Source organism: Amblyomma americanum, chromosome 1 (genome assembly GCF_052857255.1).
Source record: "Amblyomma americanum isolate KBUSLIRL-KWMA chromosome 1, ASM5285725v1, whole genome shotgun sequence".
Lineage (NCBI taxonomy): Eukaryota > Metazoa > Arthropoda > Arachnida > Ixodida > Ixodidae > Amblyomma > Amblyomma americanum.
In genome coordinates, this window is record NC_135497.1 from 17,439,675 (window position 1) to 17,583,853 (window position 144,179).

At 44.2% G+C, this 144,179-nt stretch overlaps 2 protein-coding genes, 1 non-coding gene and 1 pseudogene across 4 annotated transcripts in view; 2 read left to right on the top strand and 2 right to left on the bottom strand.

Annotated features, from left to right (window-relative positions):
* Positions 1 to 2,298: 2,298 nt before the first annotated feature.
* LOC144118946 (structural maintenance of chromosomes protein 3-like) lies at positions 2,299 to 84,931 on the top strand. The gene is made up of 31 exons (XM_077651737.1): positions 2,299 to 2,352; positions 3,117 to 3,192; positions 3,258 to 3,296; positions 10,663 to 10,802; positions 13,643 to 13,722; positions 15,567 to 15,645; positions 15,741 to 15,973; positions 18,186 to 18,246; positions 24,696 to 24,776; positions 26,470 to 26,756; positions 27,499 to 27,643; positions 28,040 to 28,108; positions 29,050 to 29,153; positions 31,673 to 31,772; positions 35,221 to 35,366; positions 37,161 to 37,305; positions 43,952 to 44,105; positions 46,568 to 46,717; positions 47,163 to 47,232; positions 47,570 to 47,651; positions 52,271 to 52,462; positions 54,384 to 54,458; positions 55,868 to 55,982; positions 56,798 to 56,955; positions 58,976 to 59,059; positions 60,765 to 60,908; positions 69,262 to 69,420; positions 71,522 to 71,563; positions 79,046 to 79,220; positions 80,943 to 81,046; positions 83,441 to 84,931. Exons 1-31 carry the CDS (start codon positions 2,299 to 2,301, stop codon positions 83,507 to 83,509), a joined length of 3,612 nt encoding a protein of 1,203 aa, XP_077507863.1. The 3' UTR covers positions 83,510 to 84,931.
* Positions 34,120 to 34,193, top strand: TRNAS-CGA (transfer RNA serine (anticodon CGA)). Its single transcript has one exon. It is a non-coding gene; the product is annotated as a tRNA-Ser (tRNA).
* Positions 84,932 to 91,134: 6,203 nt separating the features above from the next.
* Positions 91,135 to 92,526, bottom strand: LOC144130904 (damage-control phosphatase ARMT1-like; annotated as a pseudogene). The gene is made up of 2 exons (XR_013314336.1): positions 91,807 to 92,526; positions 91,135 to 91,667 (listed from the first exon to the last, which is right to left on the bottom strand). The product of XR_013314336.1 is annotated as a damage-control phosphatase ARMT1-like (transcript).
* Positions 92,527 to 132,656: 40,130 nt separating this feature from the next.
* The window catches only part of ETHR (ecdysis triggering hormone receptor), a 244,132-nt gene continuing 232,609 nt past the window's right edge, over positions 132,657 to 144,179 (bottom strand). Inside the window, exons 2-3 of the mRNA XM_077643638.1 lie at positions 140,564 to 141,099; positions 132,657 to 133,061 (exon numbers count right to left, since the gene is read on the bottom strand). Of these exons, the coding sequence (XP_077499764.1) occupies positions 132,765 to 133,061; positions 140,564 to 141,099 (833 nt within the window). The 3' untranslated portion in view covers positions 132,657 to 132,764. The remainder of the gene's footprint in view (positions 133,062 to 140,563; positions 141,100 to 144,179) is intronic.

Consider the following 144,179-nt stretch of genomic DNA (forward strand, 5'->3'; position numbering starts at 1 on the left):
TGTGCTTCCATCTTCTTGTTTTTTTTTTTTGGCCGGGTGCCCAACCTAGTGGTGCCCACCCGTTACAAAGGGCAAGGCCTCAAGTATCTATCTATCTATCTATCTATCTATCTATCTATCTATCTATCTATCTATCTATCTATCTATCTATCTATCTATCTATCTATCTATCTATCTATCTATCTATCTATCTATCTATCTATCTATCTATCTATCTATCTATCTAAAGGCGGAATAACGGAGCCGGCGGAGCTGCGCGCCACACAAACTGTCCATTCGTTCTTTCCGAATATGAACGCAGAAGATTGAAACAGGCAGTAAGTTCATAAACTGTTAAAAAAGAAAAAAAGCTCAAAACCAAATCGAGGTGTTCGGCCGCTAGCACAAAAGCGACGTCATTGTTTATTTTATCACGTGACTCATTTGAATCGGCCGCTCGTTGAGAAGCCGTCGGCCGTTAGTCGTTGCGTGGACGGCTGAAGCTGCGGTGCGAGGTACTGGCGCGTGTCCAACGGTTTTCCAGCTTGGCTCTGCCTTGGGTGCAGCACGTCAACTTTTCGCTTGCTGTTTTTCACAGTGACGTAATCTGCATTTACATCAAGATGCACATAGAGCAGGTAAGCACGCTCACGGGCATGCTATGCTGATTAACGAGAATGACGGTTGTGTCGACGTTGGCGACATCGTCTGGGAAGCTGCAAGATAAAATTAGTTATGGCGGGCAGTTCAGAGCTTTATCCTGTCGCCCTGCTTTTATCATCGTGGCGCTTGCAAAATCCAATAAGTATCTTTGCGAACTGAGCTGATTTTGAATGTAGTGTTGAAATCTGGGTCAGTTGGTACATGTTCAGGAGTAAAACCAGTCAAAAAACGGGACACAGCGAAGAGACGAGGCACACACACACACCAGTCGTCGTGGTGTGTGTGTGCCTCGTCTCTTCGCTGTGTCCCGTTTTTTGACTGGTTTTACTCCTGAACATGATTTTGAATATCAGCGGAGGTTTCAAAATAATAGGTAGTTTGCACGAAAGCCGGCGGCGCTATGCATTCTGGGTAGTCCGCCTTTTGTCGTCCTTGGTAGCAGCCGACGCAGGAAGCGCACGTTGGTTTTTACGCTCGCGTAGTACGTGCGTGCAACAGTGCTGGCGTTATGGTGTACTGTGCTGTTATGGGCTGCACCAGCAGAACCCAAAGCAAAGCGCAGAAACTGAAGACAGGACAGGCCGACTGCCGGTTCTTCAAGATTCCAAAAATACGCCTGCACGAGTGCGAGAAAGCAAAGCAGCTTTCATATCGACGCCGACGCGAGTGGCTGGCACGTATTAACAGGAGTGAGACTGACGCCAATCCAGACAAGTATAAAGTCTGTGCACTATAAAGATCTGCACCCTTGCAGCTTCGTACTGCAGGCACATACAGGTCACTGTACCGCGGATTTGTGCTGGCCACAGCCGGTCGATGCCCCGTCTCGATCACTGAGGCAAAGAATTGTTGCCATTCTGCGGCTGTCGGCGCCGGCACTGTTGGTCGTGGGTATGGTTTCGGCGCACAGTCTGCGCCCTCGGATTTGTCGTTAAGGCGGCGTTTTTTCATGGTCGACGACGACAGGTCCATTTCCGACACCGGGCGCACACCAATCGTCTTGACGGTGGCCGGCAGCCAGGCGTTGGGGCCGTCTGTGCAGGATTGTTCTTTACGTGCGTGCACACCACACTCCACATAAAACAGCAGGGCAGCAACATGCGAGCAGGCCTCTCCGTTGACGGCCATGCAGGTACTGTGAGCCGACACAATGTGACCGTCGCTTTCTGCGAGGACCCACATGTCCACGGGTGGCTTATTCAAACTTTGCGAGTGGTTCACCAGGGCGCAAATGACAACGGCGACGAAAGGAATTAGTACTTCACGAAAAAAAAGGTTTTATGTCCTTACCTGTGTTTCGAGTATCACTGTGTCGGCTACGACCGTTTTCATGCATGGCTCGCGTACCCATCCACTTGTGAGGAAGTTATGCCCTTCCAAAGCTTTTTTGGCCTTAAGCTGCTGCCGAGTAACAAAACTAGTTCTCAGAACTAGAGATTCGTGAATATCGGTGATGTCGACGGGCGGCCACAAGTTGAAATCGACAGTGCAGTCATCCGCGCATAGCGTGAATGGGTCCACGCCGCACTGCTTTGTTTTCTCCTCGTAGCGCACCCGGTCTTTCGGGCACAGAGTCGACACGTAGGTCTCTGACGAAACTGCCGACATCTTCAAAGCACGCCGGGGCGGCGAATATGCAACCCCTTGTTAGTTTTGATGACTGTAGATGACGATACGGCACTCGGACAAAAACACTGCTGCCTGGCCTGGGTGCGTCGGCTGCTAAAAGGACGACAAAATGACGGACTACCCAGAGTGCATAGCGCCGCCGGCTTTCGTGCAAACTCGAAGAAAGCCTAGTCACGCCGAGAAACTGTTGATATGATGCAGTTCATTTTAAAACATATTCTAGATTTTTTTATGCCCACGGCGCCCTGCTGCTTTTGGTTTTATTTTTATCTGCTGTTAGAACTGTGCGATTTTCACCGGATAATGGTGTTCCCTTGCTAGTATACTGTCGACTGATATGCATTCTGTCACAGCCTGCTTTGAACATGCTTGTCACAATCCGTACTTGCTAAGCGCGAGATGCTTCGCGATCGATATGGTCGCTGGTCGGCTTCGTCCCTTTACAGAGTGAGAAGTTTGAGAATTCTCCTTTCTTTTGTCCTCCACTTGCGAGTGGGCAACATTTATGCAAAAATAAAAAAAATAATGTCTGACAGTAGTTTTAGACTGAAAAGAATGCCGTATGTATGTAGTACTGCCATATCAGCAGAGTAGCTGAAGATATGCATGGGTATCGATATTGTAAGGCTAACTGGTCTGTAGAAAAGGGATTTGTTATTCCAGTTAGTTACAGACAGTGAGACACTTTCTCTGAGCAAGTCAGTGCAACCATAGAAATTACAGGCAAGTTTGTACATAGCTGCAATGCATTCAGACAATAATTGATAATTGCGTTCACAAGCTTTCTGAAAATTTTTCAGCTGCCGAAAGTTGGCAACGGAGTTTTCATTGCTTTCTCATTACAGGTTACGTTAGAAGGTTTCCTTAGCTACAAGAATGAAGCTACTCTTGGCCCACTCTCTCCCGGCATCAACATCATAGGTAAGGACGGAAAGGACCAACTACACATATTTGATGCTAACTCTGCTTTCAATTACATTTTGCAGTTGGTGAGAATGGGGCTGGAAAAAGCAACCTACTCTATGGTATGCATATTGTTTTTTACCTCATTTTTAATTGTGTCGAACCAAAAAAAGATGGTTTCGCAACAGCTGTACTGGCGTCGCCATCTCTCGCTGCCGGAAGGTTGGGGAGCACTCGTTAATTTCGCGTCTCGCGTTCGTCTGCATTTGCCATTCTGCCGCCAAGAGCTGGTGCTGACAGTAGAGCTTTTGAGGGGGGAGGGGGGAGGCACCCTTACGCTTTTGTGGAACCACCTTTCTTGGTCCGGCATCGTAGCATACGATGCACCGATTCAGGCAGGTATGTCAACAAATAACCGTTGCATAAAACAATACTGACTGCGCAATGCCAACTCTGTGCGTAATTTGAGCCCGAACAATTAAGCAAGCGGTGAAGCCGAGATAATTTTTTTACTTTATCTGAGCCACGCAACGCTCAGTACATACTGCTGCTATAATCCTTCACTTCTGCGTACCCAATTACGTGCACTTCTATTTATTTCCACTTGTAGCGTTTTGAAAGATGTTAAATTTATTTACACTCTTGCCCTCTTAGGTGTTCCTTCTCAGTGAACTACTCTCAGAGGCGGGAAATCGGCTGCTGAGCCTGAGTACCCTGGTTCGAAACAGTCCGCGCAGCTACCCGCCGCGGTGGCTCAGGGGTTAGGGCGCTCGGCTACTGATCCGGAGTTACCGGGTTCGAACCTGACCGCGGCAGCTGCGTTTTTATGGAGGCAAAACGCTAACGCATGCCCATGTACTGTGCGATATCATTGCACGTTAAAGATCCCCAGGTGGTCGAAATTATTCCGGAGCCCTCCACTACGGCACCTCTTTCCTCCTTTCTTCTTTCACTCCCTCCTTTATCTCGTCCCTTACGGGGGCGTGGTTTAGGTGTCCCCGAATATATGAGGCAGATACTGCGCCATTTCCTTCCCCCAAAAACCAATTATTATTTCATTAGCTGCCCTTCATAAAGGCTAAATCTCCTCCATGATGTTTTCTGCCAATAGAGGGACTTCAACAGAGGCTCCCTAATAGGGGCGAAACTCAAAAGTCGCCCTCGTGCTGTGCGACGTTAGCGCTGTAAAAGATAATAATAATAATAATAATAATAATAATAATAATAATAATAATAGTAATAACTATAATATAATAATAATAATAATAATAATAATAATAATAATAATAATAATAATAATAGTAATGACTATAATATAATAATAATAATAATAATAACTATAATATAATAATAATAATAATAATTGGCTGTTAGGAAAAGGAAAAATTGGTTGTTGGGGAAAGGAAATGGCGCATCTGTCTCGCACCTCCGCGGACACCTGGACCGTGCATAAAGAAGGGACTGAGAGATAAGAAAGAGGTGCTGTACTTAGTGGACCCCCACCCTTTTGTTAAAGATTCCCCAGGTGGTGGAAGAGCCCTTCACTACAGGGTCTCTTTCTTTTTTCACTCCCTCCTTTATCCCTTGTGTTACTGTGTGGTTGAGGTGTCAACCCCTGACAGGATGTGAGAGACTGCCCACTATTTCCTTTTCTCAGAAACCACCAATATTCAAAATGAGAGAGACTGAAAGTTTGGTTTGGTTTATTCCTGCTTTTGCAGATGAGTGCACATTTTTTGAATGACTTCTCTTATCTTTTTCCTATATATGCCTGCTGGTTTTTTCATCTTTTGGGCAATCAACTTGATGTATTCGGAAGAGAAATGCACCTTGAAATGCGCTCACTTAAGGGAAGTGTCAAGTTTTGTTCCGATATTTGTAACGATGTTATATAAATTCAGAAAGACATAAAAGGATTCAAAGATGACATGAAATAGTTTATTCACAAAAATAGGGAACTTGAATGTCAATATGGGCTCGAAAATCAGTGCAGCACTGCTAAGCTGTGTTCATTGTGAACTGTAACCCCTGTGGCTGTTTTATTTTTTCTTAAATTATATGGAGGTCAAAATAGAAAAGAAAGGGAATGGAGAATGGAGGTTGAAATAGAAAGGAATCTCTTCAGGATCCAACTTTCAGTCACATGGCTGATGTGTGAGACAGATGCTGCACCATTTCTTTTCCCAAAAAACCAATTTTCAATTTTTAAAGAGAAAAACCGTGCCTTACAAGCATGAGTGGACCAGTTATAACAATGCCAGAGGTCAAACAATCTAGAAATCAAAAGACTACCTGAAACCTGTGAAACAATCTAGAAATCAAAGAACTACCTGAAAACTGTGATGAAGTCGCTGCAGTTAAAGTCATAGTTGAGAAATTGGGTGAGGAGCTTACAGATGCATGCCATAAAGTGGAAAGTGCATCTAAAGCGAAAAATGTCATCATCCACTTCACCTGTCCATCTGTCAAAGCGGAATTTAATCTTAGCAAAGGCACAGAAGACACTCCTGGCATCTGAAACCCTTGGACTTGATGACCCAGACAACTCAGTATTCGTTAATGGACACCTGACTTGAAGGAATAAGCAGTTGCTCAGTGTGGTCGTTCCTTTGAAAGGGCAGCAAACTAGAAGTTTGTTTGGATGAGCAATGACAAAATTATTGCTAGGCAAGCCGAAATGTCAGCAATCATATGCATAGCTTCAACTCATGGCTTGGATCTGATAATGCCTAGTATCTAGGAATACTCACTCATAAGGACAGTTGGGTGCCAGTCGATGTTAACTTTGACTAGCACAAACATTCCTGCTCCAATCTCCCGTCGACTTAAAAATGCACCTTTGAATTGACTTTCGCTACAATGACCCTTTGAAATGTTTTCACATTAATACACGGTCTCTTTGCAACAAATTTGATGACTTTTTTACACTGCTGACAAGTTTAGTTTCGACTTTTGTCATTGTGATATCTGAGACATGGTATGTGAATGACTATGCGTTTAATTATGCTTCCCTCATGTGAAACATTTTTCCTAAATTGTCAAAATGAATGGAGAGGAGGTGGCATGTCTCAACTTGTGAATCAATCTATGAAATGTGAACTGGTATGTGAACTAAGCTTCACTACTGATTGTTGTAAAGTTTTGACAGTTCTCTGCAACTCCACTGTTTTTTAAGTTTTTTACCACGCTTCTAGCAATAGTGAGAGTGCTTTTCTTGAGTTCTTGGATTTCCTATTTCAGTTCATTCATGATAAGAGGTATAACATTGTGTGGGGTGGTGATATTAGCATTGATATATTGTGTAATAATACTATTAGGCACAATTTTAAAATAGTTCTTGCTTCAAACAACTGCTCAAATGTAATAACAGAGCCCAGTGACATACTACCACCACGGAAACATTACTGGATCTTTTTATCACAAATTTTGATGCAGAACACATTAAAAACGGCGTAATCTGCTGTGACATCATTGATCATATGGGAATCTACATGTATAAAGACAAGCATGATATAAAGAGGTCGTCTGACCAGGGTTACTACCGGCAAATAATCATAGAAAATAATTAGAGAGAGACTTGAGAATTTCTGGAGAGCGACAGAAAATGAGTCATGGTTTAACATTCTTTCCATAATGTGCCCTAATAATGCCTATGACAGTTTATTAAGCAAGTTCATGCTACTGTATAAGAATAGCTTCTCCTACATGAAAGCAATTAAGGCATTAACCCTTCAAATACAACGAAAGCTCCTGATAATTTAATTATGGATGCTGTTGAGCTAAGTCCGACCTAGCTAATGCATTTAATGATTCCTTCAATAACTTGTGGTCGATGAAGTCGAGAGTTGGACGAAAACTCGTCTGGTCGGAGACAATCATAATAAAACTTAAAAGGAGGACGCCAACCAAAAGTAAAAAACAAAAAACAATAAAATGACGTTGCGGCTCCCGTACGGGAGCCTTGTTCACAACGAGAAGGATTAGAAAGTGCATCAGGATTAAATACGTTTGAAAAGAGGGCGCAGGGAGCGTGCGTATACAGGAGTTAGATTTCCAGTGTTGCGATTGAGGGTGCGATAACACTCCGGGTAACACTGCGACTCGTGGTCGCAGTGTTACCCGGAAGCGATCGAACATCTTGAATTGAACAACCGTCACAGTGTCTTCCTCACTCCAGTTGACAACGAAGAAGTGCACTCAGTTTTCATGGAGCCATGAAACAGCACATCACGTGATTAGAATGGACTTCAGTTTTCTCCTGTCAAGCATGTTATAGATTTGATTTCACCTCCATTGACTTATACCCTTAATCTGTGCCTTCAGACTGGTACTTTTCCCATGCAAATGCAACTAGCTAGAGTGAAACCTGTGTTTAAAAAAGATAGTAGTATCGCATACTATGGGCCAATTTTCTTTTTACCTGCTTTTTCCAAAGGACTTGAGAAAGCCATTACTAAATGCCTGCATCAATTTTTCAATTGCCACAGTATTATCAGCCATTCTCAACATGGCTTCCAAAAAGGTCTGTCCACTGAAACTGCATTAGTAGCCCCAAAAAGAATATATATTATAGTGGGATACAACTTAAGTCTGCAGTGAAGCTCAGCCCACATTTAGGACCATTGCACAGAATCCCTCCACAACAAAAACATAGTCTGTTGTTAAAGCTTCTTTTCTCACCTTAACACAAAGCTGATCACGAGAAAAAAGCTATAGCACTAGAATTTTTATACCTGTCTTGGTTAGTAAAGTCAAACATTAAAAAGATTATTTCGTTTATTATTGTGACTGGCTAGCAGAGTAATACAGTATGCTGCAGACCCGGGACCCAGTGTTGAGAAATGCTGTTTTTTTTAGTTGTATCCTATTACAGAAAACTTCGAGGCAAAAAGGATTATACTAGGTGTCTTTATAGAGTTTAAAAGGGCTCTTTATATCATTAGTCGTGACACTGTTCTTGGAAAAATTCAGAGATATGGCATCAGAGGCCATGTTCTGGAGCTAATTCACTCTTATTTATCCCATAGATATCAATACATCGGTATCAAAGGGTGCTCACCCCACATGATTCAAATCAAAACTGGTGTCCTGCAAGGGAGTATTTTGGGTCCACTTCTGTTTAATTTATATATCAATGATATCACCAATGTTAATAAAAATATATAGTTCATAATATTCATGGACGACAGGAGTATGTTGTTTAGTGGTTACTGCCTAGATGACCTCAATACCCTCGCAAATAATAATCTTTCAGTGCTTGTCCACTGAGTAAAGTGTAACACACTTCGTAGTGGACACCTCAATAGTGCTACGAGAGAAAGGAGGAAGCTGGGAGTGAAAGAGGAAAGAGAGAAATTTAAATAGGTGCCGTAATGGAGGGCTCCGGAATAATTTCTTTCAACCACCTGGGGATCTTTATAGGGTCTCTGAAAAGTGTGTTTGAGGTTGCCTATAAAATTCTAGCATTATTAGAATACAGGCCAACGAGTGTTCATGCTGCGTACAAGACCTCAAAAGCGAGCCGATAATTTACAATACAATTTTTAAAACCACCGCTTCCATGCCTAGTGGCGACCTGCCCAAATCCGCACTTGTTACGGCAGCATCCATACTCGTCACATCATGTAGCACTCGTTATGTCAGCAGCGGACTGCTAGCATTGGTTCGCGTGTGTTGGCAGCCGGTGGAGGGGGCAAGTGATGGGCCGGCTTAGGAACGTTGACATTTCAGTGTGCAAAAGGTGATGAGAGGAGAGGGAAAGGTGCAAAGACGCGGAAATTCAAATTTTGACTACAGATAACTCAGTGTCCACAAAACGCATCTAAAAAATTCTTGCAGGCGGATATTTGTGAAGCGGTGTCCTTTAGCATCCTAGGCACATCACATCTTTGTTGAGACCCCCTTTCACAGCCCCTTTAACATTGCGCTCGCACACAGGCACCTTTTGCGTTTTACCGCCATCAAAACACTGCAGCCGCAGTCCAGTTTGAACCCAGGTACTCCAACTCTAGCCGAGCTAAATTATTCAGGAGCTGTTCATTACAACTGTTTCTCTCACCCTCCTTCACCCCCCGATCCCTCATAACGTGAGTCGGTCTCTGGCACGCCGGCCCTGGCAACAGTGAAATGCAGAAGTGCCCATGTGCTCTTCATTTGGAATGCTTTTTAGAGCGAGAGCTCTGCTCCTTGGGGTGCAACTTCCAATTTCAATGTGGATGAGCCAATGACCTTTAATGCCTCACAAGGTCAAATTGAACTTAACTGCGTGGATGTATGGCCCAAGCTATGGCAGTATGACCACGTGATCATATGACTGTGACCATTAGGTACTTTACCTTGACCCTTGATATTTGATTTGAGACAGTGGAGACCATGTTTAACGGTGCTTTTGCTCGTAAAACTAGGTTAAGGTCTTTCACTCGTATAACTAGGCTCAGGTCACATTGAACCCCAGCCGATTTTTTTTTCTCCCTTCCTATTATCTCTTCCTCCTTCATCTCTCCCCTCATGGCAGGCAGCATGTTTGAGGTGTCCAATGAGCTGCAATGGAGGCAGTTCCTGCACCTTTTCTTTCCTCATTACAGTATTCTCAGCGACCATTTCTTGGGAGGTATACCTCTCTAAAGCAGTCAGCAAGTTCGAAACTGTGCGGACAACTGATAAAGCAGGGGTTGGGTAAATTAAGACTGCGAAAGACATAACTGATGTCGAAGAGTACATTGTGGACATGTATCCATGGAAGGAATGCAATATCAGGGTTCCTACCAGGTTGAAAACATCAGCCTGGGGAAAGGAATATTAGCTTTGGCATGAGCACTCAGATTAGTATATCATGTTTATCACTTGGGTAAAGGTAAGGTGAACAAGGTTATATTCATTATATGTGATTGATTTGATTCATTTTGAAAATTAATTGAAAAAAAAAGCATTTAACTTTATTAGCATTTAAAAATTGTGTAGCTGGGGATGTTGCAAGCACGGAAAAAAATGTTGCTCCTGGTGGTGGTGTTTTCCTTGTGCCCTGTTCTAATGGCATACACCCATAAAGAGTGACTGGCTTGGGTTTGATGCTCCATGATACAAGTTCTCAACTTTCCTCTTTTTTTTCATGCATCTGCTATCAATAATATAAGGCATATCTAATTGTTTTTTCTTGAAGTGGTTTTCTTTTTTTCACTCTATAGCTGCCAACGAGGAAAGTATTTAAGTAGAGAATGATTGGCAGACTTAAACATTTACCTTTGCTCAAAAACAGTACTCCACATTGTATTCTGGGATCCCTTTATTTCTTGTTACCTCAAATAAATATTATACTCTCTTGTGACAGTTGAGCATGCTGTTACTCCTGTAAAGAAAACTGTGAAGGGCGAATGTTCTTAGATATTGTGGCAGGAAATGTTCACAGTGTACCTGCCAAGATGTCAGCTGTGGAAGTAGGCCTACCTCATTTTGCAATCTTTTTGTTATATTTCAAAATTTTATTTGCAGCAATCGAAACCTTGATCTCATTTGAAACTGGTTCACTTGCTCAATTGCAACACTTGGCTGTGTTGAGCACTGCACCTGGCATGCGGTCCAATGTTGCCACAGTAAAAGCGCTCCTCAACAATAAGAGCCGCCATCTGCCTGTGAGTACTGCAGCAAACTCTGCAAAAATCTGTATATGGTACTGGCCTGCTTAGAATGTGAAGGGCAGTCTTGCTATACAACAACTGAGCAAGAAAGTTCTGCTTGTGCATATTATGTGTTCTTAACTCTAAACATGAAGGTGCTTATTCAATACACACTCCACATCCAACCACTCTCATCAACTTTGTTGTGCTCTCTGGCTGGGCTGGGACGCTTCTTTTTATTCTTTTATTTGTCCTATCATAGTGTTTGTCCTCTGTGGCCACTTATACAAAAGTGGATTTTCTCTGCACCATTCAAAGTTTTGGAGATTGTGCACTGAGTTGAATATTGTTCAGACCCTCATATATTACACTAGTTTGCATTAAATTCAGCAAGGCGGAAATTTTGGCGAGTTGGTAAGTATTCATCATTTTGCTCACAGCGCAACAAGAATGGACGCGAGATGAAAGACTAACACTAAAAAAAGCTACTAAAAAAATGTTGCATTAAATTCACTCACTACGGCAGCAATTTTCAGGCCCCTGATCCCTGTGTGTTGTGGCCCACCAGTGGGTCACCCTCAGATTTTCTTGGGTGTGGCATGGCCCGGGTGAGCCTCTGGTGAAGTCAATGTATTGGAACCAACAACAGATGCCAATGGCAACCTGGCATGTGTGTTTTTAGCTGATGCTTTCAAAAATTAGAGCTGTCCCAAGAGCCACCCAGTATTTGGACCACACAGCAGTAATATAATGACCTAGTGTAGTGAACTTGTTAATATATGGAGAAATGCTTCCACTGTAAGCATGTTTTTATGTTAATTCTGACAGTACACCCATCAAGCATCAGCACTTGTTACTGGAGCTGTGGTAACATATCTTTCTGCCTGATGAACATGTTTGTTAAGTTGTTGGTAACTTATGTTAGGAATCTGGGTGTATATACACATAATTGATACACACTAGAAAGAGATGCAGAACCTACTTGTGGCTCGTCGACAGCCTGTTCAAGTGCACACAAACCGCCAGGCACGACATAAATGTAGCATTTCTTACAACACAATGAAAAATAAAACAGGACAGTCATGCTTATTTTTATCCAGAATGCCTTTTCTGTTTTTAAATTTTTTGTAAACTAGTCTTAATATGTGAATATACTGACAGGACCTTCATGTTTTCAAAAATCAAATGGCATCTGGGGTTGCATTTGGACTGTTGCTTTAATAATGGTGTTATTGCTTTGCATTCACTGTGTGCCTTGTTGTTTTTGTTATGTGCAGCTAGAACTGCTGCCTGGCTAATTACCCTTGAGCATCATTGTAGTGAGAGGTTTTTGGGCACATAGTTCTTGGTAGTAACAAAGAGGACAAGGGAGAGCAAAGCCTCAGGGTGCTTGCCAAAGATCTGACAAGAGTCTAGGCGAAGACGAGTCCTTCATTGTTGTGAATCTGCCAAGTTCAGTGGAACTTACTTTAATATTTTTTTTTCATGACGTGTTTTAACTTAAAAACATATACATAACAAAAGTTTTCAGAACTCCGAAATCAGGAAAGACATCAATTTCCTTGCTGAAAACAAGCACACCCAAGCACTGAGGGATGCATTGGGCAGGTCATGCTGAGAAATACAAAGCACTCACTCCAGTTCAAGGCTGTATGCTTAGGCTGGCCAATAATTAGGCTTTGTTGTAATTTTCGTGTTCCATAAACTTTTGTGGGCACCTGTACATTTGTTTCCAATTTACTTCTTAATTTTTAATTAATTACTCTTTAACTGCAGTTATACTGCTCTTTTGAGCAATTTTGTACATGAGGTCCTGTTTTGTACGTAAGCATTGGGGCACCTACGTGTATATCTGTAAATGACTTAATTTTCACAAGTACTTAATGTTTCCATTTTTTGGAAGTCAGCTGCATCTCATGAAAAGTAGGTCCCGCGAATAATTTTGGCAAAATTTCAGCTTGTATACTGACAAAGAAAAAAAGCACGTCACCAAGATCAGCACCATTGCTCTTATCTACAACTAGAAGCGGAGAGTGCGGTGGAAGCTCCTCTATTGGCGAGTTTGCTTCCCAAAGGGAATGATGTGTCATCTCTAAAAATGGCCTGTCTCTCTTTTCATGGCTAAATTTAGAAGAGAAGCATTTAAAGGGTAATCTTCCTAACCTGTCATCTTAAGTTTCTGTTTTGTTCGCTTCTTTAAGTCAGCCCTTTCTCCTTCCCTTGAAATATTTGGAATTCATTGACGAGCATAAAAGCCATGAGAGCTTTTGATGACTTCTGCAAGTGGGCCTCTGTATCTGCTGTGTTAGCATAGTGAGTTTATGAAGAAAAGAAATGTTTAAGCTCCTGGCTCAGCTTCTGGAACTCAGTGTTTGAACTACTTCTAGAAATGTCCTCTGAAAAGAACACCAGCAGCATAATTTTTTTTAATCTACAGCTGAACTGCTAAGGTGGGTTCCGAGTGCTGCACCATGTAGCATGAACCAAGTAACCACCCCTGCTGTGTCAGAAATATTGCAGACCTCTGGAAAGAGGGTAGAATGAAGGGAACTGCCATGTCTGCTTTGCAAAATTTGGTGCTTTCGGATTATTCTTAAACTATTACTTTAGCCGAACTTGTGAAAATTTGAGCCCACAAAGCAAGTCGTTTGCAGCAATCACTTTGTAAAAAATTATGTGACACAACATGTAGCCATAAAATTCCTTCCGAGTCTGATGTCTTAGCACACAAAGCATAGATGTGTCAATAGATTTTGTGTCTAGCTGTGTATGAGTACATAGACGAGTTTCTGTCATTCTGGCATAGTTACTGATTGTGCAACTGACATATAGGCATTAATGTACTGTGATTCCAGCAAGAAGAAGACGTTGTGACTGTGACAAGAACAATTGGTCCATCTGCCGCAACACTGAAGATAGGAAATTCCTTAGTTGGGTGAGTCACCTGTGTTTGTTGGTTTGTTATAATGCAGTGTGTGATGACACATGTCCATCTAATGCAATGACCAGAATTTCATGCTTTAACTTCTTAATCTAACCCTTGGTAGGACAGCAGGATGCATGTTGCCCCATTTGCTTTAATCGCCAGAAAATGCACAATAAAGCACCTACATATCATATTTTTGGATGCAGAATACTACCGAACTATCAAGCAAATCATTCAGTGTTTTTATTTTCTGCTGATAGGCCCCCTTTGGTGTTTTGTGTGTTTTTACAAGCGCGGGTGTACAGTTCGATTTGGCCTATGTTCGCAGGAAAAATAAAATTGTTGAGCTTTTGAGCCTCTCCATCAGTCAACTGCCTCATTATACTTCTTGAACAATTTTTAATTCTGATGCAAGTTTTTGTAATGTCAGTAAGACATTTGAGGTTTTTACGATGTCATTGGTACAAATGTGTACCCATTTTTTCTACAAAGCCAGTGGTAAAAACTTCTTCAAAGTGATGTCATATAATTTATATAGTCATTCTAAGTGCAATTTTACTATTTGTATGCATGTGAGGCATGCATACAGCTTGCTCCTTATACAGAATTAAATAATTTTTTTTTGGACTTGGTGTTTGTGTAAGCCAGATGGTAAAGGTGCACGGAGCAGCAAACCATCAAAAACACATTTTTTTTGCACGAAGGAAAAAAGTAGGGTGTTATTTCTGTAGGTATTAGTACAGAACAATTCAAATACGTACAAGGCTGTTAAAACAAAAACAAAAATATGAACTGAACAAGAAAAATGCAGTTGTAAGTCTGCAGTTGTGCTGTCTTCACATCTCCTTTGTTTTGTCTTTCAGCTCTGTTTCCTCTCTCAGTAAGAGGTACAGAGTTTGTCATCTCTTTCAAAAAGTGGCCACTGTATTCCAGAAGCGATAATTAACCACAGACCTTGTACATAGCCTCTTCGAGTTAGAGTACTCTCTTTTTGCTGTCTGTGTTCGAATTGTCCTTTTCGTGTTCCTTTTGTCTCCAGTTGCTGATATGAGAGAAAAAATAAACTGCAAAATTCCTGTTACCTCAGCTTTTCCTAATTTGTTGGTCTTCTTAATTCTTTGACACAAGGGTCAGGGATGGGGCAAACTCGGTAACTGCAACATTTTTCAGTCTCTTGAATTTTCTTGAGGTCTTTCATCAACAGAGCCCCATGCTGCCCAAAAAGGGCAGTCATGGCACCCATAATAAAAAGTGGTCTAGGAGGTCACGGTTGTCCTCTGCAGTGAACTTTTTGCAGGGGACAGCATATGCATAGGACAAAAGAAGACCAAACTGTCAGTGATCATTACTTTTGTTCGTAAAATAATTAACATCTGTGTATTGGCTTGTGCTCCCATTGTCCTGCATAAGGTACCATCATGAGCAATAGGACAGGGAACAAAGTTTGAGCAGTCAGTTATTGATTGCTTTATAATATCTGTGGCAACACCTTTTTTATGTTTTCTATAAATAGTGTTCCTCTTTGCTTATAACTATCCAGAAGTCCTTACCAAATTTAGTGAGGAAATAACCAGAAAGTTTGCAATTTTGCACAAATCGTTTGTTCTCTTTCATACTACACATGCTGTCCCTTGTAATATGCCCAGTAAAAATGACGCAGCAATGCACCTGCAACTGGTTTGCTAGCAGCACAGTTGGTCACTGTGCACAGTGTAGCTTACACTGGCTCCTACTGAATGGCTCACAAAAAAACAATTCCTTCAGTGTTTACAGCATGTTAAGTGTGCATACGAAAAAACTGAAAACTTACAAGTACATGCAGCTTCTGACAAATACGAATGTTTGTTTTTCAGGAAGAAAGATTTTATTGACTACCTCCATGCTGCTGGCTTTTCATCTGAAAATACATTTCACATAATCAGACAGGGCCAGGTAAACACTCCATTTGAAGTACTGCTGGTTTTGAAGTGAAAAAAATGAATACAGACAAAACCCTGACTTATCACACTATGGATGGCATGTGCCAGGTTCGGGAGGTTCTACAGATGACACCCAAGGAGCGCCTGCGCATGGTGCAGCGTTTTGCTGGCTGGGATGTACTCCTGCAGCTTGAAAAGCTTGCTCTGGAATGCGCTGAGCTTGGAGACCGTGATCGAAAGCGCATTGAAGAGATCATCAATGAGTGCAGGGTGAAACTTCAAGAGGATGATCAGAACATAAAAGAAGCCAAGCTATACAAGGCACTGGAGCTTGACATCAGGTGGGAATCATTTCATATACTCCGTTTCCTGTCGAATGTGCATGAGTGGTATCTTGTGGTGCCTGTACCGTTACAAAGTATGGTATGGTGCAGGTATGGTGCAATGGTGTCAAGGACATTGTTTTCAAGCAAGGTTCTTGCTGGTGGTTTCTGGTGACTGGAAAGACAGCCAGCCATGCCCATACATAGCTGCATATGGAAATCCAACCTTTTGTACTACACTTTGCCATCGAAGCATCTTTTTAACCTGGTTTTATATATGTTTTTTGGAGTATGCGCTTATGCTGCTTGTGCAAAACACAGCGTTCAAGCTGTACAGTGTGGTGCACCAGTTGCACATTCGGGCTTCTCTGACATGCCTCATTTTTCCTTTCATTGGGATGGTGAGAAAACATAGCTTGGCTGTATTTGCACATGCAAGGACCAAAAGGGGAAAAAAAATTCTTTTGTTCGGTCATTATTACTGAGGTGCAATTTATGGACTGCAGTTGCTAGTCTGGCAGTGCACAAACAGCTGTATTTACTTGCCGTTTCCTATCAAACATAAATTTAGTCAAAATTGGTTTACAGCACTATGGTGGTAGTATACATGTTTTTTTAGGCTCACTTCTAACTTTCAGTACGTAGTTACTGCTTAGGCAAAAATTGAATCTAGGGTCCTGAAATGCCTTTTTGGCTTCTTTGTTCGTTTCTTTCCATGAGCACTCTTCTTTCATGCAGATGTTGTGCCTGCATGGCTTTCACTCCGGTATTGAACATATACTAAATGTAGTGAAATTTCACCACTGGCACGTTTGTTAAGGGGGGACACACCTCTTAGAACTTTTTTCCTTATTTATGGGTGGGTCTGGTTGAAACTTGCACCATTTGTATATTTTCACATGCTGATTTCAATTATCTGATTAGTTTTCTTGTAAATGAAAGTTTTCAAAATTTCACCTAATTCTTGTTCGTTTGGAGGTGAGCTAATTACTAAACACTCTATGGCATGATGAGAATAGACCTGCCAGAGTGATCTAGAAGGATCATAGAGTGCAACAAGACAAGAATTAATGTGCTAGAAGAATTTCAGCCAAAGTTACATCTAGTCAAACTTGTGACAAAAAGCCCAAGTTGGCACCAAAGATGGATAATTTTGTAAATGTTGCCATGTAATAACTGAACATATTTTGGTCTTAATGCACTGCCCAAGAGTTTTTCTAACAGAACAAGAATGACAGCTATAGCACAAATAGTTTAAGAGATATCGCTCCTCCAAAATTGCAGAACCCTGAAAATTGCAGTTTTGAGAAAACGAGAAAAAACATCTCACAGTATCTACATGTAAATTATGCCAATGATTGATATGTCAACATGATCAGAAACTAATGGAAAGTGAACTAAAGCAAATATTAATGGCTTATGCCAATTTAAGCCTGTTATGCGATAGGAAACTTTTGAAAGGAAAGGTCCATTTGGGTACCCAAGACAGGTAACCTTCTCAGTAAATTTTTTCTTGCGGTCATTGCATTTACCTTGGTGTCGTGTTACTCACGAGGTTCCCTTTCTAGCAAAAAAAAAATTATAGCAATAGCAAGAACAGGACCGGAGATGTTAATCTTTCAAAAATGCAACACCACCAAAATTGGGGGATTGTGAGAAGCACTCAAGCCTCACAGCATATTTAATTAAGAGAGAAAACCCCAAAGACCTTCGCATGCATTCAAGATGCACCAGGAGCATAGTCAGGGTGCATGCTGTCGCGGTGTTTCTTTTTTTCCGCTTTAGCAAAGCCAAGCGAAGTCGCCCGCTTCTTCGCAGAATGCGTGTTACAGCGCAAGTCCTTTTCTTCAGCTCTCCTGTAGACAGTTGCTGGCATGTTCGCGTTGCATTCTTGCAGAATTGCTGTTGCTGTATGCTTGCAGCTGGCATTGAAGCGCAGCACAGCTTCTGCTGCGGCTGCTTCCACACCAAACAGTGACGAATGCTGCTCTTTGTGGATCTGCTGAACTTCTTCAAATACCTCCAAGTCAAACATATTTTGACTTTATCGAGGTATCCTTGCAAGTGTACAATCTTTGAGTAGAGCATTGCAACTGCCAGAGCAACAAGAATTTCGACGAAAATGAATATCAAACTCATAATAGTGCTCTTATTAGTCTTGCAAAGAATTGTATAATAGTTTTCATGAATATCAACTCTTCCTTCATGCACTTTGCGTTTCTGTTTTTAGGACAGTCAATTTAGCCCTCCTCGACAAAGATGCAGATTTCTTCAAAGCGACTTCGCAGCAGGTAAGCACGTGATCTGCTTGTTTTTTTTTTTATTCGAAAATGAAACTGAGCACAATTCATTATGTACAATAATAACTGGACCCATAGCCAGGGGCTAGTTTCGGGTCCAACACAATACAATACAACATATTTGCAGCACGCGGAAACGAACATTTCTATTCCTAAAATGAAAATTAGAACGTTATAAGATTTGCGGAGAAAAAATACAGGAATACAAACAAAACGCTCACAAGAAACATATTTCTCTTCGAAACAAAAAGTAAAAAATTCATACCATATACTTCACATATTCATCAGGAACATTTTGAGGGATTGTACAAAATTTGTTTCTGTTTTAACCTCATTAGGAATGCCATTCCAGATTAAAACTCCATTGAATTCTAATAATGTTTGCCCGTAAGTATTGTGACAGGCGGGCAAATTGAAATGTTTTGCACTAGCAGCCCTAGTCTCCCTTTTAGGAGTTATAAAGATACTGTGGGGAAGCAGTTCATTGAGCTGTAGTATTTTATGAATTGTCTGGGCTATCTTTAATGTATACATGGAATGGAAAGGTAGAATGCCGGTGGACTTGAAAAGTGGTTCAGTAGAGTCAGTATATTTTGAATAAGTAATTATTCTTATCGCTCTCTTCTGCAATCGGATTACAGGTTCGAGATATGTGGGGTGTGTGTTACCCCATGACTCCATGCAGTAGATTAGCTGGCTTTGTATAAAAGCAAAGTAGAGTATTCGGAGTATAGAGAAATTAAAGCATTCTCGCGCTTGTAATAAAATATGGCAACCATATGCCAGCTTTGAGCAAACTTGCTTTACTTGATTCTTCCAGTGCATATCAGAATCAAGATATACGCCAAGATATTTAAAACTGCTTACTTCTTGTATTGGCTGGTTATTTAAATACAAAGCAACATTTTGGTAGTTTAATTTTTTTTCCCATAATGACACTATCAAATAATGACACTATCATGCTTTAAAAATCATGCATGTAGCTTACCAAAACTTAAAATGTATAGGTGGCTGCAAATGTTTTAAGAGAGAGTTCTATCAAAACAATTTAACTTTCTTGCAGTTTACATGTGCATTGAAAGGTGTTAAGTAAACTTCTCTGTGTTGCTACCACAGATAATCTTGAAACTAATGAAACCAGTGAAATAATGTGAATGGAGTTGTGATTACTTCAGTGCGTCTCTCAGTCCTGAGCTGCATGTTCAACCGAGAAGGAAATTGTTCTGAAAACTTTTGTGGCCACCTAAACATGTGATGTATAAGCCCAGTTGCAAGAGAAATTTTAAGATTTAGAAATATATCCAGTTTAAAAACCTGAAAGAAGGTTAGAAAGATTTAAGTGCATCTTATTATAGTTTGATGCACTATACTTGTAGGTATAGCCCAGATGTAGTTAATGTAATGAGAGAACTGTTACATGTCTGCCAGAGGCACAATTAATGTAGTCATCCAGTTACATCCATCACATCATGAAATGCCATTTAAAGTAAATTTAATTCATCGGCTTAAAAGAGAGTGTAGCTTTCAGCAATTTTTTATTTCTTGCTGTATTTACATGAAAATTTTTAGCATATTAGAAATAATTTTTTGTCTACTCAGAAAATTTCGCTGTTATATCTCCAGAAAATTGCTTTCTAATATATATTTTTCCTCTGATTCTGGCAAAAAGGCTGTAGAGTTAACAAAATGCAGTAGAAGGCTGGTTCAATGTTCATTGCATTATAGTTGGCATGCTACAGGTCAAGACATTCTTCGAATTTTTTTGCAGAGCACAAATTTCGGCTTAAAAATTTTAGCAATGCAGTGTCTATTGACATATCTAGAGTGAGAAGAAAATTCATATTAGAAATTTAAAATTCACAGATTTCAAAAACAAAGAATGTCTTGACCTGTACCACGGCCGGTCTCTAGGGGAGTGCGCGCTTCTTACGGCCTTCGCAATGGGGTCTGTTTCCGCCTCCCGCCGCACCTCGGTGGGGTCGCCACTGCCCCACCGCTCCGCCGCTGCGACTGCCATTCACGCGGAAGGAGAATCGCTCCCAGTTCGGCCTGCGTCAGTGGCAACTGTCAAGCCTATATATTTTGCCTCTTTACGCAAAGACCGCGTAGTCAGCCCCTTTGCCATGGGAGAAATCTGAAACAACGGATTAACGATTGCGTGCTGTTTCCTTTAGCCTGACTGTGTATGGTTGAACGCATTATTACTTCGAGCACGGTCGTCAACACGTTCTACCCTTATATTTGGCTAAAAAGCAAGGCTATCAGCTTACATAGTTCGTCTTCCGGCAAGTTCTTTACGAGTGTGTAGAATGATACGCGGCATGTAATACTTGGATGGCAAGTTTCAAAGAGTAAAAGGTTCTGCAGCGTACATATAGCTCCTGAAATTTTGAGCGCAGCTGATTTAATTTTGCACAACAGCAGCGTTAGCAAGAATTCGTGGTGCTCCCCAGGAAAACGCATCATGTCATTCTCGAAAGAAAGGGGTATAGACGGAACCCAACCCTGGCCGCAGGAGCTGAGCATGTTGCACGCACGCGACGTCCAAGTTCTCCTCTTGGAACAGCATTTTGAAGTTTGGCACGAAAATTAAGTCAGTAGTTGACAGTAACTGCAAGCATGAACTAACTGCCAGCAAAGCAAAATTAGTTCGGAACTGCGTTCTGTCAATAAAATCAGCCTTTATGAGCGAACAGACTTATCTGAGAGGCGATGACTATAAAAGCTTTGCATATTCTCCTGCATTTCTGTAGCCTCGTCATTGCTTTCGATAAAACTCCCGAGGGCACAAACTTTCCTCACGTCATTCAGAAAACAAAGTAGCACCCCAAAAGGAAGTTTTCAGCAACCTAACGGAGCTCCACTAAAACTCACAGCAATGCGTGTTATACCAGCTGGCTTAGCTTACAATGTAAGGAAATAAAAATTAACATTTGTGATGCTTACATCTTAATAAAAGTCCCCGAATTTAAGAGAATAAAGGGCACTGGGCATTCAACTGCATAATCTGAGATCTTTCACAAAGATATTTAAACCAATTTTTTTTAGGCATGCTTCAGGGCACGCCGCAGGTCGAATATACGTGGACAACAAAAAATGGCGCTCTTTATGGTAGCTGAAGTCAATCACTGGACATACATACTCTCTGAAATTGCAATACTCAGTACGCGTCAATATCTGTGACAGCATACGCAGCTTGTACTGGTTGCTTCTGTTACGTTCTGGTAGCGTTAGGTCAGAATGACGACAAGGAAGCTTGCGTCCAAGACGAAAATTGTTTATTGGGCGAACTCGTGTCCTCAAACAGGCGGCGCAGCGATAAAACAAAATTTAAAGGTGACAAGGAACTTGAAACATTAGGCGCCTAATACGCTTACGACAATTTTGAACATGAAGCGAGACTTGTGCGCGGCTACAGTCATTCCAGGGAAATCTGGTGGCCTCTCATTTTACAACAAAAGCCGAAGGGCCGCGTGCCATTGGCTTCGAGCACGGAACAATGCATTACAGTTCTTGACACTTGCTCGCACATTAGTAATTAGTATTCTTTTGAGCTATCGATACAGGCCTCTCGTTCAAGGAAGTTGTGATGTATATGAGGGTGAAAATAAGTACATTCAGGACGTGCGAAAAGCGATATTGGCGAAATCGAGTAGTTGACCCGCCGCGGTGGCTCAGTGGTTAGGGCGCTCGACTACTGATCCGGAGTTCCCGGGTTTAAACCTGACCGCGGCGGCTGCGTTTTTATGGAGGAAAAACGCTAAGGCGCCCGTGTGCTGTGCGATGTCATTAAAGATCCCCAGGTGGTCGAAATTATTCCGGAGCCCTCCACTATGGCACTTCTCTCTTCCTTTCTTTCACTCCCTCCTTTATCCCTTCCCTTATGGTGACACCTGATATCTGAGAGAGATACTGTGCCATTTCTTTTCCCCAAAAAAACATTATTATTATTATTATATTGAGTACTATATACATCTCCCAGCAGTCAGTTTATTTGACAGCTCAGCGTTGGTGCACATGGGTCTGACTTTCAACTTTACAAGTATCTTCTCAAGCCAGCAGCTACGGCACTCTCGGATTTACGGCTCACGCGTTGTAGAGAATATTTTCCTCGATATAGTACATTTTTATGGGACAAGCGCAACACTTTCGTTTTCCAAGATTTCATTCTTTTCCCCTTAGCATTAACTTGTCATTTAATCACGGACCATGAGACATACGCGAGGAAGTGATCAGAGTATTTCCTTCTGTATTTAAAACCACAAATACTCGACATAGTTCTGGGAAATGTGAGTGTGATTCCTTATTTTAAATGTTTTCATCGAGCAAAGTTTGTGACGAAGAATCTGTGCACAAGTGGACTGTGTTGAAGATACACAGCTTAAGCACCTGCATTTTGCTTTCTTTGATTTCGGTGCTGCGCTCACCAACGGACTACAACGCCGGGATACAGCGCAAAACCAGGCAAAAACCATTCGCTGCCGCAGATGCAGGCGTGGAGCCAGCGGTAGGGCCGTCGCGCCTCTACCGGCAGCGGGCGGCGTAACTCTCGGAGAAAAACTTGCATTGCTTTCGAGGCGAATGCAAAGGCCGTATGAGAGCGCGTGCACCCCCCTTGAGACCGGCCGTGCCTGTACAATGGTTCTAGGAGTGCAACAAAACTAACTGGATCATGATCAATAAAATAGTTATAGAGAAATCTGCTGCACAATGTGAGTATCTTGATAGAAAAACTTTAACGGAGTAAAATGCCCATTGTTCGAGCGTTTCCCCACAATGCAGAGTCACCGTGATTCACAAAACCATTTTTTGAGAGTACTTCCCAGTCGATTTCAGCAATGAAACTTTGGGACAGCATAAAAAACGAGGAACAGAAGCGGATACAACAATTTTCAAAAATTATAATTTTGGCCATATTTTGGAATCCCAAAGCTGCATCAACCTTTAAATTGTGGGACTGAAGAGAACAAGCAACCCTTTTATTAAATTGTCTCTTTTGTGAAGAGCTGTAGCCATAAATGGTTAGGAGAAACTACAGACATAGTTTGTTTCTAAGAAGCTATAGATGCTTTACAAAACTCCTGAAGTCAGCTTCTGTGGACAGCAAAGGAACCTCTAACATGGTAGCATGGCCTTTCTTTTGGTGAAGAAGCTATGTACAGTGCTGGAAGCTTCTGTTGCAACCCTCTTTTTTACTAATTGGTACCTCAAAAGCCCACAGTATGGGGCATAACATAAGGAATGGGGATGACAGTTAGATAATGATGGTCTCGATTGCTTTCTTGAAATCGATGGGTTTCTTATAATTCATGGCATCTGGCAGTAGATCATTCCAGTCTTAAGATGATCGACATGACAAAAAATGATCAGAAATAAGCAGTAGTTCTTGCAGCGGGGGTATAGATGGACTTGTGACTTGTTCAGCTGGAGAGGTGATGAGCTGGTGATTATGACCATTGCTCCTAAAGATGAATGATGGAACGTATGAAAGAGGCACAATTGAGGAATTTTCTGTTGCATTTCAAGGTTAAGTAAACTGGCTGGATTTTAACAGACACTAGTATAATATGAATAGTCAGGATAAATGAAAGAGATAACACGATTTTATATTCTTTCTAAGGTTAAAGAAAGGTTAGACTGGTGAGGATTCCATATTGCTAATGTGTATTCTAGATTATCATGGTTAGGTATGCTAATAATTTCCTCCCTTACAAGCAGTGCCTTGATAGAGCTACATGTCACTCTTCGTCGTGACTGCAATGCATGCCAAGTGCTTGTAGGAAAGATAATCGGCATGCACCTGTCGTGCAGTGGTTTGGCTTGATTGCACTTAAACTCTCTCTCATGACTGCATCATGGCAGAAATGTATGGAAAGAGCATTCTTTTCACTCTAGAAATCTCTATGGTTGCCCCTAATTTCTGCCTTGAAGAGAGGCTGCACTTCCATGGTGTAGCAGTTACTGCTGTGGACAGAAGCTGACTTTTGGGGTTTGGCAAAGGGCCCATGACCATTAAATCTGTTTTCCGGGCAGTTACAGCAAGTAGAGATTATTGAATGCGTGTTCTTTATTGCATGTTGTTGTATATGTCTTCAGCTAATAAGACGAGTGTATGTATAGTGTCTGATTTGTAAGGCCCATGCACCAAAAGCTCTTGCGCACTGAATGTCTTTTATTGATACTGGTGCTCATGGTGCATCATTAGGGATCATGAAAATGATGGATATGAAATCGAATAGGTGTGCAGCTGCAGGAGGGTATTTCCTGTGGTATGAAAATGTTTTGCCCGCAGCACAAACAAGTGAAATTATAGAGGAAAACAAATTGATAATGAAGCAGAAAGACAAAAAAAACAACTGTGGAATGACATTGGGTTCAAAGTGATTTCAAAGATATCCAATATTGAATAACCCCGGGACTTGTCTCCTCTGTATTCTCAGATTGAAGACAACATAGCCGAAACACAGGCCCTGCAGGCCATGGCCAAACAAAGGCACCTGCGACTCTCCAGTGGACTTCAGGTAAGACGTCGAGTGAAGCTAAGTTTGAGAATGAAATGTTTTCTTTGCTCTTTTACTAGATGGTTACGTCTTGTTGTTTTCTTTTAAAATGTACTGTCATTTCAAGCCACAAGCTAAAAGGCACATCCTTAGTATGGAATACTGTGCATTATATTTCTTGGAGCGTGCAAATATTCGAAGTTTTTCAAATAGTACATCAAATATCGTCCCATTCATTTGTTAAATGATTCAAATTGTGTATGTTTAAAGTTATTTGAAATGAATAAAATGCACCCTTGCATTTTGGAATACTTTTCAAATAGCTGTTATGAAGTGCAAATAAAGGCTGTCATTCTTTTCATTGAAAACTGTTTCAGAAACAGGGCCCATTCTGATGCCACGCATTATGCTGCGGCTGTTGTTCTCTGTGGGACAGAGCATTAAGCGTCGTGATGCATTTAATTCGTGTAGCGGTGTTCATAATTCTCACATATGGCCTCCAAAGGCTGTGATAGGGCTCAGGCAGGTTCAAACCATGTCTTGATGCCCGAAATTGGAGGTCTTAGCTCAAACATAGCTCTTGCCCCTTCTCATCTGTTCAGCTGCAGTGCTAACATATCTGTCATCATCAGCAGAAAAAGTCCTTTTTTATACTTGTAACATGACGCCTCTAGTGTTGCATGTTTTGGCAGCTGTGGCTAACCTTCATAAGTTATAGCACTGTACCAGAGCACCGCCACTAGTGCTTCGCTGTTTCGGACTATTTCTTTTTGTACAAGTATTCACACAAGTAGGTAGCAAATAATTGTAAAAGCGATTCGTGTGCTGTGCGATATCAGTGCACGTTAAAGATCCCCAGGTGGTCGAAATTATTCCGGAGCCCTCAAGGAGCCCTCCAGTACGGCACCTCTTTCTTCCTTTCCTCTTTCACTCCCTCCTTTATCCCTTCCATTACGGCACCAGGTGTCCAAGGGTATATGAGACAGATACTATGCCATTTCCTTTCCCCAAAAACCAATTAATTAATAATCTGCGGCAGCTGCTGCAAAACGTGCTGGCACAGGAGAGGGCCATTAGGGATGCCATGTGTCTAGAGCTAGTTGAAAAGCGAGCATGTTGGAAAACTAAAAAGAATGCTCTGGAACTACATAAATATGAAGTGGCTCTCATATTCTCTACCTCAACATACCATAACATATAAATACTATGACCGCTGTCACTAAATCTTGCGTTACACAATGGCAATCATCCTGTCAATTTTTTTTTGCTTGAATTGCAAAACTCCGAGCCCTAAATACATAGAACAAGACAACTTGGACTATATTGGGGTGACAGAGTTTGACATAAGCGAAGGGCGATAAAGCCAACGGCATAAGAGAGCCATGTGAGGGATGAAGTCAGGAAATTAGCAGAAGCAGCGGGTGGTTACAGTTGCGACTGCACAGGAGTGATAGTTTGAGAAAAAAAGGAGGAAAGGTAGAGAGGTTAACCAAACATAATGCTGATTAGCTGCCCTGCACTTGGCCGGGACATATGGAAAAAGCAAAAGAGGAGATTGAATTAAACAAAGTTAAGCACAGTGTGTTTGTGGGTGGCCAGTGAAGCAAATTCATAGTATGACGATGGTGAGATTGCATCATGCCCATTGTCTTGTGACTTACCGCAGGTGTCTGCTTGTGGATTGTGCATCGTGCCCTTGTTCAAACTCTTTCAGGAGAACAAGCACAAGCTCAAGCAGCTCAGGGAAGAAGTGCAGAACAGGCTGTCCAGGCTGGACGACATCAGTTCCCAGCTGTGCCAGGTTGAGGGAGACAAGGTCAGAGAAAGCCTTCATCAGAATCAGTTTCAAGGGGAAATCAGTGCTGCTGAAACGGAGCAGCAAATATTGGCAGATTCCCGTACACATTCTCATCAGGCTGTGAAGGACATGACCTTGAAGCTTAACAAAACTACAGAGGCATTGCATGCCCTGGAGAGAAGCGAAGACCAACTGAAAAGCAGGTACCTCTTCGGCTTACTTCAGACACCTTATGTGGCAGGACAGTGGCTTTTATTGTTGTATTTTTCAGCATATACAGTCAGTTGATAGGAGAAAATATTTTTGAAAGAAAATAGAATCTTTTTCTTACTGCCTAAAATATGACTGCACCTTGAAATCACTCAAAGGAGTTTAAGGCATTATTTTTAATGCACTAGCACTAAGGCTCCCACACCAATTTTGCCCATCTTTGTCTAAAGCCTGCTTGACCTAAGTATAATGAAATAAAACACATTATGGCCGCAAGTAGGTTTTGAACCTGTCGCAGCACAAACAGATCAACTTCGCTGACAAATTAGAGCACTATATGCCATTACAACCCTTTTTTTACTTTATTTTCAGTTCAGGGTAAAAAAAAGGTTGCAGCAACAGGAGAGCAAAAAAAAATTAACAATACAGTGCCATTACCACAGCCAAACATCCTTTGTGTTTAATTGCCAGTCTCTCGTGCTGTGCTTTCGATGTCATCATCATCAGCTTTCATTAGTGTGCAATGAATCCAGAACACACCATGATCGCATTTTCCTCTTAAGGTGCATCAAGAGGCCCCATAATTTTTTATTGCACTAATACAGGGCCTCACTCATCGATTCTGTCGATCTTTGTCTGAAGCCTGCTTGACCTTGAAAACCGAGCCTCGAATTGAAACCAAAACTGCATTTGGCATCACCATGCTAAACCACCTTTCTTTTTTCCTCATGCAAGGGTGGAAGAATTGACGAATGAAAATCATGCAGTAATGCAGTGTGTGTGGCATGGACATACTTTCCGCACAACTCAAGAACGGAACATTTGGGTTGACGGAGAGGTTCAGAAGCTTGAATCCATTCTACAGGATATTCAGAAACAGGCACGTATGATCAAACTCTGAAATGTCATGCATGCTAAATGTGGCCCTAGTTGTGAGTAATAAGCCTTCCATGAATAGTCACTTTTACATTTGCTTTAACATAGTGGCAGATATTTTGCCAGCACTTTCAACCCACTGCATCTTCGTGAACTACACCCTCAGCTTTTTAGAAGCGATTACTTGGGGAAAGTGGAGCTATGAAGTGTAACCAATAAGATATTTATTGTTAGAAAAAGAAGTTACGTAATAGTGTGCATGATCAGCCGTGAGAGGCAGCCGGCTGCAGGCTTGGCTCTAGCTGGCTGTTAAACTTCCTTGACACAAAAGGGACTCATTTTCATGGCATTTGTTATTCAGCTTTTTTCCTGGTGATGGTCTGTGTTTTGATGCCTACAGTGCGAAGAGCTGCAGTTGGAGATTGAAAGCTGCACTGCTGAGAGGGACAGGTGCATATCTGAAGAAAAGGTGAGCTATGCATGTCTAGGGGCTCTTGCTTATTAATGCACAAGCATTGTATGGCTTTGTTTGTGGTTTCATGTATGAGCTTGTCATCACGATAACATTCAAACGAATTGAGTTATGAGAAAAAGAATGGTTGGATTAGATAGAGCATCAAAAAAATCTCGCAGTTAGGGAATATCATGAGGTGCTTGTGGGGTAATTAGTTAATTAGAGCTAAAAATGTCCTAAAAGTGGGCGGGGCCGGAGTAAAAGTGGTGCCAAATTTGAAAATACCGGAAGTTGGCGGTGCTAAAGCGTGGCACCAAATTTGAAAAGTCGGAAGTGTGGACGGAGTGAAACGTGACGCTAAATTTGAAAACGAAGCGTGGTACCAAGTTTGAAAACTCAAATTGGGCAATGATGGAACTTGATTAATTTAGGCAAAGAGGGACAAGGAGGCTTCAGTGCTTACGCATTCCTCCAATGTGGGTGTCGCAGTGATTTCATAATTTTTTTATTGTTTTGCATGTTTGTTTTAGTTGAGGAATGTCTCTCAATGCAGCAGCTGCCACCACACGTGGGCTGCCTGCTTAAGCTCTTGGAGTGCAAGCTATGCATTAATTATTCTCTGAACCACTGCTTTTATGTCTCCACTGTAATGATCATCCAGAGGCTCGGCAGTCCTGGTCTTGATATTATATGCTCCCAGCAAAGTAAAGCAGTGCATGAGGAAACTGCAGCAGAAAGCCCGAAATAGTAAACACTAGCAACCAGATACAGATAACTGTAAGCTTGATGCTTATTGTCCTGAGAGGCTTTGGTTACGCTCACCCTGCATGCTGCCTCATTCAGGTGGAATATTGCCTGTTAGTATTTGCTCTAGCTGGGTTGTATGTAGTTACCCCAATATGCACAGAGCAAATTCTGCTGACGAAGTGCTCAATGTTCTCTGTCATGGTGAGCAGAAGGCCCAAGCGGAGCTGGATTCTCTGCGGCAGCTTGATGGAAGCATGAAAGTGCAGCTGATGCAGCTACCCAAGCAGCGCTACGCAGCTGCCAACAAATATGTGTAAGTGGGCACATAATATGTGGTTGGGATGTTGAGTTTGCCAGGAGTTTTCCAGCTTAGTGAATTGGAGCCAGTAAAGCCAGGCAATATTGGATCTTGGAGCGTCCCTTAGAACTTTGGCTTAAGTTTAAAATAAATTATTGGCAGCAGCTGTGCAAACTAATATCACGCCTTGTTACTTTTAGTTAAATCTTGCGCAAAAAAAGGGAGTGGCTGGAGTCACTACAAGCGGTAGCATGTCAAGAACAAAAATGCCGACCTATGTTAATTGATATTTGTTGAAGAAATTGTCACAAAAATTGCCATAAACTTGCAGCCAGAGTCAAATTTCAGAAAAAATATGGTTGTTGATTGCGCCAGCACAAAACTTTGGGGTTTTGGTATAAACATTTTCCTGCCTTTCACTTCCAGGTGGTTAGAAACTAACTAAAATTGAGACATCAGGTTGGTTAGGAGGCATTGGTTTAGTGCTTAGACACTGTATGCTCGTTTCGCAGATGGTACAAGGGTTTAGAATGCACACCTTTTCATGTTGCCCGACTGAAATGTTCAGAAAATTGCATAAAAAGTTTTTCTGTGCAACAAAAAATCTTCAGTCAAGTTCATATGGCATTGCATTTTTCATTTAGTTACAATGGTAGAATCCTTGTCAGTATGAATCATTACCAGCTCAATTCTCCATCCCTGTTGCTATGTGTGGTAGTTTACAACATAGGAATTTAGTGAGATTCAACCATGGTATTGCATTTCATTCATGCAGTTACTTGGAAGAGTAATTTTAGGCCTTAAATGGGAATTATTATCTTTTGTTTCAATTACCGTATTTACGTGTATAATTTGCACACTTTTTATTCAGAAATTAGGGCTCGAAAAAGGGGGTGCGCAAATTACGCGGGGATTTCGCGAGCACGACTTAAAAACTCCACAAACGCGCAATATAGGTATAGTGTATGTTGCTGCGTATACGTCAGCACCCGGACCCCCGCGCCCCACGCTGGCCGCCCCCCGAAAAAAAATTCACTCTAAATGAAAATCCGCGCACCCCCGCCTTGCGGGATGGCATGAAGGTTCATGCATGAAGCTGAATAAAACGCTAAAACAGCGTCATCGCTTGCGGCCCAGCCAATTGTTCGGTTGTTCCGTATTCCGTAAGTTTGCTTTTGCAACTTGTCCGGGATAGCAAACGCGAATCTATAAACCAGTTATCACTCCACACAATTCTTTAACAGTACCACGTGAGCGTCGACAAAACTGCTTGTTGGCGCCTTATCATGGCGCGGAGCTGTGAAGCCAGCGAGAATAGCCACGTGCGCACAAGTTTTCCGACACAATGATTGTCGTCTAAGGGAAAACTTGTGTGCACGCGGTTATTCTCGCTGTCTTTGCCGCTCCGCGTCGTGATAAGGCGCTGACAAGCAGTTTGAAACTTGTCGTATTGTTGTGATATCCCATCGCAAGACACGACCGAACAATCAAACACAAGCCGTTAGAGCCACCAAGAAAAGCGTAGCCGGCAGTCGAGTCACATGCATCAGCCAAAAAAGCAGTGGTGTTGGCTGTTCTATCAGCTGCCGATCCTCCCCGGACGCACTGCTGGCGGTTCTGAGTGGCGACGCTGCTGGTGCCGCCGCGATTGTAACAGCGGCCTCTGACACCACCATGAACGCCCATTGCACAAAAGATTCAGAAAGCGTTCCGAACAAACACGCAGAATAGCCGAATGCTACTGGGTAGAGCCGTAGGGTAGAGCCCGCGTGTATGATGGTGGTCTAGCGTAGCGGTGCGTAAAATATCCGAGTAAAAAATGTTTTTTCTTGAACCCGGGTCAAAAGTTAAGGGTGCGCAAATTATGCGCTTAAATACGGTGTAAAGTTGTGAGCAGCTGCATTTGAAAACCCCAAATTCAGCTTGTTTGCACCACAATAATTTTCCTCTACTTTCTCTTTCTCAGTAAGGGGAGACTTGGAAAAATACATTGTTTCACTTACTCTCAGGCTCACTACTGATAAACTCAATTTGTCTTGATGGCCCCAGGGAAGTAACAATCAGTTTTGGAAAGATTGGAGCACAAGAAAACTTGTGGCAAATATATAACGCAGCATTTCATTAGCATTGCTAATTATGTCGCTGACATGCAGGGATCATGTGAAGAAGGGACCATGCCCAGATAGCAGTAATATGTAACTAATTCAGTTAGAGTACTTGAGGTTGTTGAGGTATGCATCAAGCCTCGGAGTGCACAGTTTAGCATTTCACTTGCAAGACACGTTAATTTCTGATGTTTGTCACCTTGTAGAATTTTCTCATTTAATTATGCATTTCACAAAAGACTACAGAATTTTCAGCAAGAAAGTGAAAATAAGAGGACACACTAGGCTGCAAGCCTCATTTTCAGCCAGCAATGTGCAAGGGGGGACAAACACAAAAGGCCTTCATTTCTACATGCTTGCATATGTGGTCAAAACTAGAATTGGTAATTTTCTGTCTCTGATGGTGTTGTGCATTACTGTATTGTACAGGCTTGCCCAGCGTCTGGAAGAGGACTGTCAGCATGCTTTGAGCAAAGCACGGAATGACCTATTGCGGATTCAACCTCGCATGGTCTCTGCAATGGGCAAGGTAGGGATAATTTTGGCGTCTCAAATATTTTGATGTTGTTTGGAAAATTTGAACAGTTTTGCATAACTCCCCATAGTGCACTAATCTCCCTTCTCACTACAATTAAAACAGATCTGTTGAGCATGCTTATCTTGCACACAATGGACAGAAAATAAGGTTCTCAATATTAAGTACATCAGTGTGCATTGCTGATGTCTATTGCATATCTTTCTGCCAAAACCTGCATTTACATTTCATTCAATTTTGACTCTAAAACCACTTTCAAAACCTTTCTGTCCACATCGACCTGCATTTTAAACTAGCAAACCTGTTTTATAATTTGCATTAAATGAAATTAAGGCAGGGACAAATTGAGGTTAGTCTAAGTTTCTATTTTCCGGCAGCATATAGGCCTTTTTCAGTGTTCATAATAAAGTACATTTAAGCTGAAAAAAAAGTGTAAAACGAAAGACAAAAGGCCACTATTTACTTGTGGAAACACCCTCTGATGGCATTGCCACCAGAGGGTGTTTCCACCATGAGGCAGAATTTTAAGCGGATGTTTCAAGCTAATTAACTGAGTTGCATATTAGAGAAAACAAAGGATTGTGTGCCTGAATATTGAGATAAATCTTGCTTTGTGTCATTAAATGCATGTTAATCACACAAAGAGCCCGGGAATGAGCAAAAAGCTATACAAGGAAAGTGCATCAAAGCAAGCTACATTTGGTGACAGCACATGTGGCCAGTTCTGTTTTGGTTCAGGCTCTCAAAGCTACTGCCTGCTTTGCTGAGCTCAGATCACCAAAAATACATTTTGCAATTCATTGCAGACTGCATTGTCGGGGTCATGAACAAGATTCGTACTAATGTCAGCACAAAGCAAGTAATGAGACTGATAAGCACAACATACGGGTGGTGGTACCTTTTATTTTGGCTACTGCTCGACCACACTATTTCCTTCTCATAGTGCACTCCGACTGACACCTGATGTCGTCTTCTGCAGTATCTTGAGTTTGAATCAGAGTGGCGGGCAAACGTATTCGAATTTTATTCTCAACATCCTCAGGTAGAACTGTCTCCTTTGCTACCAACCAAATGTCTACAGAGCTGTGAATTCCGTAAAACTTCACAAAGAACGGAATTCGACACAGGTGTCCTCGATGTGCCTTTAAAACCTCTTCAATACATTTTAATCTGCACCGTATTTACTTCGAGTTTGAGCCAGTGCACCTCCCTTTGTGCTGAATTGTTCTAAAAAGGCCACTTTCTTCCAGTCGAGCACACACCTAATTACACTTTGCTCAGGAATTTGCACATCTGTTGTTTATAATCACATAAGCCTGACAACATAAGCCAGGCATTGACAAGCACGAAGGTTGAGTGGGCAGCGATATTTAGTGCCGAGCAGTGGCAGTAGTAGTAGATGCACGCTGTCACCAATGGTTTTGAATTTGTAACTATAGAAACTTCAGCAAACTGGTGCTACATTGCTGCATGCCACAATTTAGCCAATGCTTCCTGTAGACTGGTAGAGTTGCAGAGTTGCAATATTTTGGCTGAGTGCCACAGGTTTTGAAGAGTGTAAATGTCTTAGGGAGAGAAAGTGCTAAGGAGGGCAACTCCATCCAAGCTTCATTACTAGTAAAACTAGACTCTGTTGACTCTTTCTGGCCATGTTGATATTTGTCTGGCAACAAACGATATAAAGGAAGCCAACAGCCACCAAAACCAAGGTTCATAGCGGTATGTTTCTATTTTTTTATTTAATATATATATGTATATATAGTAACGAAGCCGCTTAACAGTCACCGAAACCAAGGTGCTGGTGAACACTCTCAAGGTTCGCTTACATGCAAAAACATAAATACCCACAAAAGCAGCAGATTGGACTGCCGTCGCCGTAGCTCAGTTGGTAAGAGCACCGGACGCGATATTCGGAGGTCGTGGGTTCGGATCCCACCGGCGGCATGGTTGTTTTTTCTGCTGCTTTGTAAGTAACTTTTTTTAAACCAATTGATTGGCATTATAAATAAAAAAAATAGAAACATTCCCCTATGCACCTTGGTTTCGGTGACTGTTGGCTTCGTTAATATGTTTGTCAAACGAGCTCCTCATTTTCATTTGCCTTGTCTGCTAATAGCTTAACGAGGGTCTCGGTTCTGGCAGTCTTGATGCCATAGGTAGCATAAGAGGGCTCTCGCACAGTTTCCGCCCTCGCCGTTAGATGACGTTCTACGTCACGCTCGCGGTATTACAGGACGTGCTACGTCCACCGCTATGGACGAGGGTGGCGCTGGTAAACACTCTCAAGGTTCACTTACATGCAAAAACATAAATACCCACAAAAGCAGCAGATTGGACAGCCGTCGCCGTAGCTCAGTTGGTAAGAGCACCGGACGCGATATTCGGAGGTCATGGGTTCGAATCCCATCGGCGGCATGGTTGTTTTTTATGCTGTTTTGTAAGTAATTTTCTTTAAACCAATTGACTGGCACTATAAATAAAAAAAATAGAAACATTCCCCTATGCACTTTGGTTTCGGTGACTGTTGGCTTCGTTAATATGTTTGTCAAACAAGCCCCTCATTTTCATTTATATATATATATATATATATATATATATATATATATATATATATATATATATATATATATATATAGTAGACAAAGATTAATCTATCACCTATAGAAAATTACTTAAAAAGCAGCAGAATTTGCAGTGTTAATCAATGAGAGAGTGATACTGTGACTAATGTGTCACTTAAAGACAATTCACTGTAAAGCAGAAGAGAAATCAACCATGCTGCCAGCAGGATCAGAATCCACAACTACCGAATTTGACGTCCAGTGCTCTAGCAAGTGAGCTACAGCGACGGCTGTCAAATCTTCTGCTTTCTGGAGTATTTAGGTGTAGTGTAACCGAACCTTGAGAGTGTTCACCAGCACCACCCTCATCCATAGTGGCGGATGTAGTATGTCCTGTTATAACCATGAGTGTGACGTGGAATGTCATCTAACGGCGAGGGTGGAAGCTGTGTGAGAACCCTCTTATGCTATCTACGGCATCAAGACTGCCAGGACTGAGACCCTCATTAAGCTGTTTAGTAGACAAGGGAAGGAAAATGAGGTGCTGAGAAAACTGGATTAAAAAATTTTTGCCGCTACTTGATTTAAACTTGTAACATCAAGAATGAAAAGGATTCTGTGGCTGCCATTTTGAAGTGAGTGGCGGTACATTCTAGCCTCTGGGTTTCTTTTGCAAGAAACTGTCTTGACACAGCACAGTTTGTGAAATCAGCTGATGGTGGCAACACCTGCATGTAATTTTTTGGCCTTATCTAGCTCATGAAAGTTCCATTTTTAGCAGGAGTAGTGTGCTTGTCATGGGAACAAAGTTATCTGTTGATGCATGCCAACTTCAGTTTGTTCTCAATGCCCCCCTTAAGTTGTCCTTTGCAACTTTGCAGGATGTCTTCAATGCTTGGCAAGGACTGAAGAGGTTGCTGGCAAATCGTGATGACTCAGATGCTCAAGAGTACATTGGAATGCTTGTGGATCATCTGCGAGTGCCTGATGATTTGACTCTTGCCGTGGCAGTGGCTCTTGGGATACAGTTAGTATTGTCACGTTAAAACTGTTGCCACAAGTTTTTTCTGGTACTATACAGAGTAAAGCACCACTTGAACAAACTTCCGGGCACCTCGAGATTCACTGAAGTGAAAATATCCTTAATTTAAATGAACACCGAAGCCACTCACTTAGGTATTCAAATGATTCCTGAAGATATTCATTTCGCAGTAGTGAAAATTTCACATATGTATTGTGTACTCCACACTTTTGTATATATGTATTGTGCACACAAAATTTTGTATTCAACTTTTGTATACAAAATATGCAATATTTTATATATTTTATATTGATTTGGTATCAAAGATACGTTTGTGGGTTTTGACTAAGGATCATAGCGATGACATCATGTTCTCTCTCTCTGGTGATGATGCTATTCAGAAAACCTTCAGCCTCGTACTGCATGGCTAAGTTGCTTCCTGGCACACTTGCGCCGAGGTTATTTCTGCGCCAAGCATCATGCCCAGCCCTGGCTCAACTACTACTTGAGCTGCAAGCCAGCCGTATATGCATACTAAATGAATATTAAGATAATTGGCATTGGCCACATGTGTTTTGCATCGCTGCATGATTTTCGTGAGTGTACTCAGGAATGATATGAGTAACCTACAAAGCACGGTTGTTGTCAGTGATACCTGATGTGTGAATGAGATTGGCAAAACAGGTAATTTCTGTGGAGTATGCAAATAATTTTACTGATTTCACAATATAGTGACTCCCGTGCACAGGCAGGACCAATTTCCCTACCCGAAGACCCTTCTCCTTTAAGCAAAGGTAGCACATAGTTGACTTGGGGTGCAGGGTTTGCAGGGGTAATGCAAAGGTGATGACAGGTCAACAAACAGTGTGGTGCTCTGGAACGTGATACTTCAGGGTATCGCATTCCCATCTCTTCGGGCATTGGCAACCATTCTCCATGCTTATGTGCAGCTATGGCACAATGCTCGTTGATGACCAGAGTGATGTCATTGCACCACAGAATGTGCTTGTGCAGAAAACCACCATTCACCCCCTCCAGCCTCATGGCAATTACTGAGGCTAATTAAAGGCTTTTTCCAACAGACTTTTCTTTTTACAACATGTGAAACAGATCCTGAATGTCAAAACAAATTGGTCAATAGCATCTCTTAGGTATCACTCAGTAGGAATTTTACTGCAGCACAAAACAGCCAAGTTTTGATGCAGCTACCAACGAAGTGGGAAAATCAAACCACAGCATTGATGCTGAGGTGGCGAAAACAACTGAGTGAACTGATTTCTATATATAAATGTTCATGCCTTGTGTAGTCTAATATGTGGCTATCCTGGGCTAATTTCATAAGGAAACAGATTTTTAAACAAAATTTGTTGCTTGTCTCATGAATTTCATTGCAGTAGGCTTTTGTTTTAATATACTAATTCAGCTATTGTTCGGCTGTTGCTGCTGCAAATAGAGCCACAACCCAGCCATACGCTATTTACTGCTGTGTCTATGTATAGTCTATTAAGCTATGTGCAGTCAGCAGAAAAGATTTTTTTGTTGTTGTTTACCAGTAGTAGCAGTTTGGGTGCTCAAAGTGTACAGATTGTATGTCCTTTGTTTTCTTTCTTTTTCTTCACTACTGGAAAAAAATTGAGATGAACAGTGCTAAAATAGGATGAATGAAGAGAGAAACATAAAGCAAACTGAAAGAGTCATCTATCCCACATCAATACCTTAAATCATATCATTTTTCTGCTGCTTTGTCAATTTCACAGCATACCACTCTGTAAAATGAGGCCTGATTTTTCTTGGCCACAGCCTGTTCACTCCCCTGGTGCGGAGTAGCAAGTCTGCAACGGTCCTCCTGAACAAGTTCAGAGACTTGAACGTTCCAGGCTGCCTTGGCTTCCTAGCATTGGACAAGGCTCGCATACAAGAAGAGTACCCAGATCCACACGGAGGTGTATGTGGTACTCCTATTGCACTTGTCTCTTTTTTGTGTGTGTGCATGTTCCTGCCTGCAGTGGCCATATTTCATAGAAGGAAAAAAAAACGTGCCTCTGTTCCAAGATTTTGGTGCATGCGTGGTCACTGCAGCTAGACAAATAGTAACTGAACTGAATGCATGTGCATGCAAAATACAGCTCAGTCCTCTTATGCTTGCAGTGTGGCCTATTCAAGCCAATGTTTGAATGAACACTTCTTATGTTCACCTGGAGTCAGAAAATGGCACTGCTGCCTGTGTCATCGAGCTATGTCCACTGTCAAGTGCCTTAAATAGATGGCACTGGTGCCTCATACTGGTGCCGTACTCAAAAACAAAAACTGTGCCCTCTAATAGGTGCGATGTCACAGTGAGCTCGGTTCAGGTGATCTATTCAATTCATGACCAGCAGAATACTAAAGGGCCCTGAGTTCGAGTCATAAGCAACAAACTTTAGCACCACTGCAACCAAAAGGCTTAATGTATTAGCTTCTTTTGAGTTGCTCATACTTTAACTCAACCATGAGAGAACTTGCCCCACTCTTGGATGCAGGTAACCAGTTATTAAAACCTTGATGGCCTTTTTCTTTAACATTTTGTAATATATACATTTTTCAAGAGTACTACAAACTGGCATAGAAAAGCACAGCATAAGAACAAAGCCCAGTGATTTGGAAAACACATAATGTCATTATTCTCTGTAGCTTCACTTGAGTGTTCTAGGGGGGCCAGCCTGTACAGCATATGTGTGTGTCCCACCTGTCGCATCCAATAGGGGTCTCTTCAGAAGAAATTGCAGCTCATATGTAGTCATAAATAGGACCGAAATTGAAGTGCAAGCAATTGCAACAGTGTTCAACATTCGTTGTACCCATTTATTGCATGTTTGTGCTCAATAAGTCATCTTCATCACTCCACGTGTTCCAAGATTTATATTTTGTATTTGACATGCATGATTAGTCTATCTGAGCACGTGCCAGTGCTGATCGGCTCGTGACCTCGGTCGGTAGCATGTCAACCTCGCGTCGCTCTGGACTGAACGGTGATGCTTGGTTTTCTTATTTTGCATGTATTACCTGACGTGTTGGGTTATGAACCATGTTTGAATAAAACTTTATGATACTTTGCACATTCTAAGGAACCCTGTAAGAGTATATTTATAAATAAGCTCCTTACTGATTTACTCTGTCATTTACATTGATCTGTACTGGTCGCTTGAACGTTATGCCATGTTCAGGTTTACAGTCTTTAGTAATATGATTTGAGGTGTACCCTGGATATCAGTGACGGCTTCCTTGGTTTATTTTTTTTCTTGTGTTATTGTTGAAGTGTAGGCATCTATCTGTGTGGTCATTACTCAAGACCATAGTATTGTGAGCGCTTTGCGCGAACTTTCACCTCTTTCATCTGTATATCCCCATCATCATCATCGTCGCTTGCCTGGGCTCCGGGGAGCGCGCGCTGTGTGCCCGGCTGTTCCCGAATAAAAGACGCCTGTGCAAGCGGTGGCTCACAAGTGGCGGAGGTGCTATTCGTATCCCCTACCTCTCGCTTCGGACTTGTCTTTCGCTCTCCCTGGAGCTCCGATCAGGCCGTCTTTTGCGTCTGCAGCCCTCAGGTATGGAGGAAGGCAACGGAACGCGCCCACCCCCGTCGCCTTCCCCGGCTGCTGCGGCTGCCTAAGCCTGGACCATCACCAGCCGTCAACGCGACCCTCAGGTCTTCCCCGGACTTCGTGGCGACGACGTCGACGACTGGCTCGACAACTACACCAGGGTCAGTACGTTCAACCGGTGGGATGACTTCCACAAGCTGCTGAATGTCGTCTTTTACTTGACTGACGTCGCAAAGACGTGGTTTCTTAATCACGAAGATGACATCGCCGACTGGCCTACATTCACACAGCAGCTGCGGCAAATTTTCGGCATGCTGACAGGCCGCTCTGAGCTAGCCAAGAAGAAGCTTGCCGCGCGGCTTCAGCAGCCTGGGGAATCCTACACCTCTTACATCGAGGACGTTCTTGCTCTTTCCGCCGCGTTAGTGCTGACATGCCTGAGTCGGAGCGCATTCGCCACATTCTTAAGGGCATTGGGACCATTGCTTTCAACGCGTTGATAGCCCAGAACCCCTCCAGCGTATCTGCCATTACCTCCACATGCCAGCGCTTGGATGAGCTGCAGTCATTCCGCCTTCAGCCAGACCACAGTGATGGCAGCGTCCTCGTCGATGTGAACCTCCGTTCTGTCATCCGTTCCCTGATACGCGAGGAACTCTACGGGCAGCCCACCACTCTCGGCCCTCCCACCTTTAATATCCCGCCTGCTACACCTGACTTGCGGAGCGTCATCAAAGATGAGCTGGCCACTTTCACCTGCGCCGTAGCCCCTGCCACCCCTCAGACACCTTCTCGCCCGCCCACCTATGCCGACATTGCCTCGAAGCCACCCGCCCCGGTCTCTACGTCTACTCCAACGCCTGTCTGCGGTCACGTGGCTGCCGTGGCTCCGTGTCCTTCAGCAACGCCTTATGCTCCAGCCTGGCGTACTCCCTGTCCTACTTGCTACTACTGTGGGATCCGCGGTCATGTCTCACGCTTCTGTCGCCGGCGACAGCAAGATGAACGACGCGGTTATGCTACTTTTGAACGTGAACCTGTGCGCCAGCCTGATGCTTCCACCTCGTCGTTCTACCAAATTTACCGTCGCTCCCCCTCGCCTCCAAACTCCCAGGATATCACTCGGTCCTCCCGTTCTACTCGCCGCCGCTCCCCTTCACCTTTTCGCCGCTCATCACCTCTTCGTCCCGCCTCGCAACCCTTCGCTCCTACCCCGGAAAACTAAACGAAGCAGTTTTTGGAGGGAAAGCTGCTTGCCGTGCGAACTCTAAAATTCCTCCTGACCGCCCGTAGAATATGTTGACAGTGTGTGTTAAAGGGGTGTGGACTCAAGCTCTTATAGACACGGGTGCCGCTTTCTCCGTCATTCAGCTTGCCCTGTGTTCCCGCCTGCGCAAAGTCACAACTCCATACACCGGTTCGCCTCTCTGTGGAGCCAACGGTACTCTCATCCACCCCACTGGCCAATGCACTGTGCGTGTTTTCATCGCTAACCAGCGCTATCATATTGAATTTGTTATCCTCCCATCCTGCGTTCATCCGATAATCCTGGGGTGGGACTTTTTGTCGTCGTCTTCTGCCCTCATCTCTTGCAACGACCGCCTCATCCACATAGCAGATCCAGACTTGGCACCCTGGTCTGACTGTTCGCCACCACGTGTGGTCGCTGCTGTCGACTTCGCCCTGCCCTCTGGCCGTGAACAGCTCATCCTTGCAACGTTAGACTACGCTTTTGACGGCGATGCCTTAGTCATGCCTTCGCCATGCTGGACCTCCCAAGGCATCGCTCTTGCCTCTTGCCTCACATCTTTCGTCCGTGGTTGCGCGGTCATCACGGCGCTGAACACTACCAGCCAGTCCCTGTTACTACCCAAAGGCGCTACTATTGGTTTCCTGTTTGAGGGTGAACCTGTCCCTCTCGACACCGACCCGATTTCATGTGCTGTGCTACCAGCTGATACTCCCGGTCCGTGTTCTTCCTCTGCGCTCGCAGCCGCCATCAGCGCTGACCTTACGTCTGAGCATTCGACAGCCTTACTAGAAGTTCTTATGACCCACCAGAACTCCTTTGATGTGTGCATGTCCGCTTTAGGCCAGACTTCTGTAACGTCCCATCGCATAGAGACGGACGGCTCAGCTATTGTACGGCGCCGTCCGTACCGCGTTTCCGCATCAGAGCGCAAGATCATTGAGGACCAGGTTGCAGACATGCTTTCGCGCCACATCATTCGACCGTCTACAAGCTCCTGGTCATCTCCTGTCATTCTCGTCCGTAAAAAAGATTGCTCAATTCGTTTCTGTGTGGATTACCGTGCCCTTAACAAGATAACCCATAAAGATGTCTACCCGCTCCCTCGCATCGACGACGCGTTGGACTGCCTCCAAGGCGCTGAATACTTTTCAAGCCTCGACTTCTGCTCGGGCTATTGGCAAATCTCTATGCACGAATCAGACAAGGAGAAGACCGCATTTGTTACCCCAGACAGTCTTTACGAATTCAATGTGATGCCTTTCGGACTGTGCAATGCCCCGGCCACATTTGAGCGCATGATTGACACCGTGCTACGAGGCATGAAATGGAAGACCCGCCTTTGCTATCTGGACGACATTATCATCTTTTCGTCCGGCTTCTCCCAGCACTTGCACCGTCTCAACGCAGTTCTCAAGTGCCTTGCGAAAGCCGGTCTTCAATTAAATACCAAAAAGTGCCACTTTGCCAGCAAAAGCATCAAAGTACTCGGCCACATCGTTAGTAAGGCCGGAATCCGACCTGATCCTGAAAAAATTGCCGCTGTCCTCAGTTTTCCTCACCCCCAGCGCCTGAAAGAACTTTGCAGCTTCCTGGGCTTAGCGTCCTACTTCCGCCGTTTCATACGTAATTTTGCATCCATAGCGTCCCCCCTCCATAAACTATTGACTTCTGAGACGCTTTATCTTTGGTCTACTGAATGCAAAGAGGCCTTCCAAGCCCTCAAGCAGGCGCTCACTTCAACGCCTGTGCTTCGCCATTTTGATGAAACAGCCCCCACCATTCTCCATACCGACGCCAGTGGATAAGGCCTTGGCGCTGTTCTCTTACAACGCAACGATGCCAACCAAGAGCAGGTTGTAGCCTATGCCAGCCATTCTCTTACTACAGCTGAGCGTAACTACACCATAACAGAGCAAGAGTGTCTCGCCGTTGTTTGGGCAATCCAGAAATTTCTCCCCTACTTGTACGGCCGTCACTCCACCATTGTCACCGATCATCACGCGCTCTGCTGGCTGTCGACACTGAAGAACTTGTTCGGCCATTTGGGTCGCTGGGTGCTACGTCTTCAGGAGTACACCTTCACTATCACCTACAAATCCGGGAGAAAACACCTCGACGCTGACGCCCTGTCTCGATGCCCGTTGCCTGACTCCCGGACTCACGCTGCGGCCCCCTCAACAACGTGCCCTTCACCTCAGGCGTCCGACCTCCCTCTGGATTGTGTACCCATTGTTGTTGCACCAGTCGACATCCACGCCGATTTGCCCTCTGCCGCACTATCATCGATCGTCTCCGAGGCCAATCAGCGGCACCCAACAGTCGCTCGCGCCGCCAGCTTCGCCAGTTCAGATTTCAGCACGGCACACTCTACCGCTACACCTACCACCCTACGGGTCACCGGTGGGTTCCCGTTGTGCCTCGCTCCCTTCGTCTTGCAGGGCTTACCACGACGACGCCTCTGCCGGTCATTTGGGTCACCTGAAGACGTATGACCATATCAAGAGCCGATACTTCTGGCCTGGGCTCTCTACTAGCGTCGCCAAATACATATCCTCCTGTGTGTCTTGCCAGCGTCGCAGGCGGTCAACATCTGTTCCTGCCGGCCTCCTACAGCCTCTTCCTTGCCCATCCGTGCCTTTCGACACCGTCGCCATCGACTTGTTTGGTCCCTTTCCCCTTACGCCAGCTGGCCACCATTGGGTTGTCACTGCCATTGACCACCTGACGCGGTATGCTGAAACAGCCCCGCTTCACTCCGGTGCCACTTCTGAAGTCGCCGACTTTTTCTTGCATGCGATAGTGTTGCGCCATGGTGCTCCTCGTGTCCTGATCAGCGACCGTGGGAAGACATTTTTAGGTCCTCCGCGCCACCAACACTGTCCACAAGACATGTTCTAGCTACCATCCTCAAACCAACGGTCTCATCGAGCGCTTTCACCGTACCCTGTCTGACATGATATCTATGTACATTCGGCCTGACCATAAGAACTGGGACAACATTTTGCCCTTTGTCACCTTTGCCTACAATTCCGCAGTTCAACGCACCACTGGCTACAGCCCTTTCTTCTTGGTTTATGGCCGTGTTCCATCCTCATTGTTCGATACCGCCTTCTTTTCTGCTCCCGCATCTCCGTCTGCGTCTCTGGGCGAGGAGTTCGCTTCTCGGATGGCATATTGTCGCCACCTCGCCCGCGTCAACACCGAAGCCACTCAGCAAGACCGCAAACACCGCTATGACCTGCACCATCGTACGGTCTCCTTCTGACCCGGAGATGAGGTCCTCCTCTGGACACCCGTCCGCATGCCTGGACTGTGCACAAAGTTTCTCCAGCGCCTTATCGGACCTTATCTTGTCGTCCAGCAAACATCTCCGGTCAACTACGCCGTTGTTCCCTCGCACCCCGTCATCGACCGCCATCGCCGCTCTCAAGAAGTGGTTCATGTATCGCGGATGAAACTCTACACCCGTCGCCCCTCTTCTATTTAATCCACGGACAGGATGGCCGCTTTCCTGCCAGGGAACTATTTGTGTGAGCGCTTTGCGCGAACTTTCACCTCTTTCATCTGTATATCCCCATCATCATCATCTTCGCTTGCCTGGGCTCCGGGGAGCGCAAGCGGTGACTCACAGTATTTATAAATGAATAAAATTTTGGCTGGAACTGTGCTACTTGGTGCAACCAAAATCCTTTCGTACTTGAAGCAAGAGCTGGCTATTCGCGGCCACTGCCAGTGGAAACGTGTTATCTCACATGCAGGGTGTGAGGCGCCTGCTTGATGTGGTGCAGTGCACAAATGCTGACCTGGCACCCCTTCTTCCCTACTGGCTGGGCAGTTGGCTACTCTGCCCCGACCTGGAAGTTGCCCAGGAGGCATGCCGCAAGTATGAGGCCAACTGTGTCACACCCGAAGGTGGGCATTTTGGCATCCACTTGCATGGCATGCACACTTTCTAGTTGTCGCACTGTAGAAACGAAGAGTATGTGTTACACTGGCTGCATTCTTTAATCGTAGCTATCACAAGTGTCTGGCTTTAGAGCCAGGCAAATCCTGTGGCCAGCTTTTTCATGGTAACTGATGAGTTGCTGCCCGTAGGAGTTGGCGTCGACTACTGGCTGCACAACTACTGAGCTGCCGTGAACAGTTAAACTGAGTGTGACGGATGGCCAGACAACTTGAAAGATTCAAATTATGGACCAATCAGCAAAGCTGTTATTAAAACATGAAGCCAAGTGTCCAATAGGTTCGCGACATATGGCTGAAGATAGAGCTCTGGTTAGCATCTTCAAAGGGAAGTGTAATGGCTGCTTCCATATCTTTATTGCAGTTTAGTCTGTTTATCCTCATTTTGGTTATGTAATGTTTGAGTTAGATTTGGTGAGGTCCCACATCTGACACAAATGTTAACATTGTGGCAGACTAACTTCCAGCAGTATTATAATGTAGTGAGCCTTTTTGCTACCTGCATAATGGTTGGCGTAATTTTTACCCAAGCAGCTCTGGCTTTTCTATGAAGTTTTGCGGTAAAACAACTTAAGGTGTGCTGAGCCCTGTACAGAGGTCTCTTTAGATATGCTGTATCCGCAACACCGTTGCGAGCCGTTTGGCGATATGGAAGGTGCAAATTTTGTTTTTGGACAGAAGTGATTGTAGATTCATTATTTCTAGTTAAAAATTTTAGGTAGGTCAAAGCCGTCTTTTGCGTAGGATCATATCTGAAATTGCCTCGCTATTAGGCATGTGAATCTTTAGCAGTGGCTCTCTAACTTTTGAAAGCTTAGCAGCTTGTTGACACCAGTTAAATGTGCTGTCACACTTCCAATGGATGATATAGGTAGTTAGGAAAACTGATGGGCAGCACTAATTCATGACATGGTGTGAATGTGTAAGTTAAATATCTAATTAATCTTCACTCTTTCTTTCAGAACAAGTTTGTGTAACATGTAAATGTGTGGCCGTAGGCCACTTGGTTCCTCGGGTCAATTTTGGTGGGAATAGTTCTTTGCTTTGCTCTGGCATTCTCAATGTTTGTCAAATGAGCATACAATAAGTTATTGAGCTCTGGCAAGTCTCTGTGAATTGAAATAGAATTTTTGGTTGTGTCATTTTTTCAGGCGTGAATTACATGAATACTATGTGAGTGCAAACATGCATGATACTTTAATGCCTATGGTCATGTTAAATGAGATGCACTTACTTTTCAGTAGAGCCCTTACTGTTGTGTTTACCATTGAGTGAGTGCCTTCAGCATTAGAAAAAAAGGATTTTTTATGATCCATTGTTCCTTGGTGCCTTTCCAGTGCAATCGCGACAGTAATAGAAATGTTATGAATGGAATATGTGCACAGAGCGGTAATCCTGGAGCACATTTTGATAATTTCTGCCGGCTGGCTAGCACCACAGAATCCTCAAAAGGTCATAAGGAGTGTTTAGTAATTCAATAACCAGCTCGAACATGTGCGATTTATTATAGTGCATGCATCAGTACTGAAAAGCTAAGCCAATGGGTGCAATAATATGCGACCATCAAGATGGTGACAGTGTCCTTAGAAACAGACAGCCTAGCTAGAGAGCAACCTTTGGTTATGGGGCGAGGAGGAAAAATAGTCTGAGAAACCTGTAACAAACTATGTGCATTGCAGAAGCTAGAAAAGAAGAGTGCTCTTGAAGTGCTTTCATCACAAAGAGTTAAACAAATGCACAAAAGCAAATAGAACAATTATATAGAGCATGTCTAAAGCACTGATGCAAAGGCATGTTTGAAGCTGATCATCGCCTCCAATAAAAACCACCTCGTCAGGTGAAAAATATTTTACTCATTGTCAGTATGGCAGAAAAATAGGTGTGACTGTTGCTTTTAAAAGGTGCGTGAAACAAGACACACTGAATACGAATATGATTTGGGGCGAGCCTCCGCAACAGACACTTGCACTTGTATACGTCATCCTCGAGTGTTTCAAAGAGTGCATGTCACCTAATGCTTTGCCCAATATCAATCCAGCAAGAGGGTGGTCAAAGGGAATGAATGCAAGACGGTTTCTCATTTTATGTAGCTATAAGTTTGGGGCTATTGTTAAAAATGAAAGCACTGGCTGCACTCATTACACCCCTTCATCATCTCAGCATTAGCAAAGCCAGTGGCTTACATGCACAGATGCCACACAGGTCAGACTGAAGGCTAGAGGTTTTAGTTTTAATTATTGTAAATTACCTTAGGTTTTCATTAGTAAATCAATATCAATGCGTGGCTGCTTATCTGTTGAATAAAAGCTTCAAATATTTGTGTTTGAATTACTGTTCTCAACCCTTGTGGCACGCTGTGTGAGGGAGCAGGGTTGAGATGAAATTGTCTTTTGTCCTCTCCTGTTATGCAGGTGACATAGTGAGGTTCAGGGGTGCTATGACAGGTGGTTACCATGACCCCAAGAAAAATGGATTTGCAGTTTATGAGGAATTCTGCCGGCTATCTGATGTCCTTCAGTCAGCTGAATCCTCGCTAAGCGAGTCATCTGGTGCTGTTCGTAGTATCCTTTTTAGCACCAACTTTGCAACCTCTTTTTTTGTCTGTTTTGTACAAGAAGTAAGTGTCTGAGCTTTGCAGTTGATGTCAGTGCAGTACCTCTTGCAGCAGCTGTTGCCGCTTGCAGGGAATTGCTAATGTTTGCCAGTCAGTGGCGAATGATCAGCTGTTTTGAGTTTTAATCAAGACAGTGACACTACAAGTCAGTGAATGCTCAGCTCTCTGGACAGGCACCTCATATGAATTTATGGAAATTGATGCTGTGTATTGGCATGTGATAACACTTAGTTTTTTCTTTATGCCATGTTCAGCAAACCAAAAAAGACATCATTTTGTTGGAATCAAAACAACAGTTAGGCTATCTGCACACAGACGACTTGGGTACACTTCGTGTGCTTTCTGCTGTGAAATTATAAAATGACTAGTTTGGTTTCCTTAGCAAAGAAAAGGATGTGCTGCTGAATCTACTGAAATGTCTAGTAAGCTCCAAGTGCTGGACATGAAAGTCGCTCAAAACACGTGAGTAAAACTCAGCATTCTACTTTTCTCCCATGTTTTTTGCTATGCATGCTTCTTTAACCTAGTGCTGAATTTTGTAGTTCTTAGCTCAAAATTTGCTCTTAACTCTTAATATAAGTGATTCTAAACAACTTCTAACTGAAAAAATTCAGCAGCAGGAATGTGCCGATGAGTGACACTGCATGTTACTGCTCTCCTGATGGGATGCTCATTGCATTCGCTTTAATAGTAGAGCAGAATCACAGGAATGAGTCTTGTTGCTACATTTCTACTGAGCAAGAAAAAGTAAATAAATATATATGTTGCCTTCTGATAGAAGTCTATTCTGTACATGTAGGAATGCTATTTCAAGCTGTGAAGCAAACCTGGCTTCTCTTCGCTTGCGCCTGTCGCAAATTGAAGATGGCATTAAGGCAAAGGTAAGCATTTGTCCTCAGACTAGAGCATTAGGGTGTTTCCATCTGTGGAGGCGTGCTATGAATCATGGATGGGACGTTCGACTCATATTTATTCTATCTGGTGAGACCTGTTAGCAAAACATCCTTTGCTCATTTCTGTCCGACAATAGGTGCCTGTTAGAAATTAGGAATAAAACTCCTGATGGAATATTAAATATTGCTTAGTAAATTGAGTGTGGTGAAGTTGAATGAAGGTCATTGTGGATGATGCTTATTGTCTGTAGTCTGAATGAATGAATGAGCATGCTGGAGCATCGTAGTATTTTTTGTGTGCTATACAGTGATGCAGTGCCACAGATGTCATGAGGAATGTGCCGTAATCACTGGCTTGTATTGCTTGCTTCTTTATTTACATGTGGTCCGTAATGTTGGCTTAAAATCTGGGGTATCAGTCTCACTTCACTATTTACATGTTTGTTTGAGAATATTTGCATGTAAATTATACCTTCATCAGCATGAAGCGAGGTGCTGGAATTGGTAAGGGAGTACGTCTACTTACGGCAGGTAGTGACAGCTGATCCGGATCATGAGAGGGAAGTAACTAGAGGGATAAGAATGGGGTGGAGTGCATATGACAGCTTCTCTCAGATCATGAATAGCAGTTTACCAATATCCCTCAAGAGAAAAGTATGCAACAGCTGTATCTTACTGGTACTCACTTATGGGGCAGAAACGTGGAGGCCACCGAAAAGGGTTCAGCTTAAGTTAAGGACAACGCAGCGAGCCATGCAAAGAAAAATGATTGCTGTAACCTTAAAAGACTGGAAATTGGCAGAGTGGATGAGGGAACAAACGCAGGTTAAAGGGGCCCCAAAACACATTTTCAGTGCATTGTTTTTCCCATTAGTTGCATAGAAGGAGTTATAGTGATGCTATTAGCATCGGTCATACCACGTATACTCCTGTTTTTAATATTTTAATTAGCTCGCAAAAACAAATTCATGGCGCTGACGGTGTCACCATACAGTGGCGGTTTTTAGCATCGGATATGACATCACGGAGGGCGAGCTTTATGATTGGACAAAGAGTAAATATACTGCAAATTGTGTTAATCACTAGAGGTACATTTTGTCAAGTTTTTGTGTTCTATATTACATTAAAAAAACACCAACTTGTTTGCCATAGATGAAAGCACTGTAAAGCAAGTAAAACAAAAATACACCACTAGAGGCTCTGGCTACTTCTTGCATCGACGGACTTTGCACCTCTCTGTAAACATCCTACGACCTAGCACTAACACTTATGGGTACTCTCTATGTATCTGAGTGCGGCTTTGCAGAGTTGATCCGATCGAGCCATTGCACTCTATAAGCATTCGTTTCGGTCTCAAGGAATGATGCGTTCAGTTCACATTTAGCAGACGGTGCGCATCGTCAGTTTGTGGAGGATCACCGGGCGGCAGCGCCAGATGGCGCCACGTTCCCGTCAACAGCACACGCTCCTTGCTCGCCGTGACCAACCAGCGTGCTAGGGGCGATGGATGGTGGTATGCAGTAGTGGTATGTGCTATGCTAAATGTGTCTGATAGCTTGCGCAGGCTGTCACACCGTCGCAGTATCTCGCGCTCGAGATGGGATCTATAAGTAAGGGAACGTCACTGATCAGTGTTCCCTTCTGCACCGTCGTGGTGACGATGAAGCATCGCTGGGTCAGCTGGGCGTTCCCATGGTTGTTGTAACCATGCAAACGGCGCCGCCAGCCTTGGCATGAACGAGTTACAGAGAACAGGCAACCATGGAGTGTAAACTTCTGCCACGTGCTAAGATAGGCTGTTTTGATTGGTCGCACAGAGTGTTGTCATTGGGAGAGTGAAATGGGAATGGGAAGCTGCACGAAAATAGAATTGAGGACAGCATTTTGTTTGCTTGTATTTTGAAATTTCTTCATTGAATAACTCCCGTTCCTATGCATCGATTCTCGTACTTTTTGAGTCACCATCTGTGCGACATAAAGAATTCATCTGAAGTGTAACCGTCATCCGTTCAAGTGGTGTTTCGTAGCCCCTTTAATGACATTGTAGTCAAAACAAAGAGGAAGAAATGGGCTTGGGCAGGGCATATAATGCGAAGGCAACATAACCACTGTTTCTAAAGGGTAATGGAATGGATTGCAAGAGAAAGTAAGCATAGCAGAGTGAGGCAGAAGTTAGGTGGCCGGATGAGGTTAAGAAGTTAGTGGGGATATGGTGGCTGCAGCTGGCAAAGGACCGGGTTAATTGGAGAGACGTGAGAGAGGCCTTTGCCATGCAGTGGGCGTAGTCAGGTAATGATGATAGTGATGATGATGCACCTTTATGTAATACTTCTGTTTTGGGCGCAAAATCATTCTCAATGAATGTATTATCAGCAAGAAATAAAACGCAAACAAGACAGTTGAGCCCCGACCAGCAAAATAAGAACCTCTTAGCCAGGGGAAGCTCCGTACGAGCTCAGATTATTATGACTTCGAAGACGCGAAGACTCTTTTTGAGAAGTGTTAATCAACCTCACTTGTATTTTCACTTCAGGAGCTAATATGTTGGTGTTCTTTTGTTGCTACCTCGATTTTCTTGTTCATGTTTCATTCGTTGCTGATGGTACTTGTGTGTGTCGTCAACTGAACACCTTATGTCCCTGTTAATACTAGCAACCAGCCAACTTATTGCAGTCAATGAGGCGGCTCTTTAACCCTTTCACTGCCTCTCCCGAGATAACTCGGGCGACCACTCATATGCACTCCCTGCTTCTCACGAGTATACTCGTTTTGGTTTCTGAACTCGCTCCCTGCTGCTCCCGATAATACTCGTACAAAACAAAATAATGCAAGCATGTAGCGCCATCTATGGAGAGGCCTCATAAATAACACAGAACTTGTAGGATGACTTTCTAATAGGTGGGGCGCATGTTCCATCACCCGCATCGCTTTGTAATCGCCTCGGCAGAACAGCCATGGCAAGGCAGCGTGCGTCGTGCGTCCGCGGTTTGATGGACGAAGAAATTCAAGAATTGCTCATGAATTCGGACTCCGATGACAGTGAGGAAGCAGCCCGTCTAAGTGCCTTGTCGAGTGATGGCAGCGATGAAGAGCCCCTTCCACAAAGAAATCCGCGTAAGAAGAGGAAATGCGACGAGCGGGATTTCTCTTGGAAGAAGGAGTTCAAGCCTCAGGACCATGCGTTCGACCCATCTTCTTCAGGAATCCGCAATGACATCACAGCAGCATCCAGTGAGCTCGAGATTTTTGAAAGTTTGTTTACGTCGGACATTGTGGAAGGAATTGTGGATCAAACTAGCAGAACCCAACACGAGCCTGCCGCGTCTGTGCTAACACGCAGCATCGACCAAAGCAGCGAAGAGAGTCTCGCCATCTGTGTTCCAGCTGCGAGGTGCCGCTTTGTGTGATACCTTGTTTTGAAGAATACCACAGCAAAAAAGTTTTCTAAACATATGGACATCCTAATTAGCAGATACTCATTTTGCTAATTAGTCAAGTGCCAATTTTTTGTATTCAGTACAACTAATATCTATATGTTAATCATGAATTAAATGTTTCCATGACCTTCAGAGCATCCTGATGCCTTGCTAGCATGAAATTTCTACGAAAGTAGTATGCAAAAAAAAACCCGGCAGGGAGTATGCAGTGGTGAGAAAAAAACCCGGCAGCGAAAGGGTTAATGCATCTCTGATTTCGTGGCACAGCTGAAGCTAGCTTTGAAAAAGAAACCAGAGCACTATGTGATTATTAAGCACGAACACACTTAACAACAGGTAAAATTGAGCTGTCAAGCTCGTGATTTTTTAAAGCATTAAATGTAGAAGGAAGAATAAAAAGGTTCTTCAGTTAGTTTTTTATAGACATGCCCTGACTGCTGCCATTTCATTTGCTGCACAGGTATATATATGTCAGTAGCACCAGGTTGCATGCACAGTGTGTGTGAGACTAGCTTTTTCAAACCTTCTTGTTATTCTTGTTATTGCTTTATGGGGACTTATTATGAATGAAGCCTGAACATTGCCAGGCATGGAGAAAGGTAAATGCCTGCCTTTAAATGCTTGGCTTTTTTCAGTGGCTTGGTACGAAAGTAGTAGTTGTTCACCTGTTGCTATTGTAGTTGCTTTCCTATGCCTGTTTCTCATATTGTGGTTAAACTTTATTATGCATTTTTTTTCATATGTTCTCATTTATTGCTGCTGGAATATGCCCTTATCATTTTGTTTGTCATACAAGATGCAATCAGATTACTCTTGAGTGATCCTGACCATGTGCAACAGCTTCTGCAATGAATGTGATTACTTGGGGTGTTTCAAGTGCATGGTTTGGAAACTTCTTAGTCATCTTTAAATGGAGTGCAGCTGGGAGTGACAAGCATTGAGGTTCCGATGATGGTTGATTGCATGTATCATGATCGCTATTATCAGGCTCAGTTGCAAGTGACCCGAGGAACACAGTTTGTTTTTCAGTGCATCAGCGACCTCTTTGCCCAAGTGCTCCAACTGCTGCGTGACATTGTGTGTAGTGGGCTGCATTAGCTAGTTCAGGTGTGCCCGACCTTATGCTAGCATTTTGTCTAGGGCTTTGAGCAGCACCTCTCCTTCTTTCAGGAGCAAGCCCTGCACAAACGTTTGGAGACTGCAGCGAGCTACCAGCATCAGAAGAAGGCCCTGCTCGAGGAACGCTCCAGTGACCGTGTGGAGCACCTCACAGCGAGTGCTGAGCAGAAGCTCTTGGAGAGAACACAAAGCTTGCAGAGGCTCAATGAGAGGCTGAAGCTGATCAGGGAAGAGAGGCTGAAGGTGAGCCTTTGTAGATGGGATGGCAAGAGATGGAATCATTGTTTCGTTGACATCTGGTTTGGACATCTGGATCAGTATGCTGTGTCATTCGCTTTAAGTAACTGACCATGATTGGCTCTGTAATGACAGCGAATGTGTTAGCTACCTTCACGTCTGTCTGTGTGCAGGGGACTGGGACAATATCTGACAACGCAGTGAAGGCAAGGATAGGTTGTCATGCCTGCAGCATGTGTTGTTTATTTTTTTATTTACATATACTCTCAGGTTCGAAGCATTACAGAGGAGAGTAAGTTGATAAAATAGAATAATGACATAACAGGTGATCAATCAAACAGTTGACAATTCTAGTGAGCTCAGTTTCGTTAAATAAAACAGAATGGAAGTCACTGATGTTACCAGTGCTTGCTGTCGATGCAGGAAGGGCATTCTGTCACATGACGTCTTAGGAATACACTACATAGGAAATGAAGTAGTGTTGCATGCCGGAACAGCTACTTTGTGATGGTGATTGCGGTGAGACGATACGCAAGTTGGTGACGAGATAAATTCTTGTGCTAGCATAACGCAATTATTCATTATTTTTGTGCGTTTGGCTTCCTCTCTTGGCTAACGTCGTCAGGGGTGAATGTGAAGGCAAGGGTGCAGACGGGTGGATTAGGGCTGGAGTGGTCATCTCTTGAAGTTGGGCCAGAAGACTGAGTGAAAGATTTTTCTTCTTTTTTTTTTCTGGTTCGTCTTCAAAGTGATAGGCCAGTCAGTGGTAACCAAGTTAGGAACCAAAAAAATTAAAGTACTGTCTCTAACTTGACGTCTCTGTATTTTTTTTGCTCTATTTCTTACTTCTGGGGAAGTTGGATTTGGCCAAGGTCTTGTGAGAGTTGATATGACCACTTCACACCTGAAAAACTTATCCTTGTAGATTGACCCATTATAACAAAAATACTGCTTGAGAGACACTTGTCAGTGTACCAAGCTTTATATATCAATCGCAGTTATGTGTAGCATACCTACACACATTTTTTTTGCTTTAATTTCTGCAGCAGCTTCAACAGTTTGACCAGATTGTCTGTATCACTAAGTGGCACTGCTTGTCTCAAAAGTGGGGAAACTGGACCCTGGAGCAGCTGTGCCAGGATACAGTTCTTTTAACAGGCAATAACAGGTTGACAGCCTAGGTTTTGATTCAAATTTGTCAGTTGAGAATCCAGTTCTTATCATGATGAATTGCAATTATGGCAGCGTGTGAATATTTAAATTCTATAGTATGAATCAAATACTAATACCGAGAAAAAATGTTTTCTAATATTGGATCGAATATTTCTTCAGTATAAAAAAAAGATTTCATAAAAACATAAATGGGCAAATGTTGCCTTTGCTTTTTAAAATAGTGTATGGTTTTCACAACTGCAATGAACAAACCTAGATTGAATCAGCACCATAAAAAAAAGCATGACATGTGCAGAAATGTATGTGTACTTGATTACTCAGCATAACAGTGTGCAACCTGCACTGTGCCTTATGAGTAACAAATAAAATACATGAATAACACGACTGGTGTTATCCAGTAGTCGAGCTAATGCTCATTTCTTTTCTTCTTTTCATGTTTAAGGAGAGCACTTTGCCTGCTTGTTTGCCCAGGTTCAAGTTCTGTGCTCACATAGTAGGCTCTCCTTTCTAAATCAATGTTTTTCTTATAAAAGTATATCTGGTTACATATTCAAAGCCTTAAACATCTTCAGTTCCAAGTGGGCATAGCTTTTTTCATTTTTGATTTTGGTAAGGTTTCTGGGCGCACATTTTTTCTTCAGTTTATGTTTTCATTAAAAATTTATTTTAAGTAATAATGAAAGATTTTATTATACCTCTGTGCTTAGAATAGACTTGCTGCTGTTTTTCATATTTTTTTCTTTTTACTTTTCAGACTCAGCACAAGAAAAACATTGAAGAATCTACTCTGAAGTACTGCTTGCTTCCTGAGCTTGACCGGCTGAACAGAGTAGGTGCCTTCCTGCAGTATGCTGTATGCATAACCAGGCTTGTATTCATGTGAAATTTTCTTACTACCCGAGATACTGCTTTGCACATGTATGCTGCAAATGTATGTGGTTTGCGTACTGCTTTTGGGGGCAGGTCAGCATTTGTTAATGCAGTTCACACCAGTGTCCATGCATGGCAGTAACACGCTACCAATCCATCTTAAAACACGGCTTGTTGTCAGCTGCCCTTTCATGATATTAGCTCCTTCTGAAGATACTGCTGGTCTTTCTCTGTCAGGCATACCAATATTCTATTCAACTGTAATATCTGCTTGAATGCATTCAAACTGCTGCGCTGCATTGTTAAAATCTTCAAAAAAATTGGAGGGGACACTTATGCTTTACTTTAAGGGTATTGCATGACTGTGTTAATGAGTTAATGCCCATATATGCAAGATTGGTCATTCTGTACTTCACGTTCATTGATCCCCGGGATTCCTCGTAACACTCCTGGCACAGTGGTGCAGCATTTAAGCGGTGTGCCACTGCCTTCGATGGCAGGTGCTGCCACCTATGGGACTTGTGTGACCCAGGTTGCTCTTCCTGAGCAACCTGTCGCGTCAAATCATTAATTTAACTGCCACATCCCACAGTGGTCACTTTGCGCACAATCCGGTAGGCAGCTTGTGATGATGCCACAGGCCTGGTCACATGACCTAGGTCGCGTTAATACTTTTTAGTCCATTATAGTTCGTCGAGTTGTGTGGTTTGGATCATGGCCTCAGCTGATCAGTAATGATTGTAAAATATTCAAAAGGTGCTTAAACAATTGTAGATTGATCACAGAAATATGTGTAAAGTTGAAAAAAGCAACATGAATCAAACTGCACAGAAAAAAAATTCACACTGTAATTTCATGTACTAGTGTAGTTTCATGAACTATGGCTTGTTTGATACAGTCGAAGTTTAAAAAGTTGATTTTGTCCATGTTGTAATTGGCCAGCAGAGTAATAAAGGATGCCACAGACCGTGGCCAGTGTTACCAAGTGCTGTTTTGCAGTTGCATAATGCAGTGCCCTGTTTGAAATCTCTATTTATTCTTGTCTGTTAAAAGTTCCTTGCTGTATCCTTATGTTGTACTAACTTAAAGAATAGCATGATGTGACCTTGTGTTTGGGGCATGGTAGCCTTTGTTGCTTGTGTGCCAATAAACCCCACATAACTTTTAGCAACTAGCCTGCACAGCTACTTTCTTTATGCATGGTATGTTTTTTTTCTCTTCGGTTCTTTGCTTTTTCTTCTCACAAAAAAATGAAAACCCTATGCGCATAATTTACTTCATCATATATACAGAAATTTAATTTCTTCTTTCCTTTTTCCAAAATACTAAAAAAAACTTCTACCCTGTGCTAACTGGATTTTGCTACAGGAAAGCCAAGCCCTTGAACACAGAAAGGTTGCCCTAGAAAGGGAGTTTGAGCTATCAAAGATGAGACTGGCTGCTGCTCAGGAAACAAAGGATTCCTTGGAAAATCAAGCTGCAGGTGAGTCTTCGATGAAGTGCAACGACTTCACTGTAATTAACGTAATTTTGATCTGTAGCTCCCGTCTCGGTGCACATTAGTGCGCCGATGTGCATTCTTAATCTCAAGTGAGATTTAACTTGCATGTCAAATAGCCATTCTTAGTTTTGATTAAAAACATGCTTATTGCTTCTTGTATTCCATGACAACACATATCCAGACTTGTCTTGCTCAAAATGAATTCCAGAGCAGAACTGTTTCTGCTGGAGATGTGTTTTGTAGATTTGACAACATTAGTAGTTTGTAACGTTGTAAAAACATGCTTTTTGATCTGCCTTTCCAATATTGTTTGCACATAAGTCATGCATACAGTGCCTAGAGGAATATATTTAGTCTAGTTTTTTAAATATGAATTTCATCTCCTTTACAAAAAAGCCACCAACATTGCCTGAATTCACAGCTTTGTTTGAACATCAAGGAATCTTGTAAGACTGGAAATGCTATGATATAAGGACATTCTTTTTAAATTACGGAGCCACTTTTGCCTAAGTAACAAATGTGCTTTTTAATGGAAGATTCTGTCAGCTACATTCATGCTGCATATCCTGCTCTGTTCTGAAATGAATATATATATATATATATATATATATATATATATATATATATATATATATATATATATATATATATATATATATATATATATATATATATATATATATATATATATATATAAGACCATTTTTAATTTTTTCTCAGGCTTATATTGCCAATCATAAGTTCATGCTTTGCCAGTGCATGATAGTAATGGCTTTTTTTGTGTGTGACACTTCCAGAACTCATGAACAATACAGATGATCAGTCCTGCATTCTCAACCTGGAGCGCAATGTTCAGGAGATGTCTGAAGAGATTTCACGCAGCTTGGATGACTTGGGAGCAGCCTCGAAGCATATGGAGATGCTCATGATGAAGAGAGCGGGCACACTTGATGCGGTGCGTAGTCTACCTTCCTGAATCTTGGATGCTGACAGTTATAGTTCGAAATGAGGGCATGCGTGCGCTGTCGTGTTGAAATACTCTTGGTACTTGAATCTTGCATTTGTTACGTGAACAGGCATTTTTATATTCAGAGAATTTTATTACCATCGGGTTGCCTGGCTTGTTTTGCTGGCAACATGTTAGTGAGAAACACTCGCGAGGAGTTGAGCACTGCTTTGGTGGTCACCTTCATCACATATTGCAGCTGGGGTTCACTTCTAATGCAGGTTTGGAATGTAATTAAAAACACAAATGGGTAATGGTTTTGCAAACATTCAGGGCATAATACACTCACTGCACAAGTTTCAATGTTCGTTTGAGTGATTCCATGCACATTTCACATTGGCGACATGTAGCTGTTTGTAATGAGTGCTGGCAGTACGCACCTTGGTATGCCATGATCGAAATTCTCAGCTCAGAACAAAGACAATAATACATCTTTCTCCTGTACTCAAGGGAGGATTGACACGAATCTTCTGGCCCATGTAGGGGCCTGGTGACTTTGCTCAGTGCTTCACTAAATGGTTGTTTCTGGCAAACAATGTCTGTATGGTCATTCTGGCTGCAAAGGATAACAGCACTGCTATTATACTGAACCTGACATAAACTGTTAATGGTTATGACTAGACTGTCATGCCTACTTTTATTTAAGCAACACTACCTTGTTTAGTGCCTAAATCTCACACTGCTAGCTGCAAGGCATGTTGATGACATTGCATACAAAATTTGTTGAGGTCAGATTGAATAAAATGGTCACAGGCCAACCCATAGTTGAGTTGTAAGCAACGGTATGGGTGTATTTCATAACTAACTTGCTTCCAAGAATCAGAACTCACCCGTGATGACATGTTGCACTAGTATTACAGTATTACGTTTTTTAATATGTTGCACATTTAGTACACAGTTCAAAATATTGTACATGTGCAAATCATGGATTTAATCTTTATTATTTAAAAGTTACATGGTGTTGGCCTTTTGAAAGCAACAAAGCCTGCTGGGAGCAATAGAGGACACACTGCCAGGTGAGGTTGGTACCTTCTTGCCGGAGGAAAGATGTGCCCATGCAAAGAAATGTCAGGTAGTGGAACTCTGCAACCTTTCATTGCCAGGGCTTCCCCAACTAAAGTATTGTAAATCTCTGCTAACACTAGCATCATAAAGTTCACATGTCACCTCTAGTTCAAGAAAATATATACCTTGAAACTGCATTCTTTGTGACATGCACTTGTAACTCGTGAAGCCAGTGCCAGTGGAGTCCGGAGTATGCATCAAGAATTAACCTGAGCTGACCAGGTTTGGTGGCAGTCACCATTGCCACTGCATTCCTGCCCATATCACAGGCCCCCGCTTCGCTCCACTTTTATGTTCGCACACGTGTGGTCGGTTGCTACTCGTATTACTTGAGTAGAGTTGGTCAAAATTTTGAACATAGCAGCCTGACAATTTTGTTTTCTGGGAACATATTAACCGGAAGATTGCCTGTGATTATAAGCGTATGAACCAAGAACACATGGCCTAGGCTGTTTGTGGTAGGGTCCCAAAGAACTGTGGTGTCTCAACTTGCCATACATTGCCTGTGCTACCTTGATGGAAAGAAAGGTGAACAATCCGGTGCCAACACACCCGACTGTTGGAATTTATTTTCATCGTGCTTTTACCTTGGTGGTACGAAAAAGATAATAGAGTCGTCCTAGAATGTATCATGAACGAGTCTAGGGTCTTTTTGCTATCACCGAAGCAAAGCGTGGTGAAAAGAAATTGAAACAGCAAAGCGTGTTGGCGCTGGGTTGTTTGAGTTTCTTTCCATCAAGATAGTACACTGCAAACACCCTTGTGGGCTTGTTATGATCTCACCTGCTGTACTGTAAGCTGTACGGGCATTTGTGCACACTTTGTACCAGTGTTGACGATGCCAGTTGTCTTCATCAAGAGTGCATTCCTGCATTTCAACTGCTTCGTTTCCTTTTGTGTGTAGCTGAAGGAAGTCGAGAAGAAAGCCAGAATGCTTGGGGTAGTCTCCAGGGATTTAGAAGGCTACCGAAGCATGGACCGTTCACAGGTACTGTGACTAATCGGCCTAGTGCTAATGTACTAGTAGTATGCTAGTTAAATTTTACAGTGATAGATGCCAAGATCGCTGATGGGCATTTATGTTTTGCAAATGTAAGGAGCAGCCTTCTTCATAAGTGTTAGGTCACATGAAATATAGCACTTTACTTTTTTTGGAATGTGGAAGCGGTTTCCTGGGGTGATATGTAATTTTTGCTGAGGACTGCAGTTATAAAATGCAGAGCCATTCTTATGCAGGTGTAGATAAAAAAAATTGGAGGGGACACTTAAGCTCCTTAAGGGTATGTTGCGATAGTGTAATGGGTTAATACCAATATATGCAGAAGGTCATTCTTTAATTTGCATTCATATATCCCTGGGAGTCCTCGTACCGCTCCTGGCTCATTGGTGCAGCGGTTGAGTGACGTGCCACTGCCTTGCGATGGGAGGTGCTCCCAGCGGTGGGCCTTGTGTAGCCAGGTTGCTCTTCCCGAGCGTACCATCATTAATTTAGCTGCCACGGTGGGCAGTTTATTGCTCACCTTCCAGTGAGCAGGTTGTGACTACGCTACAAGGAAACAGACCTAGCTGGCTCACCTGCCTCATACTCTGCTTATCTGTTGATTTTCCGTGGATTTTTCACCCACGGTCAACATTGCCGACGCTAATGACAGATTTTCTGCGATATGAGCTTCTTAATGCTGTCACATTAAAATGTTTGAAGAATAATTTGTTTCTTGTGTAGGGGTGGAAACAAGTTGCGCTAAACCAAAAGTCATGCAGGTGTTAACAAAAAGGATTTAGCGTAATTTTTTGATATGGTTAAAGCCCTATTAGAGACTAGGCAATGGATAGAAAACTGGAATCACCAAATAGAAGGATGTCTATGTTCAGGTGGGTTGAAGATGTCGAGTGCAGAGCTTCGGAGAATAAACAGCAAAATGTGAGTCACCATCTGGTGGACTGTAGCATTTACCAGTGGTTACCAGTGGGTAGGAAGTGTTGCATGACAAGAATAAAATTTCTAAAGAAGAATTTAATTTGGCAGCAGATCACTGTAGGTGACGATTAGCTGCAATGAAGACACCATTTTTGTGTCATTTCACATGGTCACAGTGGTTGTTCATCCCCTATTAATAACCACTGCAGAGCAGCGATGCATTGAATATGCAATTTATAAATGGCTTTTGGCTATTGTCTACCAACATTCCCTGTGCTACAATACTGAGAGTTGGCCTAGCAGTCTTTCCATCAGTTTGCTTGCTTGATAGGCACACCTTGTGTCACCTTATCCCCATACCATTAGAGGCCTCATTGTGCTAATTTGTTCTCATATACATCATATATCTTTCAAGTATACATATATAAAGCTCTGCACACACATTTTGGTTAGAAGCAAGTGAAAGCAGAGCAAAGAATGGCAGTGCACTTTGATACTCAGGTTCACCACTGGTGGTGAAGCGAAACAGGAGGCACTACATGCTCTGCATATATATTTTGAGGGATGGCTGTGACAGCCACCGTTTGTGAGGAGAGGGTGCACTGCCAAAATTTGGGTGATGTAGCTGCCAGATGCCATTCTGCTCGCAGTGGCTGAGCAAGCTCAGTGAGCTGGAGAGCAGCGTCTTCCCTTCGGGTCAGTTTTCCGCAGCACACGAAGCTACCGCCTGCTGACAGGCAATGCTAACCAGTTCGTGCCCATTTGCTTGTAACAGCTTGAACATGAACGGCAACACCTTCTAGCGAGGCTGAGCAGAATGGATCCCCCAGACCTCTCGGCTGGAAGACTCGTCGAGGAGGCCTCAAAGAAGCTTGACGATGTCTGCAGGCAGCTTCAAGATCTGGTCCTGACTAGTAGGGTATGAAGGAGCACTGTATTCCCATGTTTATGATGACGTCATTCATATAAGATTTTTCTGTGACCCTGAACCAATGTCAACGTGTTATCTTGGAAATAAGTGAGTTGCCCCAGTCATCAGCACTTAAAGATTGTATTCTTCAAATTTACTTCTGTCTTAAGACTTATGATTGGGCATGGGTCTGGAAGCTAATTTCATGCCCTATGGCAAGTAAACATATTCACTGCAGATGGTTATGCTGCCACTTCTTTACAGGAAACTGAGAGCACACAGAGCTTGAAATGGCCCCTGTGACATAACTTGGTCAGTTTTTTTATCATAAAAAAGGCTCAACAAAGGTTGGCATTTTTTATATCATGGGCAAACAAAGCAAACAATTCCATTCAATCATTATTCATGAGCAAACAAGGTTTTTGGTGATAACATGAATTCATGGCACAATATTTGACAGCAAAGAGGATGCTGGCATATAAGGACACACCTTCTTGTACTTGTCAAACAGGAGGATGGGGGTTAAAGAATATATAAAGAAACAAGACAAAGGAGAGTTCCATGCTTTCTATTCTTTTGGTGCTGTGTGCTCAGAAAATGTTTGTGTGCCTTAAGTTTAGCAAGCTGAGTACATTGGCTGTGCCATAATTTTTCTGGTTTTATTTCTGCAGATTTTTTACTCAAAGCATCATAAATGTTTGGATTTGTTTGAGACACAGTGTACTTTGCCACAGAACAAGGGCTACACAATGTGTCATAACAAATTTCTGCAAAAGTATTCGGTAATGTCTAGAAGGCCGCCATTGGAATCTGAACCTGGCAACGTTTAACGCTAGAACTTTAGCTAGTGAGGCTAGCCTAGCAGTGCTGTTTGAGGAACTAGCAGGAATTAAATGGGATGTGGTAGGGCGTAGCAAAGTTAGGAGGACAGGTGAGGCGTATACAGTACTAAAGGATGGACACATACTGGGCTATCGCGGGTTAGAGGATAGACGAGAACTAGGTGTGGGATTCCTCATTAATAAGGATATAGCTGGCAACGTAGAGGAGTTCTACAGTATTAACGAGAGGGTAGCAGCTATAGCAATTAGGCTGAATAGGAGGTACAAGCTGAAAGGGGTGCAGGCCTACGCACCCACATCCAGCCTTGATGACCAGACCATTGAAAGTTTCTATGAGGATGTAGAATCAGGAATGAATAAAGTAAAATCGCAGTACACTGTACTGATGGGCGACTTCAATGCGAAGGTGGGCAAGAAGCAGGCTGACGACCACGCGGTAGGTGACTATGGGATAGGCTCTAGAAATAGCAAGGGAGAGTTATTAGTCGAATTCGCGGATAGAAATAATTTACGGATCATGAATACCTTCTTCCGCAAACAAGAAAACAGGAAGTGGACCTGGAAGAGCCCCAATGGTGAGATTAAAAATGAAATCGACTTCATACTATGCGCTAAACCTGGCATCATTCAGGATGTGGCCATCCTCGGAAAGGTGCATTTTAGCGACCACAGAATGGTAAGGTCTAGAATTAGCTTAGACTTGAAGAGGGAACAGAAGAAGCTAGCGAAGAAGACCATTAATGAGTTAGCCGTAAGAGGGAAAGCACAGGAGTTTAGGATAGCGCTGCAAAACAGATATTCGGCTTTAACTGAGGAAGATGATCTTGATGTTCATTCAATGCACGGTAATCTGACATCAATAATTACGGAGTGCGCAGTAGAAGTAGGTGGTAGGACAGTTCGAAAGGATACCGGGAAGCTATCTCAGGTGACAAAAGATCTGATTAAGAAGCGCCAAAACATGAGGGCATCTAACCCTACCGATAGAATAGAACTAACGGAGCTATCAAAGTTAATAAATAAGCGCAAGGTAGCTGACATAAGGAAGTTTAATTTGGAGAGAATCGAGCATGCTATAAAGAACGGAGGTAGCCTAAAAACAGCGGAGAGGAAACTAGGCATAGGTAAAAACCAGATGTATGCATTAAGAGACAAGCAGGGCAATGTCAATAGCAATATGGTTAAGATAGTTAACGTAGCCGAAGAGTTCTACCTAGACCTGTACAGTAGCCAATGTAATCAGAGCGTTAATGAGAAAGACAGCATTGCACAGCAATGCGTCATCCCACCAGTAATGAAAGATGAAGTACAGAAAGCCTTAGAAGTAATGAAAAGGGGAAAAGCAGCTAGGGAGGATCAGGTAACAGCAGATCTGTTAAAGGATGGAGGGGACATCGCGCTAGAAAAACTAGCCACCCTGTATACGCAATGCCTTATGACCTCGACTGTACCAGAAGCTTGGAAGAATGCCAACATTATCTTAATTCATAAGAAGGGAGACGCCAAGGACTTGAAAAATTACAGGCCGATCAGCTTACTATCCGTTGCCTACAAAGTATTTACTAAGGTAATCGCTAATAGACTCAGGGCAACGTTAGACTTTAATCAACCAAATGATCAGGCAGGCTTTCGTAAAGAATATTCCACAATAGATCATATTCACACTATCAATCAGGTGATAGAGAAATGCGCAGAATATAACCAACCTCTATATATAGCTTTCATTGATTACGAGAAAGCATTCGACTCAGTGGAAACCTCAGCAGTCATACAGGCATTGCGTAATCAGGGGGTAGAAGAGCCTTATGTCAAAATACTGGAAGATATATATAGCAACTGCACAGCTACTATAGTCCTCCATAAAGTCAGCAATAAAATTCTAATAAGGAAGGGCGTCAGGCAAGGAGACACGATCTCGCCAATGCTGTTCACCGCATGTTTACAGGAGGTATTTTGAGGCCTGAATTGGGAACAGTTGGGAATAAGAATAAATAGAGAATACCTAAATAATCTGTGATTTGCTGATGACATTGCCTTGCTGAGTCACCCAGGAGGTGAACTGAAAATCATGATCAATGAGTTAGACAGGCAGAGCAGATCGATGGGTCCAAAAATTAACATGTAGAAAACCAGGGTAATGTTCAACAGCCTAGCAAGAGAACAACAGTTCACAATTGGCAGCGAGAGCCTAGAAATTGTGACAGAATACGTCTACTTAGGGCAGGTAGTGACAGCTGATACGGATCATGAGAGGGAGATAACTAGAAGGATAAGAATGGGGTGGAGCGCATATGGCAAATTCTCGCAGATCATGAGTGGCAGTTTACCAAATTCCCTCAAGAGGAGAGTGTACAACAGCATAATCTTACTGGTACTCACCTACGTGGAGGCTAACGAGAAACGTGGAGGCTAACGTGGAGGCTAACGAAAAGGGTTCAGCTTAAGTTAAGGACAACGCAGCGAGCCATTGAAAGAAAAATGATAGGTGTAACGTTAAGAGATCGGAAGCAGGCAGAGTGGGTGAGGGAACAAACACGGGTTAATGACATACTAGTCGAAATCAAGAGAAAGAAATGAGCTTGGGCAGGGCATGTAATGCGAAGGCAAAATAACCGCTGGTCCTTAAGGTTAACGGAGTGGGTTCCAAGGGAAAGTAGGCGTAGCAGGGGGCGGCAGAAGGTTAGGTGGGCGGATGAGATTAAGAAGTTTGCAGGCAAAGGGTGGATGCAGCTGGCAAAGGATAGGGTTAATTGGAGAGACATGGGAGAGGCCTTTGCCCTGCAGTGGGTGTAGTAATGCTGATGATGATGATGAATGTCTAGAAGAAATTTTTTTTTAGATTTCCTGTAGACAATGAGGCAAAAAGAGGTGTTATATACCTACTAATGCTCTGCCAAAAAAGATTTAGAAAACTTCGTAAGAACTTGTTAACATATTTAGACATTTTTGTTTTTTGTAAATGGCTGCTTATATGAAGCCTATAGACTCAATATCAGTATATGCTATATATTCAGAACCCTCTAAAATCAACCAGTGGGATTTCATTAGGTTTAGTAGTCATGCTTTTTTAGAGCTGCAGATTTTGTTTGCTCAGATATCTGCAGTATAGCTGAAATTCAAAGGGCAGGCAGCTACCCTTTTCAGCATAAATACACATGCAAATAAGGAAAAAAAACCTGCTTCATCATTCTCTGCCTTATTTTATTATATAAGTGTCCAATAAAAAAAGCTAAAGTGCTTGGCATTAAAACTGGAAGTAGCAGGATGCTTGCTTGTTTGTGTCAATTAAGTACTTGGACATACATGCAAAGGTACGTTCAGAACAAATTTCTGTTAAAAAAACCTCGCTAGAATGTTCCCGAGTAAACTTTTCATAAGAGGAATTTTTAAAACATTTGGGAAGACTTATATTTAAAGAATTTTTAAAAAGTTTGCAAATGAACCTCTTATATGTCAGTGTGTTTTTAAATTGTTTCTGAATAAACCTCTTTTGTCAGTATGTTTTCAAAATGTTTGTGGATAAACCTTCATTGCTAAGATGTTTTTTGAATGTTTCAATGTATAGAGTTAGATGTTGCTAGATGTTTGAAGACGTTTTATAGAAGTTATGTGTATTGTGAGTTGTTCTAGGTCAAGCTGCTGTTCGAAATTCGGTCCGCATGCGCAAAGCAAATTGGACAGTCTAGTTCCGAGTCTAGCCTTATTCGCAGTCTAGACCCTCCACAGGATTTAAGCAAAAGAATGGGGAGTAATATCCCTGTCACACGGGCACCGCAAAGACCTTTGAGGATCAGGTTCTTATATCCAAAGAAGTGCAGCTACATGGCACAAATGTTGCACCTTTGCCACTAAGGGCTTTGAAGGCAAAGGCGCCCGTCCGAGACTTTTAAAGCTCAATGGCGCGGCCTTCAAAAACCTTCGATTGCAGTGCCGTCCAAAGTCAAAAGTAAATCAATGAAAAAAATAGATTCAGCCAACAATGTTTGAAAACATTTTCAAAAATACAAAAGCTGTGTCTGCCTTTGCTTTTTGTATAATTAAGTTTATATTTTATGCCCACATTTCAAGACAGTAAAAGTGTCGCCTCTTTAGTGTCGCAGCAACACCGTGTGCCCCTGGTGGCCAAGGCAATACACAAAACCTGCTGCTGCTGATGAGGTAGCTATTGAAGTTCTTTTAAGGAAGTAATTATAAAAAAAATTGTCTGAACTCAACGAATGAACAGAATACCCCACTTTAATTTTAAAACACTCACTTCAGCTGCCTCGAGCACAGCAGCAGGTGCTAAGCCTGAAGGACTGTTTCACGTTTGGGCTGCACCATGTAGCTGTGTCGCTGCTCCTTTAAACTTTCGCTCCTTTGGTTAAAAATGATGCCTTTGCTGGAAAGGCCTTCGAGGAATGCCATGTGACAGGGATATAACTGACTCCACTTGTAGGTAGACTCCTCGACCACACCGTGAGGGAAAAAACAACAACCCGAATGCTAACTAAAAGCTTCAGTTGCCAGCTAGCAATCGTGTTTGTCCTTTTACTTTTCCTAGTATGAATGTGTAAAAGGACAAACACAAATGTTAGCTGAGAGTTTTTAGTCAGTGTTTGCATTTTTTTTTGTCTCACAGGACAAATGCAGCCAGTCATGTGCCTTTCCTTTAATCAAATCCAGTAGACTAGAATGTAAAGTGAAGAAGACTAGACTTAGTACTATAATCTAATTTGCCTGATGCAAGTGGGCCTTGGTCTTGACTTTGGTGTTTTCATGACCTGTCTATAATAGTTGTAGAGCAGACAATGGTAGGGAAATGAGGGGCTGTAGTTAATCCTTGATTGTTAACTTTATATGTGAAGGAAAGGCTCTAACGTATTCAGCAAGACTTTCATTTGAGCTAGTTGGTTGTAGCATGACATAGTTTACGCAAAAAATGTACAGGCGCTAAAAGACTCAGACAACACACACACAAGACAGGACTGGCGCCAACTTCCAACTAAGTTTGTTCATGGAAAAAAACACTTAATAGCCACACGAGTAGGCAAGGATAAAAGCAAAACATATACAAGCGGTGATATAACAAAGGTACACGTGCCAAAAGGACCAAGCAATGATTATAACACTGATAATGAACCACTGAGAAAACTAATTTCTTCTTCCGACAGCGAGACAGATGGCTTGCTTATGCAGATATGACCCCTCTGCTTGATGCAATAAGCTTCGATGATTTCACGCTCCAATCTGTCTTTAGACCTTGCACAGAATTTAGTGTTTTCGAAACCTGGACAGCACTTGCAGCTTTTGCTGTGAATGGCCATGTGGCTGCCATAACCATTTTTTATAGCAGTCTTGTGCTGCCTCAGGGATGCCAGAAGGGGGGATGCCAGAGCCCCCCAAGTATTCTCATGAGGGGGCTGAGCTCCTCCCCAACCTGAATTCCTGCCTTGTTTACATTTATTTTGCTGTAACCTAACTTACGGCCTCCGCGTTCCCATGACGTCCCAGTAGGAAACTACACATTGAAGACACCCCCAAGTCTCTGGAACAGGCATAAATTAAAGTGCTAGCCCTCATTTTGGTTTTCATAGAATGGCAATTTTAAAAATAAAAACACTCTGGTGCAGCTACCATTTCTGAGTAGCAGCAGAAGCAGGGGGCTGGCTTCGCTTTTCCTTTGTTAAAATGTGGTAAAGTCTATTAACGTATGCGAAGGCAAGTTTTCCGGGAGTCCCCATCACCGTAGTCTTTGTGAGTCAGGTGTGTCATCACTCAGCGTGGCGCACGAAAAGAGGGAGACCGGTCTTTGTCGTCACAAAGTGGCTGGTGGGCTGTTCGGCTGCTTATTCAGCTGCTCATTGGGAGGGGTGAAGGGAAGAAGTTAGCGCAACCGGTGTGAAGTCCGGCTAATTTGTCCAGCAGAAAATTCTACGCAAGTTTAGTATCAGCAGAGTCTCTGTATGAGGCAGCCCACTCCTGCTGTCACAGAAGCAAAGCCCGTTTCCTTGCACTTACTGCCTAACCTCGGTTAGGCATATTAGTGTGCACTAAAAATTTATTTTGTAATTTTTTTCTTGTTAATGCTTGTATAATATGCACCATCTAGCAATAAAAGAAACACTGCATAAGAAAAACAATTTTTTTCACGCAGTTAATTGTTCTCTCTCGAACCAAACATATATTGTAATATCTGAAAAACCTAGGTACATAAACAAAAAAAAAACAAGTAAAAAGAAACTTGTTCGAGCCCCCCCCCCCCCCCCCCCCCCCCCCCACTGAAAATATACTTCCAGCGTCCCTGTGCTGCCTCACTCTTTCATTAAAGCACTGACCTGTCTGGCCAATATATTCCTGATCACAGCTTAGAGGCACAACATACACAACATCAGCAGTGCAATCAGTGGTGCGGATTTGGTGATTCTTTTTCTCTGCCTAACCATTCTTACTTTGTTCATGGTGCAAACGCGCGACAGCTTGCAAGGAACAGATAGAACCACATTGACCTTATACCTGCTGGCCACGTTCTTTAGATTGTGCGAAAGTGCAATGGCGCCAGTACTGTCTTGTGTGTGTGTTGTCTGCGGCTTTTAGCGCCTGTGCACTTTTTGCGTAAACCATGTCATGTAACGCATTGTTATGCAGTGTTGTTTGAATTTTATCATCGGCTTTCTCATGAAAAGTATTTGTAAGTGATGCGAGTGGCTCAAGTTTTATAGTGAGCTTTTCTTTAGTGGCATAACTGGGGTTTAACTTTTCTTGCTATATCTGACTATTGCTGTTCATGATGGTAGTAATATTTATTTATTTTATTGTGGCATATCTGGCATTTAACTTTTCTTGCTGTTTTTGGCCATTGCTGTTGATGATGGTAATAATTTAATAGTCAGTTCTTAATTTGAATAGCACAGGTTTCTGTTACAACCTTGCAAGATTGACAAATAGATTGTGGTGTAGAATTTGACTGCTGGTAGCAACACTTATAATTAAACTAAATTAAATGAAATGTGTGCACTTAAATTACACTAATTGCCTAACCTTTAGTAGAATTTTTTTGTAAACAAATTTTTTTTTACCTGGCATTAGCGATTGGGAAAATTTTGGGAAAATGAAAAATTATTTTCTCAGCTAGAGTATGCTTCCAACATTGACATAATGATATATATACTTGATGCTATGTATACACTATGTATATAATGATGTATACACTTGATGCTCTGCTGCTGTGTACACTGTAAGGGGGTGGAGGATTTCTCAAGCCGCAAATGTAGGGCTTTTCCCTCTGCCTCCTTCCACTTCTTTGTGGAAAATAAAGCTTGTGTGTGTGTATGTATGTATGTATGTATGTATGCATGCATGCATGCATGGATGCATGCATGCATGCATGCATTTATGTATGTATACACTTTCATTGAAATTTTGGTGAATGTGCGACCTTCACAATGTTATTATAGCTGAAAGAAAAGTGCACTAAGTTGGGCCATAGTGGGCCAACTACACATAAATCAACTGTGACTGTTTCTGTTTTCTCATCATAGATGGCTAGAGAAATGACTGACAGCCAGGAAGAGCAGAAGTTTAACGACATCGAATTCACCCTGAAGCAAGTGTCTAAATACTTTGAGGACCTGTTTAGCAAGTTTGTTCCCCGAGGTCGTGCCATCATGGTGTTCCATAAGAAAAGACAACGTGGTGAGGCAAGTACTGATTAGTGAACCTAAAGAATGTATTGTGTGTTGGTAGATATAGTTGAAAATCCTTGCTGGCTCAGGACGGCTGACTGCCATAGCCTGTTTGCTCAAGTGATGAGGAAAGTGGCCATAGTGCTGGGGGACTGGATCACCAGGTTGTGATCTTTCTCTTGCTGAGTTGAGATCTGCTAATCCATTACTAGAAATGATAACCGTAAATTTAATTCCTTTGATCTGTGCGTACTCATTACCATCATTACTCGTCTTTGTTCTCAGCAGTGCACGCTGGGTCTACTAGGCTGTTCTTGTAATAAAGACACCCTTTCATGTGGTGTTTCACAATACAGTCGAACCTGGATGTATTGAACTTGAAGAGGACCATGAAAAAGTTCAATATATTGAGCGCTCCTTGCATCGACGTGCCACACGCCAGCGCACTGGCAGGGCAATGCTCGTTGGGTGTTGCTAGGCCTAACTAGCTTCACATCGAAGACGCAGCGGACAGTTTGTTAGAAGTAGCCATCGCTTATCATAAGGTGCCTAAACCTACCATCTGTACGCTATAATTACAATCACCTAATAGCACTGAGGGACAGTTGGTTTCTGCAATGTCCTCGGCAGCAAACAACACCAGGCAAGGTGCGCCGCTATGCTTTGTTAGGTTGGCTTCATGGCAAGACAGCAATGTGGAACAGAAAATTAGTAGAGTGCATTGAAAAGTACCCTCAAGTGCACCTAGTGTTCTCATCATCGTTCACAGCTCTATAGCACTGCCAGTAGGTGCCTAAGGCCGTGCAGCTAACTCTTTGCACTCTAAGTCATTGAAGAGCACCGTTAAGAGAACCACCACTTGGAAGGGTGTGGTGCGCAGTTCGATATATCTAACGACCGACAAAATTGAAGCTCAATATACCGCATCACTTTCCTGCACTTTTACACAGGATTTTCAAGGGGGTAATATCTGTGTTAGATATTCATTGACTCATTCATTCATGGATGTTTTATTTTCCACAAAGAAGTGGAAGGAGGTTGAGAGAAAAGCCATGCATCTACGGCTTGAGAAATCCTCTGCCCCCTTAAGGCTTACACAGCAGGGGAGTAAGACAGACAAAAAAAGGAACAAAAAAGAGAAAAGTGACAAGCATTTAAATCTAAAAGAAAAAAGGCAATATAATGCGCATCAGACACAACACTCAGCAATAATAGCAAGATCAATAAAATGGTCTTGAAGCCTATGTAAATTATTTTTTAAGATTTTGCATGAATAAAACAAAAGATGACATACTATAGAACTTGTTTTTGAAATTAAGCATGAAGAAAACTGTTGATGCATATTCACAGCGAAATATTGGTACATAGATGAAAGGGGCATACTGAATATTCTAATGCCTTCCTTTTCTAGAGCATAATCGTGGAAGAGTATTAAGGAAAATTTGTTGTCCATAGGTTGTGCGGCATTTGGAGACTTTCCATCATTCTGGAATTCGAGTGCTGTAAATAGGATTGTTAGGGCATAATTCTGTAATTTCATTGAAATTCAAACTCTGTCTCTGGATACTTAAACAGTGCTACCGACATAATTTGTACTCGTAGAAGTTGTTTAAGAATGTTTATAATTCAAAATATCCGGGTTTGATATATACGGGCTGGACTGTTGATAAAATAAGAATAACAATAATAAGGCAATATCGTTACAGTTAACTGAGGGAGATGCACATGCACCTAATTTAACATTGGCAGCATCTTTTGGTGGTCTCGTAATAACTTTTTTATTATTATTATTATTATATTTGCTGATCTTCAAGCTGCCCACAAAGCTTATTTGTTCTGATGTTTTTTAGTGCCAGTGCCAGTATATCATATCAGTCGAGCCTTTCCTTTAAAAAATGCTATTTTGGATTTCATTCACAATCTGTATATAGGTTGAGAAAGCTGCATTCGGTGAGCCATAGCCTTCAGTGTGTTTCCTGTTCTAATTTTTGCACTCTTCCTGTTGCACAGAAAATAAAAAGATGTCTGTTCTTTAAAAAACATACATATTGAACATTTAAAAAACGTGTCTTGCCATACAGATATAGATCACTTATAGTCACTTTCTCTTTTTCAGAGAAGGACCGATGAGAAAACATATGAAAGCATTGAATTCAAGGTTTGTATTGATTCTTTCATTTCATACTTCCACATTTGTGAACATTGTGGTCCTCAGTAAAACTCATGAATATTGGGAAAGGTTCAAGAAGAGTGCTGAGTCGGGCCGATTGGTCCATCTTGATGGAAATGGCAGAACAGCAGGAACCCACGAAACACAAGAAGGGCTATGCAGCATGTAACAAACATCTACAAAAGTGCACTGTAATGTCTAGAAGAAATCTATTTTCTAATGTTCTGCAGACAATGAGGCAAAAAGAGGTGTTATATGCCTGCTAATGCTCCACCAAAGAAGATCTAGAAAACTTCTTTGTAAGAACTCATTAAGAACATATTTAGGCATTTTTATATTTTGGAAATGGCTGCTTATATATGAAGTCTATAGACTCAAGATCAGTATGCTATATATTTAAAACCCTCTAAAATCGACCAGTTGGATTTCATTAGGTTTAGTGCTCATGCTTTTTTTTTAGAGCTGCAGATTTTGTTTGCTCAGATATGTGCAGTATAGCTTGACCCGCAAAGGGCAAACGGTACTCTACTACGTACAATATGTCCGACGCGCACTTCATATTGCTCTTATTACTGTTATTGTATATTAACTTCAAAGAAAGAGCTATTTTCAATGTGGAAGACTGGGCGAGTTGGTAGGTAGTCATTCTAGAAAAACAGCGCACACAGGACAGGGACCAAGGGAAGAACCGACGACACGAGCTTCAATATTCGTTGCATGGACATTCCTGCTGCCCTAATGGCTGTGCACAATTATCATTTCATTTCATTTTAATACCTTAAAGACCCACTGGGGGTATTACATAAGGGGTGGGTACATACAGTCAAATGAACAAGTGTTATGTTGAAAAATGGTTGGTAACAGCTTCGGCGAATGTGGATGGGCATGAGATGGTAGCGATGTCATTGGAGAGGTCGTTCCAGTCTACAGAAACATGGTGAAAAAAAGAAGCGGCACAGGTAACAGTACGGGCACGGGGGCGAAACACTTGGAAAGGATGACGAATGTGGTGGGATATGCCGGCTGGCGGGGCAATGTAGGGAGCGCAGCGCAGCGAACTATGGAAAAATTTATGGTATAGGCAGAGGCTAGAAATACGACGACGAAGTGAAAGGGGCGCTAAACTGGATTCCGCTTTTAAAGATGTTACACTGATATCGTACGAATAGGAGGAATGAATGAATCTGGCTGCTCTCTTTTGAAGTGACTCGAGCGCATTGATAAGGTAAACTTGATGAGGGTTCCAAACTGGCGATGCGTAATCTAACTTTGACCTGACAAGAGTTTTATATGCTAGTAATTTTACCTGTTGTGGGGCGTGGCGAAGATGACGTCGTAAGAATCCGAGAGTTTTATTAGCCGAGGAAATGACGTTAGTAACGTGTGTAGCCCATGATAAGTTGTTACACAGTGTGACGCCTAGGTATTTGTATGATGAAACGGACTGCAGGTGAACGTTAGCGACTACATATGGGAAATCAAGCGGGTTACGGCGGCGGTGGAAGGACAAACGTTTACATTTATGAGGGTTCAGTTCCATTAGCCAACGGTCGCACCATTCCTGTATGCGGTTTAGGTCATCTTGAAGGTATGTTGGGTCGGAGGCGTTAGTAACTGTGCGATAAACGACGCAGTCGTCCGCAAACATGCGAATATTAGAGCACACATTGGTCGGTAAGTCATTAATATAAATTAGGAATAGAAGCGGGCCTAGTACAGAACCTTGAGGGACGCCTGATGTTACTGGTAGCGGATTGGAATTTTGATTGTTAACAACGACAAACTGTGAGCGATTAGTCAGGAATTCTTCTATCCATTTTACTATGTCGGGGGGCAAGTTCAAATGGGAAAGTTTTAGGATTAAGCGTTTATGAGGTACCTTGTCAAATGCTTTTGCAAAATCCAGGAAAATGGCGTCGGTCTGTAGGTTAGAATCGAGATTAGCATGTAAATCATGAATGAATAGGGCTAGCTGCGTTTCACAAGAAAAACCTTTCCGAAAACCGTGTTGAGACGAATGGAAAAAATTGTTCGAGTCGAGGAAGTTTATAATATGAGTATAGATGACGTGTTCCATTAGTTTGCAGGGCACACTAGTAAGGGAAATGGGTCGGTAATTTAACGGCGAATCTTTGTTACCTGATTTGTAGACTGGAACGACCTTTCCAGTTTTCCAATCGTCCGGTAGTTGTCCTGTTGAGAGTGACTGGGTAAAAAGTAAGCATAAGAACTCGGCACAAATATCATTAGTGTTCTTTAGAAGTTTCGAGTTGATATTGTCTACACCAGATGAAGATGAGATTTCCATGTTTCTAATTAAGGACGCAATACCCAGTGAGGAAAATGCGACTACCGGCATAGCATGCTCAAAGAGTAAATTAGATGTATGATGTTGCGTATCGGTTTCATTAGTAAAGACAGATGAGAACGCTGCGTTGAATAAAGTAGCGCACTCAGAGTCGGTCATAGCCATGCCTGATTCGTCTTTGAGGGTAATCGTGTGTTCATGATGAGGGTTAACGGCTTGCCAGAACTTCCTGGGGTTATCACTGAGCATATTAGGAAGGTCTTGATGAAAAAAGTTGTGCTTGGCGTTATGGATAGCAGATTGATATGATTTTTCCGCAGCGCGGTACTTCGCCCATGCGCTTTGCGCTCCATGGGCTCTTGCTGAGCGGAACAGGCGTTTCTTTTTATTTTCCAACCTTTTAAGACTTTTCGTAAACCATGGTTTGTGTGGATTAGCGTGGAAAGTTATTTGGGGAATGAGTTCATTGACTAGGGCATCAAGTTTATTCTTAAATGCTAGCCAGTTCTCATGAATACTTCGTGAATGAAAACTTGAGGAAAAACTTACGAAAAACGTTGTCAGTTCGGCATTCATTATATCATAATTACCTTTGTTGTAAAGGCGGATTGTTTTATTGTATTTTGGGCGCCTAATTGCTTTAAGGTCGATGTTGACATGCATAGTTTTGTGATCACTAATCTCAAGGAGGTACGTAATGGGCTGAACGCTATCTGGGCAATTAGTAATAGGTCTAAAATGTTCGCACAGTTTTGTGTTACGCGCGTAGGTTTGGATATTACTTGAGTAAGGTTAAAATTGTAGCAGAAATCTAGAAATTCCCTTGCTTCGCCATTATTAGTTGTCGGTGCGGGCTGGTGCTGCCAATCAATATTAGGAAGATGTGTCAAAGAGGAAGATGTGTGCGTTAGGGTGCTTCGTGATAAGTTTACTTACGGAATTATTAAGCTGACAGGAAAAATCACGAGAGTTATGTGGAGCCCTATAACAGACACCGAGTAAAATCGTGTGTGGTACAGCGTGGCAGTGGAGCCATAAGATTTTTAGGTCGGACGAGTCGTCAATTATCGACATTGATAACTGCTGGCTCACCGCTATCAGTACTCCCCCTCCTCGTGAGTCCTGGCGGTCTTTCCGAAAGACTTGGCAAGTCAGTTAGTACTTCGCTATCTGCGATGGCACTGTTCAACCAGGTTTCGGTTAGTATCAGTAGATTGCTGCTAGATGACAAGACAATATTGGAAATAAGTTCGCGCTTGGAAAGGAAACTACGTATGTTGGTGAACACAGCGGACAGGGGAATATTTTTGGGGCGGGTTTTTATTTGTTTGTGAAGAGATGATTGCTAATCTGATTGTGGTGTAGCAATTGTTATTTCTTTCACAGTTTGCGAGATCTCATCAAAAATGTAGCGCCTGGGACCGATATGCAAAGTTTTGTAGCGTAGGGCAAATTTGTCGGAATTAGCTTTAGCAAAGGTGACTAGCTGCTTGCGGACGCTACGAACTCTGTGGGAGAAGTCTTCGCCAACACTGAATTTCGTTCCTTTAAATTTGCGGCCGTTAGAGAGTATTGTGTCTTTTGTTTTGTACTAAATAAATTTGACTATTATTGGTCGAGAGCGTTTGGGTTCATGGCGGCCGAGTCGGTGGGCACGTTCTACTTCCTCAGGATGAATGGTTAAGCTCAAGTGTTGAGCGCAGTGACGAATGACCTCTCCCTCAGAGTCCGCAAACGTTTCGGAGGGGTTAGAATCCGGAATTCCATAAAATATGAGGTTGTTACGGCGAGATCTATTTTCACTATCGTCAATGCGGGCCTCAAGGGTTTCAATCTGACGAGATAGCCGAGTATTTTCAGATTTTATAATTTCTAACTCAGATTTTATGGCTGTCATGGCTTCCAAATGTGTCTCAAGATCGGTCATGCGCTTACTTAAACCAGCTATAGCACCGTCAGTGGATATAAGCTGGTTTTTGAGACCTTGCACTTCGGAGATTAGTTGAGTTTGACCGGCGGATAACTTTTTTAGTTCTGCGAATACAGCCTCGAGATTGTTAGGTCCTGGGTTAGTTTCAATATCGCCTGCCATGATCAGCAAGCAGCGAACAACATGAGCGCATTCAAGCACAAGAAAAATGCAGCATTGCGGGCTCGGCAGCTGCACTAGGAAATAATTGCTACTTCTAAGTTACAGTCGAAACCCGCGATAGCGAAATCTCGAGAATACGAAATTCTCGCCGCAACGAAATATTTCCGAGATCCCGGCAAATGCCCATAGGGGCCAATGTATTTCGTATCTCTCGGTAACGAAACATTTTTGTACCGCAATCCCACGATAACGAAATTTGCTGCAGCGTCGGTCCGCATACTGTCTCCCATATTATGAATAACAGCGTCAAAAAAGCACTCAAATTGAGCAAACTGCAATAGCGCGCTTGCGTGGCTACAGCGAGAGCATTGGCGCCTGGCAACCTTGCAGCCGGAACAACTTTAAAAACTTTAGCCACCTTGAGCCGGTGCTAGCCACCATACCGGCGCAGCGCGTGTCCTCTGCGATCGGTTCCGCGTGGTTGTTTATCTCGGAGGCTATGTTCAGGGAAGGCAGCCTCGCAGCGACACCATCAGGGGGCGACACTAGATCATCAGCGCTGCACTTTTAGGCCTGCGAGCGGTGCACATGTGTTCGTTGTGTGTGGTGGCGGTGTGTATGAGCAGCAGTCCGCATGTTTGCGTTTGAGATGTCTCCGCCAGCCAAAAAACGTGTGCGAAACTGACAACACCGAGGACCAAGGTCCACAACATGGAGAGACGGTAAACCCGAACCCGAGGAATGTGTTGGACGCCTTTGACACGATCCGGTCGTTCTTAGGCGCACACGACGACGACGTGGCAATGGATCACTTCTTGCAGTGTGAGAATAGAACCATGAAGTTGCTGCAAGGCAAGGCTCGGCAAACTAAGCTGACTGACTTTTGGCAATAAATTTTCTTTTTGCGGGCTGTTTTCTATCTTTTCTGTCTCATTTTCGCAGCAACGAAATTCTCGCGAAAGCGAATTTTTTTGCTGTCCCCGGCGATTTCGTTATTGCGGGTTTCGACTGTAATTGGCACTGAGTCATGTACATGACTAGCTCAGTCGTCACTGATCACCAAAATAAAAGATGCATAAAAAATCATATGATTGGGCTTAGGTTTATTGCGGCATTAGTTCACATCTACCGACTGTTTGTGTCAAGTACTTGGACATACAGTACATGCAAAGATACGTTCGGAACAAATTGCTGTTAAAAACCTCACTAAAACGTTCCCAAGTATACTTCTCGTTACAGAAATTTTTAAAACGTCGCATGGAAATTGTACATTTAGAGAAGTTTTTAAAATGTTGGTGAATCAACCTCTTTTGTCAATATGTTTTTAAAACGTTTGTGAATAAACCTTATTTGAAAGTATGTTATTAAAACGTTTGTGCATAAACCTCCATTGCTGAGATGTCTTTTAAGCGTTTCGATCTAGAGTTAGACGTTGCTAGATGTTTGGAGTTGTTTGAAGACGTCTTATAGAAGTTATGTGTTTCGTGGGAATAGACAGGAACAGGAGAGAGGAAGGCAGACACTTGCACTGACTGGCAACCAACTTATTTTATTGTGACTGGCAAGGCAGCAGTATAAAAAAACATGGCGAGCAAAAACGCGAGGAAACAGTTATCATTTGGGAAGTATCAGCAATGGGTATCATCTGTGACGCTACATGCTACTTTCCAAATGTTGATTTTCAGATTGTTGATACTTCCCGATTGATGATAGCTCCTGATCCATGATACTTCCCAATTTATGATTGTTCCTTTGTGTTTGCTAACCATGTTTTCTTTATACTGCTGTCTTCCTTGTTGCAATGAATCATTTGGTTGCTGATCAGCACAAGTGTCTGTCTTATTCTCTCCCATCTCATCTGCTAGGGCTGATCTGTTGTTTCCATAATTGGAACAGATGTCTGACTGAAACACTGAAGGTGCTGACTAGGCAGGTTGGTGCTAAACTGAGTAAGCGCTGTGGTCTTACAGACAAGTTTACCCGCTGTTAAGCTTGACACACACATGCACACACTCACACACACTCTCGTCAAGAATTTGGTGTCTTCACAAAAAATCGCCCACTTATGTTGAAAGGTGCTGCGCATTTGGCAGGGCATTAGATGTGTGGTGTAGAGTTTCTTCGTTCATATTAAGCGCTCTTAATAATGTACCACTTCAGGCTCATGGCTCATTAGTAATACGTTGTTCAGTAGGAACTGCTCAACAGACTAATACTATGGTAAGACTAAGAAAAATAATTGAAAAAAAAGCTGTCCTGGCCCGTGTGCAGGTGATGCAAGAAGGTATCATTTGGCAATGAGTCAGGAGAGAAAGGTTTCAACAAATGATATGTGAGCAAGTTCGATCTTGTAGCCAAGGAGCGAGCAATTGTGGCACAGATATTTTAGGCCTGAAGTTGCGACTTTGCAAACTTTTTCTCTTTCCATTTGTGCAGCCTAAGCGTTAGTCTTTTGGCAGACCAACAAAGAAATATTAAAGTTCTTGTGACAAAATCAGCACTTTGTGCATAATATACGTTATCAAAGACCACTGAGCAAGAAGAGGTGAGATTCAGGCTTTAGTGAGCTTTATGCTTTTTTCAGTGATTTTACAAAGATTTAGTGATTTGTTCATTGTTGTTACTGAAAACAATAATAAGGGGCAGGCTAGAACAACAGATGCATCAAATGCATAGCACAGCTTTATACTAATAGCATAGTGCTGCCTTACAGCCATAATCTTATGCCAGACAAGCATTACTGGCACTTTTATAGTCTCTAATTGCATTGAAGTGATCAGCATTGATTGTGCTGCCAAGCTATCTCTCAGAGCTCAAGAAGATGTTTGCTCATTTGAAGAACCAAGCATAATTGATGAACACCTAACTGCTTAGATAAGTGACACATTCATTTGGTTCAAATATCTAAGAAGGACCAATTGGCATAGCTTGATTCCATATGTGTTCACAGCTCAATGTTTTATGAGGCAGTCGAAAAAACGTCTGGAGAAACTGGGGAATTTAAAACTGCTAGTTTGGTCACAGCATTTTTGAAGTCTTCTTTGCTTCACTGTTCTTTTCCTTGCAACAGGCATCGTTCAGTGCACAAGGGGTTCTCCAGACTATCAAAAGCTTCTCTGGAGGTCAGAAGACGGTGGTGGCATTGTGCTTCATCTTGGCCCTGCAGAAATGTGATCCTGCTCCTTTCTACATTTTTGACGAGGTGGACGCTTGCTTAGATGCGGAGCATCGGCAGTGCCTCGCTGGTAGGTCCTTTCTAAATTTCTGGAGAGCAGAGTTTGTTGTGGTTTGTTCATTCATAGTTTCTCGAGGGGACAAACCAAGCTGCAGTACTGATGGGAAGTACAATGACTACAGCAGCACTGACTGACAAGGAACAGTTGGTTTCTAGTGGGGGCAAATATATAGAAAGGGAAGGGGGGGCCCGGGAGGGGGCTGCAAGTCACCCCCTCCCTTCAAAGCAAGAAATTTGATGTAGGAAAACTACGGTGAACCCCATATTTCACCAAGAGTCCCAAGAAATATCAAATGAAACCCGACCCACAGCTGTCTTTTTGAAGAGTGACTCATAAATCCACCCATTCCTAGTCAGCAATCTTTGTCATTCCTGTATGGCCCACCAGTGATGTTTTTGTGGGTTCAGGATGTCCATGCTTCTCTTTTGGTGTTCCCAGTGACTTTGCTGGCTTGTACCAATTGATTCTAATCTGTAATGGCATTCTTAGTGTTTTGTGTCATATAATTCTAGAACATGTCTCTGATGGCAAGTGCACCTACTGCTGCATTCTATGCACATTTTATTCAAAGCATCTGAGCTATTCACTGCTAAATGCTTGAAGGATGATGCTATAATGCACATATTTGAACACTTTCTACTGCAGGTATATAGCATGCTAAATGTTTTTGAAGCAGCATACAGAGCTATCTGCAGTCATAGTGCCAAGGTTAGAGAAGCACATACACTGCTGTTGCTCTAATACTGGGTGCTGCACAGCAATTGATTATGCTGCTTTGGTTGGAAACATCTGGTCTAAGTTATTGCTTGTTAAGCGTGACTGGATTTGAAAGCTAAAAATAACAATAAAGCCGGTTATGTCATACATGAACAGCAGCTGAGCCTAGTTTTGCCATTGCAAAACTGCACTGGGAATTGACTGTTTGGCTACATAAATTAATTTGCCAGGAAAGAGAGCACTTCCCACCCGAGATGAAGTGAAGAACTGTGTTTGTTGTTACATCGCGATGCTTAGTCATGTGCAAAGCATGTGAGTTCAGTTCTGTGGCGCATAGTGAAGGTCAATGGAGTGGATCATTTGTTTGGCATGCCTGAGCTTCCCAGCTGCCTTGCATAGCTGCATTAGGTTGGTACCATAAATATTGCTGCTGTTGTGAAAATTTGTGCCTGAAATGCTAGAATCATGGGACTGAGGCAAAATTAAGATGTCATTTCATTTCTCTGTGCTTTAAAACTATATTACTCTGCATGATTTCTGTCATTGTGCAATGAGTGCGCAGGATAAAAAAAGTTAGAAAAGCATATATAATTGCGTCTATCTTCGACTCTTCTAAAATAAGCATTAGGGAGCAGGTGAATCTTGTTTGCTCTAAATGGGCTTATTTTTTTATTCCCTAATGCACTGTGTAATGTACTGTAATATAATGATTTTTGGTGATGATGATAATGAGCTTTTATGGCACAAGGGCATCTTTGGACAAAAAATGCCATACACAACGTAATAGTTTTCACTGTACTATAGTTGCAGTATGAATTGTCTGCAAATTTACTGCACCACATTGACTTGTTGCAGTTGACTTGCAAGATGTTGGGTGAATTGTCTCATCCTGATCTTTGAAATGGTCTGAAAGACAAAATCGTATCCGCTTGACCTTAAGCAGAAGCAGAACCTCTGAAAACTTCCTGTTTCACCTTTCCACTCATTAACCAGTGACTTTCTCTCCTTGAGCAGACGTGCTGGAAGAATTGAGTTCCAAGAGCCAATTTATCTGCACAACATTTCGTCCAGAGTTGACATCTAAAGGCAAGGTTTTCAAGGTGACACAACATCAAGGAGTAAGAAATCATTTTTCCTGCATACCTTGCATGCCTCTGGAGTTGGCATGATGTTGCCTGCACATATTGTAATATGTTCTACTACATTCACCGACATTTTGGAATCACGGTAGACTCTAACACAGACTTGGAGGGACCATGCCGTTTTGTTCATCTTATCAAAAGTTCGTTTTATCAAGTATATATAAGCATGCTAGGTGTGTCAAAATATTTATTACATGAGAGGAGTGAATGAAATTACCTTGCAGTGATAATATAATTGCAAAGAGAACACTATGTATGAAATGAGCTGAAGAGTGAGGGTACGAAAAAGCTCACGTCATCCTACTCGAAAACAGCATTGTGCAGTAATGTCTTTTTTTTTCGCCATTTCTTTTCCTTCAGCAGTCACTACTATTTGTTTTTTTTCTGCTTTTTGGTTTCTCAATGGCTTGAAGTGCACTGAAGGTGCCCAGCTAGCTACTCATGATGTACGGACTTTCCAAAAGCACATGGCCTATCTTGTCCCACTCCTTTGAATGTGCTGCAGTTATCAAGTATACTAGCAGGTGCTAGTATACTTGCTAGTGCTAATATACTAGCCGGTACCTGTTGGCAACGGGTACTTGATGCATCTGCCTCTGCATCTTGAAAACCCTTGCTGTAATGCCACACCAGTTTAAAATTTGTCTTCCGTCTAATTGTGTAAGTGCCAAGCCGACTTAATTGTAGCTGTACTGTGTGCTTGCTTTTTCGTCCACTGGAGGCAACGCGCGGCATGCAGGTCGATCCGATGGAGTTTTAGGTGTGCCTTCTCTGCCCGCACCCGAAAGAATGTTTCTCCGCGCACCTTGCTTTCAGGCGTGGGGAAGCTACCTTGAGGGGGTGACCGAAAGATGCGGGGAAGCTTTCTTCCATGGAACGCATTTTCTGGCGAGGAAGCATTCTGTTTTTTTTTTTTTTTCTGTAGCTTGCCTTGAGAGTACCTCTTGGAGGCTCCATGATTACCATTACACAGAGTCACCATGGGTCAGGTCACTGCTAAAGTTCACCTTAACCGATGGCCACGCAAAAGAATTCCTCTTTAGCAGATTTTTAATGCGGCAGCATTAGAAGCCTCATCAGGAAAAAAATGCGACTTCGGTCACATAATTCCCAGGACCGTAAGCGACAACTATATGTTTCAATGTATCTCCACTGCATCTGTGTCACCGCCTCTATACACCTTCGGGGAAACACGTAACCACCAGCTTGATGACCAAAGAGATTTCTGGTTGTGTGCAGACAGATTTGTGGAGGTCCGCAAGCACAACCATGAAAGATTGACACAGAACTCAACATAAAGGCACCAACAGCTTCTAATGTTATCACATTGCCAACACAATGTAATTAGGTCTCTGTGAACTTTTTTTTACATTGAGTCTGTGGGAAACCAACCAAACGTTCTCATATTGTTCGTCCTATATGAGAATATATGTTAGCCAAGTTTGTTGTAGTGGGAGTCAACTAGTGTGTGTGTGAAAGTTGTCTGGAGTTGGGTAACATATTTCTTGATGCTCAGACAAACATATTCTGACATTGTGCAAAGACTCACCAGTGTGGCAGGGATGCTTGGCCATTCACACGGGGTGTGATTGCAAACAGGAGTTGTACACTCCCAAAAGAATACATACGTAGTTGTGGTTTCTATACCTTTATTATGCAGTCAGCTTTCAGAGTGAATGCATTTTAGAGTCAGTAACCCGTGACTGTCACTCGTGGAGCATCCCAATAGTGGTCCGCACATGTGTGAGTAACTGGTTACCACCAAGAGCAGAGTAGGTACAGTTGTAGAAAATGCTCCCCTCCCCATGTGGGATGAGATTAGGAGGAGGCGTAAAACCTCACGGATCACATGGCCTGTGAGGCAAGTTATTATGTGGTCATAAAAATGGTTTTGGAAGGTAGTGCTGTGATATGACACAAGTTTTTAAATGCCAACTATAATTTTTGTTGTGACACATAGTTGGGCAAGAAAGCCACATCATTTCTTTTGGCCACGAGAAGGAGGAGTCGATACTTTTTTTTCTTACAAAAGTGACATTGTTGAAATTCTGGCTTGTTTGTCCATACTTCAAAGCAATAGCGCAACAGGATAAGGGACCAAGAATCAGTAGACACACAGAGTGCTACCAAGAATGAGCAGACACACAAAGCACTTTGTGTGTCTACTCGTTCTTGGTCCCTTGTCCTGTTGTGCTATTGCTCCAAAAAGTGACATACCTCAAGTTCGGTGCCATAAAATAAGACAATGTATGCATTGCTGTGAGCAAGCTACATTAATATATTTTTATGCTTGCGTTGCTTGGAGCACACTGGAACTGTTGCAGTGAGCTGTGTGATGTTAATGTAGGGCTGTGACGATCCTGATTTCAGGTGAGCAGCATTGCAGAAATAACACAGCGCGAAGCCCTGCAGCTCCTCCAGGCAAGGGGAGATTACTGAAGACCACACTGGAGTCACAGATACTGTCATATTGTTCATCTAATGCCTCATTCTTGTTTGTTTCCGTCTTGTATTCTTATATCTTGTGATCCTTTATTTCTTGTCTAGACAAAAGCTTTTTGCTTTGCTTACTTGCTTTCTTATGTGTGCGTGTATGACAAGTGCCTGTGTTACAGCCGCTATGTTGGGTATGTGTATATATACTAACATCCATTCTGTGATAACTGATGCTCTGCCCTTTATATTTACTGGTGTTAGAAGCTGCAGCAGCTGCACCAGCACCATGTTTGTCCACTTAATTTATTTGCTGTAAAAAAATATTTCTGTGCTGTTGATGTTTTAGCCAACAATTCAGCTTCTACTGAACAACAGTTGTTAATGTTTGTTAATGTTGATATGATTTCGGGCATTTTTTGCTTTCATGGCATTCATGCCAACAAGGAGGCTCTGTGTTTTAAGCAGTACTCTGGTATTCTAGTCGTTATGTCTTCAAACAGGACATCTCTATGAATATTGATATGTTCGGCAGCTTTTACATCATGTTTTATAGCACTTTTTTTCTAGAGGTGTTATTTATTCAAAAGGCTTGTGTGTATTAATAGCCTTGAATCTTTAGCATGGCACCACGTTAGAGGTAAAAGAAAGCATAACGGGCATAAATGAATGCACACCCATACAAAACATTAAAAGTGTGGTTGCTCAAGGAACAATGAAAAAGCAATAGTTATTGTGCCAAGCACTGAAAAGCATAAAAGACACAAGTCATGTTTTGAACATTTCAAACAGAACAAAAAGGAACATGTGATGTTCTTTACATTTTGAGGAGCTCTTTGATGGCATGTATTACAGTGGTATTCTTACTTCTCGTTTTAGGTTCTTTCTTTTGCAGCACTTTAATGCTTTTTCATGGCAAGCACTTATATAGGTGCCTGCATGTAACGTTTTTATTTGACAGGCTTTTGCTTTCAAGTGACATGCACCTATGTGGTGTTCATATACATGCCCCTGTGTCATTATTGCTTGACAAGCATCTGTTGCCTTTTAGTGACATGCACCAGTGTGGTGTTCATATGGCTGCTTTTACATGAAGTTTTTACTTTCAAGTATTCTATTCCTTTTGAATGAAATGCACGGTGTTCATATGTCTGCACTTGTGATATGTAGTTTTTCAAGTTAGCTTTTTCTTTTACAAGATTTTAGTGCTTGTAAGTGACCTGCACTGATATGGTATTCACACACCAGCCCTTTTGTTAGGTTTTACTTTTGTAAGATGTTACTGATTTTCACTGACATGCACTGATGTAGTTTTCCTGTACCTGCCCTTATGTCAAGTTTTTATGTTCACAGCATTTTACAGTACTCTATGTGGAATAACTTTTGATTCTTGTTGTTTTTACTGTTGACTAATAAAGAAGCTGTGCATGGCAGAATTTCACTTTGCAATTTTTTTTTTCTGGTATGTAGCCCTTCTTACTCTGCTTGCTGCTGCAAAGGTACTATTACTGATGTTGACCTCTAGCTGCTGTTCATTTTGGTTGAAATGCTAGTTGTAATGCCTGTGGTCACACTTTACAAAGTGCTCTCTATACGTCAAACAATACATGTCAAACTTTGAGCTAGCTCCTGCCTACCATAGGGCTTCATGCCGACACTGGTAAACGCAGCCTGTATGAATGCCAATGTGTCACGAATCGACAATTTACTTTGCTATGCCAAACATAACATTGAAGACTTCCACACAGTCTCTTCAGTTGAAATTTTAAATGTTATCAAGGACACGTCCACAGTTCCAAATACAAGAGTATCAGCTGCTAAAGGGTCACAAGAAAAGGTATTTGAGCTTGGCTTTACTTCTGTGCATTGCACAGAGGGCAGGAATGTGGGATGGGTCAGAAGTGGGAGAGTAGGTATGGTAAACACCCTCTTATGGTTCCCCTTTTCCCTTTGCAGACGGCACCTTAGGTGTTGCTCCCTGGTGGTGAGGGAAGAGTCGGGGGGGGGGGTGTATTTGTCTTTGGGCACTGTGCACAATATTGTCAGCGAAGTTACACCTACCCTCCTTAACAGCCCAGGAGGTCTGCCTGTGCCTGGTTTCTAGACCCTGGGGATAAAGAATCAGCAGCCCTGTTGCCGGGTCATCCAGAGTGCGCAGAGCTCAGTGTTGCAGGAGGGGGGGAGTGGTTCTGAGTCAGTATTTGGTAGGCGGGAGGGTGGACTCTGCCCCTAGCATAATTTAACATTGCAGTTTTTGAATCACTTAGTATATAGATGGCAGTGGAGCTGCCAAGCACAATAGCTATTTCTTCTGCTTCCTCTGGGTTAGTTCCCAGGGGTAATTCTTTTATAACTGGAGGGGTATGCGGAGTGTATGCAACTACTGCAGCTCCATGCTGGTTGCATGCAGCATCCACCCATATGGCATTCTGCTCATCACCATATCGTTCATGAAGGGTCACTGCCCTGGCTTCCCGTCACTTGCGGTTTCAGTCGAGGTGCAGGTTATGAGGAAGTGGTTGAATTCATTATCCTTTGAAGACTTTCCTTGGGGAGAGCTTTTAGGGAGTTATGTGATCTTTGACATGCACTGACATCCCACAAACCGACTAACCAAAAAAAGTTTTCTAAGCAGACAAACTTAGCGGTTTTTGGGGAAAGGAATGGTGCAGTAAGTATCTTAATACTCTTAACAGAAAGGGGTGCCGTAGTGGAGGGCTCCAGAATTAATCTCAACCACCTTGGTATTTTTAACCTGCATCTATTTGCACTGACATCGCAAAGCACACGGATGCCTTCAGTGTTTCGCCTCCATTGAAACGTGCCCACCACGGTGGGGTTCGAACTGTGTGGTGAGTGAATGGATGAAGAAGGGAGTAAAAGAGTTGTGCAGTGGAAGGCACCCCAATAATTTCGAAAACCAGGTTATTCTTAAAGGGCTACTCCGGAGGAAACAATCTGAGTTGCCTATCGCAATTATGTTTAAACATAATGCGATAGTTTTAAAGAATTTTTAGGGCTGCTTGGTTTCGATGAACGGTGTCACAAAATATCAAGAAAAGCGAATTAATAACTTCATGTTGTAGCCACCCGACCAATTGACTAACCAATTGGACTAACCTGCAGGTGGGCCCATTAGGCTAGGTAGTAACTGCCACCCAGGTAATATTCACAAAATATAACTCACAATTAAGTTTTGCAAAATACGCAGAGAGAAATATTTCTGCATTTTAACAAATTATTAGTGTGCAAAGGAAAACTGATTTGTGAGGACTGCAGGAAAATGCAGCCGAGTTAAAAAAAACAATTGACCCCAATTGGGAAATTTCCTGTTGGTACCGATTGCAATTTCCAATCATAAATTAGTACACAGTTGGACCAACTGGGCCAACTCGAATAATAGTTCCCATTAGGTCTGGTTCAGAAAATTATTGCATCCAGGAAACTTTCACAATGTCTACCACCAAATTAAGCTGCACAAAGTACACATTGTGAGAGATATTAAGGTGCAAAAGAAAACTGATCTGTAAGGACTGTGGGCTGAGATGTTTTACCTCATGCCGAGTTTTTAAAGCGATTTAATCTGTTTCAAAAATCAAACGAATCATACATTACATTTGAGAAACAGCTAGTACAGTCACACACCTAACCTAAGCCCAACACATATCCATGCATACAATAAACTTTTGCTTCTGCTTATATATCCCATATGTGGGCTCCCATAATGGGGCTAGTGGCGCTTGCCAGTTAAGCATAGTTATTTATGTCATTTTTGATGGCAGATATAGCATAAATGATGTATACAATTTAGCAGATTAAGCTGCAGATAGTCCTTATTATAACCTAATTAGCACTGCCGTGTTTCTCAAATATGCAGTTGCTCACGTGAATATATTGGGTGCAGTTTTCAGACTAATTGAATGTTGTTGGTAAGACCAGTTGAGCTCACCAATTGGTGAAGACTGATTCAAGTGAGCATCCAAAGTAAACGCGTCATTTTCCAGACATGCTGCTGGGTCCAACTGGCACTCTATTTAGACTAACAGGAGCAACGATTCCAATTGGAGCTAGTTGGAAACTGATTTGGTCCAGTTGGGATTCCATTTCGACCTTTGATTGGAACACCATTTCAAATGGAACCAGTTGGAAGCTCAATTTGTCCAATTAAATTGGCAGTCCATTTGGACTATCTAGTAGAAACACTATTTCAAGTGGAACCAGTTGGAAACTCATTCAGTCCAACTAGAACCAACTGAAACCAGTTGGAAACCCAGTTGGTTCTAGTTGTATTTTGTTACTTGGTGTGTCTGATGCCAAACAACATTTTTACTGCGGAATTGAAATTACCATACTTTTATGAAATTCAATTAGGGTGAACAGGCACACATACATACATCACACATAAGAAACACTACAAATTCAGACTCTAGTCACATATATTAGCTCAATATGTACATCCGGAGAACACACTTCTGCTCCAATGTACCCCACCTAGGAGGCTATCATGCTGGGTCCAGTGGGGCTTTCCCACTGAGCGCAGTTATTTAATTTTTACTACAGTGGGGCTGATGATGAATACAATTTAGTAGGTTAAGCTGCTGATAACTCTTATTATAAGAACCAGATTAGTTCTGCCTTGTATATCAAATATGCAAACATTCATATGGATATACAGTGGGTGCAGCTGGGCCAACCAATTGAATGCAATGGGACACACCAATTGGGCTCACGAACTGAAATCTCAGTTGGTGCAATTGGTTAGTCCATTTAAACTGCCCAATTGGAATACCATTAAAATTGAAACCAGTTGGAATCTGAACTGGTCTAGTTGGAACCAATTGTAAACTGGACAGGTCCAATTGGAAGTTCGAAATCCAATTGGTTCCAATTTTTTTTTTTACTGGGGAAAACCAAAAACCTTACTGACACTCATAAAATAACTCGCACACGCGTTGACTGAAAAAATGAAAATTGGTTTCTGGGTAAAGGAAATGGCGCAGTATCTGCCTCACATATCCGCAGACATCTGAACCGCGCTCTAAGGGAAAAAGGATAAAGGAGGGAGTGAAAGAAGAAAGGAAGAAAGCGGTGCCGTAGCCACCATAATTTTGACCACCTAGCTGGGGATCTTTAACGTGTGCTGACATCGCACAGTACACCGGCGCCTTAGCGTTTCACCTCCTTCAACTAAAAAGCTCGAATTTTCAATGTGCGAGCATTAGAGGGCGAATGTCGAAGATGGTGGTAAAAATACTTTGTGTGGGAGGTTGTAGTGGCGGTTGGAGCTCTCAGACCGGAACCCCATTGGCGTAGGCTGCTGTCCGGGCTCTTTCGATGAGAAAGTGGGGTGATACAGAAAGTGGCATGAAACAGAATGAAGCCCTGCACACTAAACACGAATAAGCCTATACGGGGATAAAAAGGGAGAAAGCTGTCCTCTAGCTCACTCCCTTCAAGGGCCGGGTATGCTGCCCAAGTTCTGGAGTAGATTTTGTTAACTAAATAGACGCAATGCTTTCTCTTGGCAAGATATGTTCCCAGTACAAAGCATTGTGACTTGAGGCAGTTAGCAATGGGACGAGGCTTTTAAACACGGCACCAGAGGCCTTGTGGTTAGTAAATCGAATATGTTGAAACCTCGGTTAAAATCTTTGAATGTGCTAGAATTTCGCATGTTCTGAAGGGAAAATTTCTTTTCATTGCCAACCGTAAATATTTGGTATTTTTAGTGATGGAAGCCTACCCCAGGGCTTGCTTGGGTAGCATACCCTGCCCCTTAAAGGGAGTGCATAGAGGACAACTTACTCCCTTTTTTTTCCTTGCGTGTTTAGAGTAGGAGTGAAGCCCGGTCCACTGTGGCAGGTAAATTAATGATTGGTCACGAGAGGTTGCCCGAGAAGAGCAACCTGGGTCTCACAAGCCCCACAGGTGGCAGAACCTGCCATCATAGGTACACATTAGGTTTAACCGGAGCTAAATCATCAGCAATTTTTAGAGCGATAGCTTCAGTACGCCATGTAAAGCCAAGGTCACCGGGCCAAGCCCGAGCCGTTAAAGGGCCACAGAAAGGAGTGTTTAAGTTTTGGCTTTAAAATGCTTGCACTATGTAGAGTACAAACCACTGAGCGTCCATGCCACATACAAGACCTGAAAAGCGAGCAGGAATGTACAATACATTTTTTAAAATTTCCCCTTTCGCACCTCGCGGCGACGCGCGGTACCTGCCAGGCTATCGAGCGAAACCTGGCATACAACGTCACGTCGTGCAAGTGACGTCAGCACCCGGGGGTTATCATTGGTTCACAGCTGACAAATTCTTTCAGATGCCACGCCCTACCACGGCCGCGGCTACTCCGCGCGCGCCGCAGCCAAAGGAGGTAGAGGAGTGGCCGAGTGGGTGGGGCCTAGGGTGGCTGGATGCCCGCTCTCCTATGGCGGCGCCGTTATGGCGGTTTTGGTGGTTGAGAGGAGAGGTAAAGGCGCGAAGACGCGGAAGTTCAAACTTTGCATATAACTCAGCTTCCAGAAAACGCACGAACAAAAATTCTTGCTGGAGGATAAATATGAAACCGCCTCCTTTAACATCCCAGGCATATCGCAACTTTATTAGGAGCCCCTTTCTGGGGCCCTTTAATGTGCATGCGCCTAGCAACAGGTGCACCGCGCGTGATGTCAGCTGGAGTTGCACCGCCGCCGACTCCGGAGCCTCGTTGCGCCGAGCAACAGGTGCGCCGCGCGTGACGTCAGAGTTGCGCCGTCGCCGCTGCAGACTCCGCAACCTCGCCGCGCGCGTCGCGCATGCGCAGCAGCTACACGTACGCTGCGCGTGCGCCGTTGGGCAACAGATTCGCGTCACTGCTCGGCCACTTTATAACCATAGGGTGCGAAGCGCTCATTCTTCAGATGAACGATGGGTGAAGAAGCAGAAAGTCCGCGTGTGTACAGCAATTGACATCAACGGCGACTGCGGGAAGCCACGTCGATGGATCCCGAAGTTTTGGCGTGGTATAAGTCGACAACGAGCACAAGAAGCCAGGAATGCCGAGCGCGCGGCCGAGACGCCGCAACGAGAGGAACGGCTCGCCAAAACGACGCCGTCAAGAAGCGAAAAAACGACAGCGAATAGCCGCGAGCGAAGCGACGTTTTCTTCGGGTCAGCTATTGCGTACACTGGGTTTAACCGGAGCCATTCCATAAGCATTTTTTTTTTTTACAGTGACAGCTGCTTTTTGGAGCATATTCTGATTTCGCGGCGTCGGCTCGCACGACGATCAGGTGCGCAAGAGTGAGAGGAGGAGAACGTCGGAAGCCTATCTGGCGCTGCCACCTAGTGGCTCCCAGTGGGTTTTCTACAGGTTAGGGGGATGCGGGAGTAGTATACGGCGCCAGAGTACACATGCGCACTGGCGCCCCGCTATTCCCCTAAACGATAGGGACCCTCTATCCTTAAACTTCTTACTAACAGGCATCGCTATCGTTGCTGTACGTTATGGGCATGACTGCGCGCGCGAGTGCTGCTTGACCGCGCGCGTTTGTGCGCTGCTTTACCGCGAAAAAAAAAGCGGCACCGCCATCGATCGTTGTAATGGAATCACTCGCCTCATCATCCATCCAACCAGCTAACGCTGCAATTCGCAATACCACACGGTTAAATATTTATTCTTAGAAGTTTGCATTACTGGCATTTTCCGCGCAACCCACCAAAATATGTCGTCCAGCACGGACCAGACATCTTCGTATATTCGGCGCTGGCACCGCTCGCCCAGGGCCCGTGTTGCTTCATGGTCGCATTCGCCCATCTTGCGCAGAGTCCACAACAAATAACGGCGCATCACGTCCGACACATACCATGCAGGGCATAGCCTTGATGTGAATAGTCACGGCGGCCACGAAGCCGCTAGCGTGCAAGAAGTCGAAAAAGGACAAGTCTACGGCCAGCTCGTAGCCAGAGTTGTCCATAACGCAGTGCAGCTGCGCGGGCTTGCCACCGAGATTACGTTGACGAAGCTTGACCAAGTGCTCCCACAGCTGGTCTGTGTGGTCGGAGATGATGCAGGATCGTAGTGCGTCAGTCTTCAAGAGGGAACCAGCTTGACCTGATGTGTCAGCACCACAGGACAGCGACAGGTCGCAACGGTTGCCCCAGAGTGACGAGTGAATCAGCCTGTGTGTAACCAGAAGATATCTGAGTCGTATAGTAACCAGAAAGATCAGGCATTTTAGCGGACATGAGTGCGGAATGAGTCAGCAATAGAAACCAACGAAGAGAAGTCGCAAACAAACAAGACAGAGATAGAGCTCACCTGTATGTGCTTTGTCTAAGCTCTCCTGACGATGCATCTCGGTGCGAGCTGGAACGCACGAAGTCGCACAGTGTGTGTGCTGCACTGATGCAGCCGTTGAGTGCGTCCTCCTTCAACTTAGTAAAGGGATCGTAGTCCTTCAACTTTGCCGTCTTGTAAAACACCTCGAAGATGCGTCGGTAGAACTACGTCTCGAAGTACAGCCAGGGCGCGTCGTACCAGCGCGGCGGACAGCCCTTATTTTCGACCGTGTACTGCTGCAGCACAGCGTTCCAAACGGCCGCATCCTGGAAGTCGTCGTCAAGGGCGACAAGCGGCTTGTTGGCAGTATAATCTCGTCACAAAGCTTCGCCAAGCGTTCCACGACGACTTGGTCCGCGCTTCGGGACCCTTCTGTCGTTCTATCTCTGCCGTGTCCCCGGGGACGGTGTCCATGGCTCTGGTCAGAATGACAGCCAGCCTCTCGCGCACTGTCTTGAATGCGAAGCCCTTCGGGTCCTTGGTGCTGAGCGGAGGCGGTAGCACTGCCGCTGGGGATTTCGCTGGCCTAAAACTGTCGGTTGCCGAGTTTAGCTGCCCAGCGGGAGCGTTTTCGTGCGAGGCGTTCGTGTTGGTGGCCATTCACGTTCGTCCGCGACGTGCAGTGCAACGGCTGGACGGCGGGGCTAAAGAGCTGGGACGCACACCCGATCAACTCCGCCCGTAGCCAAGGCGCCAAGGTCATGTGAGCCGCCGCTCGCGCCGCTCGTGAGCCCATGCTCTAGAGAACAGTTGCATTCGCTGGCGAGCGAGGGCGCTAACGACGCCTGGAGGAGTCACTGGATAAATTTACCCAGTGACTTTTGAGGAGTATTTATTTATTTATTTATTTATTTATTTATTTATTTCCTCAAAGGTCTCGGTTGAGACATTTCATGAGGGAGTGGACGGTATCTGGCAAACAATGGTAAAAAATGTTAGGATGAAAGGTTGGCGACGCTCCGCTTGAATTCTAGTGGGTTGATGATAATGGCAACTTCAGTGGGCAGGTCATTCCAGTCTCGTGCAGTACGCTGAAAAAATGACTGCTGAAATGTCACAGTATGGCTTGTAGGGGATACACTGCGTTACTGTGGCTGAACCGGGCGATGCGGTGGGCTCTTTTTATGTAGGGGTTATCAAGAGGCAAAGAATGAAAAAATTTATGAAAAAGGTTAAGACGTGCTATCTTACGGCGCGAGGCTATGGGGGGCAAGTTGATTCGAGCTTTTAGTGCTGAGATGCTTGAGTGGTAGGAATAATTTGATAGAATTTCATTTCATTTCATTTCATTTATTGAAGCCTTAAGGGCCCGTGGGCATTACATAAGGCGGGGGCAAGAACATTGTGTACAACATATGGTACCAGCTCAACAAAAACAAAAACAAAAAGCAATGAAACGAAACAAAGCAAAACATTAAAATTAAAACATTAAAATTAAAAACAGAATGAATCGTGTTGCGCGGTTCTGAACCAATTCGAGGGCGTTAGTAAGATTAACGTGGTGCGGATCAAAAATAGCGTTAGCATACTCAAGCTTGGGACGCACAAAGGTTTGAAAAGCAAGCTGTTTAATAGGGGGAGGAGCGAGTGAAAGGTTACGGCGTAAATAACCTAGAGCACAATTAGCAGAATTTATTATGTGATTAATATGGCAGGTCCAAGTTAGGTCACGCGAGATATGCACACCAAGATATTTGAATGATTCGGATGTTCCAATCTGCAGGTTATTAATATTATAATTAGGCGCTACGTAATTACGACGACGGTGAATGGACATTAACACGGTTTTAGAAATATTTAATGACATGAGCCATGTTTTACACCAGTCCTGTATGCGAATAAGGTCAGTTTGTAATGCGAGATGGGCGGTGGAGTTAGTAATGCTTCGGTAAACGACACAGTCATCGGCAAAGAGTCGGATATGAGAAGAAATGTTACACGGTAGGTCATTAATATATATCAAGAAAAGGAGGGGCCCGAGTACCGTTCCTTGAGGTACCCCTGAGAGCACAGGTGTTAAGGATGAAGAGTGTGAATTGGCATATACGAACTGCTGACGGTTAGATAAAAACCCTCGAATCCAGTTCAGAACACATGGATGAATATTAAGGCGCGATAACTTTAGTAAGAGACGACCATGGGGAACCTTATCGAACACTTTTTCGAAGTCTGAAAACACTGCATCAGTCGGGATATTACGATCAAGGTTTAAATGTAAGTCGTGCAGGAAGAGTGCCAGTTGGGTGTCACAGGAATGATTCTTGCGAAAACCATGCTGGCTTGAGTGAAAAAAATGAACGGACGATAGGAAGGTAGCAATATGCGAGTATAAAACATGCTCCATTATTTTACAAGAAACGCTTGTTATGGAAATCGGGGGGTAGTTACTCGGCGATGATCGGCTTCCTTTCTTGAAGACTGGGATGACCTTGCCCACCTGCCAGTCACGTGGAATCGAACCGGTGTTCAGGGATTCCTGGAATATGAGCGATAAGAACAGGCTACACGTATGTTTAGTATTTTTTAGCACTTTGGCGTTGATACCGTCCACTCCAGTAGATGACGAGTTCTTCAGTGACTCAATTACCTTGACTATGCCGACGGGATGAAATGTGATATTTTGCATGAGCGGGTGCGTAAAATATGGTGGATCTGGAAGATTGTCAAGGGGTTCATTAGTAAAGACCGAACTGAATACTGTGTTAAGAATATCTGCAACCTCAGTGTCGGGAATAGGAGATCCAGAGCTACTGTTAAGTGAAATCTCATTACATTGATTAGGGCTAATGGTTTTCCAAAATCGTTTTGGGTTAGTCTGCAGCATAGATGGTAAAGTAGTAGAAAAAACTTCCGTTTAGTCTGAGCGGTTAACTTGTCGTATTCTTTTGCGACAGCATGATACTTCTGCCATGTGGAAGAAGAGTTAGACAGCTTGGCCGACCGGAACAGGCGTTTTTTTCTTAATATTGAGTCGTTTGAGTGATACATTAAACCATGGTGATGTTATTCTTTCTGATATAGTAATGGTTGGAATGTAAAGACTTATAAGCCGATGCATCTCTGTTTTGAAAAGTAACCGGTTTGACTCGAGAGAATGTAGTGGAAAGTTAGCAGCGAAGGTGTCGAAGTAATCTGATAATTCACGGTTCATGCTGGCATAGTCTCCTTTGTCATAAAGCGTAAGTGTTTTTTATTTTTTTGTTTCTTTAGTACGTTACAATAAAAAGAAGTATGTATCGTCAAATGATCGCTGAGACCGCGCAACAAGGTGATAGCAGTAAAATTATCAGGATGCGTTGTTAATACGAGATCTAGAACGTTGGACGAGTGGTCAGTAACGCGTGTGGGATCAGTGACGAGTTGAGTTAAGCCAAAAGTCATACACGTGTTTAAGAAATCGCTAGCCGGGCTGCTTTTCGATAATGTAGCGGCGGGATTAGACCAATCTATTGTGGGAAAATTAAAATCACCGAAGAGAAGGATAGGGCTAAGTGGATATGTTTTAGTTAACACATTTAAGGCATCATGAAATAAGGGGGTGAAAGAACTGTCAGCATTAGGAGGGCGGTAACAAATACCAATGAGGATGGGCGGATGTGTAGTAGTGCATCGAAGCCAAATCATTTCCAGTTGTGAAGGGAGGTTAACAAATGAACAATGCAGATCCCGTTTAGTGGCGAGCAATACACCCCCACCGCGCGAATTATCGGGTCTATCCTTCCGGAATATCTCAAAATCAGGGAGAAATGGAAGAATCTCAGAATCGTGAACTGATGCGTTAAGCCATGTTTCAGTTAGTAGTAAGATATCGCATGAAGATGAACCTATTAAACTGCACAATGAATCGCGCTTGGGAACAGCACTTCGAATGTTAGCAAGCAGAAATGATAAAGGGTGACGATTCGGCGAACGGGGTTCACAATTTGGTTTTAATGGTGGCTACAAGCTGTCCTCAACGACATGGTTAGAAACATGGTCGAAATGGTACGTTTTTTCACTTGTGATAAGCTTTTCATTTCGCAACTTGTATTTCAGTTTTCGAGCCTTTCCAAATTCGATGAGGTGTTTCTGGGCAAGGCGCGTGCTGGGAGAAAGATCTTGAGCAACCGCATATCCTGTGTCTTTGAATTTCCGAGCGGAAGACAGGACTTGCTCTTTGTCTTTAAAGTGAGCAAATCTCACAATTATAGGTCTGCACCTACCAGTTTGGAAAGTCCCAAGGCGATGTGCACGCTCAATGTCGCGTGGCTCTAACTGGATGTCTAAATACTGATTAATGTGTGCAATGATGATATTTTCAGAATCTGACCATGTTTCTTTATCTTTATCTTCAAGGCTGTAGAAAACAAGGTTGTTTCGTCTGGACCAATTTTCTGCATCATTTACCCGGGCAGACAGAGCATTTATCTGCGCCGTGTTCTCAGTGCTGATTCCATGCAGTTCTTTCAATTCAGTCTGCATGTCATCAATACCAACACATGCTGTCTCAATTTTATCTAGTCGCGCCTTAACCTCGCAAAACGTTTTATCATGATCAACTAGTTTCATTTCAATCGACTTTAGCTGCGCTAGCATTGCTGTCTGCCCAGTTTGAATTTCCTTCAAAGCATCAAGAATCTCTTTGTTAGGGCCGGGGTTAGATTCTATATCACCAGCTACCATAAGAAGTTTTAACAACATATGCGCACAGTCATACATGATGGACCGGAAACGCCGTGGGCTCGGCAGCACCAAGAGTGCATGGTAGCTACTTGGCTTAGCGTAAAGGCAATAAGGTTTCATTACCTGCACCAAGAAGCGTAGAACGTTAGCACGGGCCATCGCTGGCGTGCTGCCGAGCCCACTGAAGGGCGCGCCGCTCCGAGCTGCCTTTTTAGCACAAGTCCACGCATGCGCAGGATGTACAGGGGCGGTTCCGGCGTTCAGGCGGCTCAGGGAAAGCCATGATGCTTGAAGATATGGTCCGTGGCCGTGTAGAAATTGCGCGGACCGGGATGCATTGTCGATGGGCTGGCCATTCGTAGCCGAGAAAGGCTCAACCGTGTGAAGTCCGGAAAGCAGGAGTGTTGCGTCTGGACTGGAGTTGACGACGGATGCTAGGTACGGGACCCGGGGGCTCGAACACTCCAGCAGCTGCGAGCTCGAGAGTCCGAGGAACTGCACCAAGAAGCGTAGAACGTTAGCCCGGGCCATCGCTGGCGTGCTGCCGAGCCCACTGAAGGGCGCGCCGCTCCGAGCTGCCTTTTTAGCACAAGTCCACGCATGCGCAGGATGTACAGGCGCGGTTCCGGCGTTCAGGCGGCTCAGGGAAAGCCATGATGCTTGAAGATATGGTCCGTGGCCGTGTAGAAATTGCGCGGACCGGGATGCGTTGTCGACGGGCTGGCCATTCGTAGCCGAGAAAGGCTCAACCGTGTGAAGTCCGGAAAGGAGGAGTGTTGCGTCTGGACTGGAGTTGACGACGGATGCTAGGTACGGGACCCGGGGGCTCGAACACTCCAGCAGCTGCGAGCTCGAGAGTCCGAGGAACTGCACCAAGAAGCGTAGAACGTTAGCCCGGGCCATCGCTGGCGTGCTGCCGAGCCCACTGAAGGGCGCGCCGCTCCGAGCTGCCTTGTTAGCACAAGTCCACGCATGCGCAGGATGTACAGGGGCGGTTCCGGCGTTCAGGCGGCTCAGGGAAAGCCATGATGCTTGAAGATATGGTCCGTGGCCGTGTAGAAATTGCGCGGACCGGGATGCGTTGTCGATGGGCTGGCCGTTCGTAGCCGAGGAAGGCTCAACCGTGTGAAGTCCGGAAAGCAGGAGTGTTGCGTCTGGACTGGAGTTGACGACGGATGCTAGGTACGGGACCCGGGGGCTCGAACACTCCAGCAGCTGCGAGCTTGAGAGTCCGAGGAACTGCACCAAGAAGCGTAGAACGTTAGCCCGGGCCATCGCTGGCGTGCTGCCGAGCCCACTGAAGGGCGCGCCGCTCCGAGCTGCCTTTTTAGCACAAGTCCACGCATGCGCAGGATGTACAGGGGCGGTTCCGGCGTTCAGGCGGCTCAGGGAAAGCCATGATGCTTGAAGATATGGTCCGTGGCCGTGTAGAAATTACGCGGACCGGGATGCGTTGTCGATGGGCTGGCCATTCGTAGCCGAGAAAGGCTCAACCGTGTGAAGTCCGGAAAGCAGGAGTGTTGCGTCTGGACTGGAGTTGACGACGGATGCTAGGTACGGGACCCGGGGGCTCGAACACTCCAGCAGCTGCGAGCTCGAGAGTCCGAGGAACTGCACCAAGAAGCGTAGAACGTTAGCACGGGCCATCGCTGGCGTGCTGCCGAGCCCACTCTTGAGTCTACTTGAAGATCCTTCCAGGCGGGAAAAAAACGCTCTGGTGGTTGGCGCCGCTATGGACCTCCTTCACCCCGCGACGTCACGAAGATGCGGTGGCGCTGATGTTAGCAGCGACTTTCGCATGGTAGGCAAAACAGGTTCCGCTTGCCCGTGCCTACCGCAGCTGCCGCAGCTACCCGCGGCTGCTTCAAGCCTGTGCACTGCAGAAGCAGCATGTATTGACCAGCTGCGTCACTGCTGGATCCGCGTAGTAGCATAAAAAATATTAAATTAGCCTCGATAGGTTTCTCGCGCATAAATGCCGCATTCGGAAACTGGCTAACAGGCATTGGGCCACGGTAGTAAAGCGCGAAGTCTGGGAGTCGATAGGCACTGCCACTCAATGCACTTAATAGCATGCAAGTTGCTGCGTTCATTCACCTGAACTTCAGGATAGTAGGCTGATAATTGCTCAAGGAAAAAAAAGACATATGTAGCTGCACACGTACTTATCACCTTGAGCCGGAGTGCACGGGGCGCCGACAGTTCACTCGCCCCCAAGGAATGCGTTTTTTTTTGGTTAATAGTACACCATGGTTAAATGGCGCGTTTTGTGACATTTAATAGTTACTTGAAACTGTTTCTCGATATGACGACATAATTATTTCATTCGAGTAGAAAGAAGTCTGGTAATTTGTGTCAATCTTGCGCGGTCGCGTTGGTGTGCTTAGAATAGCGTACCTTAAGTGTGCTAAACGCCATATGCTTTTTCATTGCATCATGCATGTGTCATGTTTCATGAGGTAATACATGATCAGAAGCTTGTTTGGAAAGAAGCAGCCGCAGGCGTGCTACTAACAGACACGTGGCGAGATTGAGAGGGGACGCGGCAATGAAAAGTGCTTTCGTTATTCATTCTTGCGATATGTAACTAAACTTGGTGCAAATATGAAATTCCTATGCTAGTTTCAGTAATTCTTTTTATTTATAGCTATACCTGGTGCAGTTCTGGGTAATTATAATTAACACCGTCGTCAAGTCCCCTCAAGCTAGGTCTCAAATAATTGAGTAGATAGTGCGCAGTTTTTTTGTGCCAGCATGTACATAAAGCCCTGTTCTGTACGATGACGCGATTAGTTCTTTTTCTATATGATCAGTACTTATGCATGCATAGTTACATGAAAACGTTTCTTACAAAAAATAACTAACACAATACTGCACGTGTAGGGAAAAAAATCGAGAGATTTATTACGCTCCTCAACGTCTCAGGAATAGTTTGCGACAAATGGAATCATTTCATTTTCATGCGAATTACGAAGGTGCACTGTGACCCAGTCGCAGAAAATGTGAGAGGTCAGAAGAGAGAGAGAGAATGAAAAGGAAACGCAGGGAGGTTAAAAGAAAACGAACCTTAAAGTATATTCCCTCGTTTATGGCATCTTCGCTTTCGCTTTGGTCAAAATGCGGCACTGAAATCAAAGAAATTACCTCACAATTTTTGACGACCACACTTCTAAAAAGCGTAATTTATAAATTTGTACTCAATATTTTGGTATAATTTTTCGTCACGAAACTAGACTTCAGGGCTAGGAAAGAAAATAATTCTAGAAATCAAAAATTTTCACCAAATCGACCAGCTTAACAAGAGGACAAGTCAGCCTGGCTGGTGCGTGGTCATGCGGCTAAAAACAGCGCTAAGCGAGACAGGAGATCGGGGACACGACGCTGTCCCCACTTTTCGCGCAGCGCGACACGTACGTATGTCAGCAGACGATAAGCGCATGTCTGCTCCGACGAAACAACGCCAGCACTTCCCCTCACTACTGTCCCGAAGTAAAATCATTCCGGCTAGTGCAGAGTGTCAAAACTTGTTTTATTCAATGCCTAGCGCATAAATAAACGGCAGGAACGCTTTCTACATGCTTACTACTAACCATATATACAATACACAGTGGCAAACTATTTCTCTTTATAGGCCGCACGTGGACAACGCGAGCTCGTGTACTTCGACAAATTACTAAGTTGGAAGCATCGACCATTGCTATGATTCGCAGAAACTGGAAACGCGCCTACAAGCCTTGAAAACCTGCGCACAACACCTATCCGCGACGCCACTCCCCGACCTTTTGCCTACCACGAGCTCGCTAGCGACTGCAGCGCCACCTTGTTTGTTTACAAACATGCAGGAGGTCCATACGCAATGCATACCTGATCAGTTTTGCTGTTACATGTGTGAGCCCCCCCCCCCCCCTTTTTTTAAATACATTTGAGAGCTGCTGCTCGAGTGTTCACGTGTTTTGAACGAAAATTTTCATTTGTCCGCAGATTTCAACCTCAACCTCACAAGGAAAGAAAATAATTTAATTGCCAATGTTTTTATTTGACAATGAATACAGAAAGATTACTGAAATGTCAGCTGGGCGGCACTTAGCGGGGGTGTTAGCGCTGGACACATGCAATTTATGCAGATGAAAATTTTTGCAACTCAGGTTATAAATACAAGTGCTGAACATTCTATGCCTATGCGCTTGAAAATGCGAGTGTGCAGCATATGCACAAGAGCTGTTGTTGCTGATAGGAAGAAAGAAAAGGAAAGTGCAGGGGCCTACCTACTGGCTCAAGTCGAACCACGCTCGCTGCCGCGTGCTGAAAGTAGGAGAGTGAAAGGATAGGAGAGCAAAGATAGAAAGAAAAGACGCGCGCTATTATGCCCCGTGCCGATCCCGGAGGCAGTGCAATACCGGGCCGACCCTAGCCAGAGTGCTTCAAGCACTCTGCCATAATCCAAAAATAAGATTAATACCTTGGGTCCAAGGACCCGCAGCAGATATTAAATCAGAGAGTGTCATGTAACCATAAAATTTGAACGACACGCTTATAGCGCGAGGTTATACCTTATGGTTGCTCCAATTAAATGTATATCAACATGTGTGCCTTCCATGTAAACAGGCGCAGTCTTATAGCTTCAGTTTAGTTGGCTATATGTGTATTGGGAGTATAAATAGTGATTACTTTAGCTAGTGATTACTTTATTCCCTTATTTCAAATCTACGCCACCTTGGGGAACATTGGGCCAATAATAAACGTTCCCACTTTGAGCTGTTGATCAATTCGGCTTCGTCCTATACATCCGCTAGCGTTTATAGCTAGCTGTTAGTGGTCAGGCGGTGGTCCCAGGTTCGATCTCCGATCCATGGAGGAATTCTTCAGAAGTTTCTGTGAAAGCTGTATAGCTTTCTCTAGTAGCCGCGTATGGCTGCGCTTGGGATGATACTAAAGAGTTATTGTTCTGTTACACAGTTTAGCCGCCGCGGTGGCTGAGTGATTACGGCGCTCGGCTGCTGGCCCGAAAGACGCGGGTTCGATACCGGCCGCGGTGGTCGAATTTCGAGAGGCCCGTGTACTGTGCGATGTCAGTGCACGTTAAAGAACCCCAGGTGGTCGAAATTTCTGAAGGCCTTCACTATGGCGTCTCTCGTAGCCTGAGTCGCTTTGGGACGTTAAACCCCCATACACCAAATGAAACCAAACCTGTTACACAGTTTTACACATACCGTAGTGCAAAATAAAGTATGGCACGATGTGTGGTGTTTAACGCACCAACACAGCCCATATGAGATATGAGAGAGGCCTAGTGGAAAGCTTCGGATTAATTTAGACCACCAGGGATTCTTTGACGTACGTTGTTTGATCGAAATCGCACAGCACACGGGTGCATTTCTATCTCGCCTCCGTCCAAATGGCTGCCGCGGCCGGGATTCAGTCCTGCCTCTCGCTCAGCAAATGAATGCGCATAGCCACTAAGTCACCGCGGCTGGCGGTACAAAATAAATACATGAACCCATAAATACAACTACGTACTAGTAACAATACTTAAGGCATAAATTTCTCCGATTATAGACATATTCTAACACTTTTCCACCTATCGGTTCTGCTTAAGATGCAAACAAACGCATGTACAATCAGAAAAAGTAGGACATCCAGAGATAGGAGCACGATTTTAAAGATTCTTGGACTGTCGAAGTATAAAAATATTTATACTTTGTGGGATGTATAAATTGATTAATTATGAAAAGCACCTGCATGGTAGCCATATTTAGATAGGGAATCATAGAATCCTCAAAACGGGGTAACATACATTAGAACATTTTTATTATATTTGCTACCATTACATCATTGTACCAAATGTGAAAATAAAAATTTTCTCAATAGCATACATTTTTACAAGAGGCGTACATCTTAAGTGTGTTAAAATATACGTGATCCGAGTGATCTTTATATCAAACGCTTCCTACGACACGCAGTACTTAGTTCAGGATTAGGTATAATTTAGGTGTGTGTCGGTTGTTGGCCAATTAAATGGCAATATTTATTATGAGATAAAGAGAATGTATTATATATAATAATTTGACCGCCAGCGGCATGCACTGATCATACAGCTTAGCCTAGCACTTGTATCTCTTAATCTGTGAAAGATGTCAAGAATAGTCACGGCCCGGGCAGCTATTGTCGAGGTTTGATGTTTTTCAAACGCGCATTTGAGGCTGACGCATTTTCAAAATCACGGCGTAGTGGTTAAGACGCTCGTCTACTGAGCCAAAGTACGCGGGTTCGAACCTGACCGCGGCGGCCGCGTTTCGATGGAGGCGAAACGCAAAAGGCGCCCATGTGTTGTGCGATGTCAGTGCACGTTGAAGTCCCAGGTGGTCGAAATTATTCCGGAGTTCTCCATTACGGCACCTCTTTCTTTCTTTTGCACTCCTTCCATTATCCCTTCCCTTACGGCGCGGTTCGGGTGTCCATCGAGAAATATGAGACAGTTACTGCGCCATTCCCTTTCCTCAAAAATCAATTTTCATTTCTCCCAGACTGCTCAAGCTATGGGAGGCAAGAAGGGGTGTAACCAGAAGGCGGAAGAGGCAGCGATAATAGAAACTCAAAATAAAGATCGCGGAAATTACGAGGAAAGCGGAAGAGTACGTTACCCATATGGCAAGATCGAAATGGGAACAATTTAGCACCCCCCTGAGCGGAACCCTGAGCACCGCAAAAACATGGCGTATACTCAAGGCCCTCCTCAACCCGACCAAAACTAAGTCGAAAAACAACAACAAGGCCATATACAGATTGGTCCACCAATTCTAAGGACCAGACTCGGAACTCTTGGAAAAGGTGAGAATCAATTGCTTCGGAGATAGCAACCCAGCAGCATGTATCCCCACAGCATGTTCGGCGCATCAGGACCTAACTATCAACGCAAGACGTACTTTTCCAAAACAAGGACGAAGTGCTTAGTAATATTCCCCACAACAGGGAACACACGATAATGGCATTAGACATACAGGGAGCCTTTGACAACGTCCGCCACAAAGCCATCTTCACAGGAATGGACGACCTGAACTGTGGAAGAAGGATCCACGGCTGCGTTAAAGCCTTCCTTTCGAACCGCACCGTAACCATATAGGCCTGGGAGAAATCCGATCCGAAAAGTTCCACACACCAAACAAAGGAGCTCCGCAAGGATCGGTAATTCTCCATCCTCTTTAAACAGCTGAAAGTGATTGACGGCGTACAACACGCCATGTACGCCGTCGGTATCACTGTATGGGTGAACGAAGGCTCGCTCAGTGAAAAGGAAGAAAAGCTGCACAAAGCGGCCACCTGCGTAGAAAACTACGTCAGTCACCTGACAATCCGGATTCCTATATTGCCTGGACACAGGGTCCATATCATCGTTCACTTCTTGATTTCATCAAATCAGCAGACCTCTTTTCATTTATTTGTGCATCTTACTCATCTCTCACTTCATAGTTTTTATGCCCTGAGGCAGTAAACATCGCTTTAAAAAAACTACGTCAGGGCTAGAGGCCTCGCCTGCTCAACGGAGAAGTCCGAGCTCTTAATGGAAAGGCAAGCAGAATCGTACAGTCCCCACTAGCGCTGAGCTGAGGCTCAACTTTTACCTCTAGGGACAACCCATACCAGAGAGAACACTCATCAGGATATTAGGAATGTGGACACAGTCCAACCAACGCAGTTCCCACACCTTAAACGTGCTGAAAACTGCAACGGCCCAAGTGGTCCGCATGATCACCAGAGTCTCGACCAAAATGCATGGCATGCGGGAGGGAGATACACTAACGCTGGTCAGAAGTCTAGTGGTTAGCAGAATAGTGTATAGCCTCCACTGCTATAATTGCAGCAAAAGTGAGCTGCAGCGAGCGGACACGATCCTAAAGCGTACAAAATAGTGCTTCACCTACCCAAACAGCATCGACAGAAAAACTGCTCGCCTTAGGGCTGCACAACACCTTTGAAGAGCTGAGAGAAGCCCAACTAAACTCCCAGCTACAAAGGCTGAGGCAAACCCCAACGGGTAGAGAGCTCCTAAAGAGATGTGGCTACGAATACGCAATCCAGGAGATACAAAGAAATGGAACGATACCGGACGAGTAACGTAGTACACTGAAGGTAGCACCGATACCCAAGAATATGGACCCAAATCTGCATAAAGCACGCAGAGAAGCTAAAGCTAAGTATACGTACAACAAACATTGGCAACCAGGGGCAATACGGTATACACGTACGCTGCCGTATATACCAGAACCAGGAGACAAGCGGAAAACATGGCCGTAGCAACGGTGATCAACTCGGACCTAGAAGAAATCACCAGCGCATCGATCAAGGACTGACTCCACGGTAGTCGAGGCCGAAGAGGCAGCCGTAGCTTTAGCGGTGGCAGAGGGCTACCGAACCAATAGGTCCTTAACAATACTGACTCGCAAACAGCATGCCGTAACTACACAAATGGCAGAGTCAGTTGCAGGGCACTCCGCATTCTCTGCTCACGCGACACGCAGCAAAGGAACAAAAAGCAAATACAGCACGTTATAGAATGGATACCAGGACATACCGAGATACAGGGTAACCAAGAGGCCGATAGGATAGCTCGAGGACACACTAACCGAGCGTCCAACTCACCCGACCTCGAGAAACCCAGTCCGGTACTCCAGAGGTATTCAGAAATATTGAACTACTACAGAGGAGTGAAAATGAAATATCCACTACGGCACCTAATTCTTCCTTTCTTCTTTCACCCCCTCTCTTATCCCTTCCCTTACGGCGCGGTTCAGGTGTCCAACGATATATGAGACAGATACTGCGCCATTTCCTTTCCCCAAAAAACCAATTATTATTATTATTATTATCACCACGTAAGGAATTGAGCAGAGAATATGCAGTAGCATGGCGATTGCTGCAAACGGGCGCGTTCCCAAATCTGAACATAGTAAAACCTATCCCACACAATACGGCGACACATGCGCGTGGTGTGGAGAAAAGCGAACTCAATAGATCATATAACATGGGCATGTCAGAAAAATGACAATTCATCATCGTCATCATCATCCCCATCATCATCATCATTTATTTATTTTCCCTTAAAGGCCACAATAGGGCATTACATAAGGGGGGGGGGAACAAATGGTAATAACGGCTCAGAAAGGTAGAACACAAATACAAATGAAAGCACAAATAAACGCAGTAAACGCATTGAAATTAACAAGGCAATAAATAGGTAAATAAAAAAGTTTTTACAGAAATTGTGGAGAGAAATAAGCAGTCAATAAGTTTTTAAATTTTATAATAATAATTGGTTTTGGGGAAAGGAAATGGCGCAGTATCTTTCTCATGTATCGTTGGACACCTAAACCGCGCCGTAAGGGAAGGGATAAAGGAGGGAGTGAAAGCAGAAAGGAAGGAAGAGGTGCCGTAGTGGAGGGCTCCGGAATAATTTCGACCACCTGGGGATCTTTAACGTCACTGACATCGCACAGCACACGGGCGCCTTAGCGTTTTTCCTCCATAAAAACGCAGCCGCCGCGGTCGGGTTCGAACCTGGGAACTCCGGATCAGTAGTCGAGTTTAAATTTTACTGAGTTGGTTTCATTGACAATACCGTCAGGGAGTACATTCCACTCGGATATAACAGTTGGCAAAAAGGAATTATTCAAAGCGTTAGTGCTACCATGAATACGCAGAACACTGTTGCAATTAAACAAACGTCGGGAGGATCTCAAGGGGGGCATAATAAGGCTCTCACGTAATTGGGGGAAATTATAATAAAGTTTGTGAAATAGACAAAGTCCTGCTATCTTACGCCGTGATGCTAGGGGAGTTAGACCTATGGAAGATTTGATATTCATAACGGTCAGCCGAAAAAATCATATTTGGATGTTATGAAACGAGCACCTTGGTTTTGGATTGCTTCTAACGCCTGGATTAGGTATTCTTGATGCGGGTTTCAAACAGTCGATGCATATTCAAGTTTGGTAGGAATGAATGTTTCATATGCAATTAGCCTAACCGTGGGCGGAGAAAATGTTAGAAATCGTCTGATGAAACCTAGTGATTTGGAAACGCGTGCAGCAAGTGACTTGATGTGCTTTGACCAGTTCAGATTACTGGTTATTTCGAAGCCAAGATACCTGTAAGATTCAACTTTTCGATAGCGCGGTCGTGTTTAGCGAATATGAGTAGAGCAAGTTAGATCGTTTCCGGGACACGTGCATAAACTACGACGGTAGAGAACACAATCGTCTGCGAACAGACGAATGGATGACGAAATTCCAGCAGGAAGGTCATTAATAAAGATTAAAAACAGAAGTGGACCAAGAACTGATCCCTGAGGGACTCCAGAGGTAACATTTGTAGCGGCGAAAGGATGACTATCAATGACGGCGTATTGCGAACGATTAGTTAGAAAACAGTGAATCCATAATAATACTAGTGGGTCCAGAGACAGGCAGGAAAGTTTGGTCACGAGGCACTGGTGGGGAACGGTGGGGAACGCGGAGAAAAATCGAAGTAAATTATGTCTGTTTGAAATGATGAGTACAGGTTTGAGTGGAGGTCAGTCGTGAATTCGAAAAGCTGAGTTTCGCATGAATGACCATAACGGAATCTGTGTTGGTTTGAGAAGAAAAATGAATTATTATCTAGGTGCGTTGCAATGTGAGAGTAAATTATATGTTCGATGAGCTTGCATGCTATGTACGTTAGCGAGACAGGTCGATAATTGGACGGATCGGAGCGGTTCCCTGCTTTAAAGGTGGGTACAAGTGTACTTAACTTCCACTCGGACGGGATTTGGCCACTGGGGATAGACTGAGTGAAAATAATTTTTAGGATACGGCTGGATACTAACTTGGTACCTTTAAGAATTTAGGCGGATATGTTGTCGGGCCCAGGGGCACTGGATACCTTTAGGTTATCTATTAATTTACATATCCATCAAATGAGATATCAACTGGTGGCATTTGAGAGAAATTTAAGCTGGGCGCTATAGGAATGTTTGTAACTGGTTCCTGTGCGAAAACAGACGAGAAGTACTCATTCATTACGTCTGAACGGAGCTCCTTTAGAACGTGAGAGCCATCGGCATCTAATAAAGTGATATTATGCGATCCGCTACGGTTGGGAGTTAACAAAGACCAAAACTTTTTTCGATTATTTCGGAAGATGTCAAGTAGGTCCTTGTCGTAAAATTCAGGTTTGGTGATCTTCAGCAACCTAGTGTAATTATGCAGACAGCTAAAGTACTTTTTCCATTTAAGAGCTGAGTTCGAGCTCTTAGCTGCCCTGAATAACCGTTTTTTTCTTGCTACATAATTTTCTTAATGAATTGGTAAACCATGGTTTGCCGGCATCACCACGAATGCAGACGAGGGGTACATATGAATCAATTAGAGGGATAATTTTTTCTTTATACGAACGCCAGTTTTCATCAACAGACCTATCAGGAGCGGACTCTGCAAAGTGAAGAAGAAATTCAGCCAGTTCATCATTGATTTTGGAAAAATCAGTTTTGCTGTAATCACGAATGTATTTCACTGGACGTTGTGGAGGGATTGGAATCGATAGGTTGAACAGCACTATGTTATGATCGCTTAGACCATCGCAGGATGACAGTGACTGGATTACATCTGGATTTGAGACAAGAGCAAGATCTATGGTGTTACTACCACGAGTTGGAAAACTAACTGTTTGAGAGAGGTTAAACGAGAGAATAAAATCCAAAAAATATCTGGCGTGGATCTGCACTTAGGTTCACCCAGTCGATGTCTGTAAAGTTAAAATCACCAAAAACTATAAGGTTTCCAGAGGGAAACTGGTTTTTCATCTGAAATGGAATGGTACCTAAGTCTTCAATGAAGGAATGATCAGAATCAGGAGCTGGGTAGCAGGCGATGATAATATTAGTGCGATGAGCAAGTGAAATGTTCACACAAAGGATTTCGCTATTGCTAGTGATTTCAACAGCAGAGGAAAGCAGGGTGCGCTTAACGAGGACCATCACGCCGCCTCCCCTGCGCCCATGTCTATCGCGCCGGAAAAAATCAAAAGATTGCTTATCTTGCAATAGCTCTTTATTCTCTATATCAGGCGCGAGCCATGTTTCGGTAAAAATCGCGATATCGGTGCTGTTGTCATCCAATATAGCTTCAACGGCATATTTCTTTTGGAAGTAGCTTCGTATATTGGTTAGTAAAACTGATGCTGATTTATCTCTTGGGGCAGGGGTGGCACGCTTAGAAGTTCGCAATGGTAGGCGAAACAACGGCTTCTGTGACTGCAGTGAGTGCTATGAACTTTGTTCGATCACGGAGTCGGTTCCAGCATCGTACACAAACTCTTTCTTGTTCATAATAAGCTTATCAAAACGAATTTTGAATGAGTTAAAACTCTACTGACCATATGAACAAATTTTTTTCCTTGCCAAGCGTACACGTGCAGAGTAGTCCTCTCGGACTGCGAATGACGTGTCTTTAAGCATCAGCCGGAGGAAAGTATTCGCGCTTTGTCTTTAAACCTCGTGAACTTGACAATGATGGGGCGGTTTTCCTGACTGGAAACGGCCGAGTTTGTGAGCGCGCTCAATATCTTGGCTCTCCATTGTGATATGAAGCTCCTGAGAGCAGAATGAAATGATGCGCGATTCAGATTGGGACCACGTTTCCTCTTGTTCATCTTCGATTCCGAAAAACAGCAAATTATACCGTCGGAGACGATTCTCGGCGTCGTCACATTTGTGCGAAAGTAGCTTATCCGAGGAAAGTATAGCCATATCTGAATCGGCTACAGAACCTGGGTTGCCTAGCTGATTTGTTTCGGCGGGTTTTTCAAGGGCATCAACTGGAGAGGAAAGGATGGAAATGGAATCCTCAACTTTCGACTGAGCGGCGCGGATCAGAGTTAGTTCACTTAACACAGTATTTTGAGAAAGTTCAATGCGGGATATGGCCACGGAAATTGATTAGAGGTACGGTTGTGGGTTACGATCCACTGTGGGTCCGGGGTTCAGTTCGACGTCTCCAGCCAACACTAACAGAAGGCTAGTGACATAGGTGTTGATACACTGGTAACATGATATGCACTGTACTCTTCGAAAGCAATGCGTAGGGTCGATGGGGCACGACACCGCTAGTAAAAATGAATTATCAGAGCGGATGCAAATTGAATCAGGTAAGTAACGAATCTGCATAAAGAAGGGCATTCTCGTGACCTGCATCGTTGCGGTGGCGTACTCAGAATGACTCCAGTAAGAGGGCGGTATTTGTAGTCCATTCGAAGGTGCCACGCTGAGCGTAGCACTTGGTTGCCAGATGTGGAAACAGTCCGGGTTTGAAGGCGGCGGGTGAGGCACGGCGTTGCTTTCGTTGGGCGTGTTGACGGTATCCCGCCAAATGTCAGAATAGTGGTCCAGGCTGCAACGGCTGCCTTGATAGCACAAATGCGTTGACGTGGCGATCCATATCAGTGCGGCCTGCATAAAGATGGGCGTTCTCGTGACCTGCATCGTTGCGGTGGCGTGCCCCCCTAGCATAGAAAACCCGAATGAGGTGCAGTGGGAGAGGATGCTCTCCAGCGACCACCTGAACGTCCAACGTGGACACGGCTTTGTAGGGAAAAAAAATGGAAGTCGATTTTTGGGGAAAGGAAACGGCGCAGTATCTGTCTCACATCTCGACGGACACCTGAACCGCGCCGTAACTGAAAGGATAAAAGAGAGTGAGAGAAGAAAGGTCGAAAGAGGTGACATAGTGGAGGGCTCCGGAATAATTTCGACCACTTGGGGATCTTTACGTGCACTTACATCGCACAGCACACGGGCGCCTTAGCCTTTCGCCTCCACCGAAACGCAGCCGCCGCGGTCGGGTTCGAACCCAGGAAATCCGGATCAGTAGCCGAGCGCATTAACCACTAAGCCACCGCGGCGGGTCAAACGCCAAAGACCCTGGTTCGATTCCGAGCCTCGGCACAGGTTTTTTTATTCAGTGAATGTGCGGGAGGTTTTGGTGGCTCCCAGAGATGCACGGCGACGTCACGTCGGCCAAAGCGAGGCCCTCTATACTCCAACTGCGCTTGACCGTCGACGCGTTCGGCGCACTCTGGCCGCACTGGCGGAGACATGAAGCATGTCTATTTCGCACCGACTGGGCTAGCCGCCGCCGGCCCGGCCAGACCGGTTCGGCTCCGCGGCGAGGCGCGCGTTGTGACGTCATGTGCCTCCTCTGAGCACCGCCACGGCGAAATCACAAGTTCGCGGCCAGTAAAGCTGTCGCTTAAAAAAAAACGGTTCAACTACTGTTGAGCCTGGTTAGAGAGCGAAAGCTGTAGTGTATCTGGTGACTGATCCGGAGTTCCCGGGTTCGAACCCGACCGTAGCAGCTGCGTTTCGATGGAGGAGAAACGCTAATGCGCCCGTGTGCTGTACGATGTCAGTGCACGTTAAATATCCCCAGGTGGTCGAAATTATTCCGGAGCCTGCCACTACGGCACCTCTTTCTTCCTTTCTTCTATCACTGCCTCCACTATCCCTTCGCTTACAGCGCGGTTCAGGTGTCTGCCGATATGTAACACAGATACGGCGCCATTTCCTTTCCCCAAAATTGGCAGTGGCTTAGCTCGGCTATGCCAGGATATACGTAGCGAAAGCTATGGCATTGCATGGTTAGCCTTGGTTAATCTTGATTGCAAGTCCAGATTAGTCTGGTTGTCTAGCTATTTTGTTGTCGCATTAAAGGCGACACAACTGTGGTTGCGGCGCACGCCAGATCTCCTTTTCAATCCTCCGACATGTTATCAGGCATGTGACCCAGCTGGCGAAGCGAGCGGAGGCGAGCGCAAGGATGAGGAACGCGGTGTGACGTCATACCAAACGGCGGCGGCGGCGAGCCGCGCGGTGTGATGTCATGCCAGATGGCGCGGCGAGCGCGCAAAGCACAGTAAGCGGCTCACATATCTCGGTGGACACCCGAAGCGCGCCGTAAAGAAAGGGATAAAAGAGGGAGGGAAAGAATAAAGAGAAGGCTGGAAATTGAAAGTTGCATTTTGAGGAAAGGCCCGGCGCTGCGCAGCGGCGGAACACCTGTGGCTCGGTGCAATACCTCCTGAAGAACATGCCTGAAGCGTCTCCTCGATTTCAAGGGGCCCCGAGATCGCCTCAACATTGCGCAGACTTGCCGCTAGGCGGCGCCAAAAGATGACCCTCAATTTCGGTTTCAATGGCTGGGAGACTGATGCGCGGCGCCCGATCATGTGCTGTTTCATCCTTTTTTTCGGGATTTTAGCAACAACTTCTAGTTCGTTAACGACAAGAAACATGTTTTTGGAAGTCTCAGTGTGCAGAAAATGCTTAAAAAGTCTAAGCAGACTTCCACATATTACTGATAGAGGATCGTCAGTTTCGATTTCGAAATCTATAAGCGTGCTGTGCATCGCGTTCTATCATGCCGTTAGGGCCTTTTGTCTGCTTCATAACCAGTAACTTTTGGACGGTTTACAATAAAAGGAACATGTTCGCAACATCCATATTGTAGCAAGTGCTTGAAATGGCTAGAAATGCCACAAAATAAGTATTTACACTGTGTGGTGAATGGTTTTATATATTGTAATGTTGCCAATGGCAAGAAATAAACTACTTCGGACAAGCAAAAAGGGAAAATAATCCATGAGATAGAACAAGGACAGGAGGAAGTCCGGAATGACCTGAGCTCTCAACCGAAGCCATGTGACCCGTGGCAGGACTGCATATGGCGCCCAATGGTTGGAAGCCGGAGACATCGCAGTAACTTGCCTGGGGAGTCGAGGGGGCACATCCCCCGTATCTAATGTTCTTATAATTTTGCGAAGCGCGCGTCTGTTACAGTCTTGCTGCGGAGCATTGCGAGAGATGTTTCGATCGGGTGAAGCAGATCTTGGATGGCAGCCTATATATAGCTGCGCTGTTTATGGTCATTTTTCCGACGAGCTTTCGCCGAACGGTACCTCCTTAAATACCGTTAGCGAATTTCAAATAAACCCGTGCCTCTCTTCTCTATTCTTTTCGCTAGAAACACAGCTCACTAGGCTCCTGTGTGATGCACACGCGCACAGTGACGTCGGGAGTAACACAGCATGCCTCTGACCGGAATTCTCCAAATGACAAGCCCGTGCGTTGATGAAATGACAAGCGGAACAAGGGGGTACCTGACATGGCGAGCGACGTGTGAATATTAAAAAAAAAACTGCGCTTGAAGGCACAGGTACGGGCGCACTTACAAGGAAAAATGGCATGCGTCGGTGCGAAAAAGGCGGCGGAATTCTTTTCTTACTACATGCAGTTTCAAGAATTTACGGGAAAGCGGTTTCTTGATGTACATCTTCGCAACTTCGTTCTTGTCTGTTATGTCAAGTGCATCGTTTGTTAGCAACGTTTTGATGAACTTATTGCATATAATATACCGCTATCCTTGTTCTCAAAGGTCAGCACAGGCAAACCCGCGATTTTATCCTCACTGTAGAGCAAGCATGTGTCCAGTGGCCTTTGAATTGAGATGCGTTCGGTCTTTGAGCGTGACATCGACGAACTTCTTCAGGCCGTGCAACACTCTTCGGAGCGCTGACGTCGGGTAAAAGAGTCCACCCCTGTCTTAATGGGCAGTCAAACTGTCTACAGTAGCATTTCCTTGGCTGGAAATGCAAGCTACAACTGCAGAATAATTTGATGTTGTGTTTGGCTGCCTGTTTTTTTTTTTCGAATTACCTTGAGCCGTCTTTCCCGGAGTAGTAAGTCGGCAGGAATTTCATGGAACGAAACCCCCGGCTTCTTGTTTCGCTGACTGCATGGACGTTCAAAACGGAACGCAAGAGCAACCCAGGTGGCACAGAAACGTTCTCACAACGTTGCATTTTTGTTCGAGCCTAACGTTACCACAAGATGGTAATTGCATTTTTTTCAGCGTTCCTGTAACGTTACTAATAAGCTTTGCTATAACGTTTCCCCAATAACTCAGGTACATTTTTGCTACGTATGTGTAATGTGAGGAGAACGTTACGCTAATGTAATGAATGAACGCTTAATAAACAGTCGAGAAACAGTCGCACTACTTACCCAAAACGCCTATGAAGTTTTCCCTAAACACTAAAAAAATATTAGTGAAACACTTAACAAACTGTGCAATGTTGGAAACCTATCAAGATCAACGTAAGCAGTGCTATATTAATCGGACAAAGACATCATGCACTGCGGTGTTGAGTTTATAGTTCTCTGGCATGCAAATTGAGCATGGCATATAAGCATGCCCGTTGCATAATTTCAATGCAGTAATATTTGATGCTATGTTCTGACTAACAGCGTACCTACGAACAATTGGAGGGCTTCCATAATAGAGGAATGGCCGCATCTTTGCTAAGAAGGATGTAACTTCGTCAGTGGTCCGGATCGATTGCGTCAATGACCTGGAAAAGATAGTCTAAAGATTTCGTGCGCCTACTGAGATTTTCCTTTTGATTAGGCATGGCTTCCCAGTTCTTTCTACCTGCAGATATCAATAGCCTTTTTGCAAAAAACAAAAAAGTAACGTCATTCTTTCATCTTAACGCACAATCTCTGCGCAGTAAAGAGGATGAAATAATCGCATTTCTTGGCTTGTTTGATTTCGAGTTTGACATAATATTTTTCACTGAGACCTGGTACCGAACTGATCATGAAGCCCTTATCATGCCGCATTATAACTCATACGTGCTAAACCGCCCAAACAAAAAAGGCGGTGGAGTAATGATAGCTGCAAAGGAATCCGTTCGGTGTTCAGTTCTTCCTGACTTTACTAAATCATGTGAAGATTTTGAAATACTTTCTCTAAAGGCTGGGCAGAACATTTTTTCTGTTTTGTACAGACCTCCATGTGGTAGCATCCCAAACTTTCTTTCATTTCTTGACACTTTTTTAACATGGATAACAGAAAACAGATTTTACCTAGTCCTTGGCGGCGACATCAACATAGACTTTTCTACACCCTCAACTCAGCAGCGTCAAATAAATAACCTGTTAGACTGTAACGGTTTCATTAATGCCATCATTGATCCAACACGCCTGTCCACATCGACTGCAACTTCAATAGATGCTTTCATTTGTGGAGAACCTGTTTCCCCCCTCCGTTTCGATGCGGCCCATCTTCATCGTCGGCCGTCGGGACGGACAGCCCCCGGCTGGGCGAGGAGGGAAGTCTCCCTCATGGGGGAAAGGGAACGGCGACGGGAGCGCCACCTCGTAGGTTACGCGGAATTCTGCGGAACCGGAGAGAGGCCCTTCGGGATCCGGCCAGCGTCGTGAGCGGTTGGAGCAGCACGCTCTCGTCACCTTCCGCGGCAGGCGCACGGGGATCCGTTGTGCCATGCCGCTGGACATCTGGTTCCAGGCAGCGAAGCGAGCGCAGCAAACGCGCGCTCTGGTCGCCTTCCCCAGCAAATCCTAGGGAATGGCTTTGCCTCAAGAATGCGGCGCGCACGGGAGAACCCGGCCGCCATTATCGGCGCATACAAACGTTCGCGCCGATACCTCCGAAGTCGCGCCCCCACCCCAGCCGGTAAGTCGGAAGTCCTTCTTACGTAGCCTTCTACTTCCGAGGAATGCCTCGTTGATGTTTTGTAGCTAGCTGGCCCGCTCTGTGTATTAATTGCAAGTGTAATAAATAGCATATGAGTGTTAACGCTGTGTCGTCCCTTCCCTTTGTCCCTCGAGCACGAACCCCTCCGCGGTTAGCGAGCGGGAACGCTGCATCCGCGGAGTGGGAGTGCGGGCGGGGCGAAAGGCTTTGTTTCCCCCGTATTTCCACAATGGCGTCCCAACGTGTGGCAAGCTCTTGGGACGAGGGACGGCAGTCAGTTCGGTTCGTGGAATGCCCGCCCGGATTTGGAACAGCGTTAGGCCTGAACCGAATTCGGAGTTGCTAGCAAGGCGAAGATGCTTTCTTGACAGCGAGATGAGCGTAATAGCAGCATGGGAGGATTGCCGTGCATGCTAAGCTTTTGATGAGCACTTCATCGGTACACCTGTGGAAGGTGAACCTACGAGGTCCGCTCATGGAGAGCGAGACCGAGACGCCCACGGAGAACAGCAAGCCAGAAGCGAGTGAATGCGGAAGCCTGGAGGGTGGCCCGATTTTTCTTGTACATAGTTGTAAATATTCTCTGTTCTGTCTCTTTGGCTCTGGGAGCCGGGTGTCGTAGTCAGCTGTTTTGGATTGCAGTCGTGATTACAGGAAAAGCACCTGGGGCGCTGCGACACCGCGGGAAGCGGTAGGCGCCGTTCGCGTTAGGGTCACCTTGGCAGAAACGTATCTCCTCGTGGCGTTGTGTTCTAGCTATTGTCCTTGGCCCTTTGTTGGCACCCGGAAGTGTAAGAGCGAGTAGGCCTAAGGCTCTTCGGGAGCTGCCTGTCGCTTTTGGGAGGACACAGTCGTACCGTGGCACAAGCACGCGCAAACGGGCTTGCTTGTATATTTAACCTCGCTAGAGCCGAGAGGTCTCGCTCAACTACAGAAAGCTGACTTTGTTCGAACGAACTTACTTTTTTGGGCTGCGAAGCGAATTTATAATTTCGCGGAACCAGAGACGCTAACGCAGCTCAAGTGAGCTTAACATCACCATGCCGGAAAGCGAACCGCGAATGTGCTTCGTCCGAAGAGAGCCAGCTACGTTCAAATGAACCGAGCGTTTGGGCGGTGCCGGATAGGATTGTTTGGCACTTGCATTACTCCGCATTTTACCAAATGGTGACTTTACGGGGTCTCCATTGTTTTTGCTGCAAACTTTTGGAGATCCTAGGAGCGATATGCAGAGTTGAAGAGAAGCTGCCCCGGCCTGCTGTCCATTGTATGGGTCTCTGCCTGCTGCCTTGCGGCCATGAGTCATCGAGCTGCAGAGTCTCCGGCGAGCAGTTTGCAGCGGCTACGAGAGGGGGGGCCAGCCCCTCTACCTTCCAACAAAGGACGGGTGCCCGGTGACCTTGCTGCTCATCGGATGACCCCGGCACCCCACCTGTATGAGCTGTCTTGCAGTCATCATCGCAACGCTCGTGGCCCCTTCGTCGATGGCATCCATGGACGGGTTCAACTGTAGGCCGACATTTAAGGAGGGAGGGATGTGGAGAACCTGTTTCCCCCCTCCGTTTCGATGCGGCCCATCTTCATCGTCGGCCGTCGGGACGGACAGCCCCCGGCTGGGCGAGGAGGGAAGTCTCCCTCATGGGGGAAAGGGAACGGCGACGGGAGCGCCACCTCGTAGGTTACGCGGAATTCTGCGGAACCGGAGAGAGGCCCTTCGGGATCCGGCCAGCGTCGTGAGCGGTTGGAGCAGCACGCTCTCGTCACCTTCCGCGGCAGGCGCACGGGGATCCGTTGTGCCATGCCGCTGGACTTCTGGTTCCAGGCAGCGAAGCGAGCGCAGCAAACGCGCGCTCTGGTCGCCTTCCCCAGCAAATCCTAGGGAATGGCTTTGCCTCAAGAATGCGGCGCGCACGGGAGAACCCGGCCGCCATTATCGGCGCATACAAACGTTCGCGCCGATACCTCCGAAGTCGCGCCCCCACCCCAGCCGGTAAGTCGGAAGTCCTTCTTACGTAGCCTTCTACTTCCGAGGAATGCCTCGTTGATGTTTTGTAGCTAGCTGGCCCGCTCTGTGTATTAATTGCAAGTGTAATAAATAGCATATGAGTGTTAACGCTGTGTCGTCCCTTCCATTTGTCCCTCGAGCACGAACCCCTCCGCGGTTAGCGAGCGGGAACGCTGCATCCGCGGAGTGGGAGTGCGGGCGGGGCGAAAGGCTTTGTTTCCCCCGTATTTCCACACATTACAAATTTGCATGACAAGTCAATCGTGTCTGGCGTTATCTCTGGCCAGGTTAGTGATCACCTACCGATTTTTTACTTCATAGATAGTCGTATAACAAAGTCCAATAAAACTATTCCGCAACAGCGACAGTTAGTGAATAAGGATACCTTGACACGCTTTCGGTCTAGACTTGAGCAAATAGACTGGAGTCCAGTTTATGAGGTTACAGATCCTGACAAAGCATATGATATATTTATAAACATCATAAAACCGGTATATATTGAATGCTTCCCATATCGAAGCACCAGAAAACCACAGAGTGCTCGTAAGCCATGGATAAACAAAGAATGCTTAAAGATGATAAAACACAAAAACTACCTTTATAATTGTTTCATTAAGAATAGAAGCACTGATGACTTTCTTATATTTAAGGCGTACAGAAACAAGGTGACATCATTTCTGCGTCAGGCAAAGAAAGAGTACTTCCATAATCTATTCAACAAGGATGTTCTGAAGCGAAGTGATAAGGTATGGAAACAACTTAATACCATTATTAACCCATCCAAGAGCATTAATGAACAGGAAGTCATGATAGATGATGAGACGTTATCAGGAAAAAAGCTGGCTGATTCTTTTAACGATTTCTTTGTGTCTGTTGCGCATACTATTCATGACCCTACCTGCATGAGATATCTTGGTCAATCAAACTCGTTTACCGCTTTCCTGGCTCCAACAGACCAAAACGAGATTATGCGATGCTTTAATAGCCTCAAAAATAGCAAGTCGAAGGACGTGGATGGGTTCCAGATCCTACCGTTCAAACATGCAATTGATGTCCTTTGTCCTATCTTAGACCATGTCTTTAACTGCTGTTTCGCCCAGGGCACCTTTCCTAGTAGGATGCAAACTGCAAGGGTCATCGTAATTCATAAAGGAGGGGATACTAACAATTTATCCAATTACCGTCCGATATCTATACTCCCGTTATTTTCCAAATGTTTAGAAAAGCTGTTACATAGCAGGATTCTAGGTTTTTGCGAAAAGCATAAGTTGATCACATCCAGTCAGCATGGATTTAGGAAATTACACTCCACTGAGACCGCTCTTCTTACACAGAAGGAGCTGATTTTAGAATCTTTCGAACACAAAGAACTAACACTAGGCATTTTTATAGATTTTTCTAAGGCGTTCGATCGCGTTAATCACGAAACCTTATTACTAAAACTAGACAGATATGGCTTCCGAGGTTGTTTTTATAGTATCATTAAATCATATTTAGAGGCCCGTTTTCAGCAGGTTGTGATTGATAACACACTATCTGACCCCAAGCATATTGCTGCCGGCGTACCCCAGGGTAGCATACTCGGACCGCTACTTTTTAATCTCTACATTAATGATATTGTAAACATTGACCCTAACACAACTTTTGTTATCTACGCTGATGACACCAGCCTATTTTTCAGGGCACCATGTGTATCGAGTCTGGAAGTAAATGCTACGAGGTGCCTACGTTCGCTACACCACTGGTCACTTTCCAATTCGCTGAATATCAATATAAGCAAAACAAAAGCTGTGCTTTTTAGACCCCGTAATAAGTCTGTTTCTGAGTTAACGTTATCGATCGGTTCATCAAAGATACACGTCTCCTCTTCCGTTAAAAGCCTTGGTGTCACATTCCACGAGAACTTATCTTGGGATGTTCATGTTGATAATACAGTTGCCAAAATTTCAAGAGTAGTAGGTATCCTGTCCAAGTTTCGGTACTACTTTCCACAATGCATAAAAAAACTTTTGTACGACTCTTTGTTCACCAGTGTTATAACTTATTGTTTCTTAGTCTGGGGTACAACCACTGTCTCCAATATTACAAAACTCCATGCACTACAGAAAAAAGCAGTTCGTGCAATTAACAACATCCAAAATGATGTACACACCAAACCTGTCTTTGAGGCATTACACATTGTACCTATTGTGCAATTGTACTCTGTCATGCTCCGCAAAAAGTACACATCAAATATTAATCAAGGAACTGCATTTCTCGCTGATTTGTCTCGACTAACATGCAGAGAACGCCCCTACAATACGCGCATCGGAGACAACTGGTATTTACCGCGAACGCGAACTAACTACGGCAGACAAATGCTGTCCTATAATATCCCGTTTATTTTAAACAATTTGTGAAAAACTGTAATTAGTGAAGAGTAACAGCATATAGTTTCTTTCTTTAGTGTACTAACTCAGCCTGCTTTTATGCCTTCCCTCTTTACGTGATATGTTTGATGGTTATGTGTTTTTTGATGCCCTGAACGTGTTTTATTTTCGATGCAATGTGCTTTTGTTTTAAATATGTCACAGGCATAACATATAATGTACCGTTGTGTGATTGTGGGTTTTTGTGCACAATGTAGTTGCTGTAGGGGGCGGGGACCTCCGTCAAGCCTCTATAGGCTTTTTGTCCCCGCTCCCCACATCCTTGATGTGAAATAAACCTGATTGATTGATTGATAAGTATTTGCAGCATATACCGAAGCATTAACAGACTCTATTCACAGCAGGCATAACATTAGTACCCACAGCCAACTACGTGCGAGTATTTCAAGTAAATTCAGTCTGTAGCGAATACTGCGAAAACTTTTATTGCTAATGTAAAACTAAGTGAATATGCTGTCGTACTGAACAGTACTGAACTGAAGAATGTCCAAATATGCATACAAGGAGGCAGACATGTGAATTGATATACTGTAAGCTATAAATAGTTTTGCTGTAAGTTATACAAACAAGAACGCACCATACAAAATATATACATAGGGCTTACAGACTGAAAGAATTACGATCAGCTTTCAGGAACAGGAACCAAAAAACTAAGTGCACTATGCTGTCGGTCTAAACAGTACTGAACTGAAAAATGTCCAAAGATGCTTAAAAGCAGGTAGACGTGTGAATAGATGTACTGTAAGCTATAATAATATTTTGGCTGGAAGTTAAACAAAGTTAACTTAAACAAAAGTAAAAAGTTAAACAAAAATGTCAATGTCAGGCCCATTTCTTACGTATAAATTGCTTTCAGACGAATAAAAGCTTCACGTCATGGAGCATGTCTTTGGCATTGATGTCACACACTTTTTGTGTTTGCCAAGGTGAAATTTTCGAAAGGCTCCGCAAGATATATCGTATAGTTTATTGTTTAAATATTATTATTTCTTGAACCAGGGTAGCTATGAAAATCCTGTTTATAGTTTTGAGGCCGACATAAAAAACTTACTAAGACTGGTGACTGGAATGAAATTTGGACCAAAATTAAGAAGAAAATTTCAAGTACTGCATTCGCCTTGAATCATTTATTTGTCGCAGTGTGTGATATACGATTGAGCGTCAGCCCAGCTAAGGTGCGTTTCGTTAGACATTACAACAGAGCCGCTTGAGGAAAAGGTCTTCTCTGGACTGCTCACTAAATGCAATACGTTGTTTAATAAGTAAATCAAATATCTATTGGTCTCAGGAATCGCTTCTCTATAACGCCTATAACAAATGCTAAAGCACTGGTAACTTAATTCTGTGGTTTAGCTTCAATTCACCGTGTAGTTCGCGTCCTGGCCCCACATTGTTCATAAAGAAACCTTTCCATTTTCTAGGCTGATATTTTTGGAGCTGTCATGGACATTCTGCGATGGCGCAACCAATATAAGACGGACAACGTTACTCCCGATGCTCTCTTCACCCTAGAAAACCTGAATGGTTTTGTTGCCTTGCTGAGGCCAATGGCCGACGCTACGAACGCTGTGCAGGCCCAAGGAGTAGCATCGTTTTTGGCCATTGTTACGATCGTCAGTGGCATGTCTGTTGTGCATTGGGATTGCTTTCAGAACCTTGTTGAGACTGGTGAAGTTTCTTTGCGCTTTATATCCGTAATGTGTTCTTACCGTATGTAAAAAAAAATGGAAGCCATTGAAGCCAAAGTGTCGCTACAACCGGAGTTTTGCTTATGTTGCTACAGTGTGCGACCAGCTAGCGAGATAGCGACAAGTATCAAGCTTTGTTACCCGCCGATCGCTCGCTGGCATCAGTAGTTTTTTTCATGGCCATTCGCAACTCCATCTAACAGTGTCAATGCATGTCTCGCCTTTCTTTCCTTGACGTTTGCGTTTGTGGCTCTTTCAGGCTAGCTTTATGAAACATATTTTGTAGACATTTAACTGCCCCAATCCCAAAAAATCGCGTTCAGATAGCATTCAACAAGTGGCGCATATGGTACACAAAATGCGAGCTATTGTTTTTCGATGATCAGCGATACAGGAAATAATGTGAAATTGCTGTTTCACCATGGCGCCAATCGTACTTTCCTCTCTGCAACACCGATCGGCCCTGAGAGTAAATAAATTAAATTAAATACAGCGGGTTTTTCGGCTTTAACATGCTGTCTGTTGTCATAACGAAGTAGCACAGAGGCATTTACACGCCGGTTGTACAGATATATGAGAGGGAAGAAAATCTGAGCATTCGTTTATGGATTACTCCTTAATTTTGTGTGACAAGCGCAATTTTTTCTCCTTTGCAAATAGTTGTCCTCTTGGAGTATATCCAAAAATTATTCTCAAAATTTAGAGAAATAACGAAAATATTTTCACTTTTGTAAAAGAAGTTCCCTCTCACATTGCTCACGACGGTATACCTTTGTGACTTTAGCCTACCGCAGAATTCAAGCAAGCGAGGAGAGAACATTTCCAGTCCTTCGCCGGGAGCCGCTCATTCAACCGAAGGCGCGTTTCTCTTCCATTGTGCACGAAACGCCATTCATACTCGCTGCTGTCCTCCACCCGAAGATCAAAACGCGCATATTCAATGAAAAGTTCTTCCCAGAAGGATTCCTGCGTAGCACGCCTTCACTGCCAAAAAGCCTCTTAATCCAAGAAGTGACGAGGGCCACACTGTCGATGCTTACAGAGACGCAAGGTAGGAACCGCCTTAATGAAAATTGCATTTTGATGTTCAGTACATGCAAAGTCCTGCCTATCACATTGCACGGAAGCAATAATAGCTATATGCTTCTTTCGGGGCTCCACATATTTCGGTTTTGATTCTGTAATGCATACAGACAGCATCAAAGAACTCGCCACTTTCCATGACCCGATTACTTCCTGAACTTAGCGTTTATGCCGAGTGTAGAACTGCTCTTTCACCTGAGTTTCGTAACGCGGTTCCAAGTTTCTGTAAATGGACTGGGAAAATTCGCAAGTTGCTGCTCCTTATTACCTACTTATCGTGTAAATCTAACGCTGTAAATCTGTATTTATCGATTGAATACTGCCCACTCAGAAGCTAGAAGGAGCAGGTAAAGTCCCAAAGAAATGAGCACTGCCTTGTCCTTGAAACTGTTCCTTTTGAACCATTGTTGTGCTCATTATACTAGAATGATGCATTATTATTTAGGCAACCGTTGGGCACTCCTAATCATACCTCTGTGGATGTAAATAGCGACATGCGTGATCCTGCGGCTCCTTGTGCGACAAAAATTTGATCCAAAAAAAAAAAAGAAAGTAGCTGGAAACGCCGCACAACGCCTCAAGGCCGCTCCGGGAGTTAATATTTGTCAAAAAAAAAAAAGCACGGCGCCTCATGCACAGTTGCTCTTTCGGGCTTTTGAAAACTTAGCATGTGCCCGTCCCCATTCCACACAGTTGCTTAGAATGCATATTTCCTTTCTGCGTCATGAATAAGGCTCTGAATCATTTCTCTTTCTTTTCTTTAAAAATATGGCGCAGTTATTTGTTGTGGCCTGTACAGCACACAATTAGTGCTGTGAAATCTTACCAGCTCCAGTTGGTGATGGGGGCGGTGAAAAGCATTTATTCTATATAGATATAGCTCCAATTGAAGTCGCCATAAAACTTATGGTCAAATGTTTCTGTTCTGTACAGGAGGCGAAGAGTCTGCATTAATGCCAAAACGTTGGCACAGCAGCTCGGTGTTCGAGTTCCTCGAAGACCAGCTCGGAGGAGACAATTCTTCGCAGGGAGAAAGCCAAGAGATCGAGGTGGAGATTTACCTCCTCGAACCGATCTGTGAAGAAGACGCCCTGAAGTACTGGATAGCAAACCAAGAAAAATATCCAATTCTAAGCCGTCTGGCAAAGAAGGTCTTGGCAATACCAGCATCTTCCGGCGATACTGAAATACTCTTTTCCACAGCAGGCGCTATTCAAAGGGCGCGGAGGTCGAGACTGAAAACTGACAGATTGGCTCAGATGCTTGTGTACAGAGAGTACCGCCTCAAGAACAGCACCAAAGAGTGAACGATGCGGCTCACTGCCGCTCATTATGCATATGACCAATAAAGATTTTCATAAATATAAAAAGAAACCGTTGTATGTCTTTACACTACATAAATCTAAGCGGTGGTTTTTACATTCCCCAAGAGTTCTGAAAAGATATTTTTAGTGCTTGTCGTACAGCTCATTCAAGCCAATCTCACTCAGCTCACTGGTTAGCCAAACTCGTCTGTGCTACGCTGTGACCCACTTACTATAGAAATACGTTTTTCGTTACTGGTTATGAAGGGAATCTTTCCAACCTTGCATCGGAGCTGTAGAGTACTCACAGCGCAGTTCCTGGAACAGGCCGCTAAGTCCTTGGAGCTGCGAAATATTACCATGCACTGCCACCAAGGCCTCGCACTCGAAGCGCACACTTTCGTAGGCGAGAATAAAATCATAAAAAAAGGGAGAGCAACTTACCATGAGCTCTATGTGGCGTGTTCTTGCTCAGCCGCGATGAATTGCGCGCAGTCGAACGCAGTCAAGACGACTGAATCAGATAAAGTTTGAAACCTTTTGAATGTGTCCCGTCCGAGTGCCGCGACAAGGTATAGTCGATTTATTCCTGCACGTACAAGCCGAGTTTTTGGGCGCATCCGCACTAGCGGGTGCCGGGCTGGGCGGGGCGTGCACCTGCTTCTGTGAGTGCACAGTCGGTAGTCCACTACACGTCCGCGCTAGTCAGTCTGCAATATGCTAAACCTTTCTGTTTTCGCTGGAACTGCCTTATAGCAAGCCGGTGCCGCAAAGTGAGGTGGGTAGCCGCTGCGGTGGCTCAGTGGTTATGGCGCCCGTCTGGTGACCCTAAAGAAGCGGGTTCGATGCCGGCCGCGGCGGTTGCATTTCGATGGAGGCGAAATTCTAGAGGCCAGTGTACTGTGCGATGTCGGTGCACGTTAAAGAGCACTAGGTGGTAGGAATTTCCGGAGTCCACTGTTTTTCTGGGCTCTTGATAAGCCGTTGCGCATGCCATTTTTAAGTGCCTGCTTCGCTTGAAGCAAGCTCACGTTGCAGGTATTCTTCTGAAAGCACTGCTATGTTAAAATTTGTATCTGTATGCTCCCACCTGCTTGCTCTTCCGAGACTGCAGTAACTCCCAAATAAAACAAATAAAATAGAATAAACCAAACGAAATTATGGTGGACGAAGCCATCCATTGTAGTCTTACCATGGAAATAAAGCAGCAGCCTAAATGCCTTGGTCTGATTCATCGCTCGCTCCGCCTTGCATTGTACGAGGAGCAAACAGCTATAGTGATCTCCAAATAACAGGAACGTCCGTGGCTTTATTTATGTTCCTAGTGAGACGTATGACCACTTAGTTGCGTGCGCGATTTTATGAGTCAAATTGCTTGCAGGCATAATCGGGAATTGATACTCAGCGTTTGGATAATGCGTAGACTGGCAAGAAAAAAAAATCACGGGCGGTGTAGCTTGGGGTTGACCCCGAAGTATCCTGCGCTACCAGCATTAGCCCTGGTTTCTCTTGGTTTATCCTGACTTTACATGCTTTTGTTCGACATGAACGGGTTTACCTTGATTGATATATCGTATGAAGTAAGTTTGCAGGATATTGATCATTTTAGATATGTACTGCGGCAGAATCGGGCATTCTCTACATCCAAAAGTCCATAGGAGTCCCGATTTCTCTCCTGGCGCAGTGGTGCAGCGGTTAAGCTACACGCCACTGCCCTGCGATGACAGCTGCTGTTATCGGTGGGGCTTCCGAGACGCAGATTGTTGTTCCTGAGGAATCTCTCGCGACTAATTATTAATTGAACTTCCACGATGAGCAGCTTACTAACAGTCCGATGGGCAGCTAGTAATGACGTCACAACGTGATGTGACCTAGGTGGCCCACGTGCCAGAAGCAGGCTTGAGAAAGACAGACAGACAGACAACCGCTTTCAGCGGAGTGGAAGCCCTAGCGCTAGGGCACTAAAATGGCAACCAAACGAATCTTTCACTCGAGACTGGGGGAGTTAGTGATTACCGTAATTCATCCCAAATGATGCATTTTAGGCGACCCGTTATATCTTCAAGAGATCTGAACAACGTTTTGTTTTAAGCTACAGCATAAGAGCCCCACTGCAGCAAAAAGCAGGCATCGCACCTGGGGAAGACAACATCCTGCCTGTACGAACTGCCAAGCTCTCGAGCGGTGCTTGAAATGTCCTCTCGTCACGTACCCGCATTTAAGCGGCCAGTCTCTCTGGCTGTGTTTTGAAAACGTGGTCTTGATCATCTTCCATTCGTGCTCGTGGAAGCGTCATCAGACATCATGCAGCAAACCGCAAAAAATGGCGGGAGATTAGAAGCAATGAAATTCAGAAGACCGAATGCGCATTCGGTCTTCTGAATTTCATCGCAGCGTCATCGGGTAGTGGTAATTAGGCGACCTACAAACTTTCCATATTCTGAGTCTATTCTGTGCTTAGATCTTATTGCAATTGTCGCAGTAAATGCTACTGCATTGTTTCCTGAATATTCCTGGCACACTTTTTTGCACACAGACAAAACCACACGCTGATTTGATTTTAGCAATGAATTTCGATAATAATGAAATGTTATAAGTGCAGAACACATCTATACAAGCAGTTCATGCCAGGAATAAAGTCGGAGTGGTAATTTGGGACTGAACTCGTTACTGTCTCACTTTTGTATCACCTATTATCTCAAACAACACGCCCACACGCACACACATAACAATATAAGCATCTAGCATGTTGTCTAGTTGTACCTTGCGGCCTTGTCTTATATGTTTATTACTCAGTAATATCGCCAGAAGTAGCAGACTACAAAAAACAACCCGAGTTTTATAACAACTGTTATGAGGGTGAAGGTGAGGGAGGGCCGACGATGTGAGGATGAGGGCGAGGGAAGGCCAGCTAGTTTTTTAAAGTGAGGGTAAGGGTGAGGGAGGGCCAGATAATTTTTCAGAGTGAGAGTGAGGGTGAGTGAGGACCATGGATTCAAAACTGAGGGTGAGGGAGGAAAAGCAAAAATGAGGGCATTTGCCCACCTCTGACGATGACACACTATTGCTTACGCCGAGTGGGAGCTCTCAACGGAAACAGTTAATAATTGGTTTTTGGAAAGGAAATGGCGCAGTATCTGTCTCATATATCGTTGGGCACCTGAACCGCGCCGCAAGGGAAGGGATAAGGGAGGGAGTGAAAGAAGAAAGGAAAAAGGAGCTGCCGTAGTGGAGGGCTCTGGAATAATTTCGACCACCTGGGGATCTTTAACGTGCACTGACATCGCACAGCACACGGGCGCTTCAGCGTTTTTCCTCCATAAAAACGCAGCAGCCGCGGTCGGGTTCGAACTCGGGAACTCCGGATCAGTAGTCGAGCGCCCTAACCACTGAGCCACCACGGCGGGTCAACGGAAACAGAAGGTTTAGAATATAGAAAATGCCAAAAAAAAACGAAACACAGTTGTCGCCACCAGCGGCCCACTTCGCAGGTAAAATACGTGCCTAGAAAGAGGTTTTAGACGCTGATCCCAGAGGTCATGCTGCACCGCCGTTCCCTTGAAAACGGTGGCAAACTGTCCCTTTCAGTGAGGAAGTAATAAGTTTCAATCGACGAGCGGGCGGATTTTTAAGTCGAAATTTCTCGGTGATAAATGCGTATTTTGCGCCTAAACAAAACGCCACCATACTCAGAAAGACCCCAGGAATTAATTTTTTTCTGAATACTGCAGTTGCATGCAGTGGTCGTCAGTGTCCCTTTAATGCATTCAAACTCAATGTCGCGTGAAATGCTGGGTGTGGGGCTGGCGGTTAGAAGTCCCTAGCTCGGGGACAGACTAGATAAAGGGTATGTACGGTAAACAGAAGGTAGGAAGATGGTATCTCTGACAACACAAAACAAGCTGAACAAGGGTTGAGTGCGATCCTTTGTCCGCTAGCCAGCGTTTCAAAAAGAGGACTTGCTGAAACATTGGGTAGCTGACTGTGCCTCCCAACTGAACCTTTGTTCACTTTGATTTCCCCTTTAAAGTTAGCTGAGGAACGCCTCCGGCGAAATGAGAATCCTACGTACGGACTGTGGCTAAATGCTCGTAATGTACATCAGAAGATCATATCAGAAGCAGTTTGTAAAGAGGGCCCAACTTGGTATGAACTTCCTGCCGCCTTGACATGGACATGGGTTAGGCACCAAACAGTATGATGGCAATGCGTCCCAGTGAATACATTCCTACAAAGGCAACGCCATATACTACAGCGCTTTGTCACGGCAGCCTCCAACATTGTGACCACAACTGTATCCAAGAGTTCACCACGCGCCCAGTTTTGTTTTAACACGACACTTTATTTGAATTCAGAATCCACACCGGACTTCTGGTCCTTATTTCACTTGCAGGCGCAGCGATCTTGGCCTCAGCCTCACCGCGATAGAAGGAATGAAGAATTGCTTTTTCGATTACAGGGATCAAATGCTGACAAACATGGACTGCAGATGAAGTATTCTGTGCATCCCATGCAATGCGTTCGCGCTGACACCTCGAAATTAGCACGCATACATTACGGCGCGTGAACTGTCCTCAACCACAGCCAGTATGCTTGGGAGGATATTGACGCCAATATTGAACTCGAAAGGAGAGTTTTCGCTCCAGTGCGGAGGATCGCGGGAGATACATTTTCCTCCCCAGTATTATCCAGCGAAATCCCTCTCGAAGAGCAAAAAACAGCGCTGGTGGCGAGCAGAAAACAAAGGAATAAGTCAGCGTCCCACTAGTGTTCTTTTTATTCTCAAGATGAATGCTTACCTGTCAACTTGCCTTTCTACTCTTGTTCACCCAAACGGGCAGTCAACAGTCGCTGAGGAGCTTATAGACGACATATGAGAGCAGCTGTATTATGGTGCACGATTATAACCGCGCCATAGCGTCGAAAACACATCTTCTGTGTGGCTCAAGAGTTCAGCTGTAAATCTCCCCTGGTACGTAGTCACCCAGGCCTTCATCCCTGCTCAGCATGTGCGATCAAGAACGCTGCCTTCTTGAACACCTTCGTGACGATGTCCGTCATGTAGGTGGGTAAATGACCAGGTTTGGTGACACCTTTGCGGGCTTCATGAATGCCAATAAGCTCTTTGCTTCTTACCACGACTGCGGAATGCCTCCGGTTCCTCACACTCGACTAAGATAATTGATTAGCTCATGCCTTCACTGAAAGCGGGTTTGATCCCGACCGCGGCGGTCAAATTTCTATCGAGGCGAAATTTTAGAAGCCCGTGTACTGTGCGATGTCAGTACACGTTAAAGAACCCCAGGCGGTCGAAATTTCCGGAGCCCTCCACTACGGCGTCCCTCGTTGCCCGAGTCGCTTTGGGACTTTAAACGCTCATAAACCAAGCCATGCCTTCACTGCGCTTCTCCTATGAGACCCCATGAGCCGATGAGACCCGATGAGACCCGCTCTCTGAACCAAACGTCGCCTGACTCGAGAATTTTGAGCTTAGAGGAAACGTATACTTGATCCGTGGTTTTTACGCAGGACAGTTCAGTCTCGCCTTGCCTTCTGCTCACGAAATTTTCCAAAAGGTTCAATACATCGGAGGGAGCACCGACAGGCCAGCGTAGAGTGCATTCCTTTCGATGCATCCGAGCTTTTATGCTTTTACTTTTAATCCGATGAGAGAAAAGTATTCAGTATCTATTACAGGAAGAATCTCAGCCTTGAAGTGGTTTCCTTTGCCGAGAACAACAGGGGCTGTACATTAGAGCGGTCTCCGGCTCGCGGCGAGCATTTCCGCACATCAGCGGGCATCGAGAGCGGTGGCATAACTTCTACTTCTGGTTCTGCTAACGCCGCAGTGCTGCTCCTATAGAGGGACGCGAGGAAGTTCAGCGTTAATAATACACTTAACGCCTCACCAAGCGGTACGTATGCTTGCCGGCTTCTTATGACTGAGCACTCGTGAAATTTGGAGTCAGAGTGATGGGAGAGGAATAGGAAACGTAACGAAGTACTGTCTATATAGGCTCTTCCGAATGCGCGAATTTATGGCAGGCTCCTTCAGCAACATGTCTCCGTCTAGCGGTGTTCATTGCCACCATATCAACGAGACTGGCAAGTGCCAGGACAGGGAGATGGTGAGACATTTTTGTTGCCGTCGTAGTTGCTGCGGGCAGCCATGCAACGCTAAATATAATTTCATGTTGAATAATGGGGGCAACTTTTCTCGTTACTGCAAAACTTCTGCAGGACTGAACTAATTAAACTAATTAAGCTCATCAGGTGATTGTACGACTTTCCCAATAGACCACAATTGCGCACACGCATATGTTCCTTTATCTGTGAAATATTTTGCCGCGCCATTCAGCGTAGGAGCCATCTTTCTAATATTTACAGGCAAGAACTTCATTTCTAGGAAAACTAAAAGTTCGCGGTTACAGAGTCAATGAAAATAGTTTTTCACAAGAAATACTGTCCCTAGTGTGACATCGAACCTACAACAAGCTAAATATGGGCACTACTTTACAAGGCAACTTTTTTGAAGATTCATGACAACTGACTACACTCTAAGCATGGTTGTTGAACTGGCATATCCACGGTCGCCGGTGAATTAGCGCCACGTTTGTCCACAAGGTTCTGATAAACGAAGGGTGTTCAGTAACTTATCTACGAAAACAAATCTTTTGACTTCAACGCGTGTCGGCTGCAATGATTGGATGCACTCAGTACAGGAGGAGGCTCGTTGCTCAATTAATGTGAATGCGAGTAGGCAGGAATCGATATTAGTAGAGCGCGAAGCAAACCGGAACACCTTTGTCGATTACCTTCTCGGGTTTCTGTTTCTTCTACTCATACAGACCTCACACTCTTGCACGAAGCCTGTTGTCGCCTTTTTGACAGCATTGTCACCAGGGAAGGAAATTGTTGCTCACGAACAAATTTTTTAGGTCACCTAAAAGGAAGAAATCACTGTCAGCCAGATTTGGACCGTACAGGGTAGATGGTTCAGTTCCATTAAGCTGCATTCCGCGATAGCAGCTTGTGATTTCTGGGACTTGTGAGCTGGCGCATGGAGTGCAGCAGCAACACACCTGCCGACCACCTCCCACGCCGCTCTCCTTGACTGCCTCCCCGTAACGCGCCATTATTAAAGCACATGTGTCTTCGGTAATTTCTCCCATGTGTGACATGAATACTAGTGATAAAACTCCTGTGTTCCAAATAACTTGCCGTGGCCTTTTCAGCTGACTTCTGCACAAAAAATACCTTTGAAATTGGTGACCTTTCGTGCTTCTATTGCATGGGATCTTGATTGGTCTCCGGATCATGGTTGTGGGACCTTGTTTCATCACCCGAAGAATTGGAAAATAGAAGCCGCTTGAACTCTGTCTAAGCATGTCTAAATTTTGTCGGCCGAATTGCTGGCGGCATGTTTTTCGCACAGGTATCAACACTCACGGCGCTCAGAGGGTGTCCATGTTTAACCTGATAAAATATCATAAATGACACTGAGAACCATGCCAACTGAAGTGTATAATACATGAGCTACAACGCTGACTTTCAGCCAATAACCCTCCCGGATCACGACCTCCATTTTACAGCTCATTGAGAGGCACGTCAGACTGAATGGGGGTCATTTTCAATTGATTCCCTACCCCCATTGAAACTGCTTGGCCCAAAACTAGTTGGTAGCAGGAAGGCGCATCGTAACCACGTACAGTAATCACCCTTTCATGTATTTCTTTAATATTCTCTTCTTCCTTTGTAAGGTGTTCAATCATAGAACAAAACTCCAAATACATCACTTTTCTTCTCGTCCGACCGGGTGCTCCACTTGCCATTTTGTCATTTCCAGGGCTTTCATCAGACTGGAATGCTACTTTGCGTGTTGAGTTTCAGATATCATACCTAATAATTCTGGACAAAAGCAGTTTTGAATGGAAACAGTCTGCGGACGCAATTTCTCAAATAATGCAAGATTTCAGTATAAGAACCAGTATATTGGCAGACCACCCGACGAAAGTCTTGAATTTTTTTGCTGTTAACGTTTTTCCTATCGTCAGAAGCGTTTCCTTTTTGTTTTCTATGACAGTCTTCACTGCTCGATTCGATCGATGGAAATACGTTAAAAGAATGATTTTTTTACGCATCGGAAGATTGCTTTTGGCTTTATTGGGGTTTAACGTCCCAAAGCGACTCATGCTATGAGGGACACCGTAGTGAAGGGCTCCGGAATAATTCCGACTATCTGGGGTTCATTAACGTGCACTGACATCGCCCAGTAGACGGGCCTCTAGAATTTCGCCTCCATCGAAATTCGACCGCCACAGCCAGGATCGAACCCTCGTCTTTCGGGCCAGCAGCTGAGTGCCATAACCACTGAGCCACCGCGGCGGCTACATCAGAATAATGGGCCAGTGCCTTCAATATTTCCATAACAGTATCTTACAATCTTTCAATATTCAAAATTTCTGTCCGAGAATGTTAGACATGGTCGTAACCTGCGCAGACATGCACAGATCTCTAACGATGGCAGAACACTTGTTGAACACCCGTAAAACGCTTAGATCTTCACAGCACATGTGCTCTCGCCGACTGAGCACTGATGGAGTCCATGCGGTGTTCGCATGTCGAGTAAACTAACGAATAGCACGCATGTGACACATGAGCTACAAGGAGATATCCCGGGAGAAAAATAAGACAGCCTTATTCTGAGGACTGCACTAATAAGAAGTGCTTTCCAGAAACTAACATGGGTTGCTTGCTTGATGACATGCCACAGTCCCATGCGCAAGTGCGAGTTGGGAAAACAGTAACTACGTTGGAGATATTACTCTCTACAATAGCAGTACATATGTCACAACGGGTCAGCTGCCGCGAAGCGAGTGAGACATCGCAGCTTAATTCCTTCAGCGCGCACCAGCGCACCTGGGAAGAGAGAGGCCTCAGAGTTTTAACCGCAGCGCGGTGCGGCCGCTGATGAGAACCACTGTTTTGAAGACCTCTGCATTCAGGATGGTCTGCAAGTCAGCGGCTCAGTTTAAACATGCAGCTCAGTGTCACTGCAGCATTCAGCTGCTCGGCGCTTGCCACGCTCACAAAATCCCAGCTCAGTGCTGTTATTGCGTGGAACAGCGGACTGGTTTTCTCGCTGCGAGTCCAGCCGAGGACGGTCTGGCCGCCAGGACTCGTCAGACAGGCTTCACAGGGGCTCCAGACGCGCCAACGCTGACGACGCTGTGCACTGTGGCGCCGTTGTTGAGGCTCGAAGCACTCTTGAGGCTGCTCTGGAAGGTGAGCGAGGTGCTCGTGTGCGTGGTGGTGGTTGACTGGCGCAGCAGCCGGCGGCGACGCAGGCCCAGCAGGCGGCAGAAGGCGTCCCGGAACTTGGACGATATGGCGTTATACAGGATGGGGTTTATGGCCGAGTTGAGGTACAGCATGACGCGGCACACGTACAGCAGGCTGTAAAACACCTCCAGGCTCACCTGCACAACGATAGTCGGCCACAAATTTAGTTCCACAAAAGCGGTGCCTCACGCGTTCAATGCGCCACTTTCAGCGGCGGTAGCAGATGGCTACAAGATCAGCAAATGAGGCGTAATTAACTCTAGTGTATCCAGAAATTAAAGCACAAGAATTGCAGGCAAACTCGCATGTTTGTGGATAAGAAAAAAGCGGTTCATCAGAGGCCAGCGGATGCCGCAACCACCGCGCAGAAGGAAAAACAGAGAAGCAGAATTAACATATTTAGAAAAGACCACGTGAAAATCGTAATTAACAAAATTTCAGTCTTTTTTCGTGTTGTTTGGCACTTGAACTGCACAAGGAAAGACGCAATAAATTTTTAAAGAGTTCTTGGCTGAGGAGTATACCGGGACTTGGGACATCTCATTACAAAATTCTTAAGTAAATGCATGTTCGGTTGCGTAATCGGTACCATTGCACATTCAGGCTACTTGCGGCTTTTGAAAACTTTTTGTTTTATTTGAGCTCCAATAGTGGACAGAAAGCGGCCGTTAGTACACACCCTAGCTCTGTATTTGAAATGTTTGTAAATAGATGGGTTTGAACACACGTATGAAAAACTAGTCTTTCGCTCTTCACAGGCTATTCAGGTCACGAACACAGAATAGAAATGGTCCGAGCGCCAGTCGCGACGGAACATGTGGAAGGCGCCAGGGTGCCTGGTCAAGAGGCCATCCTAAAGAATCCATTCGTCATTTCTAATATTTGCCTTTAAGAACGGAGGAGGAAGATACGAGAGCAACAGAGAAAGTATTCCGGATAGCGATTTCTTTCCGGGCGTGAAGCCGCGCAGCCGTTAGGCACGCAGCGCTCGGCGGTTCGTTTTCTCTCCGCCGTTCTATAGTGTAATTGTAATTACATGCGCTTTATTTTTCTACTCTGTGTGCGTAGCACATAACGCGAAAAAAACACTGCAGACTGATACCAGCGTCAGGCTTGAGGCTGAATCCCCATTACAGCTATTGGAGACTTTAACGCACTGTCCAAAATTAATGCATGGGCACAAATGAACTGCTTTAAGGTTAACAGTAATAAAACGAAGGCTGTTTTACTTCACCGCCGCCATACATATGTGCATTTACTCCCTATTTTGTTAAATAACTCCGAAATTGAAGTGGTCAAAAACTTTAAACCACTGGACATACACTTCTCACACAACATGACATGGGATCATCACGTGAACTATATTATTAATAAACTATCTAGGACAACCGGCCTTTTGCGCCGACACTGCTACTTCTTCCCTGCGTCTGTTAACATACTCATATATAATTCTTTATTTCCTTCTTTATTAAGTTACGCGTTTCTTGTGTGGTCAACAACAACAGCTGGAAATATTAGTAAACTTTCCGTCTTACAAGAAAGAGCTTTACGCCTAGCCTGTAAAGTCCGTTATCGCTCTCAAACTGCAGGTTTATTCAAGAAACACCACATAATTTAGGTTTCATCCATGTATGACTACTAGCTATGTCGTTTGTATAAATTCTGTTGACTAAAAAGTATTGATGCCATAACAAGCTTAGCACAGCTAACGGAAAACTTCCCTATTTTTAATGTTCGCCATTCCGAATTGTGGTACGTCGCCAAATGTAGAACCAATTATGGACATCAAATGCTGAAATTTCTACTTCCCACACTTCTAAATCACGTATTAAAATAAACTAACATTGACATATCCGGTATATCACCAAAAGAACTGCGTGAAATGTTTGTATAATGATGCCATACACTGACCTTTTTTCTTTTCTTTTTCTCTTTTCCTGGTGCTTTCCTCTTTGTATGATGTTGCTTAACTCATGTATGTGTTTTGTCCAAGTGTACTTCCTTAGCCGCACGCTTCTATTCTGCCCGTGTGGTAGGGGGTGAGGGCTCCTCAAGCTGTTTCTCACAGCTTTTACCTGCCCTCTTCGTAACCTTTTTTTGTTGCGGAATAAATTTGATTTGATTTGATATGGACGCCACGCTGCGGCGGCGCCACGAACTATTCTAAAAGAGATCGGCAAGCGCTGAGCAGCGTCGCCTGCTCCGTTGCCGGAGTGGTTCGCCGCCACATTCACAAGGTATTCTCAGAGTTTTGCTGTAAAAATATTCCTTCGAAGTGATTTTACATGTCTTTGTACGCTGACGAGGTAGAAAAACCGCTAAGCGTCATTGCGTAAGCTTTCTAGGGCCAGAAATGCAACACAGAGACCATGGGAACGGGGTGTTTCCACGCTGAAGTGAAACGTATGCTGGGCTATGGCGGCACAGTTTTTCACAGGCGCCCAGCCTATATTTCTAAAAAGATGACTTGCCTGGAGCATAAGCACCTACGTAAATATGCGTTGCTATCGATTATGAAACATCACAGAGCACATATGACTAATGCGCAAATTTTGAGCGCGAAAAGGTTTTTGCCCGAATATCTGTGTAAATACAAGAATTTTCCGGCATGATATGTGGTGATACAGAGCTTTGCTATCCACGGAGAGTGGGGGCAGGTTGATATAATGATATCATTCTGATTTAATTTTATTCTGTTTCTTCCTGTGATTTAATTTCCCATGCCCTCGCTGCCGCTAGAATCAGTCAGACAGACTGGCGGAAAACACGAATAGAATTGAATGAAAGCATCGTATCATTGCGGCCTTACTAATTGCTGCTTTTCATGCGCTGCTTACGACCAAACTGAGAGTGCAAAACACGCTTAATTGCTTCGAGAAGACTGTGGCCGGGAAAACGCGAGCTCATTGTTGTCTCTTTCCACCTGTACGCACGACTATGCACCTGCCGTATTTTCCGGATTACAGTCCGCGGACAAAACATGTTCAGAACCTGAAATTTTGCGTGATGCGGAGTATCTGTGTGTGCGGACAATACATGACTTGGTTTTTAAGATCATCTGTCAGAGCCGCAGAAGCCTGCGTAACTGTAAAAGTAAGAATAAAAAACGTGGCCTGACTGCGCGTGCGACATTTTTGCACGCACGAAATCTGCTGCGATATACAATCACCTTTGATTTGCAAGCGAATGCTGCTGGCGATGGCTGCTTGTTAGTGCTTCGATTTGTGAGGGCATGCTTTGACGAATAATGCCAGGGGCAATGGCCTCAAAAAGAACAGAATTCACCGCAGCATTCAAGTTAAGTGCAGTCGAGTGTGGGCAAGCCCTAAAGTCGGACCGAGCAGCGGCGAAAAAATTTCAAGTCGGCGAAAAAAGCGCACGAATGCTGACTGCTTCCCCATCTGAGGGAAATGCCTGCGCGGAAGAAAGCACGGAGGTGGAGGACACTAGATTGGCCAAACCTGGAAGAAAAGCTGGCAGGGTGGGAAGGACAGCCGCGAAACGCGGCGACTGCGGTATCGACTGCGGAAATAATACTGGTTGCTTGTACTGTCGCTTCTGAAGGAGGCATCGAAAAATTCAAGGGTGGTTTGCCGTACTGTGCCATGTTTATGAAAATGAATCATCTTTGTGTTAGAAAGCACACGACTGGAAGTAAGAATGAGCCGGAAGTCTGCCACTGGAGGACTGAATTATAAGACTGGTACCCATTACATCGTACTACGTCATCATCATAATCATCAGCGTGATTACACCGACTGCAGGGCAAAGGCCTCTCCCCTGTCTCTCCAAGTAACCCTGTCCTTCGCCAGCTGCGCCCACCCTATGCCTGCAAACTTCATCTCATTCGCCCGCCTAACCTTCTGCCGCCTCCTGCTACGCTTGCCTTCTCTTGGAACCCAGTTCGTTACCCTTAAGGACCAGCGGTTATCTTGCCTTCGCATTACATGCCCTGCCCAAGCCCATTTCTTTCTCTTGATTTCGACTAGGATGCCATTAACACGCGTTTGTTCCCTCACCCACTCTGCCCTGCTTCCGGCCTCTTAACCTTACACCCATCATTTTTCGTTCCATGGCTCGCTGCGTTGTCCTTAACTTAAGCTGAACCCTTTTCGTTAGCCTTCACGTTTCCGCCCGGAAGGTGAGTACCGGTAAGATACAGCTGTTGTACACTTTTCTCTTGAGGGATATTGGTAACCTGCTATTCATGATCTGAGAGAACTTGCCATATGCGCTCCATCCCATTCTTATCCTAGTTATTTCCCTCTCATGATCCGGATCAGCTGTCACTACCTGCCCTAAGTAGATGTATTCATTTACCACTTCCAGCCCCTCGCTGCCAATTGTGAACCGCTGTTCCCTTGCTAGACTGTTGAACATTACTTGGGTTTTCTGCATGTTAATTTCTAGACCCACCTTTCTTCTCTGTCTGTGTAACTCATTCATCGTGATTTGCAGTTCACCTCCTGAGTGACTCAGCAAGGCAATGTCATCAGCGAATCACAGGTTAGGTTATTTAGGTATTCTCCATTTACTCTTATCCCCGATTGTTCCCAATTCAGGCCTCGGAATACCTCCTGTAAACAGGCGGTGGATAGCATTGGCGAGATCGTGCCTCCTTGCCTCGCCCTTCCTTATTGGAATTTTATTGCTTACTTTATGGAGGACTATGGTAGCTGTGCAGTTCCTATATATATCTTCCAGCATTTTGACATACGGCTCTTCTGCACACCCTGATTGCGCGATGCCTGTATGACTGCTGAGGTTTCCACTGAGTCAAATGCTTTCTCGTGATCAATGAAGGCTATATATAGGGATTGGTTAATTCTGCACATTTCTCTATCACTTGATTGATAGTGTGAATATGATCTATTGTGGAATATCCGTGACAAGCACCACACCAAGGACAAAGCGCGGGGTATTGGGTTTGGCTAAGCTTATTCCAAAGGAAAGGTGTTTCTTTCGTATTAGCCTCCAGACAATAGCTTCTGAATTGTCTAGTTTTTGTGTGTGCGTATGTGCTTGTGGGACGACTCTTCTTTCAAATCAAATGTATTCGCGGCGGTCGCTGTACGAGGCATTGATGAGGGTGAAGTAAGCGTGTATATACGCTTGAATTCTCGAATTAGACCATTTACTGCATCAGAAGGTTTACGGGGCCCATGTTATGTTATGGTGTTGGTGAATATTAGGTAGCTTGTTGAGTGAAATTCTCCCATGGCTAACGCGTAGAACACAAAGCAGCAGCTTTTACCTCGTATTATTTTAAATAATCAGCAACTTTATTGCTATTACAGGTGGAACGAACAATGTCAGCTGAAAAGCTTCGCAGCATGTAAGAATAAACTCCTGGAAGCGTAATTATGGCAACGTTGCAGCTCTAATGCGAAAGTGCTTTTTCTGCACTCTGACGACAGCGTGCGGTATTCGACATAACTGCAGTGGGAGCGAACGTTATGCGCCTCCCCTACTGGCCGTAGAAATGAAGCCCCTGAGTTAGCACGGACGTAGTCTCAATATTGCCCTCCCTGGAAGTGAGCCTTCGAAATGGCGCCATCATATTGCAAGTATATTATATTCTTTTATTTTTCTTTGACAGTCAACTACCTTACAATTAATGGTTTCCACATCTTTAATGATTCAAATTTTGAATGTTAATAATGTTACCCAGCGAGCAGACTAGTCTAACGAAGTCTACCTTTCGTGGACACCGCTTTTAATTGTCGGGCAACTGCTGAACCTTGAAAGATATGGAATGTGTTGATAGATACGGTTCAATCTTCCCATACATCGTGCTTTTAAAGTTGTTTTTTTTTTCCTGCGCTCACACCGAGTAGTTGAGAGTGCCACAGAAAACCAATCGGGCGCGTTTTTACAATAAATACCAGAAAAATACAAGCGTTCCGAGGAGGGGTATGCAGATATATTGTTTGCTATGGTGTAGTTTTATGTAATGCCAAAATTGCGTTCATAAACCACTTCCAACTGAAAAAATGTGCTTGTCCAAAATTTCTCGGTATGGTGAAGTAAAACGTGTTCCATGTGAAAGCCACGAATACTGCGCCAGTTTATTTTGGTCGGCATGTGCCAGATATGGTTTAACTCGTTGTGTGGGACACTACGAATCCAGCGAGGGCGATAATGAAACGAGAGGGTGGAACAAAATACCGGGCGAAAGCGCGTGTATGGCTACCTCGAAGCGCTCCCTTCTGTTGACGTTCCCTATAGACAGGAGCAACTATGGCAGGTAACTGGTTAAGGCGCAGTCAGATCTGCGTCGGCTTGCTCGTCATATTAAGTGACGTTCTAACTGTTCACATAATGCAGACGGGGGAAAAAAGTGATTCAGCTTGCAGCATTTCGGCGTAATCATTGCATGTGTACTGTTTTGTTAAGTGCAGACTTGGAACACTAATGCGGCCTGTTTGGAGTGGCACATTGTTTCGTAAATTTTGGATTACGGCCAGGTGAGACCAGTTGGGAAGACACATTTCTCGGCATACCCTACAAGTTTTACATTCAAAATATGCGCTAAAGTTAACGACGAATGTTAACTACTTAACAAATCAAGATGACTGCCAAGAAGCTTGTGCAGTCGAATCTTCGTACACAGCACGTCCTCATTTTTTTAAACCTCGTCACTGCTTAGATGAAGCAGCCCGTATTGTTCGGCAGAGCTGCCACTATTGGCCACAATAGCCGTTGCATTTCCTCAGTCGGTATGCGGTCGATCCCGCAGTTAGAACCAGCGTTTCGACGGAGGTGAGTGCGGAAACTCTCATGCACTCCCGTTTTGAAGCATTTTAAATAGACCATAGTGGACTAAATTGACACACTAAGCCGTCAGTGGTACCCGAAGCGGTACACCACTGCAGGTGCCACTGACGGCTTAGTGTGTATATTTAGTCCACAATGGGCTATTTGATTTTTCGGCGTATCTATCAGCGTGTATAGACACTGATCGATACGCCGAAAAATCAAGCTTTAAAATGCTGCTTTTATCTGTTCTTTTTTTTTTGGTGTTCACGGCGTAAAATAAAAGGCCCAAAAAGGCTTTGACTTCACATCACACGACTTTTGAGGCCGGCAATCATACACATGCCCATGACGTCCCAACCCCCTGAAGCCAAATGGTATCACGACACCAAAGGGCTGTCATAGTATCAAATAGTGAAAACGTCACGCCCGCATTAAGCGATGATGAGGCAGCTAGAGCGGTCACTTGTACGCTCTCTGGTGGCGAAAAGGCGCCGAATTTTGTTTCTATGGTTAGAAAACAGTGCATATGACTAGGACAAAGGCACAGAGTTGTATACATAAGGCGCTGGGGACTATACGTCTCCGCCCGTGTCATTTCCGCTATTCTGCAACCATGAACGACCAGCTATCTCACACTTGCAGCCTAGTAAGCTCCTTTTTGTGCCTGGTTTTAAGAGCAAAACGTCTTCGTCGCGATTGCAACTCCACAGCTGGTATGTTCATGTCGGGACAGGTTACGTAGAAGTGGCTTGCAAGGCTTTTGCCAGAGGACGTAGTTGTCAGTGGCGTCGCTTTTGGCCAAACTAGGCAGGCGTACGCACGTTCTCAGGTAAGCATCATCGGGCAGCGCAGATAAGCCGTTCCCACCCGAGAGGCGTACCTGTGCCTCGACGGGCCCCGGCGCGGCGATGATCCACAGGATGAAGACGCGGTAGGGCAACAGACACACGAAGAAGCTGACCACAACGGCGGCGAGCATGAGCACCACCTGTCGGCGAGCGCGTAGCTGCGCCTGTGCCGAGGGGGCGCTGCTGAGAGCGCGGTGGCGCACCAGTTGGCGCGCGATGCACGCGTACACGAGGAGCAGCACGAAGAAGGGCAGCACGAAGAGGAGCGCCATGCTGGCCAAGATGTAGAGCCGCCGCCAGGGCCGACCGAAGGACGTGCCGCACGAGGGCACCGCGCTGCCGTCGTAGTACTCGACCCAGCCGTACTGGGAGACGAACAGCATGGGGCTGGTCACCGCCAGCGCCAGCAACCAGATGGCACCGATGATGGCCAGCGCCCGCATCTTAGTGCAGGTGTAGCCGGCCTTCAGCGGCTGGCAGATGGCGTAATAGCGCTCGAAGCTGATAGCCAAGATAGTCAGGATGGAGACGTGCGCTACCACCAGCTCCAGGAACGGAATCATGCGGCCTGCGCAAAAAAACACCCTGAGACCTTTGCATGCCTTGAGGGTGCACCTTCAGCGCACCTTAGCAGCGTCAGAAAGCTCTTTCGAAGTGCATGCAGTAGAGATGCGCATAAAAATAAAATCAAGAGACTAAGCAGTAGCAGACTGTCGAAAACTCTACGCCGTGACTTAGTTATCAGCCCGGTGCAAGTGATGTCTACATTTTCTGACAACACAGGTTATCTCTTCCCACATTTTTTTTTTCAATCCAGTTCAAGATTATTTGCGTCTATACATGTACGGATGAGAGGAGTACAGACAAATCCAAACGAATTCGGCTTGACTAGACCTGTACTGTAATAGAGCAGCAAGATGGGCAAGTTGGTGCAGCCTCATGACTGAATAAACTGTTACTGCACAAAACAAAGACTAGGACTAGGTGTTTTTTTTGCGATTTAACTAGTTGCGAGTTTCAGTCTGTCCTTTTCAATTCGTGCGTAGTCCTAGTCTTTGTTGTGCGCAGTAACGGTTCATTCATTCATGGCCCTGTACTCCCTACAGAATTGGCCCTATATTCAATGAAGAGAATACAGAGGTACAGTGAGGGATAAACAGAAGAAAAGGCGCTGTTAAACATTGTAATACAAAAATGCATGCTGGTGAAAGAGAACACTGTAGAATACAGCAAAAATGAAGTTACAGAAAGATTATTTATGGTACAAAATAATATAAATGAAACAATACTGCCTCGCATAAGGAACAAGGAATTTACAAGTATAGCAACGAAAACTGGTTGAACATTCCATGGGGTCATTGAATACGGCAGTAGCACAAAGTAACACATGTAAAAAGGATGCGCAATAAGTTCGTTGAAAAGAATGCATCGTTTTCTATCGAGTTTCTTATGAGCAACAAAGATGGCTGTGCGTGGCGCAACATTTGATAACCGTAGTTAGAAGGTGCGTTAGGCACGTACCATGTTTCTCTGTGACATGTTCTGTAATTGTTTGAACTGGTTGTAAATAGCGATAATTGCTAAAAAATTTTGTTCTGTTTTTCGCATTAATGAGGCGTTTGAGTAAAATACTATATAGATGGCGGAGACCGGTTGTAAGTTAAGGGCGCTGGAAAGAGGCTGCGTATGTGGGTCAATTAGTAATAACACGCAACTGCTTTCTTATGCGGTAAAAAAATATTTGTGATGTTAGACAGCGTGCTCCAGACTAAATGGCAGCCAACTCTTCGAGTGGCCCTTTCAGAAACCGAACTGGCAGTCAGTAATAATATTGTTTTTCACAGAAAATAGTCATTCACAGTGTTATTCAGTTTTCTGGGCATTTTGAAAAAACAGGCAAAATGGTTATTGGTCTGTGATTAGAGAGGTTGTTTTAATCACCAGATTTCAAAAGGACTTTAATCCTTGCGAGCTGCATTAGCTCAGGAAATATGCCTTTTACAAAACAAGTTAGTCACATGTTCAAGTACTGGGCATATCTAAAACCAATTTTACGGCGCAGCTTTGCAGGTCAATATCGCAGATTTTACTGTTTCGCAGAGCGGAGAACATGAGATAAATTTCTTCGGCGCTATAGTTGGACGCAGGAATGTACTATCACGGTTCATTTCTTCATCACCAGGGCACGAAAGCGAAGACAGACGTAGGCGTGGTAAACCATTTCTTTCATTCCTCAGCTGTCAATCGAGCATCGAGCAGTTCGCGCGCAGTTTCCACTGCTGCTGAGCCCCCACTGGCTGCCGCCAAGAGCTCTCACAGAATTGAATCCGAGCAGTCAGCGGGCGTCGGGCTATTGCGGGACACAGTGTTGGTGCTCCTGCACCTATGCATTATAGCTGGTGCTAACCCGAAGCCTACTTTCTAGTATGTACGAGGTAAGCACGGGATGCTTTTTAGTGGAGCAGAGGAATATAAAATGGAAAATTCAGGAGTTCGAAACAGTGAACACGAATTGAAAAACGCGGAAACGCGTTGCGATGAGAGTTGACCGTGCCTCTCCAGATAACGTAACAGGCGGCAGATGCCATTGATTAAAGGCTAAAAGAACAAATAACGGAATAAACCTTTTACAAAACACGGCCCAGATTTATTTCAAGGATGTAGCGTGCCTTGCTCTACCAGAAATAAGCACTCATGCAACAAGAAAACGCACGATTCAAGAATCGCTCACCGCACTAGAGAGTTGAATGGCCGAACAAAAAAACAAACTTTTTTTAAAACGCACAGATCAAACCCTCTCATGCTGTATAAAAGAATCAGTGCACCTCAATACCATTCCATCTTAGTAACGATTCAGTGGCAGAGAATGTCATGTCCATACAGTTAAAGCACGTGGCATGAAATGCATTTGAACACACATAGCCGCAGCTGCGGCGAAAGCGAGGCGCTCAGTTAGGGGTCCCTACAACGACCGAAAATGTGCAATGGCTCAGATCGAGATTCAACAAAAAACGTTAGAGATCACTGCTGCTGCCCGCACTGGAGGATTGCGAAAGCATTGACGCCTTCTCGACACTTGTTGCCTCTCTTTGCCCCTCTTTGAGTCCATTGACGTTTGCTTGTAATTAATTCATTATTCTATGTCAATCAAACTTTTTGTTCGATTAATTATAACTCATCAAACACCTTTCAATTCATTTCAAACTTTATTTTCACTTCTTTGCGTATTTTCCCACTAATTTGTCGTCCACGGCTGTTTCCCCGTCCACTCACAATATCGACCTCCTCTCACAATATCGACGTTCACGCTATTTCGGCGCTTTTTTAAATTATTAGCTCTAATTAATTAACTATTAACCTTAAGGACCTCAAATGTTTTGTGCATCATACTCACATCGTCCTCTATAGATCACAACCATTTTTTTGATGCTATCTCTTCTGGGAACGTTACAACCGTTGCGGACACGTTTCGGGGACACGCTTTGATGACACGATATCGTCGACATAGCCTAGAAATGCTTTCGCATTAAAAATAACGACTTGGCGCTGATCTTTGCAGTGAGCGCACGACTGCTGCCGATATTTTAACGTAGCATTTCGGTACAAGCGCTAGACCAGAATTAATTTTTGCTGTAGTTGCAGTGGTCG

Coding starts and splice junctions, on each gene's coding strand:
- LOC144118946 (XM_077651737.1), top strand. CDS start 2,299: ATGACTGTAGATGACGATACGGCACTCGGACAAAAACACTGCTGCCTG. Junction 44,106..46,567: donor CAACTGTGTCACACCCGAAG/GTGGGCATTTTG, acceptor CCTGTTATGCAG/GTGACATAGTGAGGTTCAGG. Junction 69,421..71,521: donor AGAAAAGACAACGTGGTGAG/GCAAGTACTGAT, acceptor TCTCTTTTTCAG/AGAAGGACCGATGAGAAAAC.